Below are 144,179 nucleotides of genomic sequence, written 5' to 3' on the forward strand. Positions count from 1 at the left end.
GTTATAGCCCATGTTTTTTGAAATTTTGAAAAAAAAAGTTAGCCTCGTTTCTCATCAATTTTGGACCATGGGCTATAGCCCATATCGTACGCCATACTATAGCGCGCCGTTTTTCATCATTTTTGAGGATTTGAAAAAAATGACGAAATGACAAAAACGATGGGTTATAGCCCATGTTTTTTGAAATTTTGAAAAAAAAAGTTAGCCTCGTTTCTCATCATTTTGGACCATGGGCTATAGCCCATATCGTACGGCATACTATAGCGCGCCGTTTTTCATCATTTTTGAGGATTTGAAAAAAATGAAAAAATGAAAAAAACGATGGGTTATAGCCCATGTTTTTTTAAATTTTGAAAAAAAAAGTTAGCCTCGTTTCTCATCATTTTGGACCATGGGCTATAGCCCATATCGTACGGCATACTATAGCGCGCCGTTTTTCATCATTTTTGGGGATTTGAAAAAATTACGAAATGACAAAAACGATGGGTTATAGCCCATGTTTTTTGAAATTTTGAAAAAAAAAGTTAGCCTCGTTTCTCATCATTTTGGACCATGGGCTATAGCCCATATCGTACGGCATACTATAGCGCGTCGTTTTTCATCATTTTTGAGGATTTGAAAAAAATGACGAAATGACAAAAACGATGGGTTATAGCCCATGTTTTTTGAAATTTTGAAAAAAAAAGTTAGCCTCGTTTCTCATCATTTTGGACCATGGGCTATAGCCCATATCGTACGGCATACTATAGCGCGCCGTTTTTCATCATTTTTGAGGATTTGAAAAAAATGACGAAATGACAAAAACGATGGGTTATAGCCCATGTTTTTTGAAATTTTGAAAAAAAAAGTTAGCCTCGTTTCTCATCATTTTGGACCATGGGCTATAGCCCATATCGTACGGCATACTATAGCGCGCCATTTTTCATCATTTTTGAGGATTTGAAAAAAATGACGAAATGACAAAAACGATGGGTTATAGCCCATGTTTTTTGAAATTTTGAAAAAAAAAGTTAGCCTCGTTTCTCATCATTTTGGACCATGGGCTATAGCCCATATCGTACGGCATACTATAGCGCGCCGTTTTTCATCATTTTTGAGGATTTGAAAAAAACGATGGGTTATAGCCCATGTTTTTTGAAATTTTGAAAAAAAAAGTTAGCCTCGTTTCTCATCATTTTAGACCATGGGCTATAGCCCATATCGTACGGCATACTATAGCGCGCCGTTTTTCATCATTTTTGAGGATTTGAAAAAAATGACGAAATGACAAAAACGATGGGTTATAGCCCATGTTTTTTGAAATTTTGAAAAAAAAGTTAGCCTCGTTTCTCATCATTTTGGACCATGGGCTATAGCCCATATCGTACGGCATACTATAGCGCGCCGTTTTTCATCATTTTTGAGGATTTGAAAAAATGACGAAATGACAAAAACGATGGGTTATAGCCCATGTTTTTTTAAATTTGAAAAAAAAGTTAGCATCGTTTTCTCATCATTTTGGACCATGGGCTATAGCCCATATCGTACGGCATACTATAGCGCGCCGTTTTTCATCATTTTTGGGGATTTGAAAAAAATTACGAAATGACAAAAACGATGGGTTATAGCCCATGTTTTTTGAAATTTTGAAAAAAAAAAGTTAGCCTCGTTTCTCATCATTTTGGACCATGGGCTATAGCCCATATCGTACGGCATACTATAGCGCGCCGTTTTTCATCATTTTTGAGGATTTGAAAAAAATGACGAAATGACAAAAACGATGGGTTATAGCCCATGTTTTTTGAAATTTTGAAAAAAAAGTTAGCCTCGTTTCTCATCATTTTGGACCATGGGCTATAGCCCATATCGTACGGCATACTATAGCGCGCCGTTTTTCATCATTTTTGAGGATTTGAAAAAAATGACGAAATGACAAAAACGATGGGTTATAGCCCATGTTTTTTTAAATTTTGAAAAAAAAAGTTAGCATCGTTTCTCATCATTTTGGACCATGGGCTATAGCCCATATCGTACGGCATACTATAGCGCGCCGTTTTTCATCATTTTTGGGGATTTGAAAAAAATTACGAAATGACAAAAACGATGGGTTATAGCCCATGTTTTTTGAAATTTTGAAAAAAAAGTTAGCCTCGTTTCTCATCATTTTGGACCATGGGCTATAGCCCATATCGTACGGCATACTATAGCGCGCCATTTTTCATCATTTTTGAGGATTTGAAAAAAATGACGAAATGACAAAAACGATGGGTTATAGCCCATGTTTTTTGAAATTTTGAAAAAAAAAAGTTAGCCTCGTTTCTCATCATTTTGGACCATGGGCTATAGCCCATATCGTACGGCATACTATAGCGCGCCGTTTTTCATCATTTTTGAGGATTTGAAAAAAATGACGAAATGACAAAAACGATGGGTTATAGCCCATGTTTTTTGAAATTTTGAAAAAAAAAGTTAGCCTCGTTTCTCATCATTTTGGACCATGGGCTATAGCCCATATCGTACGGCATACTATAGCGCGCCGTTTTTCATCATTTTTGAGGATTTGAAAAAAATGACGAAATGACAAAAACGATGGGTTATAGCCCATGTTTTTTGAAATTTTGAAAAAAAAAGTTAGCCTCGTTTCTCATCATTTTGGACCATGGGCTATAGCCCATATCGTACGGCATACTATAGCGCGCCGTTTTTCATCATTTTTGAGGATTTGAAAAAAATGACGAAATGACAAAAACGATGGGTTATAGCCCATGTTTTTTGAAAATTTGAAAAAAAAAGTTAGCCTCGTTTCTCATCATTTTGGACCATGGGCTATAGCCCATATCGTACGGCATACTATAGCGCGCCGTTTTTCATCATTTTTGAGGATTTGAAAAAAATGACGAAATGACAAAAACGATGGGTTACAGCCCATGTTTTTTGAAATTTTGAAAAAAAAAGTTAGCCTCGTTTCTCATCATTTTGGACCATGGGCTATAGCCCATATCGTACGGCATACTATAGCGCGCCGTTTTTCATCATTTTTGAGGATTTGAAAAAAATGACGAAATGACAAAAACGATGGGTTATAGCCCATGTTTTTTGAAATTTTGAAAAAAAAAGTTAGCCTCGTTTCTCATCATTTTGGACCATGGGCTATAGCCCATATCGTACGCCATACTATAGCGCGCCGTTTTTCATCATTTTTGAGGATTTGAAAAAAATGACGAAATGACAAAAACGATGGGTTATAGCCCATGTTTTTTGAAATTTTGAAAAAAAAAGTTAGCCTCGTTTCTCATCATTTTGGACCATGGGCTATAGCCCATATCGTACGGCATACTATAGCGCGCCGTTTTTCATCATTTTTGAGGATTTGAAAAAAATGAAAAAATGAAAAAAACGATGGGTTATAGCCCATGTTTTTTTAAATTTTGAAAAAAAAAGTTAGCCTCGTTTCTCATCATTTTGGACCATGGGCTATAGCCCATATCGTACGGCATACTATAGCGCGCCGTTTTTCATCATTTTTGGGGATTTGAAAAAAATTACGAAATGACAAAAACGATGGGTTATAGCCCATGTTTTTTGAAATTTTGAAAAAAAAAGTTAGCCTCGTTTCTCATCATTTTGGACCATGGGCTATAGCCCATATCGTACGGCATACTATAGCGCGTCGTTTTTCATCATTTTTGAGGATTTGAAAAAAATGACGAAATGACAAAAACGATGGGTTATAGCCCATGTTTTTTGAAATTTTGAAAAAAAAAGTTAGCCTCGTTTCTCATCATTTTGGACCATGGGCTATAGCCCATATCGTACGGCATACTATAGCGCGCCGTTTTTCATCATTTTTGAGGATTTGAAAAAAATGACGAAATGACAAAAACGATGGGTTATAGCCCATGTTTTTTGAAATTTTGGAAAAAAAAGTTAGCCTCGTTTCTCATCATTTTGGACCATGGGCTATAGCCCATATCGTACGGCATACTATAGCGCGCCGTTTTTCATCATTTTTGAGGATTTGAAAAAAATGACGAAATGACAAAAACGATGGGTTATAGCCCATGTTTTTTGAAATTTTGAAAAAAAAAGTTAGCCTCGTTTCTCATCATTTTGGACCATGGGCTATAGCCCATATCGTACGGCATACTATAGCGCGCCGTTTTTCATCATTTTTGAGGATTTGAAAAAAATGACGAAATGACAAAAACGATGGGTTATAGCCCATGTTTTTTGAAATTTTGAAAAAAAAAGTTAGCCTCGTTTCTCATCATTTTGGACCATGGGCTATAGCCCATATCGTACGGCATACTATAGCGCGCCGTTTTTCATCATTTTTGAGGATTTGAAAAAAATGACGAAATGACAAAAACGATGGGTTATAGCCCATGTTTTTTGAAATTTTGAAAAAAAAAGTTAGCCTCGTTTCTCATCATTTTGGACCATGGGCTATAGCCCATATCGTACGGCATACTATAGCGCGCCGTTTTTCATCATTTTTGAGGATTTGAAAAAAATGACGAAATGACAAAAACGATGGGTTATAGCCCATGTTTTTTGAAATTTTGAAAAAAAAAGTTAGCCTCGTTTCTCATCATTTTGGACCATGGGCTATAGCCCATATCGTACGGCATACTATAGCGCGCCGTTTTTCATCATTTTTGAGGATTTGAAAAAAATGACGAAATGACAAAAACGATGGGTTATAGCCCATGTTTTTTGAAATTTTGAAAAAAAAAGTTAGCCTCGTTTCTCATCATTTTGGACCATGGGCTATAGCCCATATCGTACGGCATACTATAGCGCGCCGTTTTTCATCATTTTTGAGGATTTGAAAAAAATGACGAAATGACAAAAACGATGGGTTATAGCCCATGTTTTTTGAAATTTTGAAAAAAAAAGTTAGCCTCGTTTCTCATCATTTTGGACCATGGGCTATAGCCCATATCGTACGGCATACTATAGCGCGCCGTTTTTCATCATTTTTGAGGATTTGAAAAAAATGACGAAATGACAAAAACGATGGGTTATAGCCCATGTTTTTTGAAATTTTGAAAAAAAAAGTTAGCCTCGTTTCTCATCATTTTGGACCATGGGCTATAGCCCATATCGTACGGCATACTATAGCGCGCCGTTTTTCATCATTTTTGAGGATTTGAAAAAAATGACGAAATGACAAAAACGATGGGTTATAGCCCATGTTTTTTGAAATTTTGAAAAAAAAAGTTAGCCTCGTTTCTCATCATTTTGGACCATGGGCTATAGCCCATATCGTACGGCATACTATAGCGCGCCGTTTTTCATCATTTTTGAGGATTTGAAAAAAATGACGAAATGACAAAAACGATGGGTTATAGCCCATGTTTTTTGAAATTTTGAAAAAAAAAGTTAGCCTCGTTTCTCATCATTTTGGACCATGGGCTATAGCCCATATCGTACGCCATACTATAGCGCGCCGTTTTTCATCATTTTTGAGGATTTGAAAAAAATGACGAAATGACAAAAACGATGGGTTATAGCCCATGTTTTTTTAAATTTTGAAAAAAAAAGTTAGCCTCGTTTCTCATCATTTTGGACCATGGGCTATAGCCCATATCGTACGGCATACTATAGCGCGCCGTTTTTCATCATTTTTGAGGATTTGAAAAAAATGAAAAAATGAAAAAAACGATGGGTTATAGCCCATGTTTTTTGAAATTTTGAAAAAAAAAGTTAGCCTCGTTTCTCATCATTTTGGACCATGGGCTATAGCCCATATCGTACGGCATACTATAGCGCGCCGTTTTTCATCATTTTTGGGGATTTGAAAAAAATTACGAAATGACAAAAACGATGGGTTATAGCCCATGTTTTTTGAAATTTTGAAAAAAAAAGTTAGCCTCGTTTCTCATCATTTTGGACCATGGGCTATAGCCCATATCGTACGGCATACTATAGCGCGCCGTTTTTCATCATTTTTGAGGATTTGAAAAAAATGACGAAATGACAAAAACGATGGGTTATAGCCCATGTTTTTTGAAATTTTGAAAAAAAAAGTTAGCCTCGTTTCTCATCATTTTGGACCATGGGCTATAGCCCATATCGTACGGCATACTATAGCGCGCCGTTTTTCATCATTTTTGAGGATTTGAAAAAAATGACGAAATGACAAAAACGATGGGTTATAGCCCATGTTTTTTGAAATTTTGAAAAAAAAAGTTAGCCTCGTTTCTCATCATTTTGGACCATGGGCTATAGCCCATATCGTACGCCATACTATAGCGCGCCGTTTTTCATCATTTTTGAGGATTTGAAAAAAATGACGAAATGACAAAAACGATGGGTTATAGCCCATGTTTTTTGAAATTTTGAAAAAAAAAGTTAGCCTCGTTTCTCATCATTTTGGACCATGGGCTATAGCCCATATCGTACGGCATACTATAGCGCGCCGTTTTTCATCATTTTTGAGGATTTGAAAAAAATGAAAAAATGAAAAAAACGATGGGTTATAGCCCATGTTTTTTGAAATTTTGAAAAAAAAAGTTAGCCTCGTTTCTCATCATTTTGGACCATGGGCTATAGCCCATATCGTACGGCATACTATAGCGCGCCGTTTTTCATCATTTTTGGGGATTTGAAAAAAATTACGAAATGACAAAAACGATGGGTTATAGCCCATGTTTTTTGAAATTTTGAAAAAAAAAGTTAGCCTCGTTTCTCATCATTTTGGACCATGGGCTATAGCCCATATCGTACGGCATACTATAGCGCGTCGTTTTTCATCATTTTTGAGGATTTGAAAAAAATGACGAAATGACAAAAACGATGGGTTATAGCCCATGTTTTTTGAAATTTTGAAAAAAAAAGTTAGCCTCGTTTCTCATCATTTTGGACCATGGGCTATAGCCCATATCGTACGGCATACTATAGCGCGCCGTTTTTCATCATTTTTGAGGATTTGAAAAAAATGACGAAATGACAAAAACGATGGGTTATAGCCCATGTTTTTTGAAATTTTGGAAAAAAAAGTTAGCCTCGTTTCTCATCATTTTGGACCATGGGCTATAGCCCATATCGTACGGCATACTATAGCGCGCCGTTTTTCATCATTTTTGAGGATTTGAAAAAAATGACGAAATGACAAAAACGATGGGTTATAGCCCATGTTTTTTGAAATTTTGAAAAAAAAAGTTAGCCTCGTTTCTCATCATTTTGGACCATGGGCTATAGCCCATATCGTACGGCATACTATAGCGCGCCGTTTTTCATCATTTTTGAGGATTTGAAAAAAATGACGAAATGACAAAAACGATGGGTTATAGCCCATGTTTTTTGAAATTTTGAAAAAAAAAGTTAGCCTCGTTTCTCATCATTTTGGACCATGGGCTATAGCCCATATCGTACGGCATACTATAGCGCGCCGTTTTTCATCATTTTTGAGGATTTGAAAAAAATGACGAAATGACAAAAACGATGGGTTATAGCCCATGTTTTTTGAAATTTTGAAAAAAAAAGTTAGCCTCGTTTCTCATCATTTTGGACCATGGGCTATAGCCCATATCGTACGGCATACTATAGCGCGCCGTTTTTCATCATTTTTGAGGATTTGAAAAAAATGACGAAATGACAAAAACGATGGGTTATAGCCCATGTTTTTTGAAATTTTGAAAAAAAAAGTTAGCCTCGTTTCTCATCATTTTGGACCATGGGCTATAGCCCATATCGTACGGCATACTATAGCGCGCCGTTTTTCATCATTTTTGAGGATTTGAAAAAAATGACGAAATGACAAAAACGATGGGTTATAGCCCATGTTTTTTGAAATTTTGAAAAAAAAAGTTAGCCTCGTTTCTCATCATTTTGGACCATGGGCTATAGCCCATATCGTACGGCATACTATAGCGCGCCGTTTTTCATCATTTTTGAGGATTTGAAAAAAATGACGAAATGACAAAAACGATGGGTTATAGCCCATGTTTTTTGAAATTTTGAAAAAAAAAGTTAGCCTCGTTTCTCATCATTTTGGACCATGGGCTATAGCCCATATCGTACGGCATACTATAGCGCGCCGTTTTTCATCATTTTTGAGGATTTGAAAAAAATGACGAAATGACAAAAACGATGGGTTATAGCCCATGTTTTTTGAAATTTTGAAAAAAAAAGTTAGCCTCGTTTCTCATCATTTTGGACCATGGGCTATAGCCCATATCGTACGGCATACTATAGCGCGCCGTTTTTCATCATTTTTGAGGATTTGAAAAAAATGACGAAATGACAAAAACGATGGGTTATAGCCCATGTTTTTTGAAATTTTGAAAAAAAAAGTTAGCCTCGTTTCTCATCATTTTGGACCATGGGCTATAGCCCATATCGTACGGCATACTATAGCGCGCCGTTTTTCATCATTTTTGAGGATTTGAAAAAAATGACGAAATGACAAAAACGATGGGTTATAGCCCATGTTTTTTGAAATTTTGAAAAAAAAAGTTAGCCTCGTTTCTCATCATTTTGGACCATGGGCTATAGCCCATATTGTACGCCATACTATAGCGCGCCGTTTTTCATCATTTTTGAGGATTTGAAAAAAATGACGAAATGACAAAAACGATGGGTTATAGCCCATGTTTTTTGAAATTTTGAAAAAAAAAGTTAGCCTCTTTCTCATCATTTTGGACCATGGGCTATAGCCCATATCGTACGGCATACTATAGCGCGCCGTTTTTCATCATTTTTGAGGATTTGAAAAAAATGAAAAAATGAAAAAAACGATGGGTTATAGCCCATGTTTTTTGAAATTTTGAAAAAAAAAGTTAGCCTCGTTTCTCATCATTTTGGACCATGGGCTATAGCCCATATCGTACGGCAGGGATATTCAATTGGCGGCCCGCGGGCCACATGTGGCCCGCGGAGCGCCTCCTTGTGGCCCCTGGAAGAATTTTGAAAAAAAAAAAAAAAACTTTCTTTTTTTTTTTTTTTTTTTGAGAATAATAATAGGGCTAATAAGAGTTACAGGTATGGTGTGTGCGATATTAAATGTGAGATTACCATAATGACAGTAATCATTAAAGGACCACTTTTCAACCTATATCTTCATATAATAGGTCCTCACTAATAATCATGATAAAATGACACGTTTTTTTCTACTCTGTCTGTGTCACATAGGAGGGCTGTGGGCAGTTCAGAAACCCACCCAACAGTGACATCAATGGAGAATCCAAGCTAATAGAAACTGCAGGCTTTCTAGTCCTGAAAAGTTGCGAAAATGGAAGCCATCATTCTCACAATAATAAACCCTGTTAGGGTCCATTTGGTTCCATTTGTACACTCTCAGAGTTACAGACCCATAAGGGTCCATTTGATTCCAAACCATTTCCCTGGGGACCCCCTGGAACTGCCTCAAGGACCCTGGGGGTCCCCGGACCCCGAACCCCACTTTGGAATCACTGCTCTATGTAATGTTTGTGTGTGTGTGTGTGTGTGTGTGTGTGTGTGTGTGTGTGTGTGTGTGTGTGTGTGTGTGTGTGTGTGTGTGTGTCCGTCCAGCTGATGGTCGTTAATGTCAAAGCAATGTTAATGTTATGCACTATCAAATAGGTCTAGGCCTACATCTATTCTAAGGTGGCATATACCTGTATAGGCATATTACCCTGCTCATTACTGTGCGGAAATATACATAAATCTTCGTGTTTGAGCACAAAAAGCATTTTGAGAACCCACAAATTTCCGCGCTTCGCGCGCACACAGTGCGGCCCCCCACACACAATCATTCTACAGTTGTGGCCCCCGGCCTAATCTAATTGAATACCCCTGTCGTACGGCATACTATAGCGCGCCGTTTTTCATCATTTTTGGGGATTTGAAAAAAATTACGAAATGACAAAAACGATGGGTTATAGCCCATGTTTTTTGAAATTTTGAAAAAAAAAGTTAGCCTCGTTTCTCATCATTTTGGACCATGGGCTATAGCCCATATCGTACGGCATACTATAGCGCGTCGTTTTTCATCATTTTTGAGGATTTGAAAAAAATGACGAAATGACAAAAACGATGGGTTATAGCCCATGTTTTTTGAAATTTTGAAAAAAAAAGTTAGCCTCGTTTCTCATCATTTTGGACCATGGGCTATAGCCCATATCGTACGGCATACTATAGCGCGCCGTTTTTCATCATTTTTGAGGATTTGAAAAAAATGACGAAATGACAAAAACGATGGGTTATAGCCCATGTTTTTTGAAATTTTGGAAAAAAAAGTTAGCCTCGTTTCTCATCATTTTGGACCATGGGCTATAGCCCATATCGTACGGCATACTATAGCGCGCCGTTTTTCATCATTTTTGAGGATTTGAAAAAAATGACGAAATGACAAAAACGATGGGTTATAGCCCATGTTTTTTGAAATTTTGAAAAAAAAAGTTAGCCTCGTTTCTCATCATTTTGGACCATGGGCTATAGCCCATATCGTACGGCATACTATAGCGCGCCGTTTTTCATCATTTTTGAGGATTTGAAAAAAATGACGAAATGACAAAAACGATGGGTTATAGCCCATGTTTTTTGAAATTTTGAAAAAAAAAGTTAGCCTCGTTTCTCATCATTTTGGACCATGGGCTATAGCCCATATCGTACGCCATACTATAGCGCGCCGTTTTTCATCATTTTTGAGGATTTGAAAAAAATGACGAAATGACAAAAACGATGGGTTATAGCCCATGTTTTTTGAAATTTTGAAAAAAAAAGTTAGCCTCGTTTCTCATCATTTTGGACCATGGGCTATAGCCCATATCGTACGGCATACTATAGCGCGCCGTTTTTCATCATTTTTGAGGATTTGAAAAAAATGACGAAATGACAAAAACGATGGGTTATAGCCCATGTTTTTTGAAATTTTGAAAAAAAAAGTTAGCCTCGTTTCTCATCATTTTGGACCATGGGCTATAGCCCATATCGTACGGCATACTATAGCGCGCCGTTTTTCATCATTTTTGAGGATTTGAAAAAAATGACGAAATGACAAAAACGATGGGTTATAGCCCATGTTTTTTGAAATTTTGAAAAAAAAAGTTAGCCTCGTTTCTCATCATTTTGGACCATGGGCTATAGCCCATATCGTACGGCATACTATAGCGCGCCGTTTTTCATCATTTTTGAGGATTTGAAAAAAATGAAAAAATGAAAAAAACGATGGGTTATAGCCCATGTTTTTTGAAATTTTGAAAAAAAAAGTTAGCCTCGTTTCTCATCATTTTGGACCATGGGCTATAGCCCATATCGTACGGCATACTATAGCGCGCCATTTTTCATCATTTTTGAGGATTTGAAAAAAATGACGAAATGACAAAAACGATGGGTTATAGCCCATGTTTTTTGAAATTTTGGAAAAAAAAGTTAGCCTCGTTTCTCATCATTTTGGACCATGGGCTATAGCCCATATCGTACGGCATACTATAGCGCGCCGTTTTTCATCATTTTTGAGGATTTGAAAAAAATGACGAAATGACAAAAACGATGGGTTATAGCCCATGTTTTTTTAAATTTTGAAAAAAAAAGTTAGCATCGTTTCTCATCATTTTGGACCATGGGCTATAGCCCATATCGTACGGCATACTATAGCGCGCCGTTTTTCATCATTTTTGGGGATTTGAAAAAAATTACGAAATGACAAAAACGATGGGTTATAGCCCATGTTTTTTGAAATTTTGTAAAAAAAAGTTAGCCTCGTTTCTCATCATTTTGGACCATGGGCTATAGCCCATATCGTACGGCATACTATAGCGCGCCATTTTTCATCATTTTTGAGGATTTGAAAAAAATGACGAAATGACAAAAACGATGGGTTATAGCCCATGTTTTTTGAAATTTTGAAAAAAAAAGTTAGCCTCGTTTCTCATCATTTTGGACCATGGGCTATAGCCCATATCGTACGGCATACTATAGCGCGCCGTTTTTCATCATTTTTGAGGATTTGAAAAAAATGACGAAATGACAAAAACGATGGGTTATAGCCCATGTTTTTTGAAATTTTGAAAAAAAAAGTTAGCCTCGTTTCTCATCATTTTGGACCATGGGCTATAGCCCATATTGTACGCCATACTATAGCGCGCCGTTTTTCATCATTTTTGAGGATTTGAAAAAAATGACGAAATGACAAAAACGATGGGTTATAGCCCATGTTTTTTGAAATTTTGAAAAAAAAAGTTAGCCTCTTTCTCATCATTTTGGACCATGGGCTATAGCCCATATCGTACGGCATACTATAGCGCGCCGTTTTTCATCATTTTTGAGGATTTGAAAAAAATGAAAAAATGAAAAAAACGATGGGTTATAGCCCATGTTTTTTGAAATTTTGAAAAAAAAAGTTAGCCTCGTTTCTCATCATTTTGGACCATGGGCTATAGCCCATATCGTACGGCATACTATAGCGCGCCGTTTTTCATCATTTTTGGGGATTTGAAAAAAATTACGAAATGACAAAAACGATGGGTTATAGCCCATGTTTTTTGAAATTTTGAAAAAAAAAGTTAGCCTCGTTTCTCATCATTTTGGACCATGGGCTATAGCCCATATCGTACGGCATACTATAGCGCGTCGTTTTTCATCATTTTTGAGGATTTGAAAAAAATGACGAAATGACAAAAACGATGGGTTATAGCCCATGTTTTTTGAAATTTTGAAAAAAAAAGTTAGCCTCGTTTCTCATCATTTTGGACCATGGGCTATAGCCCATATCGTACGGCATACTATAGCGCGCCGTTTTTCATCATTTTTGAGGATTTGAAAAAAATGACGAAATGACAAAAACGATGGGTTATAGCCCATGTTTTTTGAAATTTTGGAAAAAAAAGTTAGCCTCGTTTCTCATCATTTTGGACCATGGGCTATAGCCCATATCGTACGGCATACTATAGCGCGCCGTTTTTCATCATTTTTGAGGATTTGAAAAAAATGACGAAATGACAAAAACGATGGGTTATAGCCCATGTTTTTTGAAATTTTGAAAAAAAAAGTTAGCCTCGTTTCTCATCATTTTGGACCATGGGCTATAGCCCATATCGTACGGCATACTATAGCGCGCCGTTTTTCATCATTTTTGAGGATTTGAAAAAAATGACGAAATGACAAAAACGATGGGTTATAGCCCATGTTTTTTGAAATTTTGAAAAAAAAAGTTAGCCTCGTTTCTCATCATTTTGGACCATGGGCTATAGCCCATATCGTACGCCATACTATAGCGCGCCGTTTTTCATCATTTTTGAGGATTTGAAAAAAATGACGAAATGACAAAAACGATGGGTTATAGCCCATGTTTTTTGAAATTTTGAAAAAAAAAGTTAGCCTCGTTTCTCATCATTTTGGACCATGGGCTATAGCCCATATCGTACGGCATACTATAGCGCGCCGTTTTTCATCATTTTTGAGGATTTGAAAAAAATGACGAAATGACAAAAACGATGGGTTATAGCCCATGTTTTTTGAAATTTTGAAAAAAAAAGTTAGCCTCGTTTCTCATCATTTTGGACCATGGGCTATAGCCCATATCGTACGGCATACTATAGCGCGCCGTTTTTCATCATTTATGAGGATTTGAAAAAAATGACGAAATGACAAAAACGATGGGTTATAGCCCATGTTTTTTGAAATTTTGAAAAAAAAAGTTAGCCTCGTTTCTCATCATTTTGGACCATGGGCTATAGCCCATATCGTACGGCATACTATAGCGCGCCGTTTTTCATCATTTTTGAGGATTTGAAAAAAATGAAAAAATGAAAAAAACGATGGGTTATAGCCCATGTTTTTTGAAATTTTGAAAAAAAAAGTTAGCCTCGTTTCTCATCATTTTGGACCATGGGCTATAGCCCATATCGTACGGCATACTATAGCGCGCCATTTTTCATCATTTTTGAGGATTTGAAAAAAATGACGAAATGACAAAAACGATGGGTTATAGCCCATGTTTTTTGAAATTTTGGAAAAAAAAGTTAGCCTCGTTTCTCATCATTTTGGACCATGGGCTATAGCCCATATCGTACGGCATACTATAGCGCGCCGTTTTTCATCATTTTTGAGGATTTGTTAAAAATGACGAAATGACAAAAACGATGGGTTATAGCCCATGTTTTTTTAAATTTTGAAAAAAAAAGTTAGCATCGTTTCTCATCATTTTGGACCATGGGCTATAGCCCATATCGTACGGCATACTATAGCGCGCCGTTTTTCATCATTTTTGGGGATTTGAAAAAAATTACGAAATGACAAAAACGATGGGTTATAGCCCATGTTTTTTGAAATTTTGTAAAAAAAAGTTAGCCTCGTTTCTCATCATTTTGGACCATGGGCTATAGCCCATATCGTACGGCATACTATAGCGCGCCATTTTTCATCATTTTTGAGGATTTGAAAAAAATGACGAAATGACAAAAACGATGGGTTATAGCCCATGTTTTTTGAAATTTTGAAAAAAAAAGTTAGCCTCGTTTCTCATCATTTTGGACCATGGCCTATAGCCCATATCGTACGGCATACTATAGCGCGCCGTTTTTCATCATTTTTGAGGATTTGAAAAAAATGACGAAATGACAAAAACGATGGGTTATAGCCCATGTTTTTTGAAATTTTGAAAAAAAAAGTTAGCCTCGTTTCTCATCATTTTGGACCATGGGCTATAGCCCATATCGTACGGCATACTATAGCGCGCCGTTTTTCATCATTTTTGAGGATTTGAAAAAAATGACGAAATGACAAAAACGATGGGTTATAGCCCATGTTTTTTGAAATTTTGAAAAAAAAAGTTAGCCTCGTTTCTCATCATTTTGGACCATGGGCTATAGCCCATATCGTACGGCATACTATAGCGCGCCGTTTTTCATCATTTTTGAGGATTTGAAAAAAATGACGAAATGACAAAAACGATGGGTTATAGCCCATGTTTTTTGAAAATTTGAAAAAAAAAGTTAGCCTCGTTTCTCATCATTTTGGACCATGGGCTATAGCCCATATCGTACGGCATACTATAGCGCGCCGTTTTTCATCATTTTTGAGGATTTGAAAAAAATGAAAAAATGAAAAAAACGATGGGTTATAGCCCATGTTTTTTGAAATTTTGGAAAAAAAAGTTAGCCTCGTTTCTCATCATTTTGGACCATGGGCGATAGCCCATATCGTACGGCATACTATAGCGCGCCGTTTTTCATCATTTTTGGGGATTTGAAAAAAATTACGAAATGACAAAAACGATGGGTTATAGCCCATGTTTTTTGAAATTTTGAAAAAAAAGGTTAGCCTCGTTTCTCATCATTTTGGACCATGGGCTATAGCCCATATCGTACGGCATACTATAGCGTGCCATTTTTCATCATTTTTGAGGATTTGAAAAAAATTACGAAATGACAAAAACGATGGGTTATAGCCCATGTTTTTTGAAATTTTGAAAAAAAAAGTTAGCCTCGTTTCTCATCATTTTGGACCATGGGCTATAGCCCATATCGTACGGCATACTATAGCGCGCCGTTTTTCATCATTTTTGAGGATTTGAAAAAAATTACGAAATGACAAAAACGATGGGTTATAGCCCATGTTTTTTGAAATTTTGAAAAAAAAAGTTAGCCTCGTTTCTCATCAATTTGGACCATGGGCTATAGCCCATATCGTACGGCATACTATAGCGCGCCGTTTTTCATCATTTTTGGGGATTTGAAAAAAATTACGAAATGACAAAAACGATGGGTTATAGCCCATGTTTTTTGAAATTTTGGAAAAAAAAGTTAGCCTCGTTTCTCATCATTTTTGACCATGGGCTATAGCCCATATCGTACGGCATACTATAGCGCGCCGTTTTTCATCATTTTTGGGGATTTGAAAAAAATTACGAAATGACAAAAACGATGGGTTATAGCCCATGTTTTTTGAAATTTTGAAAAAAAAAGTTAGCCTCGTTTCTCATCATTTTGGACCTTGGGCTATAGCCCATATCGTACGGCATACTATAGCGCGCCGTTTTTCATCATTTTTGAGGATTTGAAAAAAATGAAAAAATGAAAAAAACGATGGGTTATAGCCCATGTTTTTTGAAATTTTGAAAAAAAAAGTTAGCCTCGTTTCTCATCATTTTGGACCATGGGCTATAGCCCATATCGTACGGCATACTATAGCGCGCCGTTTTTCATCATTTTTGAGGATTTGAAAAAAATTACGAAATGACAAAAACGATGGGTTATAGCCCATGTTTTTTGAAATTTTGAAAAAAAAAGTTAGCCTCGTTTCTCATCAATTTGGACCATGGGCTATAGCCCATATCGTACGGCATACTATAGCGCGCTGTTTTTCATCATTTTTGGGGATTTGAAAAAAATTACGAAATGACAAAAACGATGGGTTATAGCCCATGTTTTTTGAAATTTTGAAAAAAAAAGTTAGCCTCGTTTCTCATCATTTTGGACCATGGGCTATAGCCCATATCGTACGGCATACTATAGCGCGCCGTTTTTCATCATTTTTGGGGATTTGAAAAAAATTACGAAATGACAAAAACGATGGGTTATAGCCCATGTTTTTTGAAATTTTGAAAAAAAAAGTTAGCCTCGTTTCTCATCATTTTGGACCATGGGCTATAGCCCATATCGTACGGCATACTATAGCGCGCCATTTTTCATCATTTTTGAGGATTTGAAAAAAATGACGAAATGACAAAAACGATGGGTTATAGCCCATGTTTTTTGAAATTTTGAAAAAAAAAGTTAGCCTCGTTTCTCATCATTTTGGACCATGGGCTATAGCCCATATCGTACGGCATACTATAGCGCGCCGTTTTTCATCATTTTTGAGGATTTGAAAAAAATGACGAAATGACAAAAACGATGGGTTATAGCCCATGTTTTTTGAAATTTTGAAAAAAAAAGTTAGCCTCGTTTCTCATCATTTTGGACCATGGGCTATAGCCCATATCGTACGGCATACTATAGCGCGCCGTTTTTCATCATTTTTGAGGATTTGAAAAAAATGGCGAAATGACAAAAACGATGGGTTATAGACCATGTTTTTTGAAATTTTGAAAAAAAAAGTTAGCCTCGTTTCTCATCATTTTGGACCATGGGCTATAGCCCATATCGTACGGCATACTATAGCGCGCCGTTTTTCATCATTTTTGAGGATTTGAAAAAAATGACGAAATGACAAAAACGATGGGTTATAGCCCATGTTTTTTGAAATTTTGAAAAAAAAAGTTAGCCTCGTTTCTCATCAATTTGGACCATGGGCTATAGCCCATATCGTACGGCATACTATAGCGCGCCGTTTTTCATCATTTTTGGGGATTTGAAAAAAATTACGAAATGACAAAAACGATGGGTTATAGCCCATGTTTTTTGAAATTTTGAAAAAAAAAGTTAGCCTCGTTTCTCATCATTTTGGACCATGGGCTATAGCCCATATCGTACGGCATACTATAGCGCGCCGTTTTTCATCATTTTTGGGGATTTGAAAAAAATTACGAAATGACAAAAACGATGGGTTATAGCCCATGTTTTTTGAAATTTTGAAAAAAAAAGTTAGCCTCGTTTCTCATCATTTTGGACCATGGGCTATAGCCCATATCGTACGGCATACTATAGCGCGCCATTTTTCATCATTTTTGAGGATTTGAAAAAAAGGACGAAATGACAAAAACGATGGGTTATAGCCCATGTTTTTTGAAATTTTGAAAAAAAAAGTTAGCCTCGTTTCTCATCATTTTGGACCATGGGCTATAGCCCATATCGTACGGCATACTATAGCGCGCCGTTTTTCATCATTTTTGAGGATTTGAAAAAAATGAAAAAATGAAAAAAACGATGGGTTATAGCCCATGTTTTTTGAAATTTTGAAAAAAAAAGTTAGCCTCGTTTCTCATAATTTTGGACCATGGGCTATAGCCCATATCGTACGGCATACTATAGCGCGCCGTTTTTCATCATTTTTGGGGATTTGAAAAAAATTACGAAATGACAAAAACGATGGGTTATAGCCCATGTTTTTTGAAATTTTGAAAAAAAAAGTTAGCCTCGTTTCTCATCATTTTGGACCATGGGCTATAGCCCATATCGTACGGCATACTATAGCGCGCCATTTTTCATCATTTTTGAGGATTTGAAAAAAATGACGAAATGAAAAAAACGATGGGTTATAGCCCATGTTTTTTGAAATTTTGAAAAAAAAAGTTAGCCTCGTTTCTCATCATTTTGGACCATGGGCTATAGCCCATTTCGTACGGCATACTATAGCGCGCCGTTTTTCATCATTTTTGAGGATTTGAAAAAAATGACGAAATGACAAAAACGATGGGTTATAGCCCATGTTTTTTGAAATTTTGAAAAAAAAAGTTAGCCTCGTTTCTCATCATTTTGGACCATGGGCTATAGCCCATATCGTACGGCATACTATAGCGCGCCGTTTTTCATCATTTTTGAGGATTTGAAAAAAATGACGAAATGACAAAAACGATGGGTTATAGCCCATGTTTTTTGAAATTTTGAAAAAAAAAGTTAGCCTCGTTTCTCATCATTTTGGACCATGGGCTATAGCCCATATCGTACGGCATACTATAGCGCGCCGTTTTTCATCATTTTTGAGGATTTGAAAAAAATGAAAAAATGAAAAAAACGATGGGTTATAGCCCATGTTTTTTGAAATTTTGAAAAAAAAAGTTAGCCTCGTTTCTCATCATTTTGGACCATGGGCTATAGCCCATATCGTACGGCATACTATAGCGCGCCGTTTTTCATCATTTTTGGGGATTTGAAAAAAATGACGAAATGACAAAAACGATGGGTTATAGCCCATGTTTTTTGAAATTTTGAAAAAAAAAGTTAGCCTCGTTTCTCATCATTTTGGACCATGGGCTATAGCCCATATCGTACGGCATACTATAGCGCGCCGTTTTTCATCATTTTTGAGGATTTGAAAAAAATGACGAAATGACAAAAACGATGGGTTATAGCCCATGTTTTTTGAAATTTTGAAAAAAAAAGTTAGCCTCGTTTCTCATCATTTTGGACCATGGGCTATAGCCCATATCGTACGGCATACTATAGCGCGCCGTTTTTCATCATTTTTGGGGATTTGAAAAAAATTACGAAATGACAAAAACGATGGGTTATAGCCCATGTTTTTTGAAATTTTGAAAAAAAAGGTTAGCCTCGTTTCTCATCATTTTGGACCATGGGCTATAGCCCATATCGTACGGCATACTATAGCGCGCCATTTTTCATCATTTTTGAGGATTTGAAAAAAATGACGAAATGACAAAAACGATGGGTTATAGCCCATGTTTTTTGAAAATTTGAAAAAAAAAGTTAGCCTCGTTTCTCATCATTTTGGACCATGGGCTATAGCCCATATCGTACGGCATACTATAGCGCGCCGTTTTTCATCATTTTTTAGGATTTGAAAAAAATTACGAAATGACAAAAACGATGGGTTATAGCCCATGTTTTTTGAAATTTTGAAAAAAAAAGTTAGCCTCGTTTCTCATCAATTTGGACCATGGGCTATAGCCCATATCGTACGGCATACTATAGCGCGCCGTTTTTCATCATTTTTGGGGATTTGAAAAAAATTACGAAATGACAAAAACGATGGGTTATAGCCCATGTTTTTTGAAATTTTGAAAAAAAAAGTTAGCCTCGTTTCTCATCATTTTGGACCATGGGCTATAGCCCATATCGTACGGCATACTATAGCGCGCCGTTTTTCATCATTTTTGAGGATTTGAAAAAAATGACGAAATGACAAAAACGATGGGTTATAGCCCATGTTTTTTGAAATTTTGAAAAAAAAAGTTAGCCTCGTTTCTCATCATTTTGGACCATGGGCTATAGCCCATATCGTACGGCATACTATAGCGCGCCGTTTTTCATCATTTTTGAGGATTTGAAAAAAATGACGAAATGACAAAAACGATGGGTTATAGCCCATGTTTTTTGAAATTTTGAAAAAAAAAGTTAGCCTCGTTTCTCATCATTTTGGACCATGGGCTATAGCCCATATCGTACGGCATACTATAGCGCGCCGTTTTTCATCATTTTTGAGGATTTGAAAAAAATGACGAAATGACAAAAACGATGGGTTATAGCCCATGTTTTTTGAAATTTTGAAAAAAAAAGTTAGCCTCGTTTCTCATCATTTTGGACCATGGGCTATAGCCCATATCGTACGGCATACTATAGCGCGCCGTTTTTCATCATTTTTGAGGATTTGAAAAAAATGACGAAATGACAAAAACGATGGGTTATAGCCCATGTTTTTTGAAATTTTGAAAAAAAAAGTTAGCCTCGTTTCTCATCATTTTGGACCATGGGCTATAGCCCATATCGTACGGCATACTATAGCGCGCCGTTTTTCATCATTTTTGAGGATTTGAAAAAAATGAAAAAATGAAAAAAACGATGGGTTATAGCCCATGTTTTTTGAAATTTTGAAAAAAAAAGTTAGCCTCGTTTCTCATCATTTTGGACCATGGGCTATAGCCCATATCGTACGGCATACTATAGCGCGCCGTTTTTCATCATTTTTGAGGATTTGAAAAAAATTACGAAATGACAAAAACGATGGGTTATAGCCCATGTTTTTTGAAATTTTGAAAAAAAAAGTTAGCCTCGTTTCTCATCAATTTGGACCATGGGCTATAGCCCATATCGTACGGCATACTATAGCGCGCCGTTTTTCATCATTTTTGGGGATTTGAAAAAAATTACGAAATGACAAAAACGATGGGTTATAGCCCATGTTTTTTGAAATTTTGAAAAAAAAAGTTAGCCTCGTTTCTCATCATTTTGGACCATGGGCTATAGCCCATATCGTACGGCATACTATAGCGCGCCATTTTTCATCATTTTTGAGGATTTGAAAAAAATGACGAAATGACAAAAACGATGGGTTATAGCCCATGTTTTTTGAAATTTTGAAAAAAAAAGTTAGCCTCGTTTCTCATCATTTTGGACCATGGGCTATAGCCCATATCGTACGGCATACTATAGCGCGCCGTTTTTCATCATTTTTGAGGATTTGAAAAAAATGACGAAATGACAAAAACGATGGGTTATAGCCCATGTTTTTTGAAATTTTGAAAAAAAAAGTTAGCCTCGTTTCTCATCATTTTGGACCATGGGCTATAGCCCATATCGTACGGCATACTATAGCGCGCCGTTTTTCATCATTTTTGAGGATTTGAAAAAAATGGCGAAATGACAAAAACGATGGGTTATAGACCATGTTTTTTGAAATTTTGAAAAAAAAAGTTAGCCTCGTTTCTCATCATTTTGGACCATGGGCTATAGCCCATATCGTACGGCATACTATAGCGTGCCGTTTTTCATCATTTTTGAGGATTTGAAAAAAATTACGAAATGACAAAAACGATGGGTTATAGCCCATGTTTTTTGAAATTTTGAAAAAAAAAGTTAGCCTCGTTTCTCATCAATTTGGACCATGGGCTATAGCCCATATCGTACGGCATACTATAGCGCGCCGTTTTTCATCATTTTTGGGGATTTGAAAAAAATGACGAAATGACAAAAACGATGGGTTATAGCCCATGTTTTTTGAAATTTTGAAAAAGAAAGTTAGCCTCGTTTCTCATCATTTTGGACCATGGGCTATAGCCCATATCGTACGGCATACTATAGCGCGCCGTTTTTCATCATTTTTGAGGATTTGAAAAAAATGAAAAAATGAAAAAAACGATGGGTTATAGCCCATGTTTTTTGAAATTTTGAAAAAAAAAGTTAGCCTCGTTTCTCATAATTTTGGACCATGGGCTATAGCCCATATCGTACGGCATACTATAGCGCGCCGTTTTTCATCATTTTTGGGGATTTGAAAAAAATTACGAAATGACAAAAACGATGGGTTATAGCCCATGTTTTTTGAAATTTTGAAAAAAAAAGTTAGCCTCGTTTCTCATCATTTTGGACCATGGGCTATAGCCCATATCGTACGGCATACTATAGCGCGCCATTTTTCATCATTTTTGAGGATTTGAAAAAAATGACGAAATGAAAAAAACGATGGGTTATAGCCCATGTTTTTTGAAATTTTGAAAAAAAAAGTTAGCCTCGTTTCTCATCATTTTGGACCATGGGCTATAGCCCATTTCGTACGGCATACTATAGCGCGCCGTTTTTCATCATTTTTGAGGATTTGAAAAAAATGACGAAATGACAAAAACGATGGGTTATAGCCCATGTTTTTTGAAATTTTGAAAAAAAAAGTTAGCCTCGTTTCTCATCATTTTGGACCATGGGCTATAGCCCATATCGTACGGCATACTATAGCGCGCCGTTTTTCATCATTTTTGAGGATTTGAAAAAAATGACGAAATGACAAAAACGATGGGTTATAGCCCATGTTTTTTGAAATTTTGAAAAAAAAAGTTAGCCTCGTTTCTCATCATTTTGGACCATGGGCTATAGCCCATATCGTACGGCATACTATAGCGCGCCGTTTTTCATCATTTTTGAGGATTTGAAAAAAATGAAAAAATGAAAAAAACGATGGGTTATAGCCCATGTTTTTTGAAATTTTGAAAAAAAAAGTTAGCCTCGTTTCTCATCATTTTGGACCATGGGCTATAGCCCATATCGTACGGCATACTATAGCGCGCCGTTTTTCATCATTTTTGGGGATTTGAAAAAAATGACGAAATGACAAAAACGATGGGTTATAGCCCATGTTTTTTGAAATTTTGAAAAAAAAAGTTAGCCTCGTTTCTCATCATTTTGGACCATGGGCTATAGCCCATATCGTACGGCATACTATAGCGCGCCGTTTTTCATCATTTTTGAGGATTTGAAAAAAATGACGAAATGACAAAAACGATGGGTTATAGCCCATGTTTTTTGAAATTTTGAAAAAAAAAGTTAGCCTCGTTTCTCATCATTTTGGACCATGGGCTATAGCCCATATCGTACGGCATACTATAGCGCGCCGTTTTTCATCATTTTTGGGGATTTGAAAAAAATTACGAAATGACAAAAACGATGGGTTATAGCCCATGTTTTTTGAAATTTTGAAAAAAAAGGTTAGCCTCGTTTCTCATCATTTTGGACCATGGGCTATAGCCCATATCGTACGGCATACTATAGCGCGCCATTTTTCATCATTTTTGAGGATTTGAAAAAAATGACGAAATGACAAAAACGATGGGTTATAGCCCATGTTTTTTGAAATTTTGAAAAAAAAAGTTAGCCTCGTTTCTCATCATTTTGGACCATGGGCTATAGCCCATATCGTACGGCATACTATAGCGCGCCGTTTTTCATCATTTTTGAGGATTTGAAAAAAATTACGAAATGACAAAAACGATGGGTTATAGCCCATGTTTTTTGAAATTTTGAAAAAAAAAGTTAGCCTCGTTTCTCATCAATTTGGACCATGGGCTATAGCCCATATCGTACGGCATACTATAGCGCGCCGTTTTTCATCATTTTTGGGGATTTGAAAAAAATTACGAAATGACAAAAACGATGGGTTATAGCCCATGTTTTTTGAAATTTTGAAAAAAAAAGTTAGCCTCGTTTCTCATCATTTTGGACCATGGGCTATAGCCCATATCGTACGGCATACTATAGCGCGCCGTTTTTCATCATTTTTGAGGATTTGAAAAAAATGACGAAATGACAAAAACGATGGGTTATAGCCCATGTTTTTTGAAATTTTGAAAAAAAAAGTTAGCCTCGTTTCTCATCATTTTGGACCATGGGCTATAGCCCATATCGTACGGCATACTATAGCGCGCCGTTTTTCATCATTTTTGAGGATTTGAAAAAAATGACGAAATGACAAAAACGATGGGTTATAGCCCATGTTTTTTGAAATTTTGAAAAAAAAAGTTAGCCTCGTTTCTCATCATTTTGGACCATGGGCTATAGCCCATATCGTACGGCATACTATAGCGCGCCGTTTTTCATCATTTTTGAGGATTTGAAAAAAATGACGAAATGACAAAAACGATGGGTTATAGCCCATGTTTTTTGAAATTTTGAAAAAAAAAGTTAGCCTCGTTTCTCATCATTTTGGACCATGGGCTATAGCCCATATCGTACGGCATACTATAGCGCGCCGTTTTTCATCATTTTTGAGGATTTGAAAAAAATGACGAAATGACAAAAACGATGGGTTATAGCCCATGTTTTTTGAAATTTTGAAAAAAAAAGTTAGCCTCGTTTCTCATCATTTTGGACCATGGGCTATAGCCCATATCGTACGGCATACTATAGCGCGCCGTTTTTCATCATTTTTGAGGATTTGAAAAAAATGAAAAAATGAAAAAAACGATGGGTTATAGCCCATGTTTTTTGAAATTTTGAAAAAAAAAGTTAGCCTCGTTTCTCATCATTTTGGACCATGGGCTATAGCCCATATCGTACGGCATACTATAGCGCGCCGTTTTTCATCATTTTTGAGGATTTGAAAAAAATTACGAAATGACAAAAACGATGGGTTATAGCCCATGTTTTTTGAAATTTTGAAAAAAAAAGTTAGCCTCGTTTCTCATCAATTTGGACCATGGGCTATAGCCCATATCGTACGGCATACTATAGCGCGCCGTTTTTCATCATTTTTGGGGATTTGAAAAAAATTACGAAATGACAAAAACGATGGGTTATAGCCCATGTTTTTTGAAATTTTGAAAAAAAAAGTTAGCCTCGTTTCTCATTATTTTGGACCATGGGCTATAGCCCATATCGTACGGCATACTATAGCGCGCCATTTTTCATCATTTTTGAGGATTTGAAAAAAATGACGAAATGACAAAAACGATGGGTTATAGCCCATGTTTTTTGAAATTTTGAAAAAAAAAGTTAGCCTCGTTTCTCATCATTTTGGACCATGGGCTATAGCCCATATCGTACGGCATACTATAGCGCGCCGTTTTTCATCATTTTTGAGGATTTGAAAAAAATGACGAAATGACAAAAACGATGGGTTATAGCCCATGTTTTTTGAAATTTTGAAAAAAAAAGTTAGCCTCGTTTCTCATCATTTTGGACCATGGGCTATAGCCCATATCGTACGGCATACTATAGCGCGCCGTTTTTCATCATTTTTGAGGATTTGAAAAAAATGGCGAAATGACAAAAACGATGGGTTATAGACCATGTTTTTTGAAATTTTGAAAAAAAAAGTTAGCCTCGTTTCTCATCATTTTGGACCATGGGCTATAGCCCATATCGTACGGCATACTATAGCGTGCCGTTTTTCATCATTTTTGAGGATTTGAAAAAAATTACGAAATGACAAAAACGATGGGTTATAGCCCATGTTTTTTGAAATTTTGAAAAAAAAAGTTAGCCTCGTTTCTCATCAATTTGGACCATGGGCTATAGCCCATATCGTACGGCATACTATAGCGCGCCGTTTTTCATCATTTTTGGGGATTTGAAAAAAATTACGAAATGACAAAAACGATGGGTTATAGCCCATGTTTTTTGAAATTTTGAAAAAAAAAGTTAGCCTCGTTTCTCATCATTTTGGACCATGGGCTATAGCCCATATCGTACGGCATACTATAGCGCGCCGTTTTTCATCATTTTTGGGGATTTGAAAAAAATTACGAAATGACAAAAACGATGGGTTATAGCCCATGTTTTTTGAAATTTTGAAAAAAAAAGTTAGCCTCGTTTCTCATCATTTTGGACCATGGGCTATAGCCCATATCGTACGGCATACTATAGCGCGCCATTTTTCATCATTTTTGAGGATTTGAAAAAAATGACGAAATGACAAAAACGATGGGTTATAGCCCATGTTTTTTGAAATTTTGAAAAAAAAAGTTAGCCTCGTTTCTCATCATTTTGGACCATGGGCTATAGCCCATATCGTACGGCATACTATAGCGCGCCGTTTTTCATCATTTTTGAGGATTTGAAAAAAATGAAAAAATGAAAAAAACGATGGGTTATAGCCCATGTTTTTTGAAATTTTGAAAAAAAAAGTTAGCCTCGTTTCTCATAATTTTGGACCATGGGCTATAGCCCATATCGTACGGCATACTATAGCGCGCCGTTTTTCATCATTTTTGGGGATTTGAAAAAAATTACGAAATGACAAAAACGATGGGTTATAGCCCATGTTTTTTGAAATTTTGAAAAAAAAAGTTAGCCTCGTTTCTCATCATTTTGGACCATGGGCTATAGCCCATATCGTACGGCATACTATAGCGCGCCATTTTTCATCATTTTTGAGGATTTGAAAAAAATGACGAAATGACAAAAACGATGGGTTATAGCCCATGTTTTTTGAAATTTTGAAAAAAAAAGTTAGCCTCGTTTCTCATCATTTTGGACCATGGGCTATAGCCCATTTCGTACGGCATACTATAGCGCGCCGTTTTTCATCATTTTTGAGGATTTGAAAAAAATGACGAAATGACAAAAACGATGGGTTATAGCCCATGTTTTTTGAAATTTTGAAAAAAAAAGTTAGCCTCGTTTCTCATCATTTTGGACCATGGGCTATAGCCCATATCGTACGGCATACTATAGCGCGCCGTTTTTCATCATTTTTGAGGATTTGAAAAAAATGACGAAATGACAAAAACGATGGGTTATAGCCCATGTTTTTTGAAATTTTGAAAAAAAAAGTTAGCCTCCTTTCTCATCATTTTGGACCATGGGCTATAGCCCATATCGTACGGCATACTATAGCGCGCCGTTTTTCATCATTTTTGAGGATTTGAAAAAAATGAAAAAATGAAAAAAACGATGGGTTATAGCCCATGTTTTTTGAAATTTTGAAAAAAAAAGTTAGCCTCGTTTCTCATCATTTTGGACCATGGGCTATAGCCCATATCGTACGGCATACTATAGCGCGCCGTTTTTAATCATTTTTGAGGATTTGAAAAAAATTACGAAATGACAAAAACGATGGGTTATAGCCCATGTTTTTTGAAATTTTGAAAAAAAAAGTTAGCCTCGTTTCTCATCAATTTGGACCATGGGCTATAGCCCATATCGTACGGCATACTATAGCGCGCCGTTTTTCATCATTTTTGGGGATTTGAAAAAAATGACGAAATGACAAAAACGATGGGTTATAGCCCATGTTTTTTGAAATTTTGAAAAAAAAAGTTAGCCTCGTTTCTCATCATTTTGGACCATGGGCTATAGCCCATATCGTACGGCATACTATAGCGCGCCGTTTTTCATCATTTTTGAGGATTTGAAAAAAATGACGAAATGACAAAAACGATGGGTTATAGCCCATGTTTTTTGAAATTTTGAAAAAAAAAGTTAGCCTCGTTTCTCATCATTTTGGACCATGGGCTATAGCCCATATCGTACGGCATACTATAGCGCGCCGTTTTTCATCATTTTTGAGGATTTGAAAAAAATGGCGAAATGACAAAAACGATGGGTTATAGACCATGTTTTTTGAAATTTTGAAAAAAAAAGTTAGCCTCGTTTCTCATCATTTTGGACCATGGGCTATAGCCCATATCGTACGGCATACTATAGCGTGCCGTTTTTCATCATTTTTGAGGATTTGAAAAAAATTACGAAATGACAAAAACGATGGGTTATAGCCCATGTTTTTTGAAATTTTGAAAAAAAAAGTTAGCCTCGTTTCTCATCAATTTGGACCATGGGCTATAGCCCATATCGTACGGCATACTATAGCGCGCCGTTTTTCATCATTTTTGGGGATTTGAAAAAAATTACGAAATGACAAAAACGATGGGTTATAGCCCATGTTTTTTGAAATTTTGAAAAAAAAAGTTAGCCTCGTTTCTCATCATTTTGGACCATGGGCTATAGCCCATATCGTACGGCATACTATAGCGCGCCGTTTTTCATCATTTTTGGGGATTTGAAAAAAATTACGAAATGACAAAAACGATGGGTTATAGCCCATGTTTTTTGAAATTTTGAAAAAAAAAGTTAGCCTCGTTTCTCATCATTTTGGACCATGGGCTATAGCCCATATCGTACGGCATACTATAGCGCGCCATTTTTCATCATTTTTGAGGATTTGAAAAAAATGACGAAATGACAAAAACGATGGGTTATAGCCCATGTTTTTTGAAATTTTGAAAAAAAAAGTTAGCCTCGTTTCTCATCATTTTGGACCATGGGCTATAGCCCATATCGTACGGCATACTATAGCGCGCCGTTTTTCATCATTTTTGAGGATTTGAAAAAAATGAAAAAATGAAAAAAACGATGGGTTATAGCCCATGTTTTTTGAAATTTTGAAAAAAAAAGTTAGCCTCGTTTCTCATAATTTTGGACCATGGGCTATAGCCCATATCGTACGGCATACTATAGCGCGCCGTTTTTCATCATTTTTGGGGATTTGAAAAAAATTACGAAATGACAAAAACGATGGGTTATAGCCCATGTTTTTTGAAATTTTGAAAAAAAAAGTTAGCCTCGTTTCTCATCATTTTGGACCATGGGCTATAGCCCATATCGTACGGCATACTATAGCGCGCCATTTTTCATCATTTTTGAGGATTTGAAAAAAATGACGAAATGACAAAAACGATGGGTTATAGCCCATGTTTTTTGAAATTTTGAAAAAAAAAGTTAGCCTCGTTTCTCATCATTTTGGACCATGGGCTATAGCCCATTTCGTACGGCATACTATAGCGCGCCGTTTTTCATCATTTTTGAGGATTTGAAAAAAATGACGAAATGACAAAAACGATGGGTTATAGCCCATGTTTTTTGAAATTTTGAAAAAAAAAGTTAGCCTCGTTTCTCATCATTTTGGACCATGGGCTATAGCCCATATCGTACGGCATACTATAGCGCGCCGTTTTTCATCATTTTTGAGGATTTGAAAAAAATGACGAAATGACAAAAACGATGGGTTATAGCCCATGTTTTTTGAAATTTTGAAAAAAAAAGTTAGCCTCCTTTCTCATCATTTTGGACCATGGGCTATAGCCCATATCGTACGGCATACTATAGCGCGCCGTTTTTCATCATTTTTGAGGATTTGAAAAAAATGAAAAAATGAAAAAAACGATGGGTTATAGCCCATGTTTTTTGAAATTTTGAAAAAAAAAGTTAGCCTCGTTTCTCATCATTTTGGACCATGGGCTATAGCCCATATCGTACGGCATACTATAGCGCGCCGTTTTTCATCATTTTTGGGGATTTGAAAAAAATGACGAAATGACAAAAACGATGGGTTATAGCCCATGTTTTTTGAAATTTTGAAAAAAAAAGTTAGCCTCGTTTCTCATCATTTTGGACCATGGGCTATAGCCCATTTCGTACGGCATACTATAGCGCGCCGTTTTTCATCATTTTTGAGGATTTGAAAAAAATGACGAAATGACAAAAACGATGGGTTATAGCCCATGTTTTTTGAAATTTTGAAAAAAAAAGTTAGCCTCGTTTCTCATCATTTTGGACCATGGGCTATAGCCCATATCGTACGGCATACTATAGCGCGCCGTTTTTCATCATTTTTGAGGATTTGAAAAAAATGACGAAATGACAAAAACGATGGGTTATAGCCCATGTTTTTTGAAATTTTGAAAAAAAAAGTTAGCCTCCTTTCTCATCATTTTGGACCATGGGCTATAGCCCATATCGTACGGCATACTATAGCGCGCCGTTTTTCATCATTTTTGAGGATTTGAAAAAAATGAAAAAATGAAAAAAACGATGGGTTATAGCCCATGTTTTTTGAAATTTTGAAAAAAAAAGTTAGCCTCGTTTCTCATCATTTTGGACCATGGGCTATAGCCCATATCGTACGGCATACTATAGCGCGCCGTTTTTCATCATTTTTGGGGATTTGAAAAAAATGACGAAATGACAAAAACGATGGGTTATAGCCCATGTTTTTTGAAATTTTGAAAAAAAAAGTTAGCCTCGTTTCTCATCATTTTGGACCATGGGCTATAGCCCATATCGTACGGCATACTATAGCGCGCCGTTTTTCATCATTTTTGAGGATTTGAAAAAAATGACGAAATGACAAAAACGATGGGTTATAGCCCATGTTTTTTGAAATTTTGAAAAAAAAAGTTAGCCTCGTTTCTCATCATTTTGGACCATGGGCTATAGCCCATATCGTACGGCATACTATAGCGCGCCGTTTTTCATCATTTTTGAGGATTTGAAAAAAATGAAAAAATGAAAAAAACGATGGGTTATAGCCCATGTTTTTTGAAATTTTGAAAAAAAAAGTTAGCCTCGTTTCTCATCATTTTGGACCATGGGCTTTAGCCCATATCGTACGGCATACTATAGCGCGCCGTTTTTCATCATTTTTGGGGATTTGAAAAAATTTACGAAATGACAAAAACGATGGGTTATAGCCCATGTTTTTTGAAATTTTGAAAAAAAAGGTTAGCCTCGTTTCTCATCATTTTGGACCATGGGCTATAGCCCATATCGTACGGCATACTATAGCGCGCCATTTTTCATCATTTTTGAGGATTTGAAAAAAATGACGAAATGACAAAAACGATGGGTTATAGCCCATGTTTTTTGAAATTTTGAAAAAAAAAGTTAGCCTCGTTTCTCATCATTTTGGACCATGGGCTATAGCCCATATCGTACGGCATACTATAGCGCGCCGTTTTTCATCATTTTTGAGGATTTGAAAAAAATTACGAAATGACAAAAACGATGGGTTATAGCCCATGTTTTTTGAAATTTTGAAAAAAAAAGTTAGCCTCGTTTCTCATCAATTTGGACCATGGGCTATAGCCCATATCGTACGGCATACTATAGCGCGCCGTTTTTCATCATTTTTGGGGATTTGAAAAAAATTACGAAATGACAAAAACGATGGGTTATAGCCCATGTTTTTTGAAATTTTGAAAAAAAAAGTTAGCCTCGTTTCTCATCATTTTGGACCATGGGCTATAGCCCATATCGTACGGCATACTATAGCGCGCCGTTTTTCATCATTTTTGAGGATTTGAAAAAAATGACGAAATGACAAAAACGATGGGTTATAGCCCATGTTTTTTGAAATTTTGAAAAAAAAGGTTAGCCTCGTTTCTCATCATTTTGGACCATGGGCTATAGCCCATATCGTACGGCATACTATAGCGCGCCGTTTTTCATCATTTTTGAGGATTTGAAAAAAATGACGAAATGACAAAAACGATGGGTTATAGCCCATGTTTTTTGAAATTTTGAAAAAAAAAGTTAGCCTCGTTTCTCATCATTTTGGACCATGGGCTATAGCCCATATCGTACGGCATACTATAGCGCGCCGTTTTTCATCATTTTTGAGGATTTGAAAAAAATGACGAAATGACAAAAACGATGGGTTATAGCCCATGTTTTTTGAAAATTTGAAAAAAAAAGTTAGCCTCGTTTCTCATCATTTTGGACCATGGGCTATAGCCCATATCGTACGGCATACTATAGCGCGCCGTTTTTCATCATTTTTGAGGATTTGAAAAAAATGAAAAAATGAAAAAAACGATGGGTTATAGCCCATGTTTTTTGAAATTTTGAAAAAAAAAGTTAGCCTCGTTTCTCATCATTTTGGACCATGGGCTATAGCCCATATCGTACGGCATACTATAGCGCGCCGTTTTTCATCATTTTTGAGGATTTGAAAAAAATTACGAAATGACAAAAACGATGGGTTATAGCCCATGTTTTTTGAAATTTTGAAAAAAAAAGTTAGCCTCGTTTCTCATCATTTTGGACCATGGGCTATAGCCCATATCGTACGGCATACTATAGCGCGCCATTTTTCATCATTTTTGAGGATTTGAAAAAAATGACGAAATGACAAAAACGATGGGTTATATCCCATGTTTTTTGAAATTTTGAAAAAAAAAGTTAGCCTCGTTTCTCATCATTTTGGACCATGGGCTATAGCCCATATCGTACGGCATACTATAGCGCGCCGTTTTTCATCATTTTTGAGGATTTGAAAAAAATGACGAAATGACAAAAACGATGGGTTATAGCCCATGTTTTTTGAAATTTTGAAAAAAAAAGTTAGCCTCGTTTCTCATCATTTTGGACCATGGGCTATAGCCCATATCGTACGGCATACTATAGCGCGCCGTTTTTCATCATTTTTGAGGATTTGAAAAAAATGGCGAAATGACAAAAACGATGGGTTATAGACCATGTTTTTTGAAATTTTGAAAAAAAAAGTTAGCCTCGTTTCTCATCATTTTGGACCATGGGCTATAGCCCATATCGTACGGCATACTATAGCGCGCCGTTTTTCATCATTTTTGAGGATTTGAAAAAAATGACGAAATGACAAAAACGATGGGTTATAGCCCATGTTTTTTGAAATTTTGAAAAAAAAAGTTAGCCTCGTTTCTCATCAATTTGGACCATGGGCTATAGCCCATATCGTACGGCATACTATAGCGCGCCGTTTTTCATCATTTTTGGGGATTTGAAAAAAATTACGAAATGACAAAAACGATGGGTTATAGCCCATGTTTTTTGAAATTTTGAAAAAAAAAGTTAGCCTCGTTTCTCATCATTTTGGACCATGGGCTATAGCCCATATCGTACGGCATACTATAGCGCGCCGTTTTTCATCATTTTTGAGGATTTGAAAAAAATGGCGAAATGACAAAAACGATGGGTTATAGCCCATGTTTTTTGAAATTTTGAAAAAAAAAGTTAGCCTTGTTTCTCATCATTTTGGACCATGGGCTATAGCCCATATCGTACGGCATACTATAGCGCGCCATTTTTCATCATTTTTGAGGATTTGAAAAAAATGACGAAATGACAAAAACGATGGGTTATAGCCCATGTTTTTTGAAATTTTGGAAAAAAAAGTTAGCCTCGTTTCTCATCATTTTGGACCATGGGCTATAGCCCATATCGTACGGCATACTATAGCGCGCCATTTTTCATCATTTTTGAGGATTTGAAAAAAATGACGAAATGACAAAAACGATGGGTTATAGCCCATGTTTTTTGAAATTTTGAAAAAAAAAGTTAGCCTCGTTTCTCATCATTTTGGACCATGGGCTATAGCCCATATCGTACGGCATACTATAGCGCGCCGTTTTTCATCATTTTTGAGGATTTGAAAAAAATGGCGAAATGACAAAAACGATGGGTTATAGCCCATGTTTTTTGAAATTTTGAAAAAAAAAGTTAGCCTTGTTTCTCATCATTTTGGACCATGGGCTATAGCCCATATCGTACGGCATACTATAGCGCGCCGTTTTTCATCATTTTTGAGGATTTGAAAAAAATGACGAAATGACAAAAACGATGGGTTATAGCCCATGTTTTTTGAAATTTTGAAAAAAAAAGTTAGCCTCGTTTCTCATCATTTTGGACCATGGGCTATAGCCCATATCGTACGGCATACTATAGCGCGCCGTTTTTCATCATTTTTGGGGATTTGAAAAAAATTACGAAATGACAAAAACGATGGGTTATAGCCCATGTTTTTTGAAATTTTGAAAAAAAAAGTTAGCCTCGTTTCTCATCATTTTGGACCATGGGCTATAGCCCATATCGTACGGCATACTATAGCGCGCCATTTTTCCAAGAGTGTCTGACTGCAGGGCAGGTTGATCGATCAAGAAGTCTCTGCGAGGGCGGGGTTAGTCAACGGGGCGGGGTTAGTCAACATCAACCAGAGTAGAGGAAACACAAAAACGGAAACGGAAACAGATAAACGGAAACAGAAAAGGGCGTTCCCTTGTTCCCTCCTCACTCAGGGACTCGGCCCCGTGGGTCTCGTGCCCAAGTGGGGGTCCGCGGGGGTCCCCGGCGTATCACTGCCGTCTCTGGTCCGTTTTGAACGGGGGGAATCTCGTTGCGACCGGGCCGCCCTCAGGGACTCGGCCCCGTGGGTCTCGTGCCCGGGTGGGGGTCCGCGGGGGTCCGCGGGGGTCCCCGGCGTATCTCGGCCGTCTCTGGTCCGTTTTGGCCGGGGGGGATCTCGTTGCGACCGGGCCGCCCTCAGGGACTCGGCCCCGTGCCCGGGTGGGGGTCCGCGGGGGTCCCCGGCGTATCTCGGCCGTCTCTGGGCCGTTTTGGACGGGAGGAATCGTGGGCCCTATTGTAAACAAGTGTAATGCTTATGGCAGCAGTTCCCAAAGTGGGGTCCGCGGGCTAGGGGTATGCGACGCATAGCCAGGGGGTACCCAAGCTGACAAAAAAAAAAAAAATCATGTGTGTGTGTGTGTGTGTGTGTGTCTGCCCAGTGTCTGCCCAGTGTCTGCCCAGTGCCTCCCCAGTGTCCGCCATGGTGCCTCCCCAGTGTCTGCCCAGTGGCTCCCCAGTACCTCCCCAGTGTCCCCTGAGTGCCTACTGCCTCACCACTGTCCCAGTGTGACCCTGAGTGCCTCCTCAGTGTCCCCCTGAGTACCTCCCCGCAGTGTCTCCCCAGTGCCTCCCCAGTGTCTGCCCAGTGCCTCGCCAGTGTCTCCCCAGTGCCTCCCCAGTGTCTGCCCAGTGCCTCCCCAGCGTCCCCCCGAGTGCCTACCCAAAAGGGGTACCTGGTCCAAAAAAGTTTGGTAACCCCTGCTTTATGGTGTCGTCCACTCAATGTACTGTAATTCTGCAAACTGCATGTTAATCAATCTATATATATATATTGTAGTGACTTTTATAATATATATATATATAGAGAGCCTAATCACAGACTGCTGGACATTCACTGGAGAGCACTCCAGGCATAAGGTTGAGCAACCCTTTTGTGGTCCCACCTGGTTTCTTAGGAGGCACTATCAATAAAGTCTCTTCAATAGTTTGTTCCACAGTAATTCAACAATCTGGATGGATAATAAATAGGTTGTTTGGTCATAGTAGTAACTTAGTAAGGACTAAGGAGTAGTAACATATAGCCTACACTTGCTGCAGTAGGTGTAAAAGATATGCAGTCACCTTCACTCTGCGCTCCAACAATATCACTACCATGTGAGGTATGACAGCAGTTGAGCCAAATAAGTCCATACTAATTATCCATAATGTATAAATATGGATAAGAGTTCAGGACAGACAGGCCTTTTCGGGGAGGTTAGATGGTTAACTTAGATGTTTAACTGCTCTTCTGGGGTCATGTCAAAATTGGTTTCTACGTCCTCCTAAACTCAGTAGGCCTATGGGGACCAGGACAATTCCAGCTGTCTGTTGGTGTATTATGTTGGTCATGTCCATCTATGGTACATGGTGGTACAGTATATTATAACATTTTTTTCTTTTCAATAATTGTTACCTATTAAAACCCGGCTATAACCCACTAACCCTACGACACTGTGGTATTGTGGTTTTGCATATTCAGACTATTACCCCAAAACAGTATGTATACTCACTCTGCTTCTCTTCTGAAACTGGCAACTGCTATCACATTTGATCACTCCTGGATGTCAGACTATAACACTTGTATAAACCAATGAATAGTGTGACAGTGCTTTAATCTGTGGGCACAATTATGGAAACTCTGTATACAATACATATTTTGTGATTCAAAGTAACGTCTAAATGGTTTCTACATCTTCATAAACACTTACTACACCGTTACACTACACTATACTATTTATCATAGTTCATGGTATCATATTACACGTGTCATAGCAGCCTCCACCCACCTGCGAGGTACCAACATGGACTTCCAGAGCAGTACATGGACCTGGGAGAAGTGGCAATTCAATAAAACAAGCAGAAAGCCTGCAACACTGCATGTGTTTGGAAACAACAATAGAGCCACAACATAGTGAAAACCTTTTATCCTTTTCTTTATTGCTTAAAGAATACAACTTTGTAATCAAATGAATGTGTATCAATTACAACCACGTTATCTATGTTTATATTAAGGGTTTACCACACAGTCGCATTGCAAATGTTTGATAATACACCAGAGGTGGGCAAAAGAACAAATTCAGCCCAGATAAAGCATTTTACAAAGTAAACATCCTTAACATTGTGTACATTTGCTTGGATGCACTCTGCAGCCAAGCAGAGCAGTACGGGCATCTGGAATGGGTAGAGGGCTCAGAAGGGCTGGGCGCCTGAACACTGTGCATCGCGGGGCTGGCAGACTGACCACTGTGCATCGCAGGGCTGGCAGACTGAGGAGGGCTGGACAGCTGACCTGAATAGAGTTTGCACTTCGGCAGGTGTTTTCTCATCGCATCAGCCCTTAAAAGGGTGTTCTTACACCGCAGGGACAATGATAGTGTGCCTGAGATGTATCTGATCTGCAGTTAAGACAGCATCTAATGATGCGCAGATCTAGAGGGAGGGGAGACATACAATATGACAAATTAATATACTACAGTATATAATATACACACACAGCACCAACTCATTCTTACATTTCAAATGTACTTAAGGGGAGATCCATCCTTCATAGACCACTGGCAGTCACTAGACTGACTCACTGACTGAACACACAAATTGCATGCGTTGCAGAGATGGAACCTGGGTGAAATGAGTGCATGAATAACACACCCTGCCTGGCCAAGGCCAACAGTCTGAATAAGTCCCAATGTCAATTTGAAAGATAATGAAAATGCCTCCTCTCTACAGTACATCCAGACATACATCCTAAAAATAAAAAACAAGCTTATACATACCTTCAAAAGCGATTGCAGTTTTAATATGAGCAGTGGTACAGTGTACAGCAGGTTGTACACTGTTTGAGCTGTACAGACTCATTTGCGGTCAATATGGAATGATGCATCTGTTAATAAAAATAAACAAGACAATTTTAACAATTACACTGAATTTGCAGAGCAGATAATCTACATCTGTAGACAGGCATTAAGTCCATAGATCTGTCAATTTGCCTATGCTGTAACAATAACAGTAATCTTTTTTTTTAAGTATTAAACTAATAAAAATGATCCATCATTTAACAGACCTCACAAATTAAAATAATATGTCACCAGAAGCAGGGATGCATGTTGTATGCAGCCATGCTAGCTGCTGCTAATGAATAACCTAACACTTTGGCTACATGTTTAAGAAATTATTTCATATTTATGTCAGACATGCTCTATGTGAAGAGTTTTCCTGTGTCATTAACTAATTTCATGGAACATAACAGCTAACAAAATAATGCAAGTGCATGTTACAAAAACAGAATATAAGGGGTAAAACGAACCCGTTTAACTCCTAACGCTAGGTGCATTAATGGTAGTTTAGCTTCATAAGTTAGAATCGGAATATTGCTTGTTGTGTTATTACTCGAGTGTTAGCTACCGGTGTATCCTTTGTATCTGTCCGGTATTTAGCTAAGAGGCTAAGCTACTCGAGCAGGCAAGAAAGAAAAGAAAAACAAACTCATTAACTCCTGTTCATAAGGCTATAGTTTGCACTGCAGAACGTTTACATTTATATTAAGTTATACTTATAATATTAATATTGTCTTGCTGGTTTACGTACCTTGCGGAGGAAGAACGAGAAGAGTCTGGAAAGTGGAAAGAACTGTAGCAAACGGGCTGTAATATAAGTAACCCAATAGTGTAAGTGGTGCCAGATTTTGCAACAGAAATGTTGAAAAGAAGCCACTCAACAAATTGCAACAGATTAGCTCATTTAAATCTAATGTTCATCAACTGTTTGAAAATAGCAGAGCTAGAAGCATAGCAGCATATTAAATTAATAATAATATTAATAATAATACAAATAACGATAATAATACAAGTCGCTTATAATAAGCGGACATGGCATGCGGACAACAACAAGCTCCCATGGACCGCCCCCACCCTTGCAATACTTCCTGATCAATGCCCTCCCCCCTCGCAGAGACTTCTTGATCGATCAATCCTGCCCTGCAGTCAGACGCTTCTCCATTTTTCATCATTTTTGAGGATTTGAAAAAAATGACGAAATGACAAAAACGATGGGTTATAGCCCATGTTTTTTGAAATTTTGAAAAAAAAAGTTAGCCTCGTTTCTCATCATTTTGGACCATGGGCTATAGCCCATATCGTACGGCATACTATAGCGCGCCATTTTTCATCATTTTTGAGGATTTGAAAAAAATGACGAAATGACAAAAACGATGGGTTATAGCCCATGTTTTTTGAAATTTTGAAAAAAAAAGTTAGCCTCGTTTCTCATCATTTTGGACCATGGGCTATAGCCCATATCGTACGGCATACTATAGCGCGCCGTTTTTCATAATTTTTGGGGATTTGAAAAAAATTACGAAATGACAAAAACGATGGGTTATAGCCCATGTTTTTTGAAATTTTGAAAAAAAAAGTTAGCCTCGTTTCTCATCATTTTGGACCATGGGCTATAGCCCATATCGTACGGCATACTATAGCGCGCCATTTTTCATCATTTTTGAGGATTTGAAAAAAATGACGAAATGACAAAAACGATGGGTTATAGCCCATGTTTTTTGAAATTTTGAAAAAAAAAGTTAGCCTCGTTTCTCATCATTTTGGACCATGGGCTATAGCCCATATCGTACGGCATACTATAGCGCGCCGTTTTTCATCATTTTTGGGGATTTGAAAAAAATTACGAAATGACAAAAACGATGGGTTATAGCCCATGTTTTTTGAAATTTTGAAAAAAAAAGTTAGCCTCGTTTCTCATCATTTTGGACCATGGGCTATAGCCCATATCGTACGGCATACTATAGCGCGCCATTTTTCATCATTTTTGAGGATTTGAAAAAAATGACGAAATGACAAAAACGATGGGTTATAGCCCATGTTTTTTGAAATTTTGAAAAAAAAAGTTAGCCTCGTTTCTCATCATTTTGGACCATGGAATATAGCCCATATCGTACGGCATACTATAGCGCGCCGTTTTTCATCATTTTTGGGGATTTGAAAAAAATTACGAAATGACAAAAACGATGGGTTATAGCCCATGTTTTTTGAAATTTTGAAAAAAAAGGTTAGCCTCGTTTCTCATCATTTTGGACCATGGGCTATAGCCCATATCGTACGGCATACTATAGCGCGCCATTTTTCATCATTTTTGAGGATTTGAAAAAAATGACGAAATGACAAAAACGATGGGTTATAGCCCATGTTTTTTGAAATTTTGAAAAAAAAAGTTAGCCTCGTTTCTCATCATTTTGGACCATGGGCTATAGCCCATATCGTACGGCATACTATAGCGCGCCGTTTTTCATCATTTTTGAGGATTTGAAAAAAATGACGAAATGACAAAAACGATGGGTTATAGCCCATGTTTTTTGAAATTTTGAAAAAAAAAGTTAGCCTCGTTTCTCATCATTTTGGACCATGGGCTATAGCCCATATCGTACGGCATACTATAGCGCGCCGTTTTTCATCATTTTTGAGGATTTGAAAAAAATGGCGAAATGACAAAAACGATGGGTTATAGCCCATGTTTTTTGAAATTTTGAAAAAAAAAGTTAGCCTCGTTTCTCATCATTTTGGACCATGGGCTATAGCCCATATCGTACGGCATACTATAGCGCGCCGTTTTTCATCATTTTTGAGGATTTGAAAAAAATTACGAAATGACAAAAACGATGGGTTATAGCCCGCGGGCCACATCAGGCCCGCGGGACCATTATGTTTGGCCCACCAATGAAAATCTAAAAAAAAGAAGAAAAAAAAATCTGGAAAATGAAATAAAAATAAATAAATCTGAATGAAGTTATCTTTAATTACATTATTATAAGTAATACTATTAGAGTTGTACTATTACTCGAACGAAAATAAAAGCTTGGGGGGGGGGGGGAGATGCAATGCAAATGAAAGACATATACTGTGTATCCCTATTCCCTGACATAATTTTATAGCTAAACGGACAGAATTCTATTTTATTTGAATGATGAAACCGAGCTGCCATTAATAGTTGGAAATGGAAATGGAAATTGTGGAAATTGCGGAAATGGAAATTGCGGAAATTGCGGAAATGGTGGAAATGGAAATTGCGGAAATTGCGGAAATGCAGAAATGGAAATTGCGGAAGTTGCGGAAATGGTAATTGCGGAAATTGCAGAAATGGTGGAAGTGGAAATGGAAATTGCGGAAATTGCGGAAATGGTAATTGTGGAAATTGCGGAAATTGCTCTTCACTTATAGCTATCTATTTTCAGGTAGATTGTTTTATTTTACTCAGTCAGCCATATCACTATTCATTTTTTTTCATGAAAAAGGACATAGCTGGGTAATCTATTTTCAGGCAAATTGTGTTTATTGTATTTTATTTTACTCAGCCATAACAATTTATTTTCTGTTAACCAACTTGCTGGCTGGCAGGCAGGCAGACAGCTACTCATAGACAGGCAGACAGACAGCTACTAATGGAGAATTGGACAGTCAAGTATCATTAATGTCGTAATTTTATCTACTGGCCCCTGGCCCCTTGCCATTTTTGTAATGTGGCCCACAGGTAAATCTATTTGAGTATCCCAGGCCTACATGCCTGGGCACAGAACCAGTGTCTTTAAATGTAGACCTGTCCCATACACTGCGTTTGCTGCATCTAATGCTGCATCATAATAATGTTGATGTCTATCACATTATTATTTTGCCCTTTACCATTTTAAATGGGCAAAATGTGGTGGGTTTCATCCCTGCTGATATGTAAAAACACGGGTGTGATTTATTTATGTTATATTATCAATAAAACTCTTGATTGATGATTTGGCCATTTTTTGGTGGCCCACTCGTAATATCCTCATGCCACAGGTTGGGAATCATTAGTCTAGTGAGTCTATAACTGATGACGCAGAACCAGCATCCTGGCCCCGCTGAATCTCTTAATCCTGGGCCACGCCCACTAGTCTGCAGCTGGCGTCCCACAAGCCCTGCTGCAGCCGGAGGTCAAGGGTCGGCGGTGATGTTATCTCCCTGCGCCCGTTGGCCCAGTAGCCCCCTCCTCCCCTCTCCTCCTCCTCCAGGGCACAGTACAGTACCGTGGCAGCCCCCTCCGCGGGGGTCCTGAATAGCAGCCGCGCCACAGCACCCTGCGCCAGGCGTAGGGGTGGCCAGAGGTGGCGGTAAAGAGCAGTGTCCACCACACCCGGGTCCACGGCACACACGCTCACCGCCGATCCCTCGCGATCCAGCCGTCGCTGCAGGTGTGCGGCAAAGAACAGAAGTGCTAGCTTACTCTGACAGTAGGCCGCGTGGGCCGAGTAGCACCGGCCGCCGTTCAGGTCGTCCAGCCTGACCTCCCCGACGCGGTGAGCCGAGGAGGAGACGGTGATGATGCGGGAGCGGGAACCGCATTTCCCACAATCCCTCAGCTTTCCCAATAGCAGCCGGGTCAACAGGAAGTGACCCAGGTAGTTGACCCCCAGGTGCCGCTCGAAGCCATCCTCCGTACGACCCTGGGGAACGAGCATGACCGCCGCATTGTTGACAAGGACATGCAGCGGCAGGCCCCGCCCCTCAAAACCCTGAACAAATTGGTGGACAGACCGCAAAGAGGCTAGGTCCAGCTTCTGGAACTCCACATTGGCCTCTTTGTGCTCCTCGCGGATCCTTCTCACTGCCGTAAGGCCCTCCCTCTCGTCTGTACCACCTATGATGACATGGGCCCCCAGGCTGGCCATGTGGCGGACGACCTCATAGCCGATCCCCCTGGATCCTCCTGTCACCATGGCAACCTTGCCATCTTGTCTGGGCATCACTGGCAACTTGAAGGGCCTGCTAAACAGTTGAGCTAGCAGCACCTTCAAACCGAGCAGGTATATCTTTAAAATAGGCAGAATGCAAGACAGAAAAGACATAGAGTAGCAGAAGAGCGAGAGTAGCTCTCTGGTGTTAGACCATTGTGGTGGTGTCCAACTTGTAGATGTCATCAGTGAATGCAGTTGTATCCTCCAAAGACATATTACATGCCCTTCCCCAAGACAACGGCCTGAGTGGCTGCACCTTGCCTCTGGAACCCAGAAACCATGGGCTTGAACCATATGGGTGCAGGAAGTAAGTTGAGCTGTATGGTGGGCGTAGCGCTAGGATGGGTCTGAAGGGGGACGTTCTCTTCTTCCAGCTGTCACTGGGGGTAACTTCATCCACATAGGACCACCATCAATCAATCAATCAATCAATCAATCAAAAACATCATATTAAATTCAAAGTCAATATGTTATGTTTGAACAGACAGTTACACCGTTGTGATGATGACGGTGTGATTTCATTGCATTATGACATCATTAGGCGGAAAAAACACTCATGCCGGAAATAATAACTATAGGCCTACCTAGAAAGGTGCAATTCTGGGAAATTGCAATTTTAGCTGAGTAGGCTACTGTATGAAGACGTCACATGACGCCGCATGACGTCACAAAAAGCTAAAATGTTCTAAAAACGTTATTCACACTATGTAGAATGAGTAGCCAATATTTCAAACAAAAGCACAAGTCAATACAAAAATTGCTACTTTGAGGACGAAACGATGAAAAACACTAAGACTTGTTTACATCATGGTCCTCCATTTTCAATTCATCAGAACATTTAAAGATGTACAAATATAGGCTACAGGGGGGCTCAGAGTGTGTCCACTAAAGTAATCTTTCTATTGACACAACCTGTCTTTGTATTGGTGAGTAGGTCAAACGTGCGTGAGATTTCCACAAAAGATTTGAGATTTAAAACTGAAAGTCCCATAGCCTTACTGCAGGGCAGAATCGAAGCAGTAAGGCTATGGACCAGAGCTAGTCACCCACTAACTGAGAAGCTGTTGGCCTTGCTGAGATTACTATTTGATCCAAAGAGAATGGATTCAGTTTTTCCCAGGTGTAATGATAGTTTGTTATCATGCAGCAAGCCAGGTGCAGATTCCACTCACTCACTCACTCACTCACTCACTCACTCACTCACTCACTCACTCACTCACTCACTCACTCACTCACTCACTCACTCACTCACTCACTCACTCACTCACTCACTCACTCACTTTAAATGTGGCACAGAAGTTCTTCCATAATAACAAACATGCGTCATTCACAATCACAAATGTCAACACGCATATGTCAGCTGTCAGCATAAGAGGTGCACACTTAAAAACAAGTAGTAGTGCGACATCTAGTGGCTGAATGTTGTATGTTGACGCAGAGGAAATGAACAGGAATGTGGAGGATCTCTCTGTACAACTTCCTTAGGAAATGCTTTGGACTCAGAGGCGGAGTTTACGTTGTGTTTATTCTAACACAGCGTTCTAAGAAACAAGATATTTTGGAATAAAGGTGAGCCGCTATGTGCAACAATTTCCAAAAGCGACACATGGGCAAAGAGATCTATAGCGTGGTTGGTGCTGCTATTTTCTTAATATTTTTAATATTCTATAAAAAGAGATTGTGACAGAAAGTGCTTTGCAAGCAGAAATCACTGTTATGATCACGAGTTCACATGAGTTGAGACGTGGGATTGATCTGACTTACTGTAAATCGTGCTAGCCTTATTTTAGGATCAAATCTACATCAATTGCTAGCCGCAATTTGCAACTCTAGATTTTTTTACAATTGGCTGAATCTAGAGTTGCAATAACCTCCATCGACTTCCTATGCATGGTTTTGGTTTTGCATTGGTTTGTGACCTCCTGGTCTTAAATTACGTTAAACTCACCAACATTGCAGCTGTAGTCCAAGCTTGAATTATCCTCTTTCGATCTGGTGTCGCTTGTTTATCATAAAAGTCCCCGTAAAAAAAGTTATGAGCTACTTTCTGTCCAAAATATTCCACAACTATTATTCCGAGCCGCCATCTTGGATTTTTTCAACGTGCCATAAAACAAGACGTGAGGGGGAGCGCTTGTTTAATAGTGTCCCTCCCTCCCTAGGGTGTCGGCCTCTTCTTTGGGTGTCTTACCTGCGCAGGTAAGATTCTATTAAACAAGCGCTCCCCCTCACGTCTTGTTTTATGGCACGTTGAAAAAATCCAAGATGGCGGCTCGGAATAATAGTTGTGGAATATTTTGGACAGAAAGTAGCTCATAACTTTTTTTACGGGGACTTTTATGAATAACAAGCGACACCAGATCGAAAGAGGATAATTCAAGCTTGGACTACAGCTGCAATGTTGGTGAGTTTAACGTAATTTAAGACCAGGAGGTCACAAACCAATGCAAAACCAAAACCATGCATAGGAAGTCGATGGAGGTTATTGCAACTCTAGATTCAGCCAATTGTAAAAAAATCTAGAGTTGCAAATTGCGGCTAATCAATTGCATTCTTTTCTGCAGTGGATTATGGATATGCAAGACTTGAGGTATTTGAGAAAGTAACCTACTTTTGTGACTGACTGCTATAGTCGTAGCAGACTATAGCAGTCAGTCACAAAAGCAGGTTACTTTCTCAAATAAATTCAAAACGAAATGAATAGGACAGAACTTCAGAAGTTGTATATGACCACAGCTGCACTATGCAGGCTACGCATCAGTCAAGTTATTCTCAGCCCTTTTAATTCAAAGGCTCCCTATAATATTAATTTGCAATAGACCACGACATGATTTGGTTAAGAATTCCTTTATGTATGTGTACTTTATCGGTCTGTCTGTCTGTCTATCTATCTATCTATCTATCTATCTATAGGTAGCTACTAGAGATAACAGTAAAACCCTTATCAATAGACATGGTTCATGGTTGGTTGTAGTCTGTGTTCTCGCCTCTATTTATGTCTGTAATGTAATAATGTAATATTGGTGAACAATAACATTAACTATCAGTCATTTAGCTAGGGACCCACACTGAGAAGCACTGTCTGACATATAAGCTATGGGTCGGTGGCTTTGGCTCCCAGGTCTGTCCAAATGCACAGAGCACAGTTTTGTAACTGCTTATGTGTGTCTGTTCAAATGATGATCTATACACACACACACACACACACACACGGTGGTCCACGTGTGGTCTAATCATTTGGGGTTTCCTTGACATGAACATGATTGATCTACACTTGACTATTCTTAACCATTGTAGCTGTGGTGGTTATTATTATTATTGTAACCAAACTCCTGTTCACGTGCAGGAGGATTACTCTTCAAAAGAAGAAGTAACTTTTTTTTAAATAATTTTATAAGCTTTCAGCTTCAGCCTATTCCTTTTGATCACCTCCAGTTCCTTTTTTCGTTATGTAACCGTGTGTTAACAAATAAGCTGTTTTGTAACTGTGAAGATGCATGATCAAATAAACTAAACTAACTTTGGATTGTTCAACACATGGAGAAATCTGCACTGAAATGCTGAAATACAGAAGTCTTCCAAATCGCACAGCTGACTAGTAACTACCAGACAGACACTCAACACCACTACAAGTAAGTTGGCATTCCTATACCTACATTTATATAATTATTTTTAAAACTATGTATGTATGTATGTATGTATGTATGTATGTATGTATGTATGTTGTACACCCTTTTTATATAAAAAGGGTAGGCCTAATGCATGTTTAAATCAACTAAGTGATCTCTCTCTGTCTCTCTCTGTCTCTCTCTCTCTCTCTCTCTCTCTCTCTCTCTCTCTCTCTCTCTCTCTCCCTCTGTCTCTCTGTATAAGGTCAGGTGTACAGTTTACAGAGTTGTACATCATGGACAAGTATTTGAGGCATTTCACAGCGGTGGGTGATAAACAGCCTGGGCAATGGGAGGAACTGGAAGAGGAGCTGCATGTGGGCAGTGGTGAGCTGGCTCCAGCCACAGGCCCTGTCAAACTGACCCTCAGAGATGCTCTCAAAAGACTCTTCACCTGTGACCGGTTCCAGGTACACAGAAACATACTCCCACATAGGGCTGCAAAGTATCGATTATGTTCTTTGTGATTATTCTATTGATTATGTTTTATGATAACCCCATCTAGACCTGTTAATTGAACACTCTCCAAAGACCACCTGCTTTAGTTGCTGATAATCACAAACCCACGTAGCACTCCCTGAGCTCTAAAATGATTATTGGATAATAAATTATGTATGACAAGTTAGACACAGTGGAGGGTAGTAATATGCCTTGCGGTGTTCACACTGTCAAAAATAAGAAGAAAAGTTGTAATTACATTGAGAACACAGGCAGACAGTGAATTAAAGCAACTTAAAGCTCAATATTCCATTGCTTAGGATATATCCTATCAATATTGTGACAATGTGATATGATATTAGTGTTATCTTTTAGTAAAATGCATTGCATTCACCCATTCACACACACACACACACACACACACACACACACACACACACACACACACACACACATTTACACACAGAGCAGAGGAAACCATGCAAGGCAGTGAAGGTACCAATCTGCCCTTCCGTTACTTAACTGCCATTACTTAACAATTACTTACAAATTACTATTTCATTATTTCAAAAACTGCCCATTTCTTTGTGTGGAAAAAAGGGCACATCTACTAGAAGCCCATCTCTAGTTGCATCATGTTATGCTGTGAGCTTTTTACATTTTGAATAAATAAAAATATTATTGTCACAATACGATATTACTGTTACAATATTTATATCGAGGTATTTGGTCAGAAATACAGTCATATTTTATTTTGTCCATGTTACCCAGCCATCCAGTCACTTCCAGATAACTCTGTTCCTCTTTGTGGTGGAGACACAAATAATTATTCATTCAGACTAATGATAATATACATTACAGCTCTATCTTATGCTATTGTCACACATGCTGGTTGTGGTTGGTGGTGGATGTAACACAGTGAAAATAGTCCAACCAATGCTTTGTGTGCAAGACTGATTAGAGACACTGGGCTGTATTTTGCGTGTCTTAAGTACCAGGTCTTATTCCCTAACTTGAGTAAACTAAAGACCTGGAGGCGCGATCAATGCCATTTGGCTATTCTGAGTGGCCAAAGAGCATTGATCACGCCTCCAGGTCTTTAGTTTATAAATACAAAATACAGCCCACAGACTCTCAACAGCCTTATTTAAGGCAGTGAGTGGTTCTCAAACATTTTCATGCCAGGGACCCCTAGAAGAGAAGACCTCTAAATTATTACAATTCTACACATCTTTTCAAGATTTTTCCAAATATTTCAAAGATATTTCATATTTCTTAATAGCCAAAGTATAACATTTCTGTATATATGATGCAGGGTGTTATTGATGCTATATTAACAAATTATGCTTGGGACCCTCTGGAACCCTTCAAGGACCCCTCTTGTGAGAACCACTGATTTAAGGAACAATCAGCACTCACAAAATTAGCTTTTATCTTATTTTATTTCGCTCAGCAGTCAGGACATGTTTCGGCTGCTTGGTTCTTTGTCAGCTTTAATTCAGAAAAGCCACACATGTTGTAATGTCGTGTTATGACATAAAAATACAGAGTGTTACAGCGTTTAAACCTTTTTTTAAACATTAAATGTGTGGAAATCCTCTGAAGGGATGTGATGTAAACATACTCCTTCCCCTATGAGGAGCTACCAGACGAGATTAGAATTAATTGATTTAGGACATTTAGAGTACATTTAGTCACGTTTAGTGTGGGAAAGTATGTGCAGCGTCCAGAATATGTACTGACATACATAGTATAAACATACTAACCACTTACAGTATATACATACTGTAGTATAATCAAACAACTTACCTAACCACTTAAATTATAATAACTTATAATAGAACCGGACTGATATGGGGGCAGATAATAGTAAGAGGTTTCTTCTTCCTTCTCCTTTTTGACCATGTATGCAATTATGCTAAGTTAGACTTAGACTAAATGATTGATATATTCTTTATTGGTAAATTGTGATAAATATATATATATTTTTACACATAGTATATTAATACTAATCTGACTACCGGTAATACCGTAACTTATGTTCTTGTGTTTTTGTTGGGGTCAAACGGGTAACCTCGTACGGTTCCCATCCGGCCGCTCTAACCGGCCACTACCCGTGAACCACTGCCGCCCGGCTACATTCATGTTTTAAATGTTTTTCCCCCCCTACGACTGTATTTCAAGGTGGTCTTTAGTTTACATAGGGTATCTTTGTGTTTTATTCTCAGATTGCGGTGGTCATTCTGGTCATCCTGGACGCTCTGTTTGTGCTGGTGGAGCTGCTGATCGACATAGAGATCCTGGAGCTGGAGCACGGCCACGAGGCAGCCGAGGTCAGCCTACAGTCTCTTTTGTGTTTACATACATCATGTTACCGACTGAAACCATGACCAAACATGTTTGTCGTATCGTCGATTACCTTTTGTCACTGTCTGAATAAAGGTAATCGAATAAACTGAATAAAAACCTGGCTATCATGACTAAAGCCAAGACTAAATATATTTACAATTTCGTCAACAAATAAAAACTAAACTAAATTGTTAGGGAGAGGGACTAGTTGAGAAGAGATCCAGTAGAACTAAAAGACAAGTCATTTTATGCTTGGTTGCGCTCGGGTGTTACGCTCTGAAAATAGCCGATCTACAAGCTCAAACGTGTCAGCTTTAAAGCTCAAACGTGTCAGCTTTTACATTGAACTAGACTGACCCAAGTGTGAAGTGAGCAGTGCCTTTTAACACAGTCAATTTAAGTATTTGATCATTCATGACGTATGTCTGATGATGTATTGACTATTGACCCACATGACATCACATGGGGGAAGAATAACAAGGGATGGACACACAAGGCCACACATTGGAGTGGGTAGCGCTGCTCAAAAAAGCCTTACGATTATAAGGCCCTGCTAACAGGTTACCAGCCCTGTCATAGGGATGTCACAGCCCTGTTACCATGGTAACATGTTACCATGGTAACATGTAATCAGCCCTGTTACAGGGGCGTAATTCTATTCTAAGTCCGAGCATATAGACATGGTAACGCCCCGCCTGCCTGATTGGCCTACCGACACTGCCCGTCTTGCCCCCATGGTCTCACCAGACTGTCAATGGCTACGTTTACATGAAGGGTGATCATTCCGAATAAATACTTCCGAATAAAATACATCCGATGTAATGTTTTTTGCCGCGAGTTTACATGGGAAATGGTCATTCCGAATGAGTGTTTATATGGAGAAGTGATAGAAGACATGATACATGTTAATTCACGTGAAACTACGCCATCTGTTGGACACATAAAATATAGGCAGTTCATTCATTGTGACTGTCTCAACAATACAAACATATTACAGACGAAAGACGATACTTTGAAATCCCATCATTTCATTTCGCAGTAGCTTTGAGGCTGCTGGTTGGATAGGGGCGGCGCGGGCATATATGTTTAGTGTTTACCGTCTTTTTTTCCCCACCCGCTGCGGCTCCGCTTCTCCGCTGGGAAGGTGATCATCTCGTTTTTATTTATACTACTTTGTATCTACAGCACGGCCAGGGCACGCAACGCAACACTGATGATTATTATTGTATCGGGTCGCTCGTTATTTTTGAGAGAGAGAGAGAGAGAGACCGTTGAACACACACACACTGTGACACACACACACACACACACAGATCAGGGGTATCTCATCTGCTGCTGCTCCACGTTTTTTTGTGGATTTCGGATCTGAAAAAAGGAACGAAATAACGCGCTCTATGTGCAAACTCCTCGGCGCCGACGGCGCGCCTTGGATATGAGCGCCTTGGAGCATGCTCAGAAAGACCAGAATTAATTTACATCCGAAGCAGTGTATACATGAGTCAAATTTTCTTTCAATCGCATTGAACATCGGAGTAATCCGGCCAGTGACATCGGAATGGTTTTTAGATCGCATCGAGCGTTTTCATTCGGATGTAAGTTTTTGTAGGTGTTTACATAACGTTTAATAGGCTTGAACTTCTATTCGGAATGAAAAGGGTATTTAACTGCTCATGTAAACGTAGCCAATTATTCTGTGTTGGGAAATACCGGTAATACAAGTACAAGAGAATGACAGCTTGGCATGCTCGAGCAGCGTGACAGTAACTTATTTTTTGTAGAAGAGGCAAACTAATATTGTTTATGCTGTTTGCTTTGATTGAACTAATACTATTATACTAAAAAAAAGATAAAGATCAAGGGAAAAGAGACCTTTTTACAGTACAATAATGTTTCAAGTTTACACATGTATAGAAATAAATTACACAATAATCAACACAAACACTTTAGAAATTACACACCCAAATCAAATCATATTACGGCGTACGTGTTCAATCAAACGGCTTGTATTATATCATACATGTAAATATATCGTACTACATATTATTTATTTATTTCCCACCAAGGAGTAACCTCACGGCAGATCCACCTCGGAGGAAACTCTGGTAAGCCAATCAGAGGCAGGCAGGCAGGGCGTTACCGTGTCTATGCTCGGACGTAGAATAGAATTACGTGTCACAGGGATGTCACACGGTGCTGTGAGAGGTTCCTCATGTGACGGGGCCTTACATCTCTACAACTCTATAGAATTGAGTGTCATGAAATAGAGCTATGTAACACTTATTCTAACACATAAATATCACTTACATTCCCTGTTGTAGTTTTAACCACCACCCTGTATACTTGTGTGAAGGCTCTATACTAGGCCCTCTACTGATTTCACTCGCTATTTCTGCCGAATGTTCACCCTACCATAATGGATTTTAGGGGTTCAAGTGGTTAAAAGACATTTCCCTGATTAACTCTAAAATGCTCTTATTTCTTTTGGTCCAGGTGTTTCACTACCTCAGTCTGGCGGTGCTCACATTCTTCGTGGTGGAGCTGATAGCAAAGCTCTTCACCTTCCGTCTGGAGTTCTTCCAGCATTATTTTGAGGTGTTTGACGGGCTGATTGTGATCATATCGTTCGCGTTGGACATCGCTTCCCTCGCTCACGAGAATGCTTTCGATGGGACGGGCCTGCTCATTCTTCTGCGGCTCTGGAGGGTGGCCAGGATCATCAACGGTGGGTTCATTCTGCCGTTAGGGTTGGGATGCTTTAGGATTTTAACGATTGTGGTTCCTTAATGATTCCCTCTCAGTGGTCTGATTCCTTAACGGCTCTGAGTCTACAGTATTGCATACACATTATATTAGTGGTTCTCAAAGTGAGGTCCAGGGACACTCTGGGTTACTTGACGGGGTTCCAAATGGACACTTACAGGTTTGTAACTGAGAGTCATGACGGTCCTTGAAATTAAAACGTTCGTAATGTATAGCAGATATGTGTGAAGTCCACATAGGCCACAGTTTGGACAGTGTGATAATCGGGTTCCGGAAACGGTTCCAAATGGTATGCGCCGATTCCGGTTCCTCAATATTGGATACGGTTCCAGATCCCTGTGAAGGCAGGCCAACAGATCATTTTAAATGCTGATTGTTCAAATAGACCTATTATTTAAAAAACCTATGTTATAATTTTGTGTAACGATTAACGAATGAAATAGGCAAATTGCCTTTCCTCTAATGCAAAATCTAGTCGCTTACTATTTGTGGATCTAAGCTCGGTCATTAGGAAAATGGTGTGCAAGCACAAATAAATTAATCCATTATATTTGTGGTCATACCAAAGTGTTTATTTTGTGACAACAGGGGTCCTGGTGTCTGTAAAGAACCGTTCTGACCAGAAGGTCCACAAGCTGAAGGAAAGTTACGACCACCTCGTCAAAAGAGTCAACGAGCTGCAAGAACACACAGACAAGCTGGTGAGTCTACTTCATCTTTAATTTAGTCTATTTTACACTCACATTGCACCTGGACTGTGTAACTTGCATATATAATCTTTCCAAATACCAATTTCTAGTATTAAATAGTATTTTTACAGTAAAAAAGAAAATCACACCCGTGTGAAGTGAGGGGCGCTCTTATCATTGTACATTATCATACATCATCTAATTCCGGCCAATCATATTTTGCGTCCTCACCTTCATCAACAATGTTTGTGTTACACAATGTTTGCGTTTACACTATGACGTAAAATTTGACTATGATGTAAAATTTACACTATGACGTAAGATTCTCCATTCACATTTAATGTTTGTGTAGGGCCAAGTTTGTGGACACACTAAAAGCTGGACATAGGAAGGGCTAGCGCCCCTCAAAAATAAAAATATATACTTTAGTACTTTAACGTTCATTGTCTGTGAAGTATCTTTGATTCAGCTTTGTCTTGTTTTGTAACGAGTATGATTCTTCTCTCTTTTGTCTCCTAGGAACAAGAGAACAGTAAACTTCATGGCCTCCTAAAGCAGCACGGCATCGACGTCAAAGTGTGAACGTTGGACTTGGTTGCATTTTGTCACTATAGGAAACCTTGTATCTCCTATTTGATGTAGGGTTGAGCAAAAAAACAGTTTTGTATATTTGCATCTGGAAGTTGAACCTCAGCTTTTGTCATCTTTGTATCATTTGTAGCAGCTACAAACGTCGCATTTGCTTTGTAGCTTCACATCACTGGCTTCCATTGACAATGAATGGTAGACAGTTATGCTGTATATCACACACGTTTCATGTCACAATCATTACTGTCCACATTCATTCCATGCTAAATCAACAGAAAGATTAAGCAACTACCTTTAGAAAAGAACTAAAAGCTTTTCCACTTCATTGCATGATGCTGATGCTCTCCAATCATTACGTTAACAAAGCATCGTTGTTAGCTTAAAGATCTGTTCAGTGAGAGACACTGTTGTACTACTAGAAAGTGTACATTAAGCCCAAACCTCACCAACGCAACTAGTCGCAACAAAACAGTTTAGGTCAACTTCCTTGCAATTGCTATTGGCGTTAATTGTTGCAAAGACTTGCATGGCGAATCATTGGTGCGGTTTGGGCTTTAAACTTAACCCATTACGGCCTGAGGCCGATTGTACAAATGCCTTCTAAATAAGTCAGTGGTTCTCAAACGTTTTCATGTCAAGGACCCAAGATATGTATTTGGCCCCATCTGAAAATGTGTTGTTCCAGGGACCCCCAGAACAAATAAGAGTGAAAAATGTTGTACTGTATACTGTAACTAGGCCACCTGCTGGTGTAGTTTGGCTTTGGTGTAGTTAGAATGAATCTAACTTAGCTGACCAGCAAGACCAGCCTGGTAAATCATAGCTAAACCAGCCTAAGTCCAGGTAAGACCAGCTCAAGCCCAACACACACACAACAAGCAGGTGCACAGCGATGCCGCACAGCAACACCCAAAGGACGCGGTGCGCTTCCGCGTGGCTGGCCAGCCACGGATTCCCGGATGGAGGCCGTGCGGCGACGCCTGGAAAATAGAACAGCGGCGTATCGGAGCGTCAGGTGAGGCGTGAACGCACGTCTGACGCCGCCGGTGTGGGGTTCATTGAAAATAACTGAGGCGGCTGTTTTTACGCTCGGCGTTCACAGACGGTGTGTGTTGGGCTTAAACCAGCCTAAGTCCAGCTAAGACCTGCTAAAACAGCCAAAGTCCATTTAAGACCAGCTAAACCAGCAACCATCATAAGCTGTTTTTTTCACTTTTTTTTCCAGCAGCATTGCGTTTATCATTTAATGGTTGATATTTGTATAGTTTATTTTTATGTTCCATAATTTATGGACATGAACTGAATCCATATTTAAACTTTTGTTTTGTCATAAATTAACACCACACAAAAGTAGCAAAAATAGCCTTGTTTGGAGAAAATAAAAATACAATCATTTCTGAAGTGTACATCCTTCCTGTGAAACAGATAATTTATCATGGCTAATTATATGAAGACTAGTTGATAGGTGAACTGTCCTTAGTATAAAAGTATAAAAAAGAGATTGTATATGTATTATTCATTATACATATTGTCGCTCACATCTATGCTAGCAAATATAGCATTGATATAAAGATCACATACTGCTGTCAGACAAATGTAAAAACTCATTCCTTTGCTTTGGATTATATGTAAAGATGTTTGTGAACTTGCTTGAGTATTATTCTTTTGCGTGTATTATTAAAAAAAAGAAAATGATGCATCTGTTGCATTTAATTAAAAATATTTAACAAAATATATTCTTTACATCCTATGTACATGATTTTCTAAAAAAAAGTTAAAGCTCTATATTGTTGTGGAGTGTGTGTTCACTAAAGCCCAAACTGCACTCAATTATTTGCCACACAACTCCTTGCAACATGCAACTACTTGCAACCATTATCCCCCAATGACAGTTGCAACTTGCAAGGAGTTTGACCTTAAAACTGTTCTGTTACAAGGAGCTGCAACTGGTTTGGTTTGGGCTTTAAAGAAGTCTATACAACTCAACAGGAAATAAACAGTTCAGGATACCAATTATATCCAATCAGGAGTCAGAGACTATCACCCAAAGATAATTTATCAGCTTGTGTTTCAGTTCCAATTGTCTGCAAATTTTTGTTTGGTTTCATCACTGCCAGTTTCAGTTGTCTAAGTATAGTCCTGTATATGAATCCTGATCAATTGGTATCACAACTGGAAAAAGCATTTTCTGTTGAGAAGTCCGTTACTGAACAAACACTCTTACCTAGCATTGATTGCCATCACAATATAGAACTATATAACACAATTTAACAACAAATAAATATCACTTTAATACACCACATTGTGTAAAGAAGCAGAATAGTATCACAGGCGTGACATCTTCAGTCCCTATTACCTTAAGGAACTGCGGGAGCCACAACCTCTGCTCTGGAAACACTAAGCACCTCCAATCCCACTAAAGACCTTCCTTTTTAATAAAGCATTCAGTTAGCCATTCAGGTTTTAACTCCTAGGTCTTCTTTGCTGCCGGGGACCTCAGAACCACTCACCACACTCAGCCAGAGTGACACAGGGAGAGATGCAGTGTTTGTAGCAGCAGAGCCACATGTGCCCATCACAGTACTGATTGCTTGGTGACACAGTGCCTGCTTGCTGTGCTTCCTGTATGAAGCTCAAGGTGGCCTTCCAGCCCTTAGCACCCTCGATAGGCCGAGCGAGTTTTCACGGTGTTCAAGGGCAGCTACACCGACTGTTACAACAGACAGATAGAAATGACGCAGCAGGGAGTTCAACTGGATCAGGAACAGTTGTGCTGTTCTATCTGCCTGGATCTACTGAAGGATCCAGTGACTGTTCCCTGTGGACACAGCTACTGCAGCCGGTGTATTGAGGAACACTGGAACCAGGACGACCAGAGGGGGAGGTTCAGCTGTCCACAATGCAGGCACGTCTTCAACCCAAGACCTGTTATGACGAAAAACACAATGTTGGCTGAGGTGGTGGAGACCCTGAAGAAGACAGGACTCCAAGCTGCTCCTCCTGATCACTGCTACGCTGGATCTGGAGATGTGGCCTGTGATGTCTGCACTGGGAGGAGACTTACTGTGACACTCACCTCCAGACTCACTATCAGTCTCCTGCCTTTAAGAGACATAAGCTGGTCCAAGCCTCCGGCGAGCTTCAGGAGAACATCTGCTCTCGTCACGACAAAGTGAAGAAGGTTTTCTGTTTTACTGATCAGCTGCTTATCTGCTCTCTGTGCTCCATGGACGAACACAAAGGTCACAATACCATCTCAGCTGCAGCAGAACGGGCTGAGAGACAGAAAGAGGTCAATACGAGTCAGAAGAACATCCAGCAGAGAATCCAGGGGAGAGAGAGAAAGACACGAAGGTGATTCACCAGGAGGTGGAATCCATTAACCACGGTGCCGACAGAGCAGTGGAGGACAGTGACGCCATCTTCACTGAGCTCATCTCTTCCATGGAGAGAAGACGATCTGAGGTGAGGCAGCTGATCCGAGACCAGCAGGAACGCGAAGTGAGTCGTGCTGAAGAACTGAGGAGGCGTGCGGAGCAGGAGGTCACTGAACTGAGGAGGAGACATGCTGAGCTGGAGCAGCTCTCACTCACAGAGGATCACATCCGTTTCCTACAGCGTTACACCACCTCTCTCTCAACGATCGGTGAATCTACACATCCAGTCAGCAGCCATGTCCGTCCTCTGAGACACTTTGAAGATGTGACTCTGGCCTTGTCCAAGATGAGGGACAAGCTAGAGGACATTCTCACAGAGGAAGGGACAAACGTCTCGGAGACAGTGGATGTTTAATTCCGGGACAGTTTATTGCACGACGCAGACCACGCAGTTGCGCAGAGCCCCATGGCCCGCCGTCCGCCCGCGGCCCACCCTCCGCCCACCCGCGGCCCACCCTCCGCCCGCCCGCGGCCCACCCTCCGCCCCCCCCCCCCCCCCCCCGCCTCAGCTTTGCTGGGAGCCCCCAGATTGGTAAATCCGCCACTGGTTTCACTGTCAACACCAGCAGAAACCAAGACCAAAGCTGAGTTCTTACAATATTCGTGTCTGATCACACTGGATCCAAACACAGCTCATCAACACCTGTCTCTGTCTAAAGGGAACAGGAAAGTAGCATGGATGAACGAATCACAATCACATCCTGATCACCCAGAGAGATTCACTGACTGGTATCAGGTTCTGAGTAGAGAGGCTCTGAGTGGACGCTGGTACTGGGAGGTAGAGACCAGTGGATATGCTGAGACAGCAGTCTCATATAAAGATATCAGAACAGGGTCTGGTTTTGAATCTGCATTTGGATTCAATGATAAATCATGGTGTTTATACCGTACCAGCTATATTATCAGACACAGAGGCATTGATACTCCCATCCCAGGCTGTGTGTCCTCCAGAGTAGGAGTGTACCTGGACCACAGTGCAGGTACTCTGTCCTTCTACACCATGACTCTCTTTCACACAGTCCGCACCACGTTTACAGACAACCTCCATGCTGGAGTTAGGCTTTGTTACACTGGAGACACTGCTGAGTTGTGTGACCTCAGTAGATCATGTCGCGCTGCGACGCGTTGAGAGCTTGTAGATCAGCTATTTACGGGGCACAATCAAGCACTCTTTTAGCTAGTGGAGAATTTGGAGATGCGGTGTGTACAACATGGATTTATAAACAAATTAGTTCAACGCAAAATAGTAAAATACTGTGTTCAAGTTCAGGAGACTTTTCTCCTAGAATGCTGCCTTCCTTCCGACATGGCATGGAGAGGAGAGGAGGTAATTTACATTTCTTTCACCATGTAGTAAACGCTGCATTCGTGGTCTGGAGAGGGCAGTTGTTATGGTTGTTATGGGAATGCAACCAGAGACCAGGTGTTCTAACCATTACATCATAAAAGTGATCATGTGTAACTTTTTAAGATTAACGTTATTTTTTGAATAATCAAACATGTGTTATATGATGTCCCTGGCACAATTTTCACAATAAACATGTCGCATAAATAATAAATTAAAAAAAGAAAATGTAATGCAGTCACGCAACGCGGGCAGTGGAGACACCCTTCATTGATTAAAAAGGGAACATTCCCTGACGGTGACGCGATGCTGACGCGCCCGGTGGAGCCCCGGTGTTACATTTGGTTCCAAATTATGAACAGGTCAGTAACTCTCAGAGTTGGTATTCATTAGGTCCCTGGAAAAACACTGACCTATTAAAGACAAAGGTGTAACTCGTAGAGTTAAATGAATACTCAGGTTCTTTGCAGTGTGAAGGCTCCTTTTACACGAAAGGGAAGAAGAAGTGGAAGGGTAGTTTGGCGTCTAGGGTGGGCGGGGCCCTGAAGCCTGGGACTGCCTCCGCAGACACCGGGGTGAAGGTCACCGTGGTCGTGACCTCTATGACCCTGCTGCCTCCAGAGAGCAACTCCTGAGGAACAACAATCAGAAACGAGATAATTTGCATGGAACCAACCAATGTGACACAGGATTATTCACATGAACAACCAATGAGAGGCAAGATCATTCACGTGAACAACCAGTGAGATACAACATCTCATTCTTTAGTTTAGTTACAAGTTACTTAATATTTTCTTTTTGAGAACCTAGTCTAAAATGTCTGGTTTTATTCAATATCGATAGAATAATTATTTTGAGGAATGATGGCAAAAATATCAATTGGCGTAACCAAAGAAAAGTCAACAATAAAAATAAAAAAGGGGGGTGAAATTATCAATAAAACACGCTATCACCTATGTGGTCAGGTGTGCTGGCTGCGAATGCTTTCAAGTGTGTGTCTCGATCCAGAAAAGATTGAGAACCACTGGGTTGGAATATGAGGACGTTTGGAATGGGGGACAAAAAGACAGTGGTTTTACATTAGTCCAGAACGAGATCAAATGGTGCCGATCTTACCAAGTCACTGGTGTTAGTGTGGAGGGTCTTTGTGACGCTGACGATCTGTGCTTGAGCGTTATGTAAAGATCCGTAGCGGGTCCACTGAACCTCCAGGTTCAGAGACAGAGGGATGCTGCAGCCCTGGGCATCCTGGAGCAATCACAACAACCCACACTTCAGTAGCTCCTAACAGCATCCATCCATGTATCCCACCGCAGGGGTGATAGTACCCCATAACTTAAAAACTACACTTTGTAGATGTTTTTCAATTTCAATACACGCAACAATTTACAAATGATACTTACAAAAAAAAAAAAAATCTTCACAAGTTTACCCATGTACTGTAGCTATATATATATATATATTATTTTTTTAATTATTATTATCTATATACCACCAATCACATTTTTGTCAAAATGGGGGTGTCAGGGATTTTCCACATAACTCTTTTTGTTTTGTGGCATGACTTGTCTTTTAACATAGAATTCCTGCAAGAAACATCAGGAACAAAAACCAAGCAACCACAGTTTGTCTTCATGATAGCATGCAAAAGTAATAGTAACTCTGGGCGTGATCCCCAGGGGTATAATAATATCCCACTTTGGGCTGTATTGACCACATGAATCATAGCGTCCCTATTCTGGGGTGAACATTCAGCAAAGATTGCAAACACTCAAGCTCACTATTTTCACTATAAATGCACGGCACCGTCATACAAAAAAGGTATAAAATAAGCGGCCAGCCTTTGCTGTGCGCTTAATCTTCTTGCAAAGTCACATATATTCCCTGTAGTATGCTGGTGTCGCTTGCCAAAAAGACCTGATCTGGTTGGCAAGCGAGTTGAAGCGACACTGTGTAAACAAAGCTCACCGTGGGCTTGTAGAAGTCCCTGATGGGGACCCAGTCCAGGGGGCTGTTGGCTGCAGAGTTCCCAAACGAAGAGACATACTGAGGGAAGCTTTGTCCTCTCAGAACATCCAGAAGAACCTGGGAGACCCAGGAGCAGTTAGCAGCCTCCTCCAGGCTGCACACACACATGTGTGTTGTTGGTTACAGGTTCGTACATTTACTTAAGTGCTGTACTTAAGTAAAATGTTGAGGTATTTGTACTTGAGTATTTCGATATTATACATTTCGACTATTTGAAAATAGCCGGTCTACAAGCTCTGCTTTGAAAACTTGAAATGGGACATTCTGCACAATGAATACTTTTACTCTTGGTAATTTAGGTAAATTTTGATGCCAATACTTTTGTACTTTTACTCAAGTACATTTTGAATTCAGGACTTTTACTTGTAACATTATGTTGATTACGGTTCATGTTATTTGACATAGCTCATCAACTCACCTTAGTGTGCATCCAGACAGTGTGTCCACACCAAACAGCACAGGGGAGCGCTGGTGAGGTCCTTGAAGACAGCCCTGCTGTCCTGAACCATGCAACACAGTCAGCATGCCCCTCCTATCACTGCTCTGAACCATCCCAGTAAAGACATCTGTTAAGGAGTTGAACCGGTGGAAAACATAGGCCTATAACGACGACCGCCTTTGTCTTGGTCGTGTCAGTGTGAACAATGAAGCCTGATTTATAATTATTTTCTTCCTTGTATGACAGCAAAGATGATCTACAAGCTCACAACGTGTTGTGAATCAAAATATATAGTATACTACCAGTAAGACGCGGTGAGAAGGGCGAGAAGCGACCGCAGGAGCAAGTGGAAGTAGCGTGGGGGGTTGTCAACATAAATACAGACAGCCGTGTATATGAGACATGGTGGGAGCGGACATTAAATTATGATAAAGTATGCGTGCAGTTGAGCATAACTGATTTTCATAGTAACTGCAACCTGCAGTCGCAATAATAGACCTGCGACTGATCATTTGTCAATATCAGTGTGGACACAGTCCTTAAAGATAATATTTTGAGAAACACCTCAGATTTGCCTGCAATCTGAGCCTTAATCCAGCTCTGCTCCAGCAACACATTGGTTACTGAGCTCATCCTCAGCAAATAAAGGATATTCTGTAGTTTTTGTTCCAGCCACAAGGGGGAGTCCCACCTCATAACCTGGATTTCCACTGTAGGGCAGAATGTCTTGGTCCACACCGTCCTGTGAAACAGAGAAATGACAAATCAAGATTTCACACTTGAGTGTCCACTGAAAACTGATCTAAATTCGAATCGATTCTCTATCACACAATGCTGTTGCTTGCTGACTAGTCTTTTGAGAGAGATTGTTGTTGGCTAAAGGCGCCATTCGGTCTGTGCGATGGAAGCGCTGAAAATGCTGTGAAAAAATATGTCCTGCTGTAAATCAAATTAGTCAAAGCATATAGCTTGCTGTTTAGCAGAAGTGGACATTCCTTTAAAGACATTTACATGCTGAAAAGAAAGAACAGATGACAGCTTTCTGTGCGCTGCTTCCAGGAGGCGTAGTTAGTGACAGACTAATATTAATAATGGATTGCATTTTTATATGGCTTTTCTAAGCACTCAAAGCGCTTTACAATGGTCCACCATTCATTCATGAAGCGGCGAACAATCGATGGCAGTGTCCTCACTTCACACATTCACACACCAATGGTGGCAAGCTACCATGTGAGGCACCGATTGGAGGCAATGTGGCGTTCAGTGTCTTGCCTAGGAACACTTCTACATGTATCTACTGTATGTAGCGTTCTTAAGCCACCTTCAGACCTACGAAGCTAGAAAAAAAATAAAAGCTAAAATGATTTTGACACAGCTTTTTTTTAATAAAGTGGGCGTGGACAAGGTACCTGTCAGTCAAGCTGCCTTGCCTGGCCGACGAGACGAGAAAGAAAACAGGCAGTTCGAACAGACGCGCATTTTAAAGTCTAAAATGTAAAATAGCGACTGTAGAGGAGAAATAATTATATATTTAGTTACATCATAACTAGGGCTGTCACGATTCGCCTAGTCCACGATTCAATTCAATTTTCGATTTGAAGCTCACGATTCGATTCGATGTTCGATTCGCTATCACGATTCGCCTAGTCCACGATTCAATTCAATTTTCGATATGAAGCTCACGATTTGCTTCGATGTTCGATTCGATTTTTTCAATCTATTTTTTTAAAACCTCCTTTTTCAGCATTGAGGGTTATATAATTATAATTTAGGCCAATATCTTGGTTTTTAAAGAAAAACACTTGTTTCCCAATAAGTCACTTTTATTTTCAAATAGTAAATACAAATTCTTCTACTTTGTAGAATGTTCACATTGTTTGAACAGGTAAGACTAAGAGCTCTAACAAACAAGAAGTGTGAATACTAAGTCATACTAGTATTATTCATTCACTAATTTTCAAATTCTTCTTTAAGAAGATGAGCATGTTCACATTTTCAGGATCGAGGGCATTCCTTTGAGCTGACACAATGTCCCCTGCTGTTGAGAACACTCTTTCACTGGGAACACTCGTTGCTTGAACAGCAAGATAACGCTTGGCTAGCTTTGCTAAATGTGGGTAAGACTGCTCTTTAGCTTTCCACCATTCTAGGGGATTTTCATCAATATCGATGACTGGGGCCAACTTGTAGAGCTGAATCTCCTCTTCCACAACTTGAGGCCATGGTGTGGGGGCAGGGGCACCAGTATCACTTCCACTGGTGTGTGAGGGTGTGCTGAAGAATTTGCCAAACAGTTCACCAAGTGCTGATTTCTTGGCTGGGGGAGCTGCCACTCCAGTCTCCTCTTCTTCACCGCTCTGGCTGGTCTCTTCTCCAGAGGCCTGGGTCAACAAGGTCACACAAAACACAGAGAAAATAAATGAGAGGCTGCCATCCTGAGGGCCATTTGTGTTTTGTTGTGTTACTGCTGCTGTTAAAATGTTCTTAATTTATTTCTTAAAATGAATTATATCACTTCAAATGGTCAACATTTTTGGTGTGCTGTCGAGAAATATTAAAAGGTTTTTCTTCCCTAAATTAATTCTAACTAAGCAATAAGCATTATTACTTTTAATATTTTAAAGGGTCAATATTTTTGGTGTATCATGAAATATTATAATCTTCTTAAATGAATTATTGTTACATTAATTGATCACATACCTGTCTGGGATGCTGTTCCAAGATTTTCTCAGTCAGACTCTTGAAGATCTCACGCCGAGAGAAGTCATCTAGGTGGGCTAGTGACTTGAACCTAGGATCTAGTGCAGTGCTCTCATTCAGGAACTGTTGAAGTGTTGGGTCAGAATACCTCTCCTTAAAGTTACCTGCTATAGCAGATTTAACCTCCCTCACAGTTGCTTTATCTGTGCGATTGATTGTCATAGATGTCAGGACTTTGTGATGGAGGGGAAGGACCATAGAGACAGTGGGCAGCTGTGCAGAACTCAGTGTTTTGGTGATTATTGACAGGGGCCTCAGTACTGGAATCACCGCATCTATGATTTTAATATCTTCATCAGTGAGGGTGATGAGATCCTTTGCATTCTTCTTCACGCTGTCCTCTGTGAGTGCAGCATAAACTGCAGCTTGCTGCTCTATGTAGCGCTCTAACATTTCGTAGCTAGAGTTCCACCTTGTCACTACATCTTGAATTAGCTTGTGAGGTGGAAGATCGAGACCCTTTTGTTTGGCTTCAAAGGCAGCTGCTGCAGTTGTACTGCGGTGGAAAAAGCCTACTATCCTCCTGACTTTGCCCAGAATAGAGGCCATGTCTTTCACTGCCATCCCCTTCTGTGTAGCCAGATTCACTGTGTGTGCAACACATCCTATACATGGTGACATTCCAGCCGCCTTTGTGGCATTGGTTATGTTTTTTGCATTATCTGTTGTAATAGGGATCTTGAAATTGGGTCTGTCTAATTTCCATTCAAATGCAGCTTTCTTCAGGATATTAGACAAATTGTCACTTGTGTGGGATACATACATTGGGAGTGTTTGTACAACATTTTCCATCTCCCACATGTCACTGATGTAGTGTGCTGTTATGGTGATGTAACTCTGTGTTGCTCTCGAGGTCCACCCATCTGTTGTTAGGGCAATTTGATCTGCATGGCTCAGCCCCTCAGTGATTTGTGCCCTCACTTCATCATACATGCCAGGCAACACACGTGTGGTCATATGCGACCTGCATGGCATTTTGTAACGTGGTTCTGCAACACTCATTAAATATTTAAAGCCAGCGTTTTCCACCGTTGAAACTGGTCGCATGTCTGCAGCTATGCAGACCGCAACTCCGTGCGTTAATTGTTTAGCACGGGGCGAATTAGCTGGAAGCTTTTCTCTATACGAATCTAGAAGAGTTGGCTGTGTTGTTGTCTTTGTAGTACCATCTTTGGACAGATCGATGTCTTTGTGGTGTCTGCTAAGATGCTGGCCCATATTGCTCGTGTTGCCTTTGGGATACGGCACTCGTTTGGAGCATAAACGACAAACTGAAGCCGTTTTGTCAACAATGCGTCGTGTGCCATCATAACTGACTGGGAAGCCAAAATATTTCCACACTTTTGACTTGAAGGAAGGTGGGGGGTTTTCCAATTCTTCTTTCCGTGTACTATCATCATCGTCGCTAGTGTCTACAACAGCACTGGCCATGGTGAAATGCAACAGCGGTCTCGTTCTCTCACTTTTCTGTCAACTCTCTCTCCTCTCTCTCTCTCTCTCTCTCTGTGTGTGACTGACTGACTGTGTGTGTGTGCAGTGTTGCCAACTCTCCAGTGACGGAAGTAGCTAGTGGCTCCTCGAAAAGTAGCTAAAAGTCGCCAGGGGTGGGATATGCGCGCGCGTAGCGCGCGCCGCCCCTAACGACTTTTTTGCGTCCCTAGCGACTTTTAGGCGCCCCTAGCAACGAAAATATGTAGCCAGCCCAGAAAAACATTTGTCATTTATGTGCACTTAGTTTGTATCATCTCTTCATTTGATAACACATCGTTTAAACTCATTGTAAAAAAATAATAAAAAAAACATACCTCAATTCAACTAATGTTTAGAACGCTATTTTGTTCCGATCCATACAGGAATTAGAAGGTTAATACTTTATGCATCCGAGTGTGTATTTTATTTTTACTAGCAGACTAAACTGAGCTGCCAGTGCTTCCTCCTTTCTTGCTCTGTCGAGCTCGAGGGGCGCGTTCGGAAATACCGCACCGGAGAGCACTCGCCTAGGCAGAGCAAGAAAGGAGGAAGCACTGGTAGACAGTCTGTGCAGTGTGCACATAACCGAGCCGAGGAAGCCACTGAGCCTGCTGTGACCTGTGAGCCAGACCAAACGCGCCGACCACTTTAAGTTTTGCCAATTTAGCGGATTTGAGGCTGAGAAAAAAAAAAAAAAGATTTTATCTCTGGCGCATATCTGGCGCCTGTCAACACGATTTGTCCCCAATTCACCAGGGGAAAAAAGCTAGATTTCTCGCCAGAAGCTTTTCACTAATTCAGTCGCTAGGGGGGTCTGGAAAGAAGCTAAATATGACGACAAATCCGCTAAGTTGGCAACACTGTGTGTGTGTGGCTGCGGCACGGCTCCGATACAGCTGGTTTTTCGTCTCTTTTTTTTCTCCCCCAGCGAAAGCACGCATGCGCGGAATGGCCCGGCCGCTCGCGGAAGTAAAAACATGAAACATCGCGATACGGTGCGTCATTTCGATACATTGAATCGAACGTCAATTTCGATTCAATTTCGATTCGAATCGAGAATCGTGACAGCCCTAATCATAACCTATTTATGGATGAATAAATAATATAATCTTGGTAAACATGCTTGTAAATAACCGAACGAGACCACGGACCGGATCTCGATCCTCCCTCTTTTACCCCGGATGAAGTGCTCATCTCCCCCCACTCCGCTCTCCTCTCCTCCGGGCCACGAGCGAAACCCTCCGGGCATTTTCTTTTAAATAGCGGCTCTGTATGTAATGTTAATGTTGATTTAGCAAGAGCATACCGTATTTATGGAAATAAATACAATTGTATATATCCAGCACATCGTAAAAGCAATTCAAACAGCTTGTGTTTACGTGTGGGTTCCGGACATTCAGTCCCAAGTCTCCCTGGGAAGGGAGACCCTCGGCTTCCCTGTGTCGTCGGCTCCTCCACGGTGCTCCACGACCCCTCCCTCCCCATTAACGCAAGTTTGCTTTTTATTTAGCAGAGGATATGAAACTTGGGCCACTATAGTAGCCTAGTAGGCATACTTTTATTACTTCATAAATAATCAATATCACACACACACACACACACACAGGGATTGTGGTCTATCTATCTATAAATATAGGCTATCTACTGTCTTTCAACTTTTGCTATGAGGTTCATCGATAGGCCTACATGAACGCAATAAACCAAATGAAATGATTCCCTCAAAAAAATATTATCTATGCGATTGGTTTATCGATTCAGAACGCAGCAAACCAATCACAAAACAAGGGCAACATATTGCATAAATAGAGGGGGTACATACAACTGATATAAAGGCTATTCATTATTTTTTAAAGGTATGATTGACGGTGCCCAAGTTTCAACATACATGCAGCACTACCGACACACACACACACACACACACGATGGATGTGCACACACACACGACCACAGAGCGTGCTGCTCCTCCCCTCTTCCCGGGGAAAGTTTGGGGAAAAAGGCAGCTGGTCCGACACGAAAAAACAACCGGTTTGAACTATATTGTTTAGTTGTTTATCTATAGACTATATATATATATCTGCTAATTTATAAACCGTGTGTGTGTTTAGTCCACGGTCAGCGTCAGCTACGGGGTTCAGTTGTTCACCTCTCCGGTCTGTGGGAACCGGGAGGGGGTGACTAAAGGGGCACTTCTCCCCAGCCACCGTGCCAGTCCACTGGGAGAGAACTGGCTCGCAAGTGACGGAACACAACCTGTTTTCACCGCTTCGACAACTTGTTTCTCATATAAACTTTTATTTTTTTTCCATAAATATGCTATGGTCTTGCCAAATATTCATTCATATACAGCCCTTATTTAAAAAGTAAATTATTTAATTTGGAGAATCGGAGTCAGTGCGGCCGGTCAGCTTTCGCAGAGGCTTTTGTCAAATGAGCTAAACTCCGCCTCCTCAAACCAGGCTGTGCTCTGATTGGCTAGAAGCAGCTTCTAGAAGCTGAAGCCAGAATCCAGCTTTTAAAAGCTGCTTCAAAGTTAAGTTTTCGGGAGAAAAGTACGCAAAAAAAAAAGCTGTTCATTCCAAGCTTCAAAACGAAAAAGCTGCTCTGCGTAGAGATAACATGGGACCACGAAGCTAAAGCAGAAGCTAGCTTCGTAGGTGTGAACGAGGCAGATTGTGGAATACTTGTCAGGCTTCAGAGACTACAGCTCTTATTAGCAAGGTACACGTAAACACTATCCATATTCAGCTAATTCTATCATTTGTTGCGTATATATCACAGCTCTTCAGATCCAATATTGATATTCATGAGACTAGTATTATAATTGGAAAATAAAAGTTACTATAAAATGTATTACCTGGACAAATGAAATAGTGAATTGCTGCTCCATGGTCAGTGCAAGTCCACGGACGGATCCAAGCATCACGGACACACTGCAGTTCACTATTTCACCAGCAGGGGTGTATTTCACCACGAAGTCCACCTGAGGTGAGAAGAAAATAGAATATTAACACATTATGACACTGTAATAAAACTAGTTCTATATACAATATGGAACAAAAACATTCAGGCTTCCATGGACCACTACAGTTACAGATTGAAGGCGTCCATGGATTGTGACTGTGGTCTCTCTCTCTCTCTCTCTCTCTCTCTCTCTCTCTCTCTGACTCTCTCTCCCCATTTCCTGGTTGGTGGTTTCAGTAGATCATCATTCATTCATTCATGTACCTTTAGCACCACAGCAGTACAGAGCAGTGGGCTCAGTAGAACTGGACTGAGGTTCTTCATCTCACTCAGCTCCACTTCAGTCACAGAACCTTCCAGAGACCGGTATACAACTGATGACAACTCCACACCCACAACCTAGAACACACAACCATGCCCGCACGCACACACACACACACGCACGCAGGCACACACGTACACACACAACACAAACATAAACAACCAGTACAGCTCTGGCCGTGGGTGTTCTGAACCGGCATGCCAGCAACACACGACACAGCTGTCACTCATAACATTGGTCATGCCCAATTTAATATTGCTTTAGTGTCGTGGACTGGTGTTGACACTACCTGTGTCAATTCGGCATTTACATTTTGCATGTTACATTGTCAACATATAGCTCACTAGACCTGTACGTGCCCATCGGCCACCAGCATAATTGGGAACGATGCAACTTGGGAATCTAATAATACCCCGTCTGTCCCTTTTGTGCTCATACTGTATTATGGAGATCTCTGTAGTATGCAATACTTGTTGTAATTGGCAAGTGTGGGGTTGCCATGGCAATCAATTGGCTGAGACAGAGGCTGGAAATTGCACAGGTGAGGGGATTTAGGCTGATTAGGCCCACTGGCAGAGCCTGACCAGAGCCTTTTGTGGTGGTTCTGGAGAACCGCGGGTCCGCTCATGTTATCTAGCCTGGTAAGACGCCCACCCAGCGATTGGGGCCAGACCGGTCTACAGAAGACACACGATAATGTGAATTCATACGACCGGGATGGCTTACCAGTCTAGTTATTATCCAGAACAATGAATTGAATCTTTAACAATGTAGCTATATCTTTTGTCATGTATTATGGTTTGCACTGCACTCCTTGACTTTTATATTCACACTCAGGATGTGTTTGGTCATTTAATAGTGATTAAATACTCACCTCTGCATCTTTACTCTTCATCTGTGAAGCAGAGTAGAAATAGTTATCACAACATGACAACTTTAACTTGCTTGTGTGCATGCGTGCGTGCATGTAAACACAGTATTGTGAGGACTCACAGAGCGTAGCTGGAGGTCAGTATAAGTATAGACGTTCAGAGCAGGCAGAGTGGTGCAGTCCTTCTCTACAACAATCCTCCGAGAACAACGACTGCTCTGTTGCTTTAAGAACGCTGGGGAGACACAAATCTTGTTGATTTAAATCAATCACACTACTGTTCTACAAGCTAAAACTGTGACACATTGTTAATAATAATAATAATGGTAGAACGCAGAAACACACTGCCCTCTCACTGTATTTTGGTGTTTTCACTGTTTGTTTAGGTAGACAGGGACTCTTTTGGTCTACCAAAACAAACAGTGAAAACAACAAAATACAGCAAGAGGACAATGTGTTTCTGCAGAAAAACACCACTAGAGAATGTGATGTCTCACTGGTACCAACCTGCAGGATTTTTGTCTAAACAGTAGTGGGCGCTCATGCCAGGCACAGGCAGCCGCAAAACACCCTCGTCTCCACTCTGTTCCACCGTGGTTATGACGTCCCCAAACTGCAAAGTAAAAAATAAATGTTGTATAACGTATAACGTATTTAGTATTAAAACAGCCTTGTAAACAGGGTCTGAGACTCACCAGATATGCATTTGAGACCTGGTTCTCTGTCTTAGCTGATAAAACACTGAAGCTTGTGTCTGCAAACTGCTCAAAGAGGGAATCAAAACTCCCGACAGTTGGAAGAGCAGGCCAGGAATATGATAAACCTTCAACACCTAGAAGACACACAGACAAATACCAGGACTATGATATTATGATATTACTAGGATATTGCAAGTGGGCCCTGAGGAAGAATGTAGGCCTGGTAGCTAATGTTTTGTTACAGACTGTCATATCTGTCTGTTATATTATGGTTCAGTTTGTCCTTGTAGCAGCTAGAGTATAGTAAAGGTAGGGTAAGTGAGTTTCCTTGGTTAAAATAAGCATTAAAAGCTCTATATTGTATAGTACTCATTGTATCCAATCAGGATAGAGAACGCAGTCAGGAGACAGATTAAACACATGGAATTGTAAGTGATGGCACAAAGAAATGAGCAGACAAAATTGGAACTGGAACACTATACAAATCAAGCTTGTACAGTAAATGGCTACTCTCCTGATTGGCTGAAATTGTGTCTCCATACCTGAAAATGTATTTTCTGTTTATTAAAGAGCTGAAGAGACAGGGAGACTCAGATGCTACTGAACAAACACTCTATAGCAATGATTACTATCAGAATATAGTGATTTAACCTTTTAATAAGGTGTGCTCGTTGACAGAACTATACCATACAAGGCATACAGTACCACCGACCTGAGTGTGCTTCTCCCCATGATAGCATGGTTAAAGCATAACCGTCACCATCTAGAATAGTGTCTTCGATGCCTCATTACTTACTGATTGGTCCAGAATTCCACAAGAGCCTCCCAAATATTTTTTTATATGTTAATATAACATTAATATTTTAAAATTAAAACATAATGTAAAAACAAGGGCTTCTGCCAGAAATATCCCATTGGCCGTATAGGGCTAGTCGTCTCCCATTGGCTTAGAGGCCAGAGTGCACACGCAAATCCGACATACCAAAGGTATGTGTTAACTTGACTTACGGTTGTGTGTTTGAAGGCAGAAGATGTCGTAGTTAAAGCGTGTCTGGAGGGTATTGAGTGGAACGGAGAAACCATCCACGCTGGTACCCAAAGAATAAGACGCTGTGAGCCGACTGCATTTCTTCTGGCTCTCACTAGAAAGACAAAAGCACACTACATTTAATAAACACGTACAGGGGGGCACGGTGGCACAGTTGGTAGTGCTGTCGCCTCACAGCTAGAAGGTCCTGGGTTCCATTCCCGCTCGGGACGCTGTGGGTGCTGGCGGCGTGTTTCCTCCTCCGCGTCATCAGTGCCCATAGCCGAAGGCGGGGTTGGCGAAAGGGCCTTTCTGTGTGGAGTTTGCATGTTCTCCCCGTGTCCCCTAGGGTAGGTACCCTCACAAAAAACATGCAGTAATCCTGGTCACTAAACTGCCTCCCCCTGGCCAGCCGGGGCGCCTGATGGAGGGGAAAGGAACTGGTTGGAATAACGTGTTCCTTCCACGCGCTACGTCCAACCAGGGAAACTCCCCCCTGTCAGGTGTAAAGGAGCAACTTGGACACTCAGGCATGAAGGAAGCATGAGTTCAAGTCCGTTGCTCTCCCCTTGTCTCCCATATATGGGGACTAGGTTGGTGGAGGGTGTGTAGAGCCCAGGATCACATTAGATGATTGACACAGGGGTGAAAAATGGGTTACAAAATCGTGGGATAAAAACTATATTTAAAAAAAAATAAACACATACAGTCTAAAACATGAACCCAATTTATATCATTCCTAGAAGTGTAAGTGAATATTTTTTGGGATTCAAATAAAAATCACATAAGCACTTACCAGCACCATGTTAATGTACCGTTTGTGAATGTGAATTTGAAGAAAGGCATTGCAGAAAAAGTGCACTTGTTCTCAGCATACCTAGGTACACTTTGTGTGGGTGTTTTCAGCATACCTAGGTACACTTTGTGTGGGTGTTTTCAGCAAAGAGATTTGTGGTAGAAGGAAAACAAAAGAGGTGCCTCAAGCATTGAGCCCCGCTTAAAGGAGAATTCCATACTAAAAGGCTTTCTTACCTGTCTTTGTAGTCGTTACGTCCCCACCAAAGAGGTCCAGGTGCTATTTTGTGCAAAAGCTCCTTATTGGCTATTTCCCCTACCATAAGCCCCCAGTGAATTGCATTGAATTGAATGGGGCTATGGGGTGTTGTGCTAATTCGCTTATTTCCATCGCTCATAAACACATTTTTTTTGTATATATCGTCTCTTCATAATGTAAATAATATCCCAAGCGGCACACTTTACTACTTATTTCGATGGAAATAAGCAAATTAGCACAAAACCCCATAGCCCCATTCAATTCAATGCAATTCACTGAGGGCTTATGGTAGGGGAAATAGCCAATAAGGAGCTTTTGCACAAAATAGCACCTGGACCTCTTTGGTGGGGACCTAACGACTACAAAGAAAGGTAAGAAAGCCTTCTAGCATGGAATTCTCCTTTAACAAACTGTCTTTTTTAAGTACTTAAAGGTGCAGTAAGTGAGATATTTGTGTTAAAAATTTTAAAGGAGCTATATACTGATAAGTAATAAGTAATATTGCAGAGTGTCAGTAACCGGGATCTCCCCGTTTCTCCAGCGATTTTGTAAAAACAAAATAAATTTGTATTATCTCTCATACATCCTGTATGAGACAGAACTCATACAGGATAGTGAGGATACAGGATAAACAAGTGCAATTTTAGAGATGATTAATGATGATGAATGGGTACTCTCTCCTGAATGGCTGAAATTGGTAACCCAACTCAAGATGTCTTTTCTATTTAATCAATAAAAAACCAAACCAAAAAGTCAGTCGCCGTCAGGCGCTTCTCTAACCTTTAGGGCCTAGGGCCACTGCTGCCCCCATTACACACCCGTGTGAACTGAGTCGTGAAACTCCGTGTGGGGGTCCCTGGGGGTCCCCGGAACTTCCAGACCCACAGTGCCCAGGGTGCTAGCCACTCAAAAAGAAGTCTAATATACCTGAACTACAAGCTCAAAGAGCGGTGTCACTTGCCTGACATGTGTCACAGAGCATGCGGTGAACAGAGCCACTTGGTCACTACAGTCCACGATGTCACAACAGCAGTTGATGTCACACACATCACGCTGCTCATCACAGGGACAGACGACGGCAACTAGAAGAATGACAAACACACAATGGCATCATGATGGGATGCTGCAAACATGTACAATTAAAAGGTTTTTTTGTACAAATTAAAGTGTTCAATTAGCTCTATATTGTGATAGTAATCATTGCTACATGGTGTATGTTCAGCAGCAACAGGGGTCTCCCCTGTCTCTCTCCAGGCCTTTAGTTAAGGATACCATTTTAGTTGGATACCATTTTTATCCAATGCAGTATCCTGCAGTGTCCTGCAGGATACAGGGTAAACAAGTTAAATTGGAATTGATGACACAAAAGTGAACACTGTCACACAAAATTGGAACTGGAACCCTATATACATTTTAAGCAGATAAATGGGTATACTCTCTCCTGATTGGCTGAAATTGGAAACCCACCCGAAATGTGTTTTCGGTTTATGAAAGACGAGGAGACACGTGGCCTGCTACTGAACGGAACAAACACACATTACTATCAATAGCTATTTAACACTTTAACACTAAGCACTTAATACAGGTTGCATCTGCCCTGCATTGCATTTTGATATGAACATTGAGGGGTTTTAAATGTGTACCATCTGTAAGTGGAGAGAGGAGGCGCCCAGACAGAGGCAGGGGTTCAGCGGATGGTGGCACCGGTTCAGTGGGCAGGGGTTCGATTCCCGGAGTGTCTGGTGTGCTGCTGTAGGCAGTGGTGGAAAGTAACTAAAAATGCATACTGTATACTCAAGTAGGCTGAAAAAGTACCAGTAAATAAATGCTCCGTTTATAATGAGTACTTTGTCAGATAGCTTTGTCAGATAGCCTATGAGCATTTGATTGATTGAAATCTTTATTAACAGTTTGCAGAATTACAGTACATTTCAAGCACAAACTCAATACAAAGACTGTTAACTGTGAGTGGACGACCCAATTAAGCCTTACACTTGTTTACAACAGGGTCCACATTGTTCAATTCATCAAAACATTTAGAGACAAACAAATAGACACTTCTATGTAGTTAAAGAACAGAACAGGAATTCATCATATAGGAAGCGAAAAGGGAAAAAAATATATATACAGTGAGGGGAACAGGGGGATAAAAGAAAACGAAAGACAGAGTGTAGGGCGCCTGCACACAACACCATGCGTTGATGCCATGTGTGCATATGTGCAGGCACCCAACACCACGTCCATACAAAAACATAGTACAATCCAGATAAAAATTCAGCTTTTACAGAGGCCAGTTTCGAATTGCAGCCATCCGTAGGTGTCCTTTGAGAGCAGTTTTGAAGGAGCCAAGGGATTCACATGTCTTAATGACTGTTGGTAGGGCGTTCCACATTTTGGTCGCATAGGAGCGAAAAGAACAACTTAAGTTGCAACTGTAATTACAGTTTACTGTTTCGATCATTACTGGGTAAAATATTAAAAGTAAGTTGTTTGATTGATTGAAGTATATTATTAACAGTTTGCAGAATTACAGTACATTTTCAAGCACAACTCAATACAAAAACTGTTAACTGTGAGTGCCCGTTGCAGCCGTCCGTAGGTAACTTAATGGTAGGGCGTTCCACAAACGTATTACTGAATATCGAGTATTTGTATTTCTTCATTGTGGTACTGTAGGCTACTGCTATTTTTAACTTAAAGTAAAATAAATCGCAGAAGCCTACTTATTCCAGTCCTGACTGTATGGTTCGATTCCCGGGTTCTCCGACGTGCCGCTGGCGTCAGAGGGCGTGATGGAATCAGCTGTGGGTTGAACCGTTGAATTATTGTCTATGAAGTTGAAATAAGTTGAGTTTTGGGCTGATGTCGCGGAAGCGAGACTGGAAAACAACAAACTACATAAAACACACCAAGACAAACCAGACGCCATGTTCCGTTGCTATGGCAGAGAGAGACGCGCTGCTGCATTCTGGGAACCTCCGCATACGTCACTATGAATCCAATGAACGAATCTAAGGAACGAATGCATTATGAAATCTTCTTCTTCTTCTTCTTCTTGTGGTTTTCCGGCAGACTAGATGCCTTCCGGCACATTGCTGCCTCCCACTGGTCGGGAGTATACCTCCTTTCTTTCCATTCTACCTATACTAGCAGTCTTGTTGCTGCCATGAAATTGAGCACCGCTTTGACAGTCTTTGCCTGATTTTCCGTTGGGTTCAAGAGTTTCTTGAGCGTCACACTGCTTGTCTGGTCTCTTGCCACTGCCGCATACATCCCCTCTCCTCTCTTTCCTCTGTGTACCGGGTGCACTCCATAAGTACATGCTCATTATGAAATCTTCTTCGTCTTCTTCTTCTTGTAGGTTTCCGGCAGACTGATGCCTTATCGGCACATTGCTGCCCTCCACAGGTTGAGAGTAACTCTCTTTCTTACATCCCATTACAAACATAAACTAGAAAACCAATAGAGTGTGGTTGCCGCAATGGCTTACATATGCCCCTCCCACTAATATTGCCAGCCAATTACAATTTCAAGTCACACCTTGGATCATGTGTAAGTAATTCAGAGGGGATTTAACCCCCAAAATTCATGTTTTTGCGACAAATGGTTACATTTATCGTATTTGTGGCGCCCCCTATGGATGAAAATGGAATTGCTTTTAGAACTTGGTTGATTAAACCACCCCGGACATGTGATTCAAATTTGGGATGGATTGGACATTCCGTGACGGTAATGATCCTTCCGCAGGTTCACCTACAGAAACCTTGTTACGACTTTTACTTCCTCTAGATAGTCAAGTTCGGGTGTCCGAGGAACTCACTAAGCCTAAGGGACTGAAATACTAAAGACAAGGAGGCGAACAAAACACTCAAAGGGTTAACCTTTTGAGTGCTCGGATCACTGCCTTGTCTTCTCAAGCCCATTTATCTCTCTGGTTAACTCTGTTAACCAAAATGTATTCACAAGGATAAAGCAATCCATAACTATTGATATACAGTATCCACTTAGGATAAAACAGGGGTGAAAGGTTAGAAGCAGTGTCCAACAAGACGGTTTTCTTTCTGTTGACCCATCTCTTCAATTCAATTTTATTTTATTAGTGTCAACTAAGTCACAACGAGTTGTCTCAAGACACTTTACAGGTAGAGCAGGTACGCGACAGAGATCCCACCTTGACAGAATTAGAATTGTACTGTCCTGGGAGAGACACTCGGTAATGACTCACTAAGGGTCCTGGGAGAGACACTCGGTAATGACTCACTGGGAGACACTCGGTAATGACTCACTTGGGTCACTTGGGCCACATAGTATGCTCTAGCCTGACAGCGCGCCCCGTGTTGGAGTCCTGTTCATGCCGACCTTTGCCTCATGTCTCACACAGTCTCTCTGTTCATGCCCGACCTTTGCCTCATGTCTCACACCGTCTCTCTGTTCATGCCGACCTTTGCCTCATGTCTCACACCGTCTCTCTGTTCATGCCGACCTTTGCCTCATGTCTCACACCGTCTCTCTCCCTCTTTGACCTTTGCCTCATGTCTCACACTGTCTCTCTCCCTCTTTGACCTTTGCCTCATGTCTCACACCGTCTCTCTCCCTCTTTGACCTTTGCCTCATGTCTCACACTGTCTCTCTGTTCATGCCGACCTTTGCCTCATGTCTCACACCATCTCTCTCCCACTTTGACCTTTGCCTCATGTCTCACACCGTCTCTCTCCCTCTTTGACCTTTGCCTCATGTCTCACACCGTCTCTCTCCCTCTTTCCTGTCAATCTCCACTTGTATTTATCAATAAAGGCAGAAAAGCCAATTTAAAAAAAAGCTCTCAGAGCACACAATTCGAAACTGGCTCCTGTAAACTAAGTTAGCAGCCAGTCCCATTTTTCTATAGCCTACTGTACATACAAGTGTATATGATTTTTTTTTTGTTGCATAGAAGTGTATATCTGTATGTCTTTAAATGTTCTGATGAATTGAACATGGAGGACCTTGTCTTCAATCCACTGTGAATCTCTTTAAGCAGCACTTGTTCAAGTGACAGGTTGTTAAATTGCACTCCTTTCCTTAGAAAGATCAAGATTTATGATTCACTGGTACTGTATTGCAAGTACTTCATTCATCCCGAGATTAAATTAAGTGTTACAGCAGCCCTCATAGATACACCAATGTGTTAAAAATAGCTTTTAAAATCATGTTTTTTACTTGTGGTGTATTATGAAATCGAGTGATGGGAAAATATAAAAAAAACACAGGCCAGCACAATTTGACGGGATAACCAATTTATTTTACTCCAGCACAGAGCTAGAAATGAGCAGAATGCTACTTTTCTTTACAGATGCGTGAACCATATTACAAAAAGTAATTCATAATAAATACCCTCACAGTATATTTCATTTGGATTTTGGACAGTAGTATTTCCATGGGCAGAGCAGCAGGAATGCTGCAATTTTATATTTATGTCAGGTTGTTGGGTGCAATGCAATTCCATAAAGTCAGTAGGGTTATATTTACACAAATCAGATAATTGTCATTGTTGTGAGATTGGGCTCAATATCAAAAGACTTCAGGGAACTACATGCCGTATTGAAATAATCAGCATGTTTCTAAAACATATAATACAGGATGACTTTTAAGTCAGTGGTTCTCAAAGTGGGGTCTAGGGAGTCGGGACCCCCAGGGGTCCTTAAGGCAGTTCCATGGGGTCCCCAGCAAGACCCATTTCATTTTTCGGCTTTAGAAACGGATTGCAAGTTGACGCTTGTGGATTGGCTATTTTATAACAAACTGCTCTGTATCCAAGCAGCAGAGGACACTGGCAAAAGGAACATTTTGTCATTATATTTATGTTGGTTAAGAGGACAGGGAGAAAAGCCTCCATCTTACAAATCACACCATTCAATGATTTATGAAAATCCTATATATAAATAGTATGGTTTAGACCAGTTGGTGTCAAAGTGGGGTCCGGGTGGGGAAAAAAGTTCGATATAGTAGGCATCACAATCGTTTAAACCACGTTATGCCTATTTTAGACTTTGGCCATTTGAAAATAGCAGATCTGCAAGCTCACAACTCGTCACAAATCTCACAATGTGATGAGTTGTGAGCTTGTAGAGCTTTCAAAAGATTTTGACTTTTTTTTTTCATTTACACCAAATCTCTTTGCCAAACATAGCAAAATGATTTTCTTTGTCTTGTGAGCCGATACATCTGCTACTTTTGTCCAGAGTAGGGATGCTAGGGTTGATGTGCTCCACAATCATTACAGATATAGTTCTGAAGAGCATTTGTTAAGTTCTCTTGACCAATCAATACTAGTTCTCAACTATTTAATTTAATACCAGGGATCAAGACATAGTGGCTTGGGAGTAAGGCTTGCCTTTCTTTTGTTTTTACCCCAGATGTTTTCATTTACAAAAAATAAATAAATTATATCGACTGCAATAGAAATCTTTATACACTGGCTGAAAAATACAGCAACTCCCTTTAGCAGCACTTGTTCAAGTGACAGGTCGTTAAATTGCACTCCTTAGAATGATCAAGATTTATGATTCACTTGTCTGATTCCAAATAATCAGACCAATGCTTCAGGTCTTTAAATAATCATTCTACGGACATGTAAATGTCCAAGTAACCTCTGCTAAACAAATACTTTGTAGGTGGAAACCCGCAAAGAACACTAGCTCAACATGAACTGTGTAAATAAAAAGGCACTTCTATATGCAGTCTGTTTACATACAGTACATAACACACTGAAGCCAACAGTAATCTGTTACAGTACATATGAGGTAATGCCAGTAGCAATAGCAGGACTGGTCTGTACATCCTATTTACAAATGTATATATGTTACAGTGCAAAATTCCCCCCCAGTGAAGTTCTCTTCCCAAACAAGAACCTTTGGTTCTGGTATGTTCTTGAAGCAGCAGATCTTCCAGGATGAAAAGAAGCCTATGTGAAGAATGGAGTTACCGTTGACGTGGAACAGCTCAGCTCCAGTGATGTTGGATCAGGATTTAGGGGACATTTGGCATGGTAAACCGGTCCCCTGCACAGGTCTCGCAATGAGCTGAAAATCACTATAGACTTCACATTCCTTTAGCTGCCATCTGAGCTTGTTGGGCCAATTCTGCACCTTTGGCCTAGAGGGAGAGGAGAAAGATAAGGACAAAACAAAACAAAAATGTTAGTTTGGATTTAGAAAGGAAACCTTGAATAAGATATTGAAGTCGAGTGCGATTTCTGTGCACCATTGAAAGTGACAAGCAAGAGCAGGTGATAGAAACGTACATGGATCAGCTGGGCTTCCATGGATGGCATGTCCTGTGAGACTTCCAGAATCCTAGCCGGGTCCAATATGTGCTCCATCTACAAAACAAGCAAGTTGAACAGTTTCACACGGTCCAAGTTTGAATAAAGCCTTGTGAATAGTTCATCACACGACTGCATCGCTTGGCAAGCGACACCTCTATACTATAGAGCATACTGTATATGTCAAACTCAAGGCCCGGGGGCCAAATCAGGCCCGTGAATTAATTATCTTTGGCCCGCGGGATGATATTTAATTAGTATTAAAACTGGCCCTCTGGTATATTGCACGGACCAACATAATACTACAAGTCCCACAATGCACTGCGAGAGCATTGTCACGTATCGTCACGTATTTTCTTCACTATTGATCAGCAGTGAAAGTATCACTTGTGGTCAACTTTCAGCTACCCCTCTCCCCAAAAATGGCCTGTGTGGTGAAACACAGTCCGGTCCTCGACTTGTACCAATTTCTTTATTTTGGCCCACTGTGTATTTGAGTTTGACATCCCTAATAAATTAGGTTTGAGATGGAGGCCTACATAAAGTAGTAAGAAGCCTCTACGAGGATGAGTTGTGCTACCTTTCTGTCCATGAGGACCAGGGCAGGGTCCACCATGACTTGTGAGGCTGAAAACGACTCGTCTTTCACTGGAGTTTCATCCTCCTTAGGAACCACGGTAACGCTCTGCAAAACAGCAGTGGAAAACATTAAACCGGGTCCAAAACATCAAACATCTGTTTTTTTAAGCTGTATGACGAGTTGTGATCTTGTAAATCTGGTATTTTGGAACATGTCGGAGAATGTTAGAAACTTCCACCTACAATTGCGTAGCCCCATTGCCAAACTAGGGCTCAAAGTGATTCAAATCGGGACACATCGGCTGCATGTTGCAGACTGCAATGTCGCCGGAAAAGTCAAATAAGGACAAACTGATGTATCAGTCAGGCTCCATATATACAGTATACATACAGAAATATAGTGGAATCGTGTATACCTCTAGTTTGGGCACAGCAGGGATGATGGGTGTCTTGGGTTTGAGTTCAGTCAGGTACATGGCACGAGACAGCAGCAGCAGAGATGGAGGAACCTTCTCTGTCAGGTGGAGATCCAACCACTGCAAAGATACAAGGGTTCATTGATTATCGGACAACCAAAAAACCCAGGAACACACTAAAAGACAATAAAATCCCAGTATTCACATTTCTGCCTCCACGCCTTCCACAGTACGTCCTCCAGTGTGACTCGGAAATTGCATCACAAATGTTAATTTGCTTTTGGAGAAGAGAGAGGCACCAGAGTGGTCCAGTGATCCATCTGTGTGACACATCATAAGTAACTGCTGTCATTTCTAAGGTCACATTCACACCAGAGAGCTTTGCTGCGATTAAAACGAATCCTGCTGCGCATTTTCAGAAAGTGCACTTCGTTTGGCAGGTATTAGCCTGAGCTAACGTGTTAAGTTTCTGGTCTATAGGGGTGTGTTGTTGGCTGAGATTTGCGCACGCCCTGATTGGATCTCACCGATCTGTCCGACTTTCATCTTGATAAACTTGTAAACATTTTGCGCTGCTGTCTGTTATATCAGTGCACTCAGTGCTGTGCCTCCATGCCCAAAAGAACAGTGTGTGGCTGCATGCGTATAGTGAGAGCGAGGGGGGGGGGGGGGTTCCAGTCCCAGACGGCACGACACATGCATGTTATGAGTATAATTTTATCACCATAGATTTCACTGTGTAGGCTAGTTTATGAATGGAAGACATTGATAAAGGTCCCCCTGCTGCGTTTCCAATTGCTGCGGATGACAGTGTGAAGGCAAACCGCAGCAAATTAAATATGCAAGAATCCCAATTTCTCCGCCCATATGCATCGAGTCTACCGAAGTATTAGGTGGGAATGTGACCTTAATTAAGTTGACTGAGCGAGGACTGTTCGCATTCCTTAAAGCGAACCCAAGTGATTTCTCTGTCCTCACCTCTCCTCCTCACAAAGATGCAGGGCTACGGCACAAGGAAATTATGTGAGTGGCGGACACGTGGGTGAAAGATTGAGTATCAAGATCTGGCTAAACCCGCTCTTTGGAGAAACACAGCAGTCTCAGCTAAATGAGAAGAATCTTTGTAAAAGAAAGGATGGATTCAAGGGGTTGAGGAGGGTTGAAAAACAAGACAAACGTAGACATGGTACGGTACCTGATGTAGTTGCTCATGGAGCTGCTGGTTTGTCAGACCCAGTGACCTCATTCCTCTGCTGTGGCACGCTGCCTGCAGCTCCGACACGCTCAGTGCAGACACGCCCTCCTTAGCGATCATCTAGAGAAACACACACATTTGCATTAGTATACTTGTGAGGACATCCAATATCTTAGGATGGCAATTTAATGAATATCATATATCATTATTTATTACAAACCATAACCCATTTTGACCTGAGAACAGATTCTAAAAATGTCTTCTAAATCCTGACAGTTTTCTGAAAAAGCTATGTTTCTATGTCAGTCGTAGAACGGCTTTTTGACGGTGCGACACAACTAGTGTAAATCAGGCATAATTCTAACCCTAACCCCTAAATGCCGAATCCTAACCATAACTTATAAAAGTAAGCCTAACTCTAAACATTGATGACCATTAACACAACCATTTATTTTGAGAGGTCCAGGAAAATGATCCTCACAATGTCTATATCTGAAATTCTACTACTCTTGGGTCTTGTGGGGACATTTGTCCCTCCGACGTATAGTATTACAAGTACACACACTACACACAGTTATATAACTGTGCCGTATCAAGTCAAGTCAAGAAAGAACACCTAGTTATTTTCTACCTCTTGGTTACGTCTGCAGACATGAATGTTAATGATTTATAATGGATACACGCGACAGCAATAGCCGATTTACAAGCTCACAATTTATCACGATGCATTACATTGTGAGCTTGTTGAGCTGCTATTTACGAACGACACAGACACAAGGAAGTATAAATCAAGAGTAAGAATATTGTGCGTAATTGTTAAGTCTAGTCTACCAAAGCAAAACCTTTTAAATGAAAACAGAGCCTCTGGGAAGTGAGGTTCTTTACAAGTGCATCTCAACGTTTATGTGCACATAGGAGATACACTATGTACCAGCACAGTGAAAGTAAACAGCCGACTGCTTATGGAACACTCAAACATTACATTATGTTGACAAGAACATTCATTCACCTGTATCACTGCTGGGTTTTTTTTAACAAAAAGCAGACTTGCGGAGCCAGACGACCAGAGATCTCCATATAACGATACATTGAATACAAATTCGGAGAAACCCAGCGTAACAAACTCACGTTAGTCGTTTTGTATACTAGCACCTAATAAAAAGGCTTAAAATGTCCGTACTGCTCCAGTGTCCTCTCCGCCTTCTGCATTAAGTGTCCTTGTTCCTGTGATGCACCAGACCAGCCGTTCCAGGCGCGTTGGTAGACTCCCTTGGTTCAGTGACGTTATAGCTCACTCATTAAATTTAGATGTCACCAGACGTTAACATTAGGAGGAAGAGATCTCTGGTCATCTGGCTGTTGTACAGCCAAGTTGTCCCGTGTCAAAAACACAGGATCTACAAGCTCACACGTGTTGCTGCAGCTCACCTCATCGTCAGCCTTTATGCTCCTGAGCTTCATGAGCAGTTGGAAGCGCAGCAGGTTGTTGGTTCCTATGGGCTGCAGCTCCAGCAGCTTACACAGCGCCACCAGCTGGCTGCGCTCCAGATGCTCCAGAGTCAGCTCATCTTCAAACAGCTTGGAGAACTGCACAATGTCACGGGTGGAAGGCTGCTCCCCTGTGTGACGCATCTGGAACATGACACACATACAGTTGTACATGTGTGGGACTCATATCTGCCCTGTACCTGATGATATTGGGACACTCAAGTCTTTTGAAAATCTATTAGCAATTTCGGTATGATTACACAATTAAATAAGAACTGTATTTGCATCAGCAAGCGACACCGTTGTATGAATACAAGTGTATAAATTAGGCTCAAGTCATCCAAATAGCAGGGAGAGACATAAAGACAAGTAACTTTCGGTAAATAAGGTTTTTGGTTTGGTTAGTTTGTTTTTTGGGTGTAGTGTGTGTTCATATGCAGACAGTCGGGTGCAGACTGACCTTCTGGACGTAGCTGGAGAAGCGGTGGGTCTCGTCTCCCACCGCCAGGGCCTTGTTCCTACTGGCCATCTCAGTGATGGTCTCCTGGAGGAACTTGGCCAGCTCCAGCTTAGCAGCCAGACCTTTCTTCTGCTTCTCCTCCTGACCATGCAAAGACAAATACAAATCCAGTGTTTCATTTCAGATTCTGATCCTAATTTATGATTTAAAAATACAGCCAGAATGCCAAACAAACCAAATATACTGCCAAAATAGACCATTTACGAGCTCACATCGCATTGCGGCGCATAGCGAGCGTGTAGATCGACGATTCTTTTGCTGTAGAGGGGAAAAAAGGAGGGAGCCAAGTACAGACCCCTGGCGATCAACGTACCTTCTTGGACTCTGTCTCAAAGGTGGACGGCAGCATTTCAGGGAAGAGTTTGAGGAAGACGGGCAGGAGGAACTCCATGAAGGGAACGATGATGAAGACCGTGAAGGGAACCAGACGGAACAGATCTGCACAGGTCCTTAACAACTGGAGACACAAAAAATACAATGACATTAAGGCATTACTGTTCACGTCCAAATGACTCTTACTTTAACTCTGACCAAACAGACGGGGTCAAAAGGCTATTTGCACAACTCCAGTCCCAGTCTTCAGAGGGTGGCATTACACCACGTTCGCCGTTTTTATTTAAATTAATTTGATTGGCTAAGCCGCAGATTTGAACCGGAAAAACATGTGAAGGGGTCACGTGCGTTTCCGGTTAAAATGCTGCCTCATAAAACTACACGTCTGACATTTGTTAAAACAAACATGCATTAAGATCGGTTGACAGTTCAGTGAGTTATGCATTTTATTGTGTAGAGTCCCCCTGCTTCAATAGACCGCACCAATATGTCACGATCTTGCACAGCTCCAATGAGGTATCTACGTGCATATTTCTATGGTTGCCAAAATAAATAGCATGTAATAAATAAAATGTTACTTACTCGTCTACGCTCTCTCCTGGTGAGGTTGTGTCCGTGCAGTAACATCCAGACCATGCTGGATGCAATGTTCGTGTCTATAGCCAGCAGTCTGAAGCCATTGTAGTAATGCTGTAGCTCCTCCACAATCCTCTTACTCAAAGGCTTCCTGGCCCCCACCAACAGCCTGGCAACAAGGAATGTATTGTTTAGTCCCCACAGGAATCGATTCCACGGCGAACATTCCTAATTCAGCAGACAACAATCCTTGATTCCGCGGCTTAGTTAATAATCCGGACATTAACTTATTTAACCTAAAATGACCAGTTATCAAGCCATTTCTATTTCATGAAATAGATACAATTAATTGTAATTATGGATGAGTCATAATAATCAAAAATTCCAATAAACCTTTTTGGGGATCGATTATTCATGTTTTAATTCTTTGTTTTGGTTGCAAAGGTTGCCATTCAAACCCTGCCCACAGTAACTACAGTTTAGACTAGAGGATACTGTGGGTGTAATATTTATTCTTTTCTGCATTAGCATTGTCAATTTGTCATTGGCCACAGAAGAAAATACTTCTGAAGTATTTTTTTTGCTGCGAGTTTACATGGGAAATGGTCATTCCGAATGAGTTTTTACAAGGAGATGTGATCATTATTTTTGAGAGAGAGAGAGAGAGAGAGAGAAGAGAGAGACTGTTGAACACACACACACACACACACGGAGCAGTAAACAGGGGGGGACATCGCATTTATCAACTTTTCGCTGTGCGCCTCACAAGGCTATTGGGTTTATTTGTGATTTGTCTTTGCACAATGCACGTACATTGTGTAAGTAAGCGCTGATCTACAGGCTGACAAAGTGTCCCATCTATGGTCTTGTAGGCCTACATCGCATAAAGCATATAATGCATAGCTTATCTGCACGATACACCATCGCCGCATCATTATGGCATAATATAGGCTATTCCGGGAAAAGTAGGCTACCAGAGAATAGATTTGGTGTTTAATACTATAGATTGATTACAGCTGCTCATCAATGCAATTAAACTGCAAAGCCGTTATGTTTCATGATGTTTTGGTTGCAACTTGGAATATGTTTGAAAATTGATCTGCAAAATACACGAAATAACGCGCTCTATGTGCAAGCTCCTCGGCGGGCCTTGATATGAGCGCCTTGGAGTTGGAGTGCCTTGGAAAAACCAGAATGAACTTAAATCCGAATGAGTGTTTTTTCTTTCTCGGAATGGTTTTTAAATCGCATCGAGCATTTTCATTCGGATTTAAGTTTTTGTAGGTGTTTACATGACAACGTTTAATAGGATTTAACTTTTATTCAGAATTAAAGGGGGTTAAAAGTCCTCATGTAAACGTGGCCATTGTCAGGACTCAGGACATGGATTCAGTTTCCGAAGGAACCTTTGAGGACGGACCGTCGTTTCGGTCAGACACCTCACAGTGTACAAATCCTATAGTACCTAGACTACCTACTGGTAGTAATAAGTAACTTGACTTAGTAGAGCGTGCCTTCACCTATAACGGTTTTGTTGTGATAATTGTCACAGGCCTACCTGTCAACGGCACCGCTGCTGGCCGATGCTTCGGTCTGTGGGGGGGTGGGCTTGGCCTCGTCCAGCCTGTCATATGACCGGTGGAAGAAGCGCATTGGAGCGCAGCCTAGATGATGCCGATGAGCCTCTGTAGTGGTAGGTCCAAACACTTGACGTCTGTGGTTCTGTGACGGTGGTGCGGTCCAGTTAACTGCTCTACGGTGCTGTGCGGGTGTGACAGTCTCAGACAGTGGACCACTTTGAGACACGGACATGAGACGTGCATGGTGCTGGTGTCTGGAGATCAAATGTGACCCCCTGTGAGAAAAAACAAACAAAAACAGCATTAAAGCCGTGTTATACTTTGTTATGCACCAAAATTTGCCGATATGTGATATATACGTATATATATATATACACACACGTGTATTCACACAGAGATTTCAGTGCGTGACACAGGCGTGCAACAAGTGTTAGGGCCGATTCATACTCCTATTTTAGAGCCGAATAAAAGTCGGTTCGGCTCTGTAGAGCCTACAATGTGACGTCATTTGAGGTTCGGGGGGGCGGGTACCGTCCTAAAGTCGACTCTTCTGTGCTACTGAAAATTTCTGACGAGCCGAAATCATTTCGGCACTACAGCGCCGAAACAGCGGTAAAATAGGAGTATGAATCGGCCCTTAGCATTAGTTCAGCTAACGACACCACATGTCAAGCATCATTCATGAGAGTTCAACCAATAAACTAGGAGAACAAACGACAAAAAAGTTAAACAATCATTAAACCCTATAATTATAATTCATTGCATACCGAAACTAAAACATGTACATTTCAGATAATAACACCAAATGTCACCCATCATTTATTACGGACAGACAGACACACAGACATGCTCTGCTAGGTCTCATAGTAAGTGCTCACTGCGTTCGCAACTAGTAAATATGCATGGCCAATTTGGCCATAGCTAATAAAGTGCTACAGTGTAGCCAGTACTGTACATGATGTTAGCACTCATTAGCACTTATTTGGGAGTAGAACGCTTCAGAAGAATTTCCCCAACACCATACCAGCACCTAGTCAGTGTAAAATTCTAATACTTCCAAGTCCGCCATCCCACCCATGACCCAAAATGTAATTATAAAACAAAATGCAGGACACCAAAGAATATTAATTCAACCATTGAGTCTTGTGCAAATAGTTTGTACACTGGATTTTACTGTGTACTGTTGTGGCTGAAGTCTTTTACCTTGAACGACTTACAGCTACCAGGACTTGGGATGCAAACACAGCCATGGTGGGGAGCAGGTCTAAAGGTCCTGGAGGCGAAAAGATTCATATAACAGATCAGTTTGAGTATGCGTTGTCAGTCTGATTGATTGTAGATGTAATGGTTGACATTACAAAACATAAACACAAAACCTTTAAAAAAAGTATCACATAATATAAAAAGTGTTATAATCCTTCTAACACTATAGATTGTACTGTAAATTAAATTTATCTATTTTGGGCTGCAATAGCAGAGTGTGCAGAGACGCTATCTGGTTATTATCAGTAGATCACCGGTTTGACCCTTGGCTCAAAGTGCCCCTGAGCAAGACACATAACCCTTAACCCGCAATGCCTGCTTGCAGAATACAGAAAAGACACCCCTCCGAAGTCTTATTACGTTAATTACGGTAGCCTACCTTCAGAACAAGACAAAACAGAATGATACAGCAGAAGTAAGACAGGTCTGTCTGCTTTTCTGGTTTCTACGTGTTAAAGTGTCCCTGAGCAAGACACTTAACCTCTGAATGAATCATCTGCTGTGTGACTGTGAACCCCTCCCCCAGGGGCGATACAATAGTTCAGTACAGAAAATTAAAAGTACAAGGTGGGTGGTACCACTGGTACATTTGTCTTGTTTGGCTGCTGGTGTCAATTTGTTGTTTGTGAAGGGCAGGAAGCAGGGACTCAGGGAGATGACCTGGCTTTGTTTGTTTGTTTACAACATGCAAGCCAGAGTGACACCGACTGAAGCAGCAAAGTCCCCCCTCGGATGGGTGGGAACTGGGAACGTGCCTTTGCCTTGTTTATCTCCCTTAACTTTATCACTAGGGGACACGTGGGATTGTTTTCCACATTTTCATACAAAAAAAGTACAATGTGTTGCAGACTTGGCTGTCTAGCTCTAGTATGCAGAGACATGGCTGTTGCCTTGATCTGACTTTGATCAACTTTAAAGATATAGAGTACTTTAATTGAATTGTTATGATGGCCAACGGAAGGTTCCAGATTGTGGATCCATGACAAGATGAGTTAATAAAAAGATGAGTTAATAAATCAATACATGGTCACAATATCTTAAGGACCTGAGAATGAGGAAACTCAGGAATGATTTGCTCTGTTTTTTATTAATCCGTCATTAATTCACATATGTGACCCGTGTTTTTTTTTTTAAATCATCTTTCATTTACCGTACACTTGTCTTTTAGAAACTGGAACTGCCATTTTACTAGAACTACCTAGTAGAGGTATAACTATAACACAAACAGACATCTTATTTATTGTCAATGGATTGTGCATCGCAACAGGACTCAGGAGTACAGATTAATAAATGTGACAAAACACATTAAAATCCCCAAATTAGGAGAGTATCAATATCCAGCAAGCGATAGAAATGAATTACCGCAAACAAATTAAAAGTTTAGGCTATCATTCAAATAAGAGAAGCAGTGACCTGAACGCTCTGACGAACAATACATAATAATATATTTTGCAAAGAAACATCCATTTTTGTTTTTCGAATAGATTTGGAAACTTAACTTACATTACATTTTCTGACAATATATCAGTTAAAACATCTGTAATGTGGTCTAGGAATCAAACATTTGGTATCGGTCAGGCTCTATTTGATACCCATTACTTTGGTTTTCTGAATTAAGTTTACTTTAGTTTATTCGCCATTGAAAAGATTTCTATAAATGTCAATCTATAATTTACTACCATTTTACAATACCTCAGTGTAGTGCTCTGTTGTATGCCGTCATTGGCCGGGAATGGGATCCATAAACTGATTTAAAAAAAGCAGACTAGTCTGTTGGCTGGAGTCCAGATTCCTTGTAGGTCATTATTACAGAATGTTCTACAGTGTGAAACCACACCCTCTGTGCTAGCAACACTTGGCTGCAAGGCAGTGTCCCACTTCTTGTCCTTTACTACCTGCAGCTGTTAACTATTTTAACCACTTTCAACAGGACTTGTGTCCCTATATAATTATAAGGCAGGTAATTTTTAACCATTTTTGAAAAAGCAGGGCCAGGGCTTAAGTGTGAAGACCAGACGTCCAGGATTGTCCCCGTTACAAGCTTTGTGTCTGTCAGCAAAACAATGCAATAAAAATGGACCTGCAAGAGTCCATTTGTGCACTCTGAGAGATAGACCCATAACGGTTCCATTTGGACACCTGCTGGTCCCCGGGAACCACGATGAGAACACGTGTGCCTGCCTAGCAATAAAATAATTATCTCATATCCTGATAAAAAATAGATACAGTATACATGCGTGTGCATGAACGTGCACGTTAAACCACCTTCATTAAGTGGTTATTGATAACATCAAGTGACAGTTGATTGTACCGACTGGGTGCATCTCTGTGCAACATTGGGGATGAAGCTGTCAAATCAATTAAAAGCGTCACAGCCTGTGAGAATAGTCACTCACATCACATGGATTCTATTTGTTTATTTTTCATCCACGACCACAGTGTCACACACTGACACACACCAACCCCACAGGTTTTTGCCCTTGGTGCATCTTCCATCAGTAATCAGTTTCACTTCTTGCCAATTCTTTTAAAAAAGTTTTCATTTATTTATTTAAAGCAATGAGCAAATCAAGTTTGTTCATTAGCAGGGGTCTCACCATCATCTCTTCAATAAACTCAAAATATATATAATTTCAGGTGGGTCAAACCAATTCCTTCACAATCTTCAGTCAGGAAAGTTCCAATTCCAAAATGTCTGCCCATGTCTTTGTTTAATCACTTATATGCAGAATTCTGTCAAAGTTCTCTCTCATGATGTAAATTCATGTACACCAGAATGGATGGGGAGACCCGCCATCACACGGAATCGGATTACTATGGGAAGCCAACACTAATTTTTTTAAAGAATATCACTTACAGTACAAGTGCACCCTTACGGTAAGGGTGTACTTGTACTGTAAGTAAGTGATATTCTTATCACTTAAACATTATGATTTGATAATTGAAAGGGTAAGGGCCTTACCCTTTCAATTATCAAATCATAATGTTTATTTTTCCACACCAAATAAACAGCGCCCCCGGTGGTGGCATGATGATGCACACCATTGGCGACAGGTCCACGAGATAGATCGGCTCACGTGTAAGCTTTATGCTACGTGAATATACTGAATAATAAAACGGACACGTGAACGTCCTGTCACGATGCACTGTGCCTGTTGTTGTTGATGCCACCAATAATACATAAATAAATAAAATCAACTAAATCACAACCGAACGCGACTTCGCCCGTTGTGTAACGAACGAGGAAATAGGAATCAATCAACCATTACATAAATTCAAGACGAACTCCGTGAACTTTCATAAAACCCAATTCAACCCGGCGTTTTGATATGAAAACGGAGCGATTTAAATCAAACCGCTCAAATACATGAACACAACTTACCTAAGAAACGTTGTCGGGTTGTTGTTTTTAAACTTGTTGCGTTTTATTCGTCATGAAAAGCCAATTTTAGTATTCACTTTGGCCGGTAAATTTCCACCACGTCCTTCACTGTCATGCACGTACACTGCACAATGTCACACCGCTACTTCTCGGAAGGAAAAGACTACAGACCACGCCTATATTCGAAAACAGCCGAACGCCACCGATGACAGCCGATCTACCAGCTCCGAACTTTAAGATCTACAAACTCTCGACGCGTCGCGAACGCAACGCGTTGTGAACTTGTAGAGCTGCTGTGTTTTGGCGCGTGACACCGTCGTACGGACGAATCATAAATTAGAACCCGCCCTCCTCCTATATGGCGCATGGAGCATGGAGGCGCGTCTCGTGAGGCGAGCAAACGTGTGGACGTAAAGGATGACAGACAGCTCTCTCGGCCAATCAAAATGGCAGTAGGCGTGGTCCTCCTCAGAGTGGGGTCTGCCCTTGATACAGGAGGGTGTCACGTTGCATCCAACTGAAGCAATGAAGCATCTACCGGTATTATATTCTACAAACAAACAATAATCCTTTAATCCTAAACTACTAGAGCACTGAGAGAGCAGAGAGACTCACACTCAATGATTTTTAATTTTTGATTAAGATATATTACATTTCATCACTCATTTTACAACCTACAGTACACAGTAGGCCAGATCTAGGCCTACACCTTATTCCTGCCTCCTCTGCACACTGCAGCCAAGACTGCAGGACTGCAATGCGACTTTACTAGGCTAGGGTACCAATTATGCATGTCTGTGTATGGTATTTTAATTTGTCAAATTAAATGACTGAAGGAATGTATGCATGAATCAAATAATAAATCAGTCCGAGGAGTTGCTGGTATGCAAGTTTGTGAACACTGTTTTTGTATCGTGCTGATCTACTAGCTAACTAGGGGATGTGTGTCTGATCAGAATAAATGATCCCAGGTCAACAGACTACAAGAGCTACCAGTAGGCCTACTAGTCTACTGTACGAATCAATCAGGCCTGACCACCGGTGCCATCACCTGTCATTGATAAACTACCTGTGGTAGTTACTGCTCATACCATCACCATGTGGATTTACCTGTGAAAAATGTGGTTGAGAAAGAAGGGTTGTCTGCACACCGTGTATCTGCTCCCAATCAAATAAACAACATTTTGACCCTTCCGGGTCTTCGTTAAGTATGCCACCCGCTCTGACGAAGACCCGGAAGGGTCGAAACGTTGTTTATTTAATAAAAGTTTCCTGGGAGCAGATACACGGTGTGAAGACAACCCTTCTTTCTCATTGTACGTATTTTTTTGTTCAGCACCTGTAGAGTTTTCTGAAATGTGCGTGCTTCCTTTTGGATCCTATAAAAAATGTGGTTGAACCTGACAAATACGTTGATACTCTTTTGCACCAAAGGACAACTGTTTTAGATTGTTATTAGAGAAAGTAGAAGATGAGTGAGTGTTACTTCTTTTTTTCATTTGCTGCTTTCTTTAGTTTTAGCGATTTTAGCTATTTAATCGAAGGGGCTAAATACTGTATGTATTTTTATTACCAAAAAATATGGTGATTTATTTTTTATATTTTACTATAGTCCTACTAGACCCCAAGAAATTACACCTGGCCACAAAAGATCACGGGATCTATTGAATATGAAGGGGGAGGTAACAAACTGACATTGAGCCTACGACACACAGTATGGCATCCCCCTACCTTGATCTACCTTCACATTCAGTAGATGTAACCAACATACATCTGCATAATGAGCCATCAAAATAGACAACAAGAAGTGATACAACTGTAGTCCCTAGAGGGGGGTAGAGTATAATAAGGTGTCAGGAAAGAGGTGAGTGCTAGGGGGGTGAGGTAGGCCAGACTGTGGTGGAAAATGGAGATTGAGTGTGAAGTTCTGATGGAATTGGAAAGCTCAGAGGTCAATCCACACTTTGAGAGCCAGAAGAGCATGGGGTGTTGTCCAGGGTGTTTTGGGGCAAAGTTTGAACTGCCTTCCTGTGTTTACTGATCCAGGGAGCTACATAAAGCATAATGAAAATTAGAAAATCTTGCCTTCTAAGGGTCACATACAGTATATCCCCTATAAAAAAAATTCCTCAATACGGACAGCCGGTCAGCAAGTGGATTCATTAATGTATATAGACAGTACAGTATATAGACACTATTTTAGGCCAATAAAAAAAACTATATACCAAATGTCCCTCTTTAAACAAAAGAAACCCGTTGGCAGAGGGTCCAGAGGGTGGATATGGGACTGGGTAGTATAATTATGTTTTCTTCCAATATTTGCCTCTGAGATGTATTATAGTTGAGTAGAAGTAAAAGTATACACTATACATAGAAAAGGTGAAAATACTCCACTCAAGTAAAGCTGTAAAAGTATCTGCAAATGTACTTGAGTACATGTACTTTGTTAGTAATTACTTTCCACCTGGCCCTTGCTGGCGAAGCAACTATATTAATTAATTTGTTCAATTTTTTCTTGTTTTACTCCCTAGTTTATTCCCTATATGAATCTGCTTTGTTTGTTTGTTTATTTGTGACATACGTTTCATCTGTACACCTTTGATGGGAAGTACTCTATTTATATTTTATAGCCTACATTTAAATTTTTATTTGGTTTATAGTGTTTTCCATCTCCACCACCAGGTGTCACTGTTGTATTGCGAATTAAGTGCTATGGGGCATCCAACTTGGCCAAACTGGGAAGTTCAACTTCACATACACTTTGATCGAGTCTTAAACTATTTTAATATTTTCCGTTTTCTATTATTATTATTATTATTATTATTATTATTATTATTATTATTATTATTATTATCCAGTATCCAATATTCATCGCAAAATATTTAGGTATTTATGGCTTTGGGATTGTGTTATACAAATATAAAGTACGAGTTCAATATAAGGCTTTAGCCAATGTAGATAAATATAGTTCAAATGTAAATGTTGGTTATATTAATTTACTGTTCACTGGTTCTCAAAGATGGGTCCGGGGCTTAAGGTCCGGGGACTACCGGGGGCCCTGTCAATCTGAGAATTAATCGGCAAAAAGGGAGAAACAGCGCCCTTCCATAGTCAACAGTCTGTCTCGAGCAATGGGTACCCATCTTAGAGTATACTCTAAGGTACCCATTGGCAAAACAAAGGAAACAAAGGAAAGGGGGCGCTTTTCCTTAGTCAACAGACTTGAGAGACTAGTCTCGAGACTATAGGGGTATGTAACTCGTCGATTTGGTTCCATTTCTACATAAGAGTGAAGACTGAGCAGTTTATAGACAGTGTAGATTGGTGTCCTGAAACAATGGTACTATAAACCTAAACCTGCAGGTCTTATATGTTAAAATATAGAATCATTTGATAATCAGTAGCCTATTCACCGTTTTATATAATCAAATCAAAATAAGATTTGTTATACAATGTAGTAGGCTACAGGCCATTGTTGGGACAAGAACATTATAGCCCAATTGATAGGCACTAGCAGTCAGTTTCGGTCATTGACGTCACGGGTTCCTAGGCGATAGCAGCAAGTAGTGCTGACGTCAATTGCCATATTTGGAAGTGCTCGGAACGGGGCGGGACCAGCGTGATGAAAGAGGGAGTAAGCGGATTGGCTCGATCGCCCGTCGCTCACGGAAGGGAAGACAATAACTCCCCTGCGGCCCACAGGACGTTCAGGCCCTATAAATAAACAGCCTGGCTGGCAACCATCTCACATCTGCTCTTATTCGGACCCGCATCAACACTGTGTACGGAACGGAACACAAGCCAAATACGAATTTATTTTAGAAGCAGGACCGTTTCCTTTAGAATTAGACTTTTTAAATCCAACTGATTTACCGGTATTACGTCTCAATCGTCGTCGGCTGGAACTGGATCTACCCAAGCAAGCAGCTCCTTTCGGCCTGAAAAACAATCACGTCGTTGACGTCTCAAAGCGGCCTTTTCTACGTTTGGATCGGAACTATAAACGGAACAGACGATGGAGCACCGTGATGGAGGATCGTCGTCCGGATCTTGTAGGACCCAGATGGCTCCGGAGGTGTCGGCGGCCGCAGGCTTCGTGTCCAGACTGCTGAGGACCAGAGGTTGTCTGAACGAGAACCAACTGCAGGTCTTCAAAGACTGTCTCCAGAACTCACTTTCAGGTCGGTACAATGTTCCCTGACACCAAAAGCTCAATTTGTAGCAGTGATTATTTTAATGCCAATGACGTAAGGCCATGGACCCCCATTTGATACGACACCGTATCGCTTGGTAAAGGCTAAGGCCCTTAGCTTTTACCCAACTATAATGTTCTTTGTATAAAGGCAGGGTCTTGGCCCTGGGTATGGACCCATATTGGTTCTCGGAATCTATAGTAGCCTACTTGGAGAATATACAGGATATCGACACGTAGATGTTCATTTGATCAACTTTCCGTCTGTCTAGACAAGTAGGCCTAGGTATTCATTTGTATCCTACTGCCTGGTATGTTATTTCTAAAGCATTGGTTATCATGCGGGGTTCAGGGGGTCCTTGGAGGCAAAATGTCATTTAACCCCATTTGAAACTGATCTACAAGCTCACAACACAGTACGCCCAAATTTCAATAACAACTTTGCAGCAATGTAATTTTGCACGTAGGCAGATCACCCTTTAAACCAATTTGATGTAAATTACCTCCAATTTGATTGTCATTATGTTCAGTAGTTCCATTTTTTTTGAAATGATGAAGATTAACTACCTATCATACCTGTCATTAGATGGGGACCCCCCACCGTCTATATGGGACCCCCTCAAGGACACATTGCCCCCCCCCCCAGTCCCCATGTTGCATTTTCCATCCCTCCTTAACATATGCAAATTGTGATTGGTGACGGTCCGTCACCTAGCTTTAATGTTTTGCATAAATTAGAGACATTCTGTAAGTGTTCATTCTAATGCAGTTGGTTGCCTACTTGGAATACTTGCTGATAGTTTTTGTTTGTTTGTATATATATTTTTAGAACGCTACCAGCACCACTGGTTCCCAGAAGTACCCCAGAAGGGTTCCGGCTACCGCTGCATTCGCATCAACCACGAAATGGACCCCCTGATCGGTCGGGCCGCCCACCACATCGGAATCACGGCTGAGGAGCTATTCAGCCTCTTACCCCGGGAACTCACGCTGTGGGTGGACCCTAACGAGGTCTCCTATCGCATTGGCGAGGACGGCTCCATCTGCGTGTTGTACGAGACCGGCCCGGCGCCTTCACCACCGGCCCTCCGGGCCGACCTGTCGTACTGTAAGAACCACTTTCTGATGAGTGGCCGCAATAGCCCCCCGAAGAACCTGATGATGACGGTGTCCAGTTAACGTGAGCCGGGCCAACGGGCTAATGGCACTGCACTACCATGACACCGCTGACGACCTCTGACCTCCTACCTACTTCCTGTTTGATTACGTAGCACTGGGGACAGGCACTAGACTTAAGACTTTTGCAGACATTTGGCTGTTTTACAGGCTTACTTTGCACTGCCAGTGGCTCTGGACATGTAGCCTCAACCGTTTTTACATTTCATGGACCCCCATTTTAATATGCATTAAGCCACAGATCTCCATTTGATTAACACGTTTTTAGAAATTGTAATTATTTTAACTCTTGAGTGTACAAATGGAACCAAATGGACCTTACGGGAACATTTAGTTCCATTCTTATTATACTTAAAAGGTTACAGACCCAAGTCAAGGTTCCATGAGGGTCCATTTGGTCCCTAGCTATCATCATTTAGCTGAGGACCCCCTGGTCCACATTGAGAACCAGTCCTGTAATGTGAACGTCTTGAGCACTAACTCTAGCTGCCATGGCCGTGTAAAATGGTGTTCTCAAGGTGCAATAATAGCCATGATAGAAATACAGCTTTTTTTTTGGCAGATGTGAATGTTTTTGAAAACCAGTCAGAACTGGGGTTTTGTTCAGGTACATTTCCAAGATCACATTTGTGACTCTGAATTGATAAACTGAGCACTGAGGGTTTTACAGTGTGATGTATGGGTACTACTTTGTATGGGACATGCCCACGGGTTTGGACTTTCCCATCTGAATTCCAACATGAACACTAGGGTGAACATTTCAACAAAAATAGCAGATCTACAAGATCTGCTCATTTCGCTGAGCAATGTTAAAAGCAAACCGTTTTCACAGTTGAGGCTGGTAAGGTGGTTTATATTCTAACTGAAGTCTGAAGTGGTTGGTGGGTTGGTCAGTGTTGTTGGCCTATCGTCTCAAATACTGGCTTTATACTCCATCATATGATGGGTGTTGAGTCCTTGTAGCATTTTAACTGGCCTGTTGAACAGTCCATTTACCTTTCTAGGAACTGAAAACATTTTAGTTTTGTAAGCTGTTTGAAGCTCGGTATACATTTATTGTATATTTTTGTAATGAGTTAGTATGCATTTATTGTACATTTTTGCAATGTTTCTGTAAAGACTTGTACAGTTTATATTTTTTACAGTTTTTGTTACAATAAACTGAATATGAATTGAAAGTGAATTGAATGTTTTGCTTGACTTGATTTCCCACAATCACATTTCAATATCAATTTAATTTGATATTGAGATCTATGCCTGCATTCATATTAATGCTAGAATCTTTGCATACTTTAATGTCAAGGTTTAATTATTATCAGTGTTATAAGAACATTAGTCCTGCAAACTCTTGAACTCTCTTTGGTCATTTAGGACACAATGCCTAACTAGGAAGAATGCTGATACAGCCTTACAGTTGAGTAGATCCTATAGTGAAATTGTATTTCGCTTGCCTTTTAATACATGCAAGTCTACAGTGTTGGCAGTCGTGTGAATGTTTACTCAAGCTTATTTTTTCTGTTCACAATTCAGCATGTATATTACAAAGCATAATTGTGTTGTCATGATAATTCAAATACACAGAAGTGTAAATGTAGATCTTTCTGCCAGGTTTAGGTTGTGTAGAATGTACATTGAGCCTCAATGTTGGGTGACATGTTGGGTTAACAAGTTCTACCAGAGCAAAGTTATGACATGTCAAGGACCCCACTTTGGTATGCATTAAGCCATGGACCCCTTCACTTTTGAGAGCGTTCCATTTGTACACTCAGTTACTGAGTACTGACATGTCCCTACAACTCCATTTGGTTCCTAGCTATCAATCATTTAGCTGGAACCCCCCTCCTCCTCCCCCAATGACCCCTTTGGGAACCACTTATCATAGATGAATGATGTCACCGACATCTAGCCTCGCGTAGCCATACTAATATCACTGCGTGGATATTTGTGGCAATATGCATTGCAAAGGCAAATTGAAGGCTGGCTATGCGAGGCTAACTCAGATCCACATGGAAACCACACTGTTATTCAAGGGACGTCATAACAAGACAAAGTAAAAAATAAAATGAAAATAATGAAAATAAAAGCTCTCAATAGTATGAACATCAGCCCAGTCTGCATGTGGGTTTTCCAATTTTGACCCATGAAAAGTATTAAAAATAGCTTATGACTAAACCTAACGCCATTGGATCCTAAAACTGTCTTAATTAATTCTAAATGATGGACAAAATAATCTCCACATTAGTGGCTCAAAATATCTAACATCTAACTCCACTTTAGCTGTATTTGGGTAAAGTGATGATAATAGAATGTCATTCAAGTGACAATATATATTAAATGCTAACTTTGATGAGGCTTTCTTTCCCTGAGAGTTTAATATTTTCAACATAGTTGGTTTCTGCCCAACAGCAGATATTCTGTTTGGATCTGTCTTGAGAGGTTTTGGGTAACTTTTGCATCAACAAACCCTGTGGGCAAGCGACACCATGGTACTGAAGTATAAAATAATAGGTGTAAAAAGGCCCTGCTGGCTGCCCCTGGGGTTCCTCCTGTAATGGGGGGCATTTGGAGGACAGCAGTGGGGGGTCAGCAGTGAAGTTGGGATAAAATCATAGGGTTGATTCACTGAAAGCAAACCAACCAGCAGATTAAAAGTAACTACAGTAACTAGAATGAACTGAAACTAAAGTAACAAAAAGTAGCTAACTAAAACTACAGCAGCTTAAAGTAAATAGTAAAACAGTAAATAAAGTACATACAAATAACTAAATTAATTAAATAGAAAGTAACTAACATTTATTCAGGCACTGTATTTGAGTATATATCAGTGGGGCATTTCTCTATAATGAGTACTTGGGTATTTAAGTAGGCATTTATATCCAAGTCAATTTAGAATGGCTTGCCGAATACCAAGTATTTATTACTATGGATTAACGCTACTTTTACTTAAGTAAACATTGAGTACTTCTTCAATGGCTGTTCAGTTAAATGTTCACTAACTAAGAAGTGTATCGTCACATCCCCCCTCTGTGTAGAATGGAACATCCCCCCCAAAATAAAGAAAATCACATCCCCCCTCTGTGTAGAATGGAACATCCCCCCCAAAATAAAGAAAATCACATCCCCCCTCAGTGTAGAATGGAACATCCCCCACAAAAAGAAAGAAATCACTTCCCCAGCAGCCAGCCAGGCAGCCATGCTTGTCTGGGTGGGGGGGTTAAATGCTCCATTGACAATGAATGGTCTGCTCTGTGACCCCCAGGCAGCTGCTAGAGACTGTCAAAACACTGGAGAGCAGCCTGCAAGCTGATTGGTTGACGGCAAGATCCCAGTATCCAGGCAGACTGTCTCTTCACTTTCTTCTCTCTCCTTCACTCCCTTGATTCCCTCCCACAGGGAAATACTACTTTGTTTGGGCTACAAGTTACAGCACTGAGAAAATCAGGGATAGGCTACATGACTTATATAGCCTTTGTTTTACTTTAGCACACAGATGAGTATTTATTCAACAGGTTGCTGCTAACATATCGCTGCTGTAAGACCTTGTATCTTCATAATTTAACATTTTATGTTTTTCATAAAATAATACCTTATACAACAGTGTTGCGTAAAAGTCGATCTACAACCGTCACAAACTCACAACGCACAGCAACGTGACACTTATGCAAAGTCATCACCTACAGTACTTCATCACCATCCTACAGTACTTATATATAATTGCTCCATATGGATTTTAATATGCTTTTACTAATTTTAAAAGTAGGTTTTATCGTTTTATAGCATCTGTCTGTATTGTGAATATTTGTTGTCTTTTTAACTACTGCACAAAATAAGTTTCTGAAAGGAAAAATAAAGTTGAAGTATAAAGCGTCACAACGTGACACGTGAGCTTGTAGATTGGCATTTTTTGCTATATTGTTAAAAGGTTTTGATATTGAAAGGAGGATAAGTGTCTCAATGTAAAGGAATAAAAAGGAACAGAGTGTGATAAGAGTAAGTACACAATAAAACATTATGTCAACAACAGTTGCATCTGGTATCACTAGGCATACAGTGATAAAGCAGAAACCCTGGTGCAGTATATTTGTATGCTTATGCTGATGAAAGTGGATCGGTACAGATAACAGATAAAGGTTTACACCACATAAGCCTAACCCTAAATCATATCATAAAAACAGTAAATACAGTACATGTATCTGTCTAGTAGTGGGTAGCCTACTATTTCAACAGCTACAATATGGAATGTTTAATCTGTCTACTTGAGATTAGACAACATATCTTGGAAGCAGCTCATGTACTTCAAACATATTGCTAACATATCGCTACTTCAAACTATTGAAGGAATTGTGCATTCAATATTACATACTGAGTGATATGCTTATGCTGAATAAACAATGTGATGTAGTGTTTTTCTAATGTCATATTATGTCAGGTGAGCTGACTCAACTGCACCGTTAGAAAGGCTTGATTCAACAAGCCTTACGTTTAACTCAACAAAATCTCTCTCTCTCTCTCTGAAGCAGCATTTTGCAAGACACCCTCCCCCCCAGCCCCTCCTCCTTCATCTATATTTCTTTGTCATTGGCCCTTCCCTCGCCCAGGGCCAGTGACACTTCCTGCAGTGTTGTCACTTGTTGCTCAACATAAGCCAACTAATCCCTCAAAAGTGGCACGCACTCCTACCAAAAGAGTATTTAAATTGGATCAAAACCAAGGCCATGTCAACACAATCTGAAATAGTTTTTGGTATTTGTTTCATTAAAACGTTCTTGAACGTATCCTGCTCAAACATGCACTGCACTCACACACTATAAAAGCACCGGTTCTGAATGTGGGGTCCAGGGACCCCCAGGGGACCTTGAGGAGGCTCCAGGGGGACCTCATAGGAACCAAATGGACCGTTAAGGGTTGAGCGTACAGAAATAGCCAGTCTACAAGCTCACAATGCATAGATCTGTTGGGGTTTTGATGCCATTTTTGAATATTGCTGAAGCTGAAAAGGGCTTATGAATGAAATAATAACTATATTTCCTGAAAAAGCATACACATGCAGCACATACACACACACACACACACACACACACACACACACACACACACACACAGTGTTGAAATATCTTCAAAGCTTCTTTACAGTAGCTGGTACAGTCGGTATATGACAATGGCTGTAAACGCGGAAATGTCACACATACAGAGGTGACACCTTGAAAGGCGGTGGGTGACATTTTATGGTATTTATTAGCAGCTGTTTGCCAAATCTCTGATCACTCGTCTCCCTCACCCCCTCGCCGCCACCCCTCCCGACCCACCACAAAGCTGGTATTGTCTGCGGTGTGTGTGATGCATGCTGGGAGGGACCTCTGTCCCTTCCCGTAGTCTCGGAGCAGCTGCTAGGGAGGAGGACTCCGTCCTCCCCCTCCCCCCAAGCCACCAAAACAATCTCCTCTCCAGACCAGTGTTTTCCCAAACACTCTGGGTCAGGAGGGCCCATTTGTGGGTCGTGACGTGGGCTCATTTTATGGGTCCTGACTCCTGGGAGTAAATACCACCCCCCCCCATTTCCTAAAAGACATTTTAAGAAGTAGTGATCTATAAGCTCACAACGCATCACATCTGTGGCAAGTTTTGAGCTTGTATATCTGCCATTTTCACTAGTTTGGGTCCTGGGGGCGAGGCGTCAAATTTCTCTTTTTGGATCTCAAACTAAAAGGTTTGGGAACCACTGGTATAGATTACAACCCCTACTACACCCTCTTCCAAACCACCGACCTCCCAAACCAGTGGTGGAAGAAGTTACAAGTTACAAGGTCTGCATTCAAAATGCAATTTGAGTAAGTAGTACAAAAGTATTGGCATCAACTAAGATAATATGGTAGTATTGGCAAAATGTGCAAATATGATTTTTTTTTAAAAAGCTGGGAGCTAAGTATAAAATAGGACTTGAGTGTATATGTTTTGTCCTAACAATAATCTTAACTGTAGGTTAAGATTATTGTTAGGACAAAACATATCTTGCAGTTAATGTTTTCAAATAATTGTAGTTGAGTAAAAGAGTACAATATATTTGCCTCTGAGATGAGCACACAGCAGGGGGAGGGGACTCCTAGCACCAAAACAATCTCCTCTACACCCTCCCCCCAAGCCACGCACAGACCAGCCAAACATACAACCACAAACATTAGGTCTCGGCTGGTTGACCCTTGAGCATATTGACCTTAAAGGACCATGCCAGTGTCCATTTACATTTACAACATCCACCATATCGTTTACATTATTATTATTATTATTATTATTATTAAAAGAGAAACGAAACAAACAAAGACAGGAAAAATAAACAAGATTTGTATGTTGGCACAATAAACTGCAGCCATTCCGCCGGCACAGACTGCTTATTGTACATTGTACATATACAAGGAATAGGTGCACATATCATGCTCATCATGACAGAAATGTTGTATGTTGTTAAATGTTGATGTTACCACTGCTGTTATAGTACAGTACATACGTTAACACAAGGTAACTGTTGCCATTGCTGCTATAGTATGTACAATGTATCTTGCACATTATGGTTATGCCATATTTATATGCCATACTTATATGCATACGTTTTGTTTTTACCGCTCCCTTTTATTGTTACGCAGATGTTGCTACTGCTGAAGGCTTCTTCTTATCTTATCTTGGTTTTGTCATTGTGTAGTGACAAACTTCAATTCTTCAGCTTGTATGTTTACCTTTGCGGGTAAGAACTGCAGTAGAATGAGTATTAGTAGAATGAGAATTAGAATAGAATAGAGTAGAGTAGAGTAGAGTAGAGTAGAGTAGAGTAGAGTAGAGTAGAGTAGAGTAGAGTTAGAATTAGTAGATTAGCAGGTCCCTACTTATACTAGCTACAAATACACGTACAAACATTAGTGTACCACAAAAATCACATAACACATTAACCACATATATAATCAGTTAAACAGATCAGTTTTGCATAAACGATTTATAAACTATAAACAATGTGTTGTGAGTATGTAGATATTTTATTTTCACTAGACACACACATGTTATATGGTTTATAGTGTTATATAAGTGCTTAACAACACAGTTAATTTGTGGAAAGACAAAGGAGGAAACAGACTTCATATAGAGTCTACTACTATGGTGTCATTTTCCTATCTGCTATTTTGTCACAATTTATTAAAAGAGTCATAGCTGACTCTTTGAGACAGGTCGATAAAGGTTGAGAACCCCTGCACTGGCTTTTTTATTTATTTACTATTGACATTAGTTTACTGTCTGGTAGATATGCTATTTTCACCCTAACTCTAAAAGCATGTAATCTGTACTTCAGTACCTTAACTTGAGTCATATTTGTCCAGGAGTATCTACACTTTTACCAGGGTTGAGTCCATCACTGATAGTAATGGTGATCTGATTCTGCATACAGGACAGTGTGTGTCTGTACTTTGCACAGAACCTACTGAAACAAAGATATCTACCCGCCGTGCTTACATAACAATGGAGCGACACTGAGCACAGTCTTCACAGAATACCTGTTGAATTGGAAATGTATTGTTCTCTAGTCTGGTAGTTCAATCGTAAATGTAATAGTACTTTTATTTGGTCTTTTGAGTGCAGTCTCAGGTGATTTCCTGCTCATGTGTGTATTCACCACGTGAATGGCTGAAGTATTCATTGAACCCACAGACTAAAGTAACAATGTTTTGGTGGCAGGTAAAGTCACACCGAACTGTTGTCACCCCAACAAATAACAATAATTATTATTATTGTAAAATGACCATGGTCGGGTCCCTGGTGTTATGCCAGTCATGTCTCTGGCCTGTCCAGGGTGTTTCTCCCAGATTGGATATGGCTGGATATTTTTGATGAATTGAACAAGGTGGACCCTCTTGTAAACAAGTGTAATGCTTAATTGGATTTGGGTCATCCACTCACAGTTAACAGTCTTTGTATTGAGTTTGTGCTTGAAATGTACTGTAATTCTGCAAACTGTTAATACATATTTCAATCAATGAATCAATGGCAAGAACCATGCAAGATTAACATTAAAAAGACAGCTCTACTGTACACCCACCTCACATGTTGAAAGTGGTTTATGTCTGTCTGTGGGTTTTATACATGTTTACACTTTATTGCCCCCCCATCCTCTCCCCAACCCATTTATTTGGAAAGCAGAGCCGCTCTGCTCAGTGTTGCCAGATTTTGTGAGAGAAAAAAGCAACCAGAACAAGCCCAAAATAAATTACTATGCCACAGGAGCACTTACTGGCCTGGCACAACATATTTTCAGATGGGGTACATACACTGGTATATAATAATAATTAAAAAACATGTGTAAGCATTAAAGCAAGCCAAATAAGCAACTACACTTTAGAAACAGGCCCAAAAAACACGCAACTACCAATATTTATAAAAACGAGCCCAAAGTCGCTTAAATAAGCGGACATGGCAACTCTGGCTCCACTTGATGCCACACATGAGATTGTAGATTGGCTCTTTGGGGTGAGCGACACCGTGGTATGACAAAATATAGACTAGGCTTAACCCTGCCATCTGCTCCTCCTTTGAGCCCAACAGGGGCATGAAGGGTGGGACCCCCAAGTGCCTGAGTGCCCCCTCCCACACATAAACAAAACAGAGAGGTGGAGCATGGCAGCAGTAGAATAATTATCATTCAACAGGAGAAAAACACAGTTTTCTTTGCCTCTTTGCAAGTTTGACTGTCAGCCTTTTTATCAGTGCGTCTCATTTTGAATGAATGTCCAGAGCTGAAAGCAGCACTGGGATGTTTTACTTAAATAAACACTCTGTTAATTAGTAAATGCCCTCCAAACCACGACAGAAACAAAATCTGTTTAAAATCTGTTATTTTTGTAATTATGTATGCATGCATTTCGTGTATATGTGTATATATGTATTTTGTCTTTACGACTATCCTTGGGATTGTGGGTGAGGGGTGGGTGCATGGGATAGGGGATTGAGTTTAAAATTTTATTTTCATATTTTGATATGTCTGTTTAATACTTGCCCCTGGGTTTGTCACAAAAACTTGAATAAAATATTTTGAAAAGAAAAGAAAAGTAAATGCCCTGCCAAATTCTACTTGGGTATAATTACAAACATATTGGCACCAAAATATTAATTACAGTAGCCTAGCATCATAGCGTGTAAATTGATTCATTCGGCAGAATGGTCCATTTCACAGGTAAATAGTGTAAATGTGTTCATCACTCAACTGTCTGTAATGTGCAACATTTTAAGGTGGGACTGATTTTTCAAACGTCACTTGATGTATGACTTGTACTAATGATCTAAATCTGTAAGTAACCAATAACTAAAGCTGCAAAATAATTGTAGTGGCGTAGAAGTAGGGTAGGTTAAAAGGTATAAAACAATACTCAACTGTTTGTCACTTGCTCTCAAATTGTAAATGAATTTTAATTTTAAATGTTTGCATTTCTTTAGAATGCAAAGAGAGACTTGTTGCTGCCTATTGTAAGCTTTAGATTCATTATTATGCTTCCTGTCACTATCTTCACACAATCAGTAGCCTAGTCTTCTTTCTCATGCAGCTTTGAGATGTATAAGCCCTCACACACCATTGTGACTTGCATGCTTGAGTTGACTTGCCTATCTGTCTTTATTTACAAAGCTCCCCTAGCTCCTGCTACTTATCTTTGTAGGCCTAATTATAGTGTGTGGTAACACACTGTTTCTCAACTTCTGGTTTGGGGCCCACTGGGGCCCAACTAGATGGAACGCTTCTTTAACCCTGAGACTGTACAAATGTACCAAATCATGTGCCCTCTCAGATTTATTCCACCACTGGTTATAGTGCATTAAATTCGCTGCAGATAATTCCCTGACTAAATGAACGTACATATTGTGAAGAATTTAGAGATATTCTTTGTCCTGTCTATGTTTTGTTTACCATGCAGTTTATTTTTGTATTCATGATTATGATCTTATTGTTGTCTCCAACTTGTCTGTATGTATTTTTTTTTAAAGCACCCACCCAAAAACCCATACATACCTGTTGTTGCATAAGTTGTGCCAGCAGTGGTTCGTGGGGTCCCCAGGGGACCATGTGTGTGTGTGTGTGTGTGTGTGTGTGTGTGTGTGTGTGTGGAGGTCTCCACTTAATTGATTTGAGTCTTTAGCATTATTAAGTAAACACAAAAAAACTACTATTTCACTGTTATTCCCATAGTCTACAAGAACATTTAAGACAGGTAGAGAGAGGCCTTGGTATTTCTAGGCTACCTGTAGACAGACAGACAGACAGACAGACAGACAGACAGACTTTATATAATATAATGTTGAGATTGTCTGTCGTCCATGTGTATATTACTAGCCCACCCCATATAAACCATATCAGACAGATTGAATGTTTGTAAACAAACAGGTTTGTTTGTTTGAATTATACTTAACAGTTTGCAGAATTACAGTAGCCTACATTTCAAGCACAACTCAATACAAAAACTGTTTAGGCCTACTGTACGTGGGACGACAGTCACGACACCATAAATCATTACACTTGTTTACAATAGGGTCCACCATTTTCAATTATCAGAAACATATTCCCGGGTAGAACGTTTTCACAATATTATAAAGTATACAAGTGTTAATAGTCAATGACAATATCAGAGTTTATCCAGAAATGCGATGCTGCCGCACAGTTCCTAATGAGGTCTCCTCTCCAGCGTTATCTAAGTGGTGATGTCATGTTGGTCGTGACGACCAACATATTATCCCACCGTATAGACTCTATACGGTGGGACAATACATAGCAATAACAAAGCTGCACTTACTTTGAATACAATCAGTCTGATACAGTCTGTAATACGTAATACACTACAAACAAACTGTGACTTTCCTTTTGCTTTGCCCTATATTAAACCATCACAATACAGCTAAGATGTGCAGTGCTGTACTGCCGCCTAGCGGTGTTAACATGGCTCTGAGTGGTAACGAATCGATACATCACTAACCTCGTATAATGCTGCCATCCAGCGGTGGTAATCAGTACATTCCTGACCTCGGTACAAACCATCTTCAATCACTAATGTGTTCATGTTTATAAAATAAACCAGCGGATTGATTGGTTTTAATAAGAACCCACAACTATTTTATAAATCCAAGATACGTGGTGATTTATTCCATACATTTGCCATACATCTTTTTAGGGGTATTAAGGTGTGCTGAATCCAAATCTGCTGTAGAGCTGCAAAAATGGCCCCAAAGCCCTCAAAATGGACCACTTAAAGATGGCGGCCACTTGATTGATTGAATTTTGATTGATTGAAATATTTACTAACAGTTTTCAGAATTACAGTACATTTCAAGCACAAATACAAAGACTGTTAACTGTGAGTGGACGACCCAATTAAGCATTACACTTGTTTAGGGTCCACCTTGTTCAATTCATCAAAACATTTAGAGACGTACAAATAGACACTTCTATATAGTCAAAGAACAGAACAGGAATTCATCATAAAGGAGGTAAAAAGGGAAAAGAAACATAGCCATACAGTGAGGGGAAAAAGGAGTGGGCGGTGGGGGGGGATTCAGATTTTGCGGAGGCCAGTTTCGAATTGCAGCCATCCGTATAGGTGCCCTTTGACAGCGGTTTTGAAGGAGTTCCACATTTTGGTGGCATAGGAGCGAAAATAATTTAGTCCCTTGTTTGTGCCGAATCTGGGTTGTAGGCCTACATGGTTCGTTGCACTCCCTCTGGTGTTGTGGGTGTGGACTTTGTTAACATTAAGGAAGTATCTAGACAGGTACATGGGTATCTTGGTGGTGTATCGAATCTTGTGGACCAGACCCATTACAAGACCCTAAGCCATTCCAGCCTGTCAAAGTGGGCAGGGGTGAGGTGGGTTCGGGGGGTGAAGTAGGAGCCTGACCAGTTTGTTTTGGAAAGTCTGGAGCCTAGTTTTAAGGGCCTTTGAGGTGCTGTGGTACCAGCATGTGCATGCATATAGTCAAAGAAACCTTGTACGAGGGCTACTGTTAAGGTCTTAAAGGTGTTTTTGTTGACCAGTGAGGAGATCCTGTAAACTGTGCAAAGGAATCTTGTTCTTTGGTTGACTTCTTTGATTACATTGGTGGCCATTTTATCACCAGAAATATTGGCCTCCAGGATTGTCGTGTGACGTGTGTCGTGTGATAACATTGTCACCCACTCTAACCAAGAAGCCATTTGGCTTGCTGAGAATGGATTCAGCTTTTTCCCAGGTGTAAAGATAGTTTGTTATCAGCGAGCCAGGTGCAGATTCTAGTGAGTTCAGAGCTGAGGGCCTTTTCAACCTGCAGTTTGTTCCGAGACTAGCAGTATTTGCCAGCATCCACCTCATGTTTGATGTGGTCGCTCAAATAGAGAAGGCGTGTGTCAGTGGAGTGGGATGTTCTGAAGCCAGATTGAAGCTGAAGCATACATTCATTTATTTGTGGCAAGATACTTTTCAACCTGTTCATAGACTATTTTTTCCATCATTTTCGAGATGGAGCTTAGAATAGAAATAGGGCGGTAGTTGCTGGGGTCTAATTTACTCCCTTTCTTGTGCAAGGGGGTTACTTTGGCCAGTTTGAAATCTTGGGGGACCTGTCCCTGTTTGATGGAGAGGTTTACTATTATGTGGGTGATGATTGGAGCTATAGAGATGGCTGAGTCTCAGAGAAATTTGGAGGGAATATTATCATGGCCAGTGGCCTTGTGGGGTTGGAGGACACTCCATTTCTTAAGTACCTCATCAGTTGTTACCATAACTAGTTTAAAATCTTTACAAACACCTAGGTTTCTGTAGAAGGTTTTAATGTGCTCTACACCAAAGAGCCCAGAGTGGGAGGGCAGTTTGTTAACCAGAGTTGTTGCTATGTTTGTAAAGAAGATGTTCAAGTAGTTGGCCACATCAAGCTTGTCAGTGATGAGTGTCGTAGGATTTGATGTTTATGTTTTAAAACCTGGTTTTTAGTTCCTGACCGCAGCCTAGTTGGTTGTTTAGTAGCTTCCAGAGCTCACAAGGATTGTTTTTGTTTTCCTCTGCTTTATCATTGATAAAGTTACAGAAAATAACCACTGCTGAAACTCCTATATTTGACTAAACAAGGTAGAAAATAGACTGAAGTGTCCCTTTTTATGTTTTCATGTATAATTTGAAATCAAGTGTGCGGAAACGGCTTAAAACTGCTTTTTGGAAAATTGTCATTTTTGGTGAATATCTTTCCAACCAACTTTATCCAATAACTAAATATGTTCACAATAATTATGTACATAAATGTGACTCATTAAAGGTAACCAACTCCATGATAATACTGGGCAGACACTAGGCACGAGGCACTGGGCACTTGGGCAGACACTAGGGTGACACTGGGCAGACACTAGGGAGGCACAGAGACACTGTGGACGGGAGGCACTATAGGCAGACACTGAGGAGTCACTAGGGAGGCACTGGGCAGACACTGGGGACTGGGGAGACACTAGGGAGGCACTGGGCAGACACTAGGGAGGCGCTGGGCAGACACTAGGGAGGCCCTGGGAAGACACTAGGGAGGCACTGGGCAGACACTAAACTGGGGAGGCGCTGGGCAGACACTAGGGAGGCACTGGGCAGACACTAGGGAGGAACTGCGGGGAGGCACAGGGCAGACACTAGGGAGGCACTATGGGAGACACTGGGGAGGCACTAGGGAGACACTGGGGAGGCAATAGGGAGGAACTGGGGAGGCACTATGGAGGCACTGGGGAGACACTGGGCAGACACTATAAGGAACTGGGGAGGCACAGGGCAGACACTGGGGAGGCACTAGGGAGACACTGGGGAGGCACTAGGGAGACACTGGGGAGGCACTGGGCAGACACTGGGGAGGCCCATAGCACTTACCCTACCCCCTTAGGTAGCATTTCTGTAGACTTAGATAGCATTTGATACAGACTTATAGCATGTTATGTAGACAGCACTATAATTGCATTGTATGTAGTCATAGCACGTCATAGTACATATGTATAGCATAGTATAGTATATGTATAGTTTATATGTATAGTTTCATTATATAGATATTCCACTTTCTTAGCTTATGCATGTTTCATGATAAATGCTTTTTATGTGATGTATTCCCATGCTTTTTTGTTCTTGCTTAATGTAAATCGCTCTGGATTAAGAGCGTCTGCTAAATGCCTAAATTGTAAATTGTAAATTGCACTATGGAGGCACTGGGGAGTCACTAGGGAGACACTGGGGAGGCACTATAGGGAGGCACTGGGGACTGGGGAGTAACCAGTCCCCACTTTATGCATGTAAAAAAGTAGTATTATGAAGTATGGTACAAGTTTCAATCTATAAAAGAAATACAGTTTTATCGATTTAGAATTATTCTGGATCCCTTTTTAGTTTCTCAAAGAAAAATAAATCATCGATATCCGATGAAAAGAAAAGGTATAATAAAATATGTTATCACGCATACAGTATAATTATTTCATAATTTATTTTAAATTGTCAATTGCTTTAAAATTTAATTTAATATTTTATCCAAAAATCCTGAAAATCGTTACACAGTATCTCTATAGTCATGTGCTCAACACAGATGTGTCCGATATTTCATATTCCATCCTGATTGCCTAACATTGGCTTTCAAAGTTTACAGGATTGGCCCGTTTTGAACAAAAAGCCTTCACAGACTTTCCTACTAGGCTGAGGGATATTATAGCACCACCAACAGGTGGATTTTTGCAAAACACATTTTTGGAACAAAATGCCTCAAATCATCCAATTGCCATCAAATGCGTAAGAAGAAATGGCACCTTTTTCGCATTGGCTTATTATAGCACTGGCTATAACAAGCCAATGGCTTATTGCTTATTATTGGAACAAACTGCCTCAAATCATCCAATTGCCATCAAAGGCGTAAGAAGAAATGGCACCCTTTTCACATTGGCTTATTATAGCGAGTCCACAACCTGCCCTGCCCTGGTGGAGGCCTTTTTTGTTCTGTTTTTGTAAAGCGACTTTGAGTGCCAAGAAAAGCAATCTAGCTACAGTCACAGGTGTTCTAGCAGGTTGTTAATGCTTGATGAGCTCTTTAAATTGCCATGGTGCCTCACCATTGAGAGCTTTGAAGGCATGGAGAATTTTAAATTATTTTCTGTATTTAACCTGGAGCCAGTGCAGAGAGATAATATAATCGGCACCTTTCAAAATGTTTAGAAAATTGCCAAGCTAAGGTCACAAGGTGCATTGTGAGTGTGAGTGTGAGTGTGAGTGCATTCAATACACTGACACCACGGCGCGTATTCAGAGCGTCAAGCTGTGATTCCGCCCACCCCCAGGGGAAGTTGTGATTTGCTCTCGTTCACTGCAATGCAATTTGCGGCATTTCCAAAACAATATTGCGCAGAGTAGCGATTATCAAACGTATTTGCAATGCCATACTTTGAAAGATCTGTTGAATGGCATGCAAGCCTGTAACATAAAATAAATCTAAACAAAATACGGTAGTGGCACTATCTAGATAAAACAAAGAGGAAAGATACCACAATGAAATGAGATATTCCATTTCAATGAAACAAACATAAAATGACATTAATTGTGAGTTAAACCTAAAACTCACCACAAACAGTGTATGAGGAATGGCCAACTCACACACTGAGCAAACACTGGTCTCCCAAGCTTACCCTTTTCCACTGAGAAACACATTACATTCACAACATTATAGTAACCTCTACAAAGAGATCAACCTTACAATTTACTTAATGTAGAATTAGAAATAGAAATACAAAGAAGCAGTACTTACAGTAGGCCTACAAAGACACAAAAACTCATATCAACCAAGTTGATATAATAGCTAGTTCAGCTTTCACCTCTTGTTTACAATCTGCAACCATCAACAACATGTATTCTTAATCATCTGGAAATACACTCATACTATACTGCATCAAGAATGTGTTTACATTTCTATCTGAAAATATACAATGCAAGTATTGCATTTTTACCATCAAGATCTTCTCAAAGAATCCCCACAAATACAGGTTGCTTCTTATTATTCAAGACGTTTTTCAGTGTAACCCTTGACACCCAGAACATGGCACTCTTAAGTGACAGTGTCACCTGGTGGATTTACATAGAACTACAGGCATATATGCCACTGGGCTACATTAAGTATACAGTACTTTAAACATACTTTATCAATTATTTTCCCACCGCTGTTCATAAAACAATCCAAAACAGAAAGAAAGACAAAAAAGAGAAACAAAACAAAACAACAAAACAACAACAAAAATATTTGTGGGCGGTTTCTCAGAGTTACAGTACCGATAGGGGTCCATTTGGTTCCCAACTATCATTCATTTAAGGTCCTTGCACGCTGCTGCATTTTTCGGATTTTAGCAGCGTTTTTCTGCCGGTTTTCCGAAAAACATGTCCAGTCTGCAAGGACCTTTATCCCCGGGGAACACCATCAAGGACCCCTGGAGGTCCTCGAACCCCACGTTGAGAACCGGTGGTTCTAACACGCATAATAGCCATACATGAGCGCCACAACAGCTGCAGCGATAGCAGATATCAACCACCAGGAGGAGCTCCTACTGATACTGGACTCTCCTGGTCTCTGCTTTTCGACATCCGTACGAAGCACCTCCCCAACATAGTACTGCTCCAGCATCCCTCGAGCGTCGGTGGAATGACCGACATCCTCAAATCCCTCTGTGGCATCCGTGCCCGCCAGCTCCAGCAAAACCTCCTTACCCCCAGGATGCTCCTCAAGGAAGTCTGTGATGTCGTACACCTTGTCACGGATGACGAGCCACGCATCATCGCTCGCGTTGTGTGATCGAATTTCTTCGAGAGTGTAACGAGTTACACGGCTTCCGCTGATGCTGTTGATTGGACCCATCGCACTGTGTAACTCGTTTTTGCGCTCATACAACAAAGAATTCCACCAATTCTTTATTGTCATTAAACATGTGACAATAAAAATGAGTTGAGTTCACTTGTGGTCGTGGTATACTACTAACGTCTGTAGGGTAGGCCTCCGGTTTAGATCAATATAGCATGGCAGCAAACATTTGTCGAGAGTCAGCATACTATTATCAGCCATTTGTACAGCTGTCTGCTGAGAGGGTTATCCTAAGCAGATAGATTGATGGCTGTCTTCTGCTAATCCTCGGCTAATGGCACTAGATCCAGAGACAAAGTGTTCCCTTTATACGATTTGGCGTGATGTAGACGTGATGCCACTGTGATGTGTAGACATCCATATCCATCCATGGCATAACTTTGGAAGAGGATAATCATCTGTATGTCTGTTGAGGAAATGGACAAAGTCTCCAAAGCACTTATTTCACATTCACCCAGTCACACACATTCACTTGGAAAGAAAAAATCGCACCCGTGTGAAGTGAGGGGCGCTCTTATCATCGTACATCATCATGATGTAAAATAGACATTGATGTCTATTTGCTCAGACACTATGAGGTAAAATTGTCCATTGATTGTCAATGGGAAATTGATGTTTGTGTAGTACAAAAATAGACACTAAACCGATTTGCTCAGACACTGACGTAAAATTGTCTATTCATGTTTGTGTAGGACGGAAATCTACACTAATAGCTGGGGGGCATTCTGATTTTTGGGGGCATCAGAACTATGTGTAACCGTCAATTGGTAGCTCGCAGGCAATAAATAGTCTATAATGTCAGTAATGTCACATGAGATAGCCATGTCCATATTTGGGCATAATCCGGACACTCACACACACAGACAAGCTTCAACTTTAAATAGACGATTCTTGTAACCAAATATGGATTCTCCTTGCAGTCAGCGTGACTTAATAAGTGTGATGAAGCCGTGGGGGAGTTCATTGAACCGTGTTGAACATGATCAAGGATGTTTAAAAAGTTTGACGAGAAGGAAAACGTTTCCAACTGCATTCAGCTGAAGTCATCAGTTATCAAAGGGATCAAGAACCAACTGTTGGAGCAGTTTCCCGAAATCGAGGCATGGCTCAACCAAATTATGCCAAAAAAGGACCCGGTCAAAATAGTGAGATGCCACGAACACATTGAAATCCTGACAGTGAACGGGGAGCTGCTTTTCTTCAGACAGAGGGAAGGACCGTTCTACCCAACTCTCAGACTGCTGCATAAATATCCATTCATACTTCCATACCAGCAAGTAGACAAAGGGGCCATCAAATTTGTCTTAAGTGGAGCCAACATTATGTGCCCGGGACTGACATCCCCGGGAGCTAAACTCCAGCCCGCCACTGTGGACTCTGTAGTTGGCATCACTGCGGAGGGCAAACAGCATGCACTCTGTGTTGGACTGACGAAGATGTCTGCAGAAAACATCGAGAAAGTCAACAAGGGAATCGGAATTGAGAATGTTCACTATCTTAATGACGGATTGTGGCACATGAAGATGTGTAATTGATGTGACAATAGTCTGAGTCTGTACATCTAATCTCAGGCACCGCTGGACCGATCAATGTGAAACTTTGCTCTCTGTGGTGTAGGCCAAGGATACTCCATACGATTTGACTGTAATTATAAATTCCCTACAAAAGATGTCACAATTATGTGATTGCTTCAGTTTGTCGGCTGCTCTTGCTGACTGTGATGTGTGCGTGAAAGACCCATGCAATGTGTACTACGTACTACACTGTTTTCCCCCCAAAAGTGGCCACGCACGAGTAGGGTGTTCCTCCAGAAATCCCGCAGCTAGGCCTCATCATCATCATCATCATCATTTTTCGACCGCGGTCGAGATCGTATATTTCACAATAACACGCCAGACTTCCCGGTCCTTCATTGCCATCCCCAGTTCTTGCTTACTGATGCCTGTGTCCCTAGCGAAGACATCAGGGAATCACCAGAGGTAGAAATCTCTGGTGTCTGGTCTGCTTTGAGGCAGGACTCCAGAGAAGAAGGGAAGATATAACCTCATTGTCAGCTCTGTACCAGTGGCAAACTGTGTTCTTCTGGATCGGACTAGTGAAGAAACACGGAGAAGGTTGCCGTATATTACATTAGTCGATGGGTGGCTCTTCCAAGACAGATTTTGCGCTCTCATTAGAAGGCGGATGTAAGTGCCATCCAACCATTTCTCTAGTTTCTTTGAAAGTGTCCATGTCTCAGAGCCATAGAGTAGAATCGGCTCAACGGTCGTCCTAAATATTTTTACTTTTAACATCTTACTAAGCTGGGATGACCAGATCTTATGCATGACCAGGCCATACCCTTCCTAGTTTTAAAGTCCTTTTGGGAAGAAGATATATATGAACCCAAATACTTGTAGTCATCAACCTGTTTCAGAGGAGTGTTGTTAAGTGTTTTTATAATGTGGTTATTGTTGGATTTGCATACTGTATATTAAGTATTCAGTTTTCGTCTCGTTGAGATAAAGACAAACACAGTTGGAGGCCTGCTCAAGAGACTGAAGGAGAGCCTGAGCGTATTCCAATGATTGACTGATAAGCGCGATGTCATCAGCGAAGTCAGTGTTGGTTAGGTATATTTAGCAGGATGACGAGAGCTTCTCCTAGGGTTTAGTTGTCAGCCCTTATCATTGATAGTATCAACTGACATACGAAGAACATAATCAACAACAATAATAAATAGAAACGGGGCAAGTGTGTTGCCTTGGAGAATGCCAGCAAAGATGGGAAATGATGGTGTTTCTCCGTCAGGAGTAAGGATGATCGCTGAGGTATTTGTATATAGACCTTTTATGGCATTGATCATTTTGTCGGGGATACCATATAATTTAAGAATTTCAAACATTTTGGCTCTGTCCACTGAATCAAAAGCCTTTGAGAAATCAACAAAGACTATCGATAGATAGTCGATATATAGATAGCGAGATCGATATTGCAGAGCTGTGATTCCTCAATAACCCTACGTAAGCATAGGATTTGACTCAAAGTGGATCTACCACGTCTAAATCCGTTTGATTGTTTCGGAGTAGAGGCTCAACGAAGCGGATAAGACGATTAAGGATGAGTTTGTTGTAAAGTTTTGCAGCAATTGGCATTCAGGAAATTCCTCTATAATTATTGGCTAATGAGAGGTCTCCTTTCTTAGGTGTTGGGATGATCTGGTTTTTATGCCATATACAGTAGTCGGTGCCTTGAATGTGTTGACGGTATGATTGCAGAGATTGAGCAATAGATATTGGAATTGCTTATTTAAGCAATATATTCCAGACCAAAAGCTTTAGATGACTTCAATTGTTTGGTGGCTGCTATAACTTCAATGATGGTAAATGGGGATGTATTGATGTTCAGCGTCTCTGAAACCTGTACACTCGGAAGAGTGCAGTCTTCTGGAAGTTTGGCCTCCTTACCAAGAAGATTTTTTAAATGGTTAGACCAGTTTTCCATACACTTTTTGGCTGACCCTCCCTTGATTCGGATGGTGGAGTTTGAATTCTTGTCCGGTTGTTTTCCATGCTAAATGGTGCTTCTTGCTGGTGTGTTGCTCTGAGAGATGGTCGATTTTGCCATTTATAAAGTTCACCTCATCTAGGTAAGCATCTTCAAGTGCCTTTTTAGCCATTATTAGTTGGATTTTCTTGGCTTGTGGTGGTGATTTGTGGTAGGCTTGAGAGACTGACTTAAGATGTGTTCTTGCCTCGGAAGCTAAGGGGGAGGTACTAGATTTACTTTTGCCTCTACCCTAGGCCTCATAGTGGGAGTAAAACAGTGTGGAAAAAACTTTTTTTTTCTTGGCATCATTAAAATCTTTATTTTTTTTACCAATGATCAAAAATAAGGTGTTGGTGGTATTCATTCTTGTCTCATCCAATTGCCAGAATGAGGTCATTGTCATTGGCTGACATTGTCATCATTGAAGGTTTTGCCAGATGTAAATTAGGCTATTCATATTGGCCACATTCCATATGATTGTCATTGGCCAAAAAGATGAGTGATTCTTCCACTACTGGTTGAAACAAAGTAGGCCTATTCCTCATTCGTTTCACTGGTGTGCTGGATGGGGCTAGAATGGACTGTTATAATGCTAATCACATGATGTTTTCTGTAGACTCACAATGACATGAATTAACTGGGATGGTAATGATGTAAATATACAATACTTTGTGTATAACAATACAACACTAGGCTAGTGTTGACTCACAAATGAAAACACAACAATTGACAGTGAGATACAGGACACAACCAGATAATGATCACAACATCATTAAACTACATTACCACTGAAGTGTCATGTATAAGATCGAGGCGACATTAAACTACATTACCACTGAAGTGTCATGTATAAGATTGAGGCGACAGCAGTGTTGTATTATAGTGTTCTGATACTTGGTACTGTGTTCGGATACTCGGTACTGATACGTGCAATGTACTTGTATGTATGGTGTACTGCCTGCCTTAATGGTAACATAAGAGTGGAGCTGTGTTAGAGCACGCTGAAGGCCGCGGCTGGCAGGCAGTGATTGTGATGTCTAGTCTGTGACGTCATTAGGACATGAAGTATCCAAGATATATATGCTGCTGTAAGTGGAATAAACCTTGTGAACGTTTTGATGTGACCAAGTCTCGTGTCATGTTAATCTTCTCCCGGGCCGGCCTGTCTGTCTGTCCGCCGCCGAACCATGGAAATGCCAACCGGGTCATCACACACCAGAACCAGACGAGGGTCCAACACGTAGAATACAGTATAACATAACAGTTGGTGTCAGAAACGGGACAGATAAGAGGTGAGTCACTTCATATTTTACTCTTCATTAGAGAAAAGTGTCTCTCCTCTTACCTGGTAATATATAGGTTATGATGCAGGGTTTACCTTAGTTAAACCTTGTCTTTTTGTAGTTCCCACATATGTAGTACATGCTTCCAAATTTCACTGATTAAGACCCAGTTAATTCAACATTTAAGTGACTTATACAGTTTTTGTTTTTTTTGTGACGTGACAGAGTTAAGAGATAAGACTGTTTGGGTTCAAGCAGCAATATGGTTAGAGTCCATATATAAGCCTAATGAGGTTCATTAGCAAAAGACTGCGTAGTTAGATACGCGCAGCAATATGGTTAGAGTCCATATTTAGTCTGACGTTTGGTACGCCAGCAGAGATTATTACACTTTCCTTGTAGAGGTCAGTGGCCTCAGTGATGCATCGCAGCTGAGGTTATAAGCCGGATGAATAGCCTACTTTGTCCGCACAACAGCTGTGAGTATACGCTGCAGTCTGTTGTTTTTATAAATCTGTTAGATGTTGTCTAACAGGGTACGTCTGTGAGATAAGCGTACTAAGCCTGTGGTGTGTTTCCCACAGCAAACTTTAGTTACACTCTGGTCATAGTCAAAAGTCACTGCTAGATTTAGCTACCAATTTCAAGGTAGCAGTGATAAGGGCTGGTGTGTGAACAGACATCGTTTGAGCATTCCATGTGGTTGTCCATTCTTTTGTGTTGTGTATTGTTTGTCTTGTCGCAAATGGAAAGTCAAAGTTAAGCTACCCCCAGAAAGAGGGGTGGACATGTGCAAGTAACGTGACGTTGTGTTTCCCAGTCACGCTTTAAGAATACACAGTAGTTGCCACATTCATCCAAATATGCCATGATGATATTGAAATGGGCATATAAGAGTGGTTTAACGTGTTATCCCTGGGGTTTTCATATAACACTGGCATGCTGCTGAGCTACACTCTGTGTATTGAGTTGAATGTTGGCGATTACAAAGTTAAAACAACCCCTAACCTAAGGGGGCTGATGGATTGAATAAGTGAAATATTAATCAGTAGTCAGTGAGACAACGGCGCATTTCTGTTTCATTTCACTTAAATGAGTGTGCAAAATAGCCGATCTACCAGTGCTATAAATAGCCAAAAACGGAGTGTTAAGAAAGGTCTCCAGCCTATTAATCAGAAGGCAGCAGAAGCTGCTATATATATTGGTGTTTATATAAATCAAATATAAGCGCTGGAGAATCAAGTGTAAAATGTACCTTGTATGGCAGAAATATAGTAATCTAATGTTAGTGTAAAGTGTCTATTTAGCCTGCCCTGTGAGCTGGAAAAGTCATTACACCAAAACGTACTCGAAAGAAAAGGAAGGCCTTAAAGTAAGGACCAGAAGCGCATAGAAAGTTCTGAGAAAGCTGTAAGCGTTTTTGGTTGGTAGAGCCCGTTAGAGACGAGTATTCATCTTTTCTGATCAACGGGCCATACTCTCGCGACGGGAGAGCGCAGAGGCTTGCGTAACCATAGCAACTTGGTGATTTCTTTCACCAGCACACTGGCCTAATCAGAAGAGGAGAAGCTATCTCTTTTCTCACTGGGCCAAGGGAGGAAAGCTGAAAGAGCAGTGTTGTGAACTTGTTTATAAACCTCCCCCACAGCAGTCAGCTAGTAAGAATCACTCCCTCACGAAGCCCAAGGTCAATATGTAGCTCTCAGTATGAGAGCTAATAATCACTAAAAAAGCAAATATAGGCCTGGTATGATTGGGCACATGTATTGTGCGTATAGAGAAATAATATAATAATAAAAAGTTATCCTCAAAATAAGGATTAGAAGTGCTATAAAGTTTTTTTGAGAAAAAGTTTGCAACTCAGTATGAACGCTGTAGCATAGAAGCGGAGACGTAGAACTCATCTGTTCTGTTCCGCACCTCGGGCGCTCAAGATGGCGTAGCCATGGTAACTTGTCGAGACCTTATCAGCAGAGACAAGCACTCTCTGACCCACAGTTGAGAAGAGAAATTCTTAATGGGCCAAGAGAAAAGCCGGGAGAGCGTTGGCGCAGATAACTTCCCCACACAGCAAAAGAGTCCCTTCACGGAGTGTGTTATCTCTTATCTCATTAAGCCAAGGTCATATACATGTATGCTCAGAGAGGAATAGACCCTTCATTATGCCAAGTTAGGAGACTGAATGGAATTCAGTCAAGATATTAAATGGGACAAATGAAAACATATTATAGTCATAAACATAATGCCATGACATTTAGGAGCATAAGGAACAACGTGGTGATGAGACATTGACCACTGGACATAAGTGAAGTAAACAAATAAACTAAGTGTATTTATCTGGAGTGAAATAGATCTGCAGTGAAAGTTAAATAAAGTTGGACTGGTAGTTCTTGTGACTTGACAGAGTTTGGAAGAAGACTGCGTTGTGTTTGACGCAGCAATATGGTATAGCACAGTAGCTGAAAGTTGTCCCTGCTGTGTTTGGTTCATTTAATCTGTTAGATGTTTCTAACGGGGTACGTCTGTAATACAGGGATATTCACAGAGTGCGTACTAAGCCTGTGGTGTGTTTTCTCACAGCAAACAGTTACACTCTGATCATTTGTATTACAAAGTCACGGTAGATAGAACATATTAGGGACCCAACTGAGGTATCAGTAGAGAACTAAAAATAACAGATCTACAAGCTCGATAATGGCCGTAACATATTAGGGACCCAACTGAGGTATCAGTAGAGAACTAAAAATAACAGATCTACAAGCTCGATAATGGCCGTAACATATTAGGGACCCAACTGAGGTATCAGTAGAGAACTAAAAATAGCAGATCTACAAGCTCGATAATGGCCGTAGGGCCTCGTTCACTAAGTGTCATAGCTCAAAATTGGCCAGGTTAAGTACATTTACTTCAAGTTTAAGTAGTATGTATCAAGAAATGTAAGCCAATACAGGAAGCAAAATTAGTAATTATTCCATTATAATGCAGTAATTGGTGGAGTTCCAGTCAAAATACAATCATTAGACAGCGTTTTAGGTTGCACCAAATCCATGATCCCAAATTTAGAGTCCCAATTATGGAGGGGGGGTGTGTTGAATATGAATCAGACAGGCCTGAAGCATAGAGCCTAGGTATTTTAGAACCTAAGTAGAGACCATAATGGAAATGACTCAGGGAGGTCAGGTCATATCTTATGTGTAGTTCAGCCTGTTAAGTGGATATTCGAGGCAACAGTCAGCCTTGGTAGGTCAGTTCATATTATAGGTGCAGTCAAAGCACGCCATGTGTGTACATGTCTCATACAACTACACACACAAACACACTAAAAGGAAGTGTAAGTTTAGTCAACATTTATGTTCAAAAACATTTTAGTAAAACTGCCACATTCAAAAATATACCCAGTGTATTAAAAATATTTATAATTCCCATTTTTTGTCACATCTAAAAGCTGAATCGTCATCTGCCCACCCAGCCAGCACCCACCCAGCCGAAGGGGGGGTGAACTTCAACCAGAAAGACAATTAGGGAGGGGGATTGGGCTCCCCTGAACCTAGTTGTCAACAGGGGACGGTGGAATCGTGAGGTTCCGAGGGCACGTTAAAGATTTTCTATAGTGCTGGGGAGAGCTACTGAAGGCCTCCGTGTCTGATGAAGGGTGAGTACACCCTACCGTGGTATCCTCTAGTCAGCGCACTCGTCGGCAGTAACTCGCAGGCGATGCGTGGTACGTGGGCGACAGCCCACACCTAGCAGAGGTTCGTACGAGACGGCCTCTGTGAATAGGCAAGGCCAGTGAAAACGGTCAAAGTTCGAACAACCCATAGCTACGTGGGATTCGGAGCAGACCGTCGGATTCCTCCTGGGTGACTAATCATCACTACGGGACCAAGGAGCTCGCTATCGACTGCGTCTCTGGCCGGTGGGGTCACAATGGAATTAAGTCCAAGCCAGTTGCTTGAAAGATAGAACTGGTGGCTTCCGTGCTCCGCTCAATGTACAGTCAAGCCGTTGTGAGCTGAAAGCGAATGAGTTAGTAGGCGAGCAGCGCTCTTTGTGATCGGCTGCCTTTGAAAAGAAGGGGCCGGGAAGCAAGGAGGCTTGAGTTCTCTGTCCAGGGTTGCCTGGGGGGAGACCTCAGGCGGAAAGGGGTCCAGCCCTGGACAGCGCCCTTCATCAGGGAAGTCCGAAAGACCTAAGTGACAATGACTTTTTGTCCTAAGAGTGGATGCCGAAAGACATTTTGTGGAGTTTTACCATTGAACATTTGTTTTTGGCACTGAACTTTGGGGACATGGGTGTTCGGGGGACACATTGATGTCATGCGATGGTTTGTGTGTTGAGCACACAAGCGATTGAACTGAACAATGAACCTGGACCTTTTCTTTTTGTACTAAGAGAGGAAGCAGAATGACATTTTGTGGAGTTTTACCACTGAACATGTGTTTTGCACTGAACTTTGAAGTGTTGTGTCGGGGGGACACATTGATGTCATGCGTTTTGTGTGTTGAGACCACACTAAATTGAACAATGAACATTTGGGGTTTTTGCATCTCACTTCTGCATGTCACTTCCATCACGTGACTACAGGAAGTGTTGGGGTCATATCTACAGCAACAGCGGAGTACGATGTGGAATGGGAATCCTAAATATTTATTTTACCAGTTTTATGATGGAATTAGGCAAAGTGTGGCAAGTTATTTTTCACATTTAGAGGTGGAACAGCTCAGGGGCACATACTAATGTGCACACACGCACACACGCACGCACACAGAAAGATAGACAACAGGGTGTGTTTGGTCTAGGAAGAAGTGCCTGTTCAAAGGGAGGTACGCGCGTACGTGTGTGCATCAGGGTAGAATTGACATTTTCAGTATTAAAAGTCAATGAATCAAGTATATTATGACTCAAGTAAGGAAGGGCTAATTCATTCTTTAGCCCAGAAGAAGTTGGTGCAATTTATAAGCTCAGCTGTAATCCATTTGGAAGGGAACTCCAATAATAAAATAAAATATAAAACCAATACTGCATAGATCCTAGGCCCAGTCAATAGTGAATTACAAGTAAGGGTGTCTCATTGGGTTAGACCAACTTTAGTCCTATAAAGTCCGGATAAGTAAGGGCAAATGTGGAGACTAGGGGGAATAGAAAAGTTTAAAAATAATAACCACAGTGTATTAAATTAGTACAGGACTACAGCACATACACCCTATATAACATATACCGGTAGGTCCCATTCAGTAGATACACCTGTGAAGGAGCGGATATATGCTCACGAATAAATCGTGCACTAATCTAGTCAACAGGCCTGAAATAATTTGTATTAAACATTAAGTGTGGTTAGGAAAAAAACCCAAGTCGAGTTTATTAATTACTAAGTTCAAGTTGTTAGGGTAACCCCAGAAACGATGCTCAGCAGAGTAGGCTGTAGAGTAGGCTGAACGGGCGCTTCTTGTCAACCTACAACATGGACGCATGTTTTGTGGGAGGAGTGAGAGAAGGGTGCGTATTCAGTTCAAATAAATATTTAGAGATTTAAATGAAGTGTGATTCAGCATAGAAAAGGCCAAATTATGAAAGGTCCGTCAAGCTATAAAGGACCAGGGAAAGAATATGGTCAAAAGAGTCTGAGGTATGGACTGGTGTGTGTGAATTGTTCATTAGATATTTTAGGGGGGTCCACCATGTGTAGTCCATATAATATTCTGTGGTAAAACTCACGAGCGTGTTTAAGAGTGGACTGTCTAACCCCTAACCCTAATATATTTCTATTTTCACAGAAACACACAGGAATGCAGTCATGCTGAACCAGGATCTGCGTCAGGCTGAATAACTATCATTCATGTTTCTATCTCCCCAAACGCCATTTTTTGATGAAATGTGTCTGATTAATTGTGTTTCAAGAGGGCAAATACAAATTGTATGTGCATGTGCAAGGGCAAATGGTCTGAAAGAATTAACAAATTAACCCATAACAATTGAGTGTCTGTGCTTGGTGTCTTGTTGTGGTAAAGCAAGGCCCTGTTAGCTTATCTTGTTTTGAGAACACAGAGAGCTCTGTAGAAATTGTTTTACACAGAGCAGGTGGGCAGACACGAAGCGGAGGTGTCAGGAAAGCACCAGTGTCAGGGGTCATTCATGTAAGTAGTAGACACGTCACATGCTCAAAAAAATACACATTGAGAAAATTTAATTGTATTATTATTCCCCTTGGATGGGTGATTGATTGATTGGCGGAATATTGATTAAGTAAAATCAATATAGTATGAGGATGGGATATGAAGCTCCCACGCACACACACACAGTATGCGTGTGTATCTTTGTTCTGTTTGGGGGGGGGGAACCCAGTGCTTTTCAGTTTTGTCCACAGGAGACGGACAGCAGACGGGAAAATACAGAAATTGAGTGGGTTTCCGGCCCCAGGACTGGTGTATCACCAGGTCCAGAAGGCCTAAGCGTTCAGCCGGGGAAGGGAGATCGCCTAGGGCATAGAACAGCAAGCAGGGCCAGACCACGGCCTACACCAGACGCCACGGCACAACAAGGCCTGCGCACGGCCTACAGCAGGGCCAGACCACGGCCTACAGCAGGGCCAGACCACGGCCTACAGCAGGGCCAGACCACGGCCTACAGCAGGACCATCACATCGCCACTACGGCCTACAGCAGACCAGCATGACGGTACTGCAGACCCCCGGTAGGTCTGCAAGAGGGCCAGACCAGCCACCGGACGCAGGCCGCGTCCTGCAAGGGTCTGCATCTGACAGGTCACACGTCGGCAGGCCAGGAGGGTCTGTGTCGGCCTAGACCGCAGTGACGCAAGTGTGCCATTTGAACAACGTCCTATGACCATTTTCCAGGTCTTGAACTCATGAAGGAAATAGGAAGTAGTCACATTGTGACGAAGACCTATTTTGCTCAGACTATATGAGACAAGCATCCTGGAGCAGAATGTGCGCGAGATTTGTTTCGCGCGCGCGATGTTTATGGAGTAAGCGGGATGCTATATCATCAACAATGCACAGCCAGGTCTATATGACGCATGCTGGGGCGGCCAGGGCCATATGCATCTGCGCACTATCTGATGGATTCGGTACAGGACAATTGCGCGCGGTCGCCGGTATGGAGAACTGTTGCTTGGGCTCTGTGCCATATCGGTTCCAGTGGAGTAGGGTCGTAAGAGTGGACTGTTGGAGTAAGTGTTGGACTGGTGGAGTAAGTCTTGAACATGGAGTAAGTGTTGGACTGGTGGAGTAAGTCTTGAACATTTTCTGTTGAGTAAGCCAGTTCGGGAACATTTTCGGTTCGGGAACATTTTCGGGTCTTGAACGGATGGAACATTTTGGAACATTTTATTTTTATTAAATATGTGTTTATTTGCTGTCATTACACACTGTCCCTATACATGACACCCACACATTCCACTGTAGGATAAGGCAGGCATAATGCAAGTGGGGAGTGGTATAAAAGAGTGGTTAGTCAGTTATAAATGTCAGAGATGGTTGCCTTGTTCCAGTCCAGGTAAAGACAGGCTGTACTTCCGTCCCAGACAGATCAATAACATGTGCCAGATAGGACGACTGAGGAGAGACAAGATGTACTGGGAGAGAATGTTGAGTAATACAGGCTAAACCTGCTAGACTGAGAGAATAGATTAGAATGAACTAATCCTGTGGTGTTGAAATTAAGTGTGATTATTCATTATTCAGTGTGATTATTCATTAGTTAGAAATGAACTAATTTAAACATAATCAGTGATTTCAGGATGATTTCAGGTTGAGTGTATATTTTAATGTACCCTTTCCTATCCCCACGTGTATATGTTGTATATTATATAGTATATATTATATATTGTATTTATTGTTGATTTCTTCTCCTCTTTTCTTTCTGTGTTTCCTATTTTATATCTCTCTCTCTCTCTCTCTACACCTATGTCTATGTTTCAAGTGTACAATCAGGTGGCGTGCGCGTGCTTGCTCAGAGATTGATCAATGATTATTGATTAAGCAAAGAGATCACATAAACGAGAGGCTGGATACAATTTCCCTGGCGGAGTCCAGGTTTTTCGGTATCCATGCGTGATTGTACACTTTTCCGCATTATAAATACAGTATCAGATGACGTTGTCCTTATAGGACAAAAGAGTGGGCTGTTGTATTATAGTGTTCTGATACTTGGTACTGTGTTCGGATACTCGGTACTGATACGTGCAATGTACTTGTATGTATGGTGTACTGCCTGCCTTAATGGTAACATAAGAGTGGAGCTGTGTTAGAGCACGCTGAAGGCCGCGGCTGGCAGGCAGTGATTGTGATGTCTAGTCTGTGACGTCATTAGGACATGAAGTATCCAAGATATATATGCTGCTGTAAGTGGAATAAACCTTGTGAACGTTTTGATGTGACCAAGTCTCGTGTCATGTTAATCTTCTCCCGGGCCGGCCTGTCTGTCTGTCCGCCGCCGAACCATGGAAATGCCAACCGGGTCATCACACACCAGAACCAGACGAGGGTCCAACACGTAGAATACAGTATAACATAACAAGCAGGAGTGGGGGGGGGCACGTTTTGTCCATGCAATTTTATCGCTGTTCACTTAACGGCTGCAGTCAATCCGGTGGTCCCGACGTACAGTCAGCGTGTACAGTACCCGTGAACCCTTTTGAGCAGTAGAGAACAAAACATGTTTTCCTCTGGTCGTGGGCACCCTCTTTCTTCAAAAATATGAGTAGGTGGAGTGACACTGGGGTTCAATCCCACTCCTGCGCATCATTAGTTGATTTAAAAATATCACTCTTGTGTGAAGTGAGGGCCGCTAATATATTAAAGTCTAACTCATGTTGCTATGATTAGGTGATGTAATGGTGATGTAAAACAAACGGTTACAAAACAAACATTCAATTATCTTTATTGTTAATGGCATTTAATGTTTGTGTTAGGGACAAGATGACATAAATGTTCCCTTCATTGTCAATGGCATTATTAAAACAAACATTGAACTAAAAACAAACATTAAACCTGTATATAGGAGGGCTAGCACCCCTCAATAATAAGCACACTTGTGACACTCGCAAAAACACACACACACTCACACAAACTTAGACTTCTTTCTAGAACCGAATATGTTTTTTCTATGGCATTGGCATCACTCAAGAACCAGTTTCGGTCCAGTTGACAACTATTGTACGTGTGTTCAAACAAAGAGATGGGTCACTTTTAATGACAATAAGATGACAACAAGCCATGCATCCGTATGCACTACTTTACTGACTGAATTACATGTGAATGGTAAAGCTATTGGCCAAGCTGTACTGTATATCTCACACCCACCCAACAATGAATCAGGATGACAAACACTGGTGATTTTTTTTGCATAAATTATAGACTATTTGAAATCAACAAATCTATTTTACAGTAGGCCATATCCAAACGATTCTACTGTCTAACTCAGTGGTTCTCAAACTTTCATGTCAAGAACCCCCAAAAATGATAATTATATATTTGGCCACAAATATATAAATGAAAAATGACAAGGACCACAAGAAGAGAAGATTTGTATTAACAAATGCAAAATAAAAATATATAGATTTTTCAAATCTAGCAGATGTACACACACCGAGCGCAGCATATCTGCTATTTTTGAATAGCCAACCTATAAAATATGGATTGAATTGATTGTGATGCTATACTAACACATTTCGCTGTGGACCCTCTCAATTACCCCTGGGGGTCCCTGGACCCCACTGATCTGATGTCATACATCTCAGATCTGCAAACAGGTGTCTGTTTTTTTATGCTTATTTTATTGTCTGCTAATGTCTGTTTATATGGCATTGTTTGCTCTTTGTTTTTTAAGCTGTAGTGTACAGCACTTTGGTTGAGCTTGTCATGTTAAATACTATGTAAATAAAGTTTGAGTTGAGTTGAGTTTTTTCTGTGTCCTCTGCTTTATTGTACAGTTTTGGGTCTTGGGTACTTAATAGAATGAATATGTCTGTACACTAGTGCTAGAAAATAGTAAAAACATTGTGAAAAGAAAGCAGAAAAGTAATGCTTTGTCTTATGCCTTCTCTTATGGGAGTCACAAAATCCTTTCGAATAGAGGTACTTTTTCCTCAATTGGCATGGAAGTGTGTGTGTGTGTGTGTGTGCTACTAGATCTATGTCAACACAAAACCTTACAGATATTTTTAATACCTGCCTAAAGGCTAAAGGCTGTGAGAGAAGTGGCCCTGGCGAAGATACAACACCTACTGTATTTGCCAATGTACACATCCTACAACATGCACTTAGAGACATGACAAATAGAACTGTCCAGCTGGCCAGAAAATGGGTTGGCCTAAACTCACACTCCACACGAGACATACTCTTCCTTTCATATGGCGAAGGGGGGCTGGGGGGTCCCAAATGTAGAGTGGACTTATGCAGCAACACGGCTAAGCCACCTACTACACATGCTCAATAATGATGATGGCACCGTCAGAGAAATGGCCAGGGCATCACTCCTATTGGACCTGCGCAGGAGGAAGGTACCCCTGGCTGCTGCAAACCAGAATAACTTCCTAGGCTTAGGAGGAAAGACTCTGGGAAACTGGACTCACAAGCCAAGGGCTTCAGGGTCTGGTCTGATGGATGTAGTGCATACAAAAACTCTGATGCAGTTCGAAAGTATGTGCCATCTAGTGCAGCAATGTATAAACATTCAAGAGTGTTACCAGATTAGGTTTAGCTGTGCATGCGATGTCTTTGCTAACATCCCGAATACACCTGATGTTGTCTTTGTTGACACCAGTCACAAGGAGGTCCTGATTCTGGAGGTGGGCTGTGTCTTTGATTTGTACATGGACCATGTACCAAGATAAATAAAGTATCAACCATTACTTGGAAGTATAACAAATTTGGGGTATCCTGTAGATTTGCCATGCTGATATTCGGAAGCCTGAGCCATGTGCATAAACTGACCATGAGTGGCCTATAAGAATAGCTGGCATGACAAAAAGCAAAGCCAAACAACTTGCCAAATACTGTTCTGTTTCGGCTGTTATAGGCAGTTTGTCTGTGTGGAGAAGGAGGTGCCATGTGTATCCTTAAGTGAACACGAACTGTCAACCCCGTTATATTTGTTTCCTTGTAAAATTAATTGTAATTTGTGGATTCAAATAAAGAAATCGAAATGTGTGTGTGTGTGTGGTCATGTCCATCCTCAAAGCTGGGAGAAGATTGTGTGTTGCAAGGCAGAGAAAAGAGTGTATGCGTTAGCGGTTAGCCTAATTGAATTATTCTACTTCACAACTTCATTTCTGTTTCAGATACATTTATAATAATACATTTATAAAAACACATATACAATCCTCAATCTGCTATTTGGTTTGGTTTAACTTATACAATACTAGAATTTCGCCCCCCTTCGGGGGGCTCAATCCTAGTGTCGTTGCAGCGCAATATGGGAAGAAGGAAATTGCGGGAGTTGACAGACTCAGAACCGAATAGTTCTGATGATCCTCATGGGGGCTACCCGCAGCCCCGCCTCCCCGCAGGCCCCCCCCCCACAGCGGTGGAAAAAAATAAGTTGATGTTTTCACTGGTACTTTGGGTAGGCTACAGCAGTGATACTCAACCTCAGGCCCGCGGGCCACATCAGGCCCGCGGGACCATTATGACTGGCCCACCAATGAAAATCTAAAAAAAAGAAAAAAAAAATCTGGAAAATGAAATAAAAATAAATAAATCTGAATGAAGTTATCTTTAATTACATTATTATAAGTAATACTATTAGAGTTGTACTATTACTCGAACGAAAATAAAAGTTTGGGGCGGGGGGGGGGGGGGGGAGATGCAATGCAAATGAAAGACATATACTGTGTATCCCTATTCCCTGACATCATTTTATAGCTAAACGGACAGAATTCTATTTTATTTGAATGATGAAACCCAGCTGCCATTAATAGTTCTTCACTTATAGCTATCTATTTTCAGGTAGATTGTTTTATTTTACTCAGTCAGCCATATCACTACTACATTTTTGTCATGAAAAAGGTCATAGCTGGGTAATCTATTTTCAGGCAAATTGTGTTTATTGTATTTTATTTTACTCAGCCATAACAATTTATTTTCTGTTAACCAACTTGCTGGCTGGCAGGCAGGCAGACAGCTACTCATAGACAGGCAGACAGACAGCTACTCATGGATAATTGGACAGGCAGGCAGTCAGACAGCTACTCATAGACAGGCAGACAGACAGCTACTCATGGAGAATTGGACAGGCAGGCAGACAGCTACTCATAGACAGGCAGACAGACAGCTACTCATGGAGAATTGGACAGGCAGGCAGACAGCTACTCATAGACAGGCAGACAGACAGCTACTCATGGAGAATTGGACAGGCAGGCAGGCAGACAGCTACTCATAGACAGGCAGACAGACAGCTACTCATGGACAATTGGACAGGCAGGCATGAAGGCAGACAGCTACTCATAGACAGACAGACAGCTACTCATGGACAATTGGACAGGCAGGAAGGCAGACAGCTACTCATAGACAGACAGACAGCTACTCATGGACAATTGGACAGGCAGGCAGGCAGACAGCTACTCATAGACAGACAGACAGCTACTCATGGACAATTGGACAGGCAGGAAGGCAGACAGCTACTCATAGACAGGCAGACAGACAGCTACTCATGGACAATTAGGCAGGCAGGCAGGCAGACAGCTACTCATAGACAGGCAGACAGACAGCTACTCATGGACAATTAGGCAGGCAGGCAGACAGCTACTCAGACAGGCAGACAGACAGCTACTCATGGACAATTGGACAGACAGGCAGGCAGGCAGACAGCTACTCATAGACAGGCAGGCAGACAGCTACTCATAGACAGGCAGACAGTAAGACAGCTACTCATTGACAGACAGACAAATAACTACATGTTATGTTATTATGTTATTATAACAGCTACTCATGTTATGTGCAATAATTTGTGCAGTTATGGAAACAGCTCTTTGTGTTTATGCAAGAAAATACATTTATTTATTTACATATTGTGTGCATGCACATTGTACTTTCCGCCGCGGATTTATTTATTTCCCAAATGGTCTAAAATTGAGTTATTTAGCATACTTTTACCAATGAATTAGCCTATACACAGACAACGACTGATTAGCCTATTTTGGACGATATGGGTCTTTTCTCGAGTCACTCCGCTGAAAGTGTCAGTGTTGCTGCCTTACACACCCGCCGCCTATGGGCACTGTGCTGTAGGCATATAATACCTGGCTAGGTGAAAACAAAAGAAACCCGATTAGCATTTGAGTACTTTTAACACCTCTGAACAGCCGGCGGAATTCCAGAGCATGTGTAAATACGCTAGTATGCAGTCTGTGACAGAGTCACAGAGTGTCAATAATTCCCAGAAAATCTGTAGGCCTAATGTTAATATAAAATGTCCACGAAAATCCTCATGGGGGCTAAAAGGGGCTATTTAATTCTTCATATAGCCCCCACAGACTCGACGTCGTTGGACAGACTCCACTTCATGTTTCAGCTGTGTTTTTAAACTCAGTAGTGTGCCCTGCACACAGCGCACACTCGCAATTGCAGCTGGAGGGCGACGCGACACACACACCCCCCCCCCCCCACACACACACACGCACACTTTTTTTCGCTCGAAATTCTTATTCACAATGACATCGAGTTGAGGTGTTTGTTTTAAGGGTAATTGTTGCATAAGCGCTATTTCGCACTATTTCTCCCTCCCCTCCCCTGTGTCTGAAGCAGCTAGCATGGAAGCTATATGGATTATGGAAGCTTTCCCGATTGCACACAACCATGCCGTTATCCACGCGTCCATCCGATTGCTTTTAATGTAAATGTCCCATCCACTGAGCAAAAGCGATATAAGCGCCTTATTCATTCATTCGATTCATTTGGGTGTGGGGCTGTGCAGTGGTGTGGGCAGCCTTTCTGACGGAGGCTCGGAGCTGCTGCTAGCCTGCTGCTGACGCTGTTCGAGTCGCATGGACCAGTATAGAGTAGGCGTGGCGCAGCATTAGAAGGGCGCAGCAAATGCACGACATTGAGGGGTAGAAACCATCCCGGTCGCGTGGTTCATCTAACGCGTGTGTCACTGTGAAGGACTGGCCCCATTAAGTGAACGTAGTTGAGCCCAATATTGGCGTTACGCATTTCACTTGAATAATGTTGTGTGCGCACGTGCGCACGCTGAGAAAGACAGTTATTTAATGAAACTGAAAATTATAACTCTGCACTGCTGTCTCGCCGCCGTATAGCCATTCCTGTGTGTGTGTGTGTGTGTGTGTGTGTGTGTGTGTGTGTGTGTGTGTGTGTGTGTGTGTGTGCAGGCGTGTGTAGTCGGCATTGGCTGGCAGGCGAAAATAGCAAAAGCTATACGTGTAATGTAAATATTTCGGCACAATCCAAGTAGTGACAATGAACAATGTTGATTTAACTAAGGGATTCGCTGAGTGTTTTATTTTGTAAATACAGGGATTTAGAAGTGATAAGCAAAATAGTGAGCCAATAATTTCTCCCCTTCCTTCTGTCTGTTATCCTGCGAGAGCCCTAAAAAGCAAGATGGCTGATTGTGAGAGTGTGAAAGGTAGTGTGGGGGCGGGCCTGGTGGGCCTATGAGAACACAGAGCAGTGTTGCCAGGTTTGCGAATTGTAAGCGAGTTGTAGTGTGTGTAAGTAGCCTGGTTAAAAGGCCTTGTTTCTGCCCCTGTGGGGCAACAGCAGTTTCTGTCGACCAGTTTCTGTCCACCGCTTTTGGCACGTGACCAACTTAACAAATGTTAAAATAGATGATTTGATAACCGATATGATTGTATTTTCGGTAGTAGTTTAACCTATGCATTAGGCTACTGCTGGTAGAGAAGTATTGTTCTTTGCACGAAATGCAACAGTCTGTTAACCAATAATTGTCCAGTTCAGTCTCTGTCTATTGTTGTTGTGTTCCCACCCCCCACTCTGATTGGACCATCAGACCCCCTCTGTGAGTATTTAGCAGGGCTCCATTTTGTTTGTTGTCACTTTAATGTGTGTTTATTGTTGTTAAGAGCTGAACTTCTCTCTTCTGGACTTGGTTATCAGGTATGTAATTTAATTTTTCTGGCTAATAAACCAGACTCAAATCAGGCAGGCTTTTTTCCAAGTGTGGATGTGTGCTTAGTATGGTGAAGGGGTGTTGTATGTGCCTCAAACAGTAAAGGGAAACAAACAGAAGGGTGCTGTCATCTGGAGAGGGACAAATGGCTGGCAAGCCCTCTTTTATAGGGTTCCAGGAGCACTGGCCAGGTGCTCCTAATGCACCTAACGAGGAGTCTCAAGTGGGAGAAATACACACAGAGCAGTACACCATATAGACAGCATAGGCGCTACAGGCCAGGCCAAGGGGCTGTGACAGTAGCTTGCTACAAACGTAGCATGAAAGTTTATTACGTTTAATAAAACTACAACTGCTAGTGCCACTGCTGCTCAAAATGCTAACACTGTTGTTTCCTCTACTACTAGAACTCTTGCTGACAACATGGCTTCCTGTGTGACTCAGAGTCGGAAGGAAGAGGAGCTCACCTGTCCTGTGTGCCGTGACATCTTTAAATATCCAGTTCTCCTGTCATGCAGCCACAGCCTCTGTGAAGCCTGTCTGCAGCAATGCTGGATAGGAAAACCAACCAAGGACTGTCCTGTTTGCAAAACCAGCTGCTCCCATGAGAAACCTCCCATCAACTTAGCACTGAGGAACCTGTGTGAGAACTTCTTAGAGGAGAGAAATCACAGATCTTTGTCAGCAAGGCCTGAGGCTGTCTGCACTCTGCATGGGGAGAAACTCAGGCTGTTCTGTCTGGATGACGAAGATCTGGCATGTCTTGTGTGTCGAGATTCTGAAAAACATGCCGGACACAAGTTCAGACCCATCGACGAAGCTGCACAATTTCGCAAAAAGGACTTCCAGAAATTCCTGAAACTCTTAAAGGAGAAACTGAAGACCTTTAATGAAGTTAAAGCAAACTATGATCACACAGCCGGACACATTATGGCCCAGGCCTGGCAAACAGAGCTGCACATTAGGAAAGAGTTCACAAAGCTTCACAAGTTCCTACAACAGGAAGAGGACACCAGAATCTCTGCACTGAGGGAGGAAGAGGGGCAGAAGAGAGGGATGATAAGGGAGAAGATTGATGGGCTGAACAGAGAGATGGTGACTTTTTCCAATGCCATCAGATATATCGAGACAGATGACATCTCATGCCTGCAGAACTACAAGACCATAGTAGAAAGAGTCCAGTGCACACCTCCGGATCCACGGCTGGTCTCAGGAGCACTAGTAGATGTGGCCAAACACCTGGGAAACCTGACCTTCAGAGTCTGGGACAAGATGAAGGACATTGTCTCGTACACTCCTGTGATCCTTGACCCCAACACCCAGAATAAAGAAATCAAGCTGTCTGATGATCTGACCAGTTTGATATACGATGAAAGTGGATATGAACGTAAAGATCTTCCCAACAACCCAGAGAGGCTTGAGAACATTCTTGTCATGGGTTCTGAGGGCTATAACTCAGGGACTCACAGCTGGGAGGTTGAGGTTGGAGAGATCACGTCCTGGGAGGTGGGTGTGTATGAAGAGTCTTTACCGAGGACGGGAGATGATGCACAAAGAGGTATCTGGTGTTTAGCATACACATGTGGAGAGTACCAAGTGGAGTCCCCAGCTTCAATGACTGCTGTTGTTGTCGGAAGAGACTCCTCGCTGAAACTCAGGAAGGTCAGAGTCCAGCTGGACTGGAACGGAGGAAAGCTGTCCTTCTACGACGCTGATTCTAACACACACCTACACACCACCACACATGCTTTCACTGAGAGACTCTTTCCACACTTCGGTCACACTTCTGATCTCGAAGTCCCTCTGAAGGTGTTACCTAGTAAGGTGTGTGTCACTCTGGAACACTGCAGTTAGATGCAGTGGTGAAGTGTTCAACACCAATTATCAGGGTTTAGATGGGAGCACCTCTACACACCTCACCAAATATTGTCAATGTGTTGCTTTTTAAGGGGGTGGATATATTCCTACTAAGCTAATAACCATGACTTGTGTGTGTGTATGTGTCATGGTTATTAGCTTCTAAAAATTATTCATCAATCTTTCTTTTTATTACATTATGTATCTTCCCCCCATATTTTTTTATATTGATTATATCGATATGTTTTATTTGTATCATTTTACTTGTGTCAATAAATTATTTCTACCTTCGAATACTTTTTTGTCTGCTTTGGGATCATTTACATAATGTTATAGTAGCCAAGTGTTGGACTAGTGCTACTTAAAAAATATATATAATGAAAACTATACTCAAAATGTAAATGGATGAAATAGTTGTTCAAAGAAGCAAAAAAATACAGTAACATGAAAGTAATTCTCTACAAGGTTAATATGTTTTATTTTCATTAAAAAAATAATTTCCATCCTATATTACGAGTAAGACGCCCTGAGGGCGAGAAGCAACCTCGCCCAGAAGTGCGAGGTCGCGTGCACGCATCCACCTAGGTGGCGGCAGACTGCTGCGTGAGTGCTGGTACTTTGTGATGGGGATCAGATCAACATAATATGGAATAAATTCTGTACTGGCCATATATGGAGCGTGTCTTGAGTGTACGGTCAGATCAACATATGGAATGTCAGAACAGGTCAGCTTCATATATGGAGATCTAAGGGTTGCAGCGGCGGGAGTGTCTTGAGCGTACAGGGATTGATGATGTCTGGCCATATAGAGCACCGAAGTCCTGACGTAACTCGCTCATCCCTTCCATTCCCCGGGTTCGCGGAAGTAATTTCTCTATGGAGAATAACATGGGCTCATCTTAAAATCGTAAAATAAACAAGCTGTCTTGGCGTTATTGTCATGGAAGTGTCTCTGTATCGTTTGCAACAGTCAGTCACTCATATATGATACAATCTGTTTCTAGCGAAAATATAAGCAGTAACATTAGCGTTTTCTCTCAGTCAGTTGATTCTTAATATTCTTCATATGAGTGAAACGGCCAGGGTGACATGGTTATTTTTCAAACACAGTTCTTATATGCGACATTCACTGAAAGTAGCAGATCTACAAGCTGTCAAGCTCACAATGTGTCATAGCACAAAACGTGTATTTTCAACAAAAATATTTGGCGTAGAGGGAAAAAGTAGTGGATTCGACCAAGTCTCCCAGGGAAGACACTGGTTGATGAAGTTACCGGCGGTAAGTATTAGCATCACTCAAGAACCAGTTTCGGTTCCAGTCGGAAAGTCTAGTTTTCTGGTGTGTTCAGACAAAGCGAAAGCAATGAGTCACTTTTAATGACAATGAGGCGACAACAAGCCACCATCCATAGGCCTATATGCATTATTTACTACATTTACCTACTTACTTTACATGTGAATGGTAAATCTATTGGCCAACATATACTGTAAGGCCTCACTCACACCTTCGCAACAGACTGATGTATGCTTGTTGTATACAAAGGGATCTTGCCCCAATGCATTTCCAATGGGAGTCACATGGTTTGACACATTTGTGTTGTATGAGGGGGCCATACAACAGCTTGTAGTCCAAAATGTTGTATCAAACCATGTGACTTCCATTGGAAATGCATTGGGCGGCCATGACACTTACATCTTGCTTACGTCTACATAACATGCATCAATGGTGTATGCTAGATCGAAAGGTGTGAGTGAGGCCTATGTCTCACACCCTCACTCACACCATTCGATCTAGGATCGAAAGGTGTGAGTGAGGCCTACCCAACAATGAATCACGATCACCAGTGGTGGAAAAAGTACTTAAATGTTTTACTTAAGTGAAAGTATCAATACTGCAATGTAGAACTACTCCGTTACAAGTAAAAGTGCCAAAATTATCGGCATCAAAAGTACTAAAAGTAAGTACAAGTTCAACGTGTGTACAAAATCTTTTGAAAATAGCCGATCTACAAGTGTCTACAATGCGTCGGATCGTGAGTCGGGACACATTGTGAGCTTCTAGATCTGCTATTTTAAAATGGCCAAAATGTATAGGGCTGACGTGTTTATTGGGGACCGTTTTCTAATACAAAAAGCAATATCTACAAAGTAACTAGTAACTAAAGATTTCAAATAAATGTAGTGGAGTAAAAGATCAATATTTTGATCTGAGATGTAGTGGAAGTATTGGAAATAAAAAATACTCAAGTAAAGTACAAATACCTCTATACTGCTTCTAACAGCTAGAACAGCTATAGAGGTTGTGTCTCATATGGTTGTTGACCACCAAAGATAAATACATAGATGTATTTATAATCCAGTAGAAAGCTCAGTTCTTTGCACACTTCTGTTCATTGTTGGTCTGCCACCCCCCCCCCCCCCCCCTCACCCCCACACACTCTCTCTGATTGGTCCATCATACCACCCTCTCTGTGACTGTGAGTATTTAGCAGAGCTGTTTTGTTGTGTGTCACTCAGCTCACTGAACTCCTCTCCTCTGTTGTGAGTGACGTCATCTCAGCATCATGGATGACTTCGAAGGAATGGTGTTAGCGATGCTCTGTGTTTGGTTGTATCTCAGACATAAGATTCTCAGTTTTTGGTTGTATCTCAAACAAAAGAGAGACCATGACTATAGCGGCAGGCTGAGGGAAATTAGACAAAGGAACGAAGAAAATGAGAGGACAATTTTGGAACGCCTATGTCACCTAGATGAGGAGTCGGAGGAAGAGGAGAACAGCTACAACGTTGATTTGGTGAGTTAACCTGTAGCTGACGCCAGCATGTGTTTAATGTCACCATCACAATATGAGTGGTATAAAGTATTTAATGAGCTTTGGACTACCACAAATGTATATCTTGTGTATGTCCTGTGTATTTCAGGTAACGTTGACGCCAGCACCAGCCACACACACATCAGCACCGGATCCAAAGCAGACACAGCACAGGATCAATGGTATAGGTGGGTAACTATTTTTGTTGTTGTTCTGTTGAGTGTAAATGTGAACCTGAGTGAGTGATGTAGTTCACAGTCTACTAATGGTGAGAGTGCAGGTAGGCAATGTGCCCAGCCCTGTAGATTGTTAGGGCCCTACTGGTGAGAGTGCAGGTAGGCAATGTGCCCTGCCCTGTAGATTATTAGGGCCCTAGTGTAGGCCCCTGAGGAGCACTGTTCAATTGGTTAACCCTTTGTTTTTCCATTATTGTCCAGGGACGAGGAAAGGACTACTGGAAGATGATCTTGTGAGCGTCTACAGGGAGAGGCATGCGATTTTTGCAGAGCAACGCACGCAGCGTCGGGAAGATCGTCGGAAGTTAGTCCAGATGGCCTTTGATGCTGCACAAAAAAGAAAAAATCAGACTTTTGCCTTGAGGATGAACGAGATCGCACAAAACACTGATTTTATTGATGGCTTCCCGTACACGTTGAATCAGCTTTTGCACATCACGGGTGGCTGGTCTGCACAGCATAGTGACATTGTACTCTAGTAGTATATCGTTTGTCATCATAGCAGTAGTCAACAAACTTTTGTCATAGTTTACTTTTTAACACTAGTACCACCACATACCCACATTTGATACCTTTTGGATTCCCCAGTGCTTATACATCATCATCATCATCATCATCATCATACTATAATCATACTATAATTCTGACAATGTCTGTCTGAATGTGTGTGTCTGTCAGAAACACTGCCGTATCTCCTCACTGCCTGCACAAATCTCCCACTCCCACTTTTCACACAGGCATTGACCATAATAATATGGACGTCTTACACATTAATGATTAATAGTGAATTTATATATCTCACAATGGGTAAGGGCTAGTTTATACAAATTACACAATATTGAGTGTATGGTATGAACGTACAGTACAATTTTCTGTGACGTTTGTATGTTTATGGTTTTATTTGTATATACTGTATATTTTGCACAGGATATTGCATGTTTTATTTTTATATACTGTATATTTTGCACAGGATATTGCATGTTTTATTTGTAGACTACATGATTTGTTTTGTATAGTTTTATTGGCATCAATAAATTCTTTGAACCTTATAGAATAATTCAAGGTTTGTTTTGTCTGCATTGGGATATACTGTACATGCTGGTTTATTCAACACAATAATAAATGCTATTAATATAGCACCATAAAGCATACATTTATGGCATAACATAATATAATATAATATAATATAATATAATATATAAAGGTACAGTAGTACACAATATACATATATATAAAATATACAAGAGTTTATTTTAGTTTATATTTTATTTGCACAACAGGATGACAGTTCGGTTCCAGTTGGTACAATTTCCCTGGTTTGTACAGACAAAATAATGTCAACTAAACAAACCCATACCTCAACTCAGAATCAATCATTTGGCGGAATCCTAAATTCCATATTAATAAACGTCTATTTTTATGGAAGGAATGGGTTAATAAAGGAATTCTTACATTGGGCCACGTATACAAAGAAGATTCTCTCAAATTGTTTGATGATCTTCGTTATATGATTTGGCCTTCCCAGATCTACATACATTCTGGCAATATTTGCAATTGAGGCACTTACTATGTGGAGTATTTGGTTCACCCAGAACTCTGCCTCAATATTCTGAGTTGTTGGATGGCACCACCATGGTGTTTTGTACAGCTAGGGCACGAGACCTCATTTTACTGTTCTAATATCTTTATGGAAAACTGTGTCCTCTGTGAGGAGGAAGCCCAACAAACCCTCGGTGAGGCCTTTAGGAGGGCCATTCAAGCAGCAAGCGGAGCTCGCAGCACAACCTTCTCGCTCAGGTGGATTCTGCGGAACCATTGCCCACCACTCCTGAATGAAGTGTCTGGTGCTGAGACTCTGGTGCAACACACAGGTCCTGGGCCTGGTGAGAGCAGGAGTGGACCTGGTGAGACGTACAGTAGGAGGGGACCGGACAGGAGTCAACCCACAGAGCCTAGTCCTTCCATGCGCCAGAAGCATACCTCCCAGCAGTTTTTGTATTTACTTGTGCTTTCGTTTCAAATGTACCCATTCTACATACTGTGAAATAACAGAAATCCCAATTTGGTGCGAGTGCAACATACTTTTTGAGTAAGAGAGAAAACTCTTTTTGTCTTCTTTTTTTCCCTCTTGGATATATTGTATGTTACTATTACCAAGGACCTTGCATTGTTTTACTTTTATTTTATTTTATTTATTGTATTGTTTGTGTTATATTGTATTATTTTCTGTATAGATTTGTATTGTACTGTATTGCATTTATCTTTTGTCTCATTTGTTGTCTATTTGTATGCCTGAAGCATAGTATAATCCTTTTTTGTGTAAAATCAAAAGAATAATATATACTATAAATAATTCTCACTACTACTGTCTGGCTGATTTGTATAAATGTCACTACACTACTTTATGAAACCTCAAAACTTGTCCAGGAGGCTAACAGCTAGAGGTCACCATGGCTCATAATGTCTCATATTGTTGTTGGCTACCAAAGATAAATACTATAGATTTCATTTATTCTTTTATTTATAACCCAGAAAGACCAGTTCTTTACTAAATGCAAAGTGGGGCTGTCCAGTACAGTTTCTGTCTATTGTTGGTGTGTCCCACCCGTACTTTGATTGGACCATCAGACCCCCTTGGCAAGTATTTAGCAGTGCTCTGTTTTTTGTGTTACTTAAATGTGTGTTGTTGTTAAGAGCTGAACTCCTCTCCTCTGTTGTGACGTCATCTCAACACAGCAACATGGATGACTTTGAAGGAATGGTGTTAGTGATGCTCTGTGTTTGGTTGTATCTCAGACATAAGATTCTCTGTTTTTGGTTGTATCTCAAACAACAGAGAGACCTTGACTATAACAGCAGGCTGAGGAAGATTAGACAAAGGAACGAAGAAAAGGAGAGGACAATTTTGGGACGCCTATGTCACCTAGATGAGGAGTCGGAGGAAGAGGAGGACAGCTACTACATTGATTTGGTGAGTTAACCTGTACTTGACATCAGCATGTGTTTAATATCACGATCACTGGTCCATAGGGCCTGGCAAAAAAATCCAAAAGGGCATATCAACACCATTTATGTCACTTAATTGATATAGCGACAGCCATCTTGACGGGCAGAGTCTACATAAAAAACTAAAGTGCGCAAGCAGAGCGCACAAGTACTTTTGACCGCTACAAACTGTCAAATCTCAGTAATGACTATTTGTGCCTGATACGGCAGTGGTGCCAGATTACATACATGTATACATAGGAGCATTACCTTTAATCCTCCCAACACTAAAACATATCGTCATTACGTCACCATCGAAAACCAATTACACTCTGGCATTGGGTCCTTTAATGTTTAATCCACATCTTTATTACGTCATCATTGAGAGCTAGTTATACATATACTATGTATATGTATATGTTGCTGGGACGGTGCATACGCATCAAAATTGGCGGGACGGCTGGGGCGGTGCATACGAGTCCCGGGCCAAACTAGTACTTGCGCGCTCTGCTTGCGCAAGTAATGACGCCCGTGGTCCTTCTACAGATTGACAGTGGATCACAGGGTTTGTGACGGGGCTTATAAACAGTGACTCTTCTGTGCGATTACATAGTTTATTGACTTAAAATGGTGCAGACTTGGCCTGGGCCGTGGCTCAGCGGTCCAGGCACCTTGTCACAAAGTCTGGCAGTATGCCGCGGGCTCGACTCCCGATCCCGACGGCCTTTACTGCATGTCACTCCCCCATCTCTCTCCCCCATTTCCTGTCAGCCTACTAGTCTGTCTGTCCCTCTATAAAAAATATAAAATAAAGGTGAAAGCCAAAAAAAGTGTGCAGACTTGCTCAGTTTAGAAGTGCCATAACAGGTCGCGTCAAGGGAATGTGGCAGGTAGATCAAGGAGTTTGATGTTTCAGCTTTCCAGCATGAGGGCAATTCACAGAGGAGTTAACAAAGAGACGTTGGATGGCTTGAATCTCAGCATATCTTTCTAATAAATGTTCTTGAAACTTGAAACATTGTCATTATGTGTAGCATACCATGAGTTATCATAGGAAAGAATAGAAAATTACTCCAGTTCTGAACCAGTTGTTAATGTGATTACAAACAATGAACACAGCGAGTCATGTGGGCACAAGATGAATTTGGAGTTAGGTGGTTTCTTCCAGACAGCAGAGATGTATTATTGCTCAAAGTTGGCACTCACATAACAGATAATGTATTCCAGGTAACCTGGATGCCAGCACCACCAGCCACACAGAGATCAGCACCGGATTCAAAGCAGACACAGCACTGTATCAATGGTAGGCCACTGATTTTGTTGTTCTGTTCAATGTAAAAGTGAACTTGAATATGTGACCATAACAGTATGTTTTAACAGCAGGCGACAGCCAGACAAATTATTTATTATTTGCTGTCGCCCACTGTTAAAACGTACTGTAAGGCCTACTTCAGCGATGGAGTTCACAATCTACTCGTGAGATTGCATGTTAAATAGGCAATGTGCACAAGCCAGCCCTGTTGTAGATTGTTAGGGCCTATAGGCCCCTGAAGAGCACGCACCGTTCACTAGTTAACTCTTTGTTTTTGCATTATTGTCCAGGCAGGAGGAAAGGACAGCGGGAAGAGGACCGTGTGACCTACAGGGAGAGGCATGCGATTGTTGCAGAGCAACGTGCCCAGCGCCGGGAAAATCGTCGCAAGATTGTCCAGATGGCCATCGATGCTGCACGACAAAGAAACAATCAGACATTTACCTCCAGGATGAATGAGCTTGCACAAAACGCTGATTTTACTAATGGCTTCCTGGACACATTGTTCCAGTTTTTGCACATCACAGGTGGCTGGTGTACACAGCATGATGGAATCGTCTAGTAAGCTATATCATAGTTTTTGGCATAGGCTATAGCATATTTTTTATTTAGTTTTCAGCAGTGAAAAGGGTAATCAACAAACATTTTTGTTACAGTTTGTCGCCAACATTAACACTACCACAGACCCACATTTGATACTTTTTTTATCCCTGGGACCAAAATCCACACAGTAAAATCCCCAGTACTTTTTATTTATAGACTACACAATGTTGAGTGGATTAGAGTCATGGTATCAGTGTATGGTATGGAGTGTGTAGTTCTGCCCAGGTCTTAATTTGACCCATGCACACAAGTTTGCTGTTATCTTTGTACATTTGTGGTTTTATACTGTATATTTTGCACTGAATTTGCTGTTTTTTATGACTTGTTGTGCCATCGTGGTGTCCTATTTTAATATTTAATTAATATTTAGATAGAATATTTAGATTCTCGTGTCCCCGGGCCCTGTGCTTCTCTGTGAGCAGCAATCAGCTGGGTGAAGCTGAAAACTGAAATCCCCCCATGGAAGCAAACAGATCTAACTAGATCTAACAGAAGATAACTGGATATGAAATGTAGATTTATCTGTCACTGCTAATGCAGGTACAAGACGTTAAATGCATTTTTGTGAGTTCCATTCAGTACTGCTACAACCACAATGACCAATATAATAATACTATTAAAACTAAGATAGGTAAGAGTGAGTTGTATAGGCAAAATGGCTGTAAACAGTGCCACCCAGTGGACGATGAGAGTGGTGGTCCAGCTGTGCCAACACTTTCTCACCCCAACTCCTCAAATCAAATGGAGGCAAATGGAGGCTTTGGTCTCACAGTTGAGAAGTAGTATTGCCATCAACATAACATCATTATGCAGAATGTCCCATTACACAAGTTGATGTGTCAAAATCTTTCAAACACAGACAATCCACATTCTTTTATTCAAAAAATAAAACCAAAGGGGAAGAAAAATGTCCACAACATTCCTACATTATTGAATGCATATAGCCAGGGACCATGTGCAAGGCCTTCATGGAGCATCAGTGGTCCATGGATCATCAGTTGAAAACCCCTGCTCTAAAAGAATGCAAGTCTTTAAAGGGGCACTTTACTAATGTCTACTCTGGCTTTTGTGCTGCCAGTCACACTGGACCCATGGCAATTTGCATACCGTCAGAACCAATACATGGACGATGCAGTTGCCCTGGCTCTACACTCTGCACTCATCCATCTGGACAAGAAGGGGGAGAACAGATGTGTTCGGATGCTCTTCATGCATTAATTCATAGCTCTGCTTTTAACACCATCATTCCCACCAGACTAGATGCAAAGCTCAGGGACCTATAGGCCTGCACCCGGCCAACATGTGCAGCTGGACTTTCTATCGGATCGCCGTCAGGTGGTGAGAATGTGAAACATCACATCAGAACCCTGACCCTCAACACAGGAGCCCCCCAGGGCTGTTTGCTGAGCCCTGTCCTCTATTACATGTACACACGTGATTGTACGGCCACACACAGCTCTAACGTCATCATTAAGATGACGATACTACAGTGATGGGCCTCATCGAAAACGACAGCGGCCTACAGAGCTGAGGTCCGCAGACTAACACAGTGGTGTCAGGAAAACTACCTCGCTTTCAACGTCAGTAAAACCAAAGAGCTGATTGTGGACTTTGGGAAGCAGGAGAGATACCATGCACCTATCTACATTGTAACCGAGGCTCTAAATCAAGAGCCTGATATGGTCTGTTGTGATGTCAGAGGTGTCACCTCTGACACCATGGTTGTGATGTCGGAGCGACACTTCGTTGCTTCGTAACATACATCAACAGCGTTGCAGTGGAACAGGTCTGCGACTTCAAGTTCCTTGGGATACACAGGCTGAAAGGATCATCAGGGATGCGTGATTTGGAATCCCACCAAAGCTTCAGGATCCCACCGCCGTTCCGGGATCCAGGACCCGCCTTACTGTGTGTCTGATTGGCTCCCCGGCAGGCATAGCTTTACTGAGGTTAGGTTTGTAGTTTAAGGACTTCATTCATCACGCATCAGGGACATTCACCACGCCAGCCACAGCCTGTTCAATCCACGGCCGCACCCACAGCCAGGCAAGCGTTAACCGGAGCATGGGGAGCAGAACCACCAGACTCTTGAACAGTTTTTACTTGTCATCAATTAGACGGCTGAACAAGAGCTGATAACACTGCACAGACTGAACTGATTTATGTTTTAAAGGGACTGTGACTTTTATTTTTAGGTTTTCTGAGCTCAATTGCACCCAAAAAACCTGAACTTTTAACATTCAGTAGATTTTCTGTGGTCTGGGGTTTTCTGGCTCAAACGATTGCTCAGATTTTCCTGTGGAGTGTGATGTAAGAGCCAGCAAATATAGATGACAATGGCCAGCAGATGTCACTGTTTTCATTGCAGCTCAAAAGGCTTCACAGACACAGAGAAAATCCCAGACCACAGAAAATCCCCTGAATATTCAAAGTTCATGTTGTTTGGGTGTAATTGAGGTCATAAAACCTAAGAGACATTAGGTGACATGACATTAAATGAAAATGAATGTCATGAAACCTTTAATAAGGACTCCTATTTATATTTACATACATTCATGACCCATTTATTTATTATGCATCCACAATTGTATCATGCAGATTATTATAATGCATGTTATGCTATTCTCTCTATCCTTTTTTAACTGCAATGATGAGCCTGCACAACCAAGTTTTTCGTGATGTGACAATAAAGATGGATTTTGATTCTGATTGACTCCTGTTGGCGGCAAGCTTAAAGCATGGAATACATGTGTGAATTACACATTTAAGACACAACAGCGGACAGCCTACACTTGGCCAAGTTGGCCTCAAGGCCAACGCTCCAACATACGCAACAACATCGCCAGATCTGAGCACAATAAACTAAAAGGCAAAATGCCTCCCTCACCTTTTTATGGCAGCCCAACACTAAAGGACCAGATGAAAATAACATGAATGCATATAATGAATGCTTTACATAAATGGTAAATGGTGCATTTATATAGCTCCTTTATCCAAGGCGCTTTACATAGATTGGGTATTACATTCACCCATTCACACACACATTCATACACCGATTGCGGCGGAAGCCATACAAGGTACCAACCAGCTGTCACGTTCCGGTGGTGTGGTGAGGACCACAAACACTGAACTGAACAAGAAGTGACACCAAACAATGACTGGACAAGGACT

The 144,179-nt window shown here is 40.8% G+C and overlaps 9 protein-coding genes, 1 long non-coding RNA gene and 1 pseudogene across 15 annotated transcripts; 6 read left to right on the forward strand and 5 right to left on the reverse strand.

The window, feature by feature from the left end:
• Positions 1-35,627: 35,627 nt before the first annotated feature.
• Positions 35,628-36,542, reverse strand: LOC308327949. Its single transcript, XR_013965235.1, has 2 exons — positions 36,485-36,542; positions 35,628-36,140 (listed from the first exon to the last, which is right to left on the reverse strand). It is a non-coding gene; the product is annotated as an uncharacterized lncRNA (long non-coding RNA).
• A 4,072-nt stretch (positions 36,543-40,614) lies between these two features.
• Positions 40,615-41,589, reverse strand: LOC308333427 (polyprenol dehydrogenase-like; the record flags this gene model as incomplete). The annotated part of the gene is made up of 1 exon (XM_080789829.1): positions 40,615-41,589. One exon carries the CDS (start codon positions 41,587-41,589, stop codon positions 40,615-40,617), a length of 975 nt encoding a protein of 324 aa, XP_080645955.1.
• A 1,381-nt stretch (positions 41,590-42,970) lies between these two features.
• Positions 42,971-53,366, forward strand: hvcn1 (hydrogen voltage-gated channel 1). 4 transcript variants are annotated; one of them, XM_080787806.1, is made up of 7 exons: positions 42,971-43,047; positions 45,022-45,110; positions 45,352-45,556; positions 47,813-47,917; positions 50,424-50,655; positions 51,282-51,394; positions 51,902-53,366. In XM_080787806.1, the coding sequence occupies exons 3-7, from the start codon at positions 45,383-45,385 to the stop codon at positions 51,962-51,964; spliced, it is 687 nt and encodes a 228-aa protein (XP_080643932.1). In that variant the 5' UTR covers positions 42,971-43,047; positions 45,022-45,110; positions 45,352-45,382; the 3' UTR covers positions 51,965-53,366. The 4 variants fall into 4 exon arrangements, with proteins under 4 accessions (XP_080643932.1, XP_080643934.1, XP_080643933.1 ...); XM_080787808.1 differs by having other exon boundaries at positions 45,357-45,556; XM_080787807.1 differs by lacking the exon at positions 42,971-43,047 and adding an exon at positions 43,055-43,108.
• A 151-nt stretch (positions 53,367-53,517) lies between these two features.
• On the forward strand, positions 53,518-55,836 carry LOC308332141 (E3 ubiquitin/ISG15 ligase TRIM25-like; annotated as a pseudogene). The gene has a single exon. The product of its transcript is annotated as an E3 ubiquitin/ISG15 ligase TRIM25-like (transcript).
• On the forward strand, positions 55,814-56,538 carry LOC308333435 (stonustoxin subunit beta-like; the record flags this gene model as incomplete). Its single annotated transcript, XM_080789842.1, has 1 exon — positions 55,814-56,538. The coding sequence occupies one exon, from the start codon at positions 55,814-55,816 to the stop codon at positions 56,534-56,536; it is 723 nt and encodes a 240-aa protein (XP_080645968.1). The 3' UTR covers positions 56,537-56,538.
• Positions 56,538-73,311, reverse strand: tctn1 (tectonic family member 1; the record flags this gene model as incomplete). Of its 2 annotated transcripts, none has more annotated exons than XM_080787774.1 (15): positions 56,538-57,383; positions 57,869-58,000; positions 58,721-58,874; positions 59,199-59,336; positions 59,873-59,961; positions 66,304-66,429; positions 66,675-66,809; positions 67,607-67,627; positions 67,726-67,838; positions 68,111-68,216; positions 68,299-68,435; positions 69,310-69,443; positions 71,344-71,464; positions 72,026-72,132; positions 73,106-73,311. In XM_080787774.1, the coding sequence occupies 15 exons, from the start codon at positions 73,309-73,311 to the stop codon at positions 57,237-57,239; spliced, it is 1,866 nt and encodes a 621-aa protein (XP_080643900.1). The 2 variants fall into 2 exon arrangements, with proteins under 2 accessions (XP_080643900.1, XP_080643901.1); XM_080787775.1 differs by having other exon boundaries at positions 57,237-57,383; positions 72,026-72,129.
• Positions 73,312-75,641: 2,330 nt separating this feature from the next.
• LOC308322538 (LETM1 domain-containing protein LETM2, mitochondrial-like) lies at positions 75,642-89,143 on the reverse strand. Its single transcript, XM_080773865.1, has 12 exons — positions 89,018-89,143; positions 85,576-85,645; positions 84,351-84,647; positions 82,799-82,961; positions 82,197-82,340; positions 81,824-81,964; positions 81,304-81,507; positions 79,876-79,995; positions 78,681-78,800; positions 78,266-78,370; positions 77,665-77,742; positions 75,642-77,516 (listed from the first exon to the last, which is right to left on the reverse strand). Exons 2-12 carry the CDS (start codon positions 85,620-85,622, stop codon positions 77,463-77,465), a joined length of 1,473 nt encoding a protein of 490 aa, XP_080629991.1. The 5' UTR covers positions 85,623-85,645; positions 89,018-89,143; the 3' UTR covers positions 75,642-77,462.
• A 3,356-nt stretch (positions 89,144-92,499) lies between these two features.
• btg2 (B-cell translocation gene 2) lies at positions 92,500-95,568 on the forward strand. Its single transcript, XM_080781483.1, has 2 exons — positions 92,500-93,198; positions 94,039-95,568. The coding sequence occupies exons 1-2, from the start codon at positions 93,033-93,035 to the stop codon at positions 94,386-94,388; spliced, it is 516 nt and encodes a 171-aa protein (XP_080637609.1). The 5' UTR covers positions 92,500-93,032; the 3' UTR covers positions 94,389-95,568.
• Positions 95,569-110,891: 15,323 nt separating this feature from the next.
• On the reverse strand, positions 110,892-111,278 carry LOC308333443 (cytochrome b5-like; the record flags this gene model as incomplete). The annotated part of the gene is made up of 1 exon (XM_080789852.1): positions 110,892-111,278. The coding sequence occupies one exon, from the start codon at positions 111,276-111,278 to the stop codon at positions 110,892-110,894; it is 387 nt and encodes a 128-aa protein (XP_080645978.1).
• A 992-nt stretch (positions 111,279-112,270) lies between these two features.
• On the forward strand, positions 112,271-112,816 carry LOC308333450 (malignant T-cell-amplified sequence 1-like; the record flags this gene model as incomplete). Its single annotated transcript, XM_080789871.1, has 1 exon — positions 112,271-112,816. One exon carries the CDS (start codon positions 112,271-112,273, stop codon positions 112,814-112,816), a length of 546 nt encoding a protein of 181 aa, XP_080645997.1.
• Positions 112,817-131,625: 18,809 nt separating this feature from the next.
• On the forward strand, positions 131,626-133,056 carry LOC308333456 (nuclear factor 7, ovary-like; the record flags this gene model as incomplete). Its single annotated transcript, XM_080789878.1, has 1 exon — positions 131,626-133,056. The coding sequence occupies one exon, from the start codon at positions 131,626-131,628 to the stop codon at positions 133,054-133,056; it is 1,431 nt and encodes a 476-aa protein (XP_080646004.1).
• Positions 133,057-144,179: the final 11,123 nt, after the last annotated feature.

Source organism: Protomyctophum bolini (assembly GCF_963924005.1).
Source record: "Protomyctophum bolini genome assembly, chromosome: 2".
In the NCBI taxonomy this organism is placed as follows: Eukaryota; Metazoa; Chordata; class Actinopteri; order Myctophiformes; family Myctophidae; genus Protomyctophum; species Protomyctophum bolini.

Coding starts and splice junctions, on each gene's coding strand:
- hvcn1 (XM_080787806.1), top strand. CDS start 45,383: ATGGACAAGTATTTGAGGCATTTCACAGCGGTGGGTGATAAACAGCCT. Junction 47,918..50,423: donor ACGGCCACGAGGCAGCCGAG/GTCAGCCTACAG, acceptor CTTTTGGTCCAG/GTGTTTCACTACCTCAGTCT. Junction 50,656..51,281: donor GGTGGCCAGGATCATCAACG/GTGGGTTCATTC, acceptor TTGTGACAACAG/GGGTCCTGGTGTCTGTAAAG.
- LOC308322538 (XM_080773865.1), bottom strand. CDS start 85,622: ATGGCTGTGTTTGCATCCCAAGTCCTGGTAGCTGTAAGTCGTTCAAG. Junction 84,648..85,575: donor GTAGCTGTAAGTCGTTCAAG/GTAAAAGACTTC, acceptor TTTTTCTCACAG/GGGGTCACATTTGATCTCCA. Junction 82,962..84,350: donor AGCAGCGGTGCCGTTGACAG/GTAGGCCTGTGA, acceptor CCTTGTTGCCAG/GCTGTTGGTGGGGGCCAGGA.
- btg2 (XM_080781483.1), top strand. CDS start 93,033: ATGGAGCACCGTGATGGAGGATCGTCGTCCGGATCTTGTAGGACCCAG. Junction 93,199..94,038: donor TCTCCAGAACTCACTTTCAG/GTCGGTACAATG, acceptor ATATATTTTTAG/AACGCTACCAGCACCACTGG.